This window comes from Dipteris shenzhenensis, chromosome 18 (genome assembly GCF_047967505.1).
Source record: "Dipteris shenzhenensis isolate YYH24624 ecotype China chromosome 18, Dip_SZ_1.0, whole genome shotgun sequence".
Lineage (NCBI taxonomy): Eukaryota > Viridiplantae > Streptophyta > Polypodiopsida > Gleicheniales > Dipteridaceae > Dipteris > Dipteris shenzhenensis.
Window position 1 is genome coordinate 18,454,634 of NC_141613.1, and position 139,410 is coordinate 18,594,043.

The 139,410-nt window shown below is 43.9% G+C and overlaps 3 protein-coding genes across 5 annotated transcripts; 1 reads left to right on the forward strand and 2 right to left on the reverse strand.

Moving 5' to 3' along the window:
• The first annotated feature begins 231 nt into the window (after nucleotides 1–231).
• LOC147890895 (receptor homology region, transmembrane domain- and RING domain-containing protein 1-like) lies at nucleotides 232–44,291 on the forward strand. 2 transcript variants are annotated; one of them, XM_087389943.1, is made up of 6 exons: nucleotides 232–934; nucleotides 32,134–32,361; nucleotides 34,244–34,639; nucleotides 43,425–43,511; nucleotides 43,605–43,649; nucleotides 43,857–44,291. In XM_087389943.1, the coding sequence occupies exons 1-6, from the start codon at nucleotides 745–747 to the stop codon at nucleotides 43,868–43,870; spliced, it is 960 nt and encodes a 319-aa protein (XP_087246069.1). In that variant the 5' UTR covers nucleotides 232–744; the 3' UTR covers nucleotides 43,871–44,291. The 2 variants fall into 2 exon arrangements, with proteins under 2 accessions (XP_087246069.1, XP_087246068.1); XM_087389942.1 differs by having other exon boundaries at nucleotides 236–934; nucleotides 43,425–43,649.
• A 4,925-nt stretch (nucleotides 44,292–49,216) lies between these two features.
• On the reverse strand, nucleotides 49,217–89,524 carry LOC147890896 (protein REVEILLE 8-like). Its single transcript, XM_087389838.1, has 6 exons — nucleotides 89,310–89,524; nucleotides 88,911–88,968; nucleotides 64,221–64,344; nucleotides 50,575–50,688; nucleotides 50,255–50,364; nucleotides 49,217–49,412 (listed from the first exon to the last, which is right to left on the reverse strand). The coding sequence occupies exons 1-6, from the start codon at nucleotides 89,459–89,461 to the stop codon at nucleotides 49,350–49,352; spliced, it is 621 nt and encodes a 206-aa protein (XP_087245964.1). The 5' UTR covers nucleotides 89,462–89,524; the 3' UTR covers nucleotides 49,217–49,349.
• A 21,708-nt stretch (nucleotides 89,525–111,232) lies between these two features.
• On the reverse strand, nucleotides 111,233–114,491 carry LOC147890897 (L-ascorbate oxidase homolog). Of its 2 annotated transcripts, XM_087389995.1 has the most exons (9): nucleotides 114,182–114,491; nucleotides 113,826–114,009; nucleotides 113,610–113,719; nucleotides 113,232–113,502; nucleotides 113,040–113,142; nucleotides 112,607–112,952; nucleotides 112,135–112,497; nucleotides 111,950–112,028; nucleotides 111,233–111,839 (listed from the first exon to the last, which is right to left on the reverse strand). In XM_087389995.1, exons 2-9 carry the CDS (start codon nucleotides 113,973–113,975, stop codon nucleotides 111,636–111,638), a joined length of 1,626 nt encoding a protein of 541 aa, XP_087246121.1. In that variant the 5' UTR covers nucleotides 113,976–114,009; nucleotides 114,182–114,491; the 3' UTR covers nucleotides 111,233–111,635. The 2 variants fall into 2 exon arrangements, with proteins under 2 accessions (XP_087246121.1, XP_087246122.1); XM_087389996.1 differs by lacking the exons at nucleotides 111,233–111,839; nucleotides 111,950–112,028 and having other exon boundaries at nucleotides 112,131–112,497.
• Nucleotides 114,492–139,410: the final 24,919 nt, after the last annotated feature.

Genomic DNA, 139,410 nt, shown 5'->3' on the forward strand with positions numbered 1-139,410 from the left:
AATCGTAACGAGGAATGTGCGAAGTATTCTTCTTCAAAGACTTGTGTCGCTCTCAAATGCTCTTTGCCTATGCTCTCACACTTGCCCGCTTGTGGGCATGTGCAAGGCTCATGGACAGGCAAGATTGTGTGTGCGCAGCCCACCCACGGTCCAAATGCATCATGTGTGTGGAAACACCCTAAGTGACATTTTCCAGAGTGGAGACCCTAGGGGATGGAGGTTGACTTGGGCGAGGGTGAGGAGCCGGAAGAAAAGGGCTGAGAAGGTAACGAGGAACTTGTGAGGCCAAAGGCTTGTCGCTTTCTCGTAATAATCATCATCATGTGTTCCCCTTCCCCTTCCCCTTCCCCTTCCATAACCTCTTCCTCTGGCCTCCAGCCAATCATCTCCACATAACCGCATCCAACTCCTTCAGGATTGCAAGCAACGCAGTCAATTCCTTACAGGTTTTCTTTCTCAGGACCGCCCACATCCAGGTTGCACCTTCTCCACTCTTGATTCTTCCAGCTACTACATCAGGATAGCACACAACGCAGTTCTCAGGAGCGCCCACATCCAGGATTCATCTCTCCACGCTTTATTCATCCAGCTACTGCATCAGGATTGCAAGTAACGCAGTTCTCAGGAGCGCCCACTTCCAGGATTCATCGGGATTGCAAGCAACGCAGTGAATTCCTTTCAGGTTTTCCTTCTCAGGAGCGCCCACTTCCAGGATGCACCTTCACCACGCTTGATTCATCCAGTATGCCGACCTCCGACAATGAGACGGGCGCTGGTGCGTCGAGGATCATAACTCGCCGGGAAATTATGGTCTCCCTGGCGGGGCTTACTCTTGTACTTTTAACTCTCATCCTCGGCAGGGTAAATGCCACCGTGGTTCTGATAACGTCTTCCAATGATTCCCTGCCCTTCCCGGACGTTGAAGCCAGCTTTGGTAAGTTTACTTTTCACTAGTAAAGGTTGATTTGCACTCGATCTTTGGGTACGTGCTATTGTGCGCTTGGGCGCTTGCTGACGGCCGTCCGCTCCGTGAATTTACAAATGCCGTGATGCGAGATGATGGTCGCTAAAGGAAACCGCTCAATTTACCATAATGGTGTCTTTGCTACGCTCAACATAAGGCAAACTGGGACCTCATGTCATGGTTTTCTTTAAGAATTTATCAGTGTGCTAAGGTCTTACAGTTCATTATTGGACGCGAGGTATAATGTGCATTCTTGGGGTGAATCTTCTGTTTCAGTTCTTGGGGATATCCTGTGTCAGGCTAGAGCCACCCATCTTATATAAGACCCCTGGGTCTCTCTTCTTACAGCGCAAGAATTTTACAAGATAAGATCTTGTCTTTTCAATAAGGCTGCTGGGAAATTCTATGCCAAGTTAATTGGAGCAATCTTGGAGACGGCGCTTTTCAGCGACCACTGTATGATGATATTAATGCTACTATATTCGAGGAAGAAGGTTTCTTGCCGTATCCTCCAGGATCCATTGATCTTTTCTTGATGAGCGTGTGGCTCCATGAGAATTCAGTATGAGCAGGGATTACTAGAAAAGAAGGTGCAAATTACAGCCTATGTATGTGCTCTAGTTAATGTGGCACCGTAGTGACGGAGGTGATGCCATAGAAATTCACAATGCTAATCCGAAGTTGTGTAGGGCATCTTTATCGCTCAATTAGAACAGGAAATTACAGTTGAAAATGAATGGAAATATAAATGAAAATACAAACGGGCTGTCATGGGCTCGACAACTGGGCTCGACAGCAGCAGAGCAATTGGACTGATAGTCCTGCTCACTTTGCAAGCCTTGGCTTGGAGGGAGTGCTGGAATTTTTTGGAGTTAGAGCCATATGGGTGAGTACTCCACCAGCACGTAGTATAGACTAGAAACGGATGTCCAAGGTTAAGGACCTCAGACCTGTAGCCTTTGAATAGTTCTGAAGACCCAAATGTACATTGCCACCTATGTATATGGGATTCTTAACCCAATAATGCAACGTGGCAACTATGCACTGCCCTACCTTGATTCCTTAATAACTCTCACGTCTAAACTTCAAATAACCAAGCCTGCACTACTCCCAAAGGACTCCCTACGGTGACGAGTGCTCAAGTAGGCCAAAATTTCTTGCCTTTGAAATTACCACTTCTAGTAAAGGCAGTCAACATTATACACTATTTGTTGCAGTGGAGAACAATCTTATTTAGTGTTGAATTGGAAATGGTTAGTGATTAGCCTTTTGTTTGAGCGAGGTCTTTTAAATTGGTTAGTTATTAGCCTTTTAATTGAGCTTAGTGCTTGAGGCATTTTTAAAAACTCAACCTATGGCTGTGTATCAATATCTTGAATCTGCTCTCGTGAACATGGTGCAAGTTTCAAAAGTACAGGGAGGTCTTTAAGCTAACCTATAGTAAGCACAACATTATCTTGCATCTCCTTTAGTGCATATGCAGTGCATCTTGTGAATAGTGGTGCAAGGTTTATAAATACAAGGGAAATTACTTTAAGGCTGATACTGGACTCATGGAGCTCAGCTAACTAACAAATGCCTTTACGCACTTACATAAGTGGTCCTGGAATCACAGGGTTCATATAGATTTTTACAGGGGTGAGTGCAAGGCATCTAGACCCAGTAAGCGGGCGCCTTATTCACCAGAGTGCAAGAGTCAAATTTCATAGTCCTGTAATTGAAAGCCTAGCTACCCTTTTATTGGATGCACAGTGCTGTTGTTGTTACAGCTCATTAGGCATCAATTAGAACCATCCATTGAAGACTTAACATCTAATCTGTCTCGGGCATTATTCTTATCCTGTGTTAGTCCATGAGTAACCTAAGCTACCATGTGGGCTCGATTGGCGTCCCATTGGGAGTCCTGGTGCTTCTGGAATATGACAGAAATCTGTTACTGTTGCCCTCGGCCTGGACTATTCTTGGTGGGTGCACCAGGGCCATCATGACGCAGCCTGGTAGGGGAGGAGGCTAAATGCAAGGGAACTCTAAGGCAGGGGCGGCCCAAGGAAAGCTTCAAAGTATGCGAGGGTCCTCCTCCTTTTCTAGCTCTAGCGGGTGACAGTGGAACAGGTTTTCCCTAAAAGGTATGTAGGGGCTCCACCATAGCTTTGGGAGAATTTCCCTTTCCCCTTTAGTGGGTTGTGGGAGATTCCCCTGATTTTTGGTGGGCTTGAAGAGGCTTGGTGACTGGCCCTAGCCATGACCAGTGGATGCCATGTCTGCCACTTGTCATTTGGAGGTTGGTGCCATGTTTTGGGTGGTGGGAATGCCAGGCGTTAGAATGTTAGAGAATCTTGTGTCACATACCATGTGTCAAGCCACATGGAAGTCATGCCCATGTGTCAAATGGGACATGTCATTTGCTGATTTCTAGGATTTTACAGCCTTGTTTGAGGTCTCATATCTTTGGAATTGTAAGTCAGAGTTCAATTCTGAATGGTCTTCAGTATTCATAGACTTCAGGTCCACAAGGTTTGGGTCTTTATTGCTTTATGTTATTTTTAGCAGGTCTTGTCTAAATTTTAGTGTGTATGTTTCTTTTCTATCTCTACAATCTGGGCACTGTTGAAAGAATGTATTTAGCAGTTTTTTCCACAATTGTAAGTTTTATTAAAAGTTTTTCTCGGTTTTTCTCTTAGTCAAAGTCCTTCACGTAGTTTCTAAAACATCAAGTTAGAAAGGTGACACCCCACTTGGCCACTGTTAGAGACTCACTGTGCCCACCTGTGAGCCCCCGTTTTGAGGGGACAAGGGGCAGTGAGAGGTAGGAGGGCTGGGAAAGAGAGACCCAGGCTGACATCATAGGCAACCAGCACACCGGCTGGTTGCTGCCTGCAACAGCAGAGAAATAGGGGGGCCCTGTGCCTCCCTGGAGGCGTCAACAGTCCCATGGACTGGCTGCACAGGGCACCCTTTTTTAGGGGCCTGTGGCAGGGCCAGTCGGCCCAACCAGGGCCACCAACCAGGGCCGACCCTGGTCGGATTTCCAGAACAGTCTGGTCGGCCACCAGTCAGGGGACTGACCCTGCTGGTCGGCCAATCCAGAGGGCCTGGGCAGTGCCTATAAAAGGTCCACTCCTTCCTTCATTCTAGCATCCAGTGCAGGACAGAAAGCCTCCTTCCTAGGCTGTGCTGTGCACTCAGAGCTGGTCCAGTCTGACAGAGAGAGTTACATCAGTTCTCCTCAGCACTTGGCTGAGTTTTGTATTGCTCCCCTGGAGCCAGTTTTCTGCCCACCATCCGGTGGATGAATATATTATCTCTCTCCGTTTAAGTTATCTCTGAGTGAGTGTTTATTGCATCTGTGATCAGTTATCTGAGTTGAGTGTCAAGAAGAGTGGGAAAGATCTTGGGTGGAGGTTTGAGTGATTCATTCCCTCCTATTTTTTCAACATGGTATCAGAGCCATAGGCTCTCAACTCTTCCTCATCAAAGCACTCTTTGAAGGAAGAAGTCCCTTGGCAGTAAGGCGACTCTGTTTTCAGCTCAGGCTAGCACAGAAGGTCAGTACATTTATTTCTGTTTGAGTTATTCAGTTTTGCTATTCACCGAGATGGATCAGCGTTCAGAAGCCTCTACATCCATTGCTCGTCCTTTCTCCTTCTCCAGTCATCTTCCTTCTTCATTTATCCCCAATTTCGGTGAAGCTAGAAAGCTCGATGGGATGAACTATCCAATCTGGAAAGTCAAGATCCGAAGCCATCTGTTGGCATGGAGGTTATGGAAGATTGTGAATGGGACCGAAGAGAAGCCGGAGGACCTTGTGGACAAAAGAGGTGAAGTTTTAGTTGAAGCAGATGTGGATGAACTCTGTGCATGGGAGGAGAGGGATGCACAAGCCTTAGCAATGCTTATAGGCACGACAGCAGATGCTGTGATTCCTCATATCCAGTTGGCAGAGACGTCTTCAGAGGCGTGGGCCATACTGAAGGAGCTGTATGAAACCGATAATACAGCTCGTATCATTACACTTCAGCATCAGCTTTATAATCTTGATATGAATGAGGGTGATAGTGTGCATGATCATCTGACAAAGGTGAAAGTTGTGCGGGACCAGCTCGTAGCGGTTGGTCAGAAGGTGGACACGAGTCAATGAGCTGGTCCAGTCTGACAGAGAGAGTTACATCAATTCTCCTCAGCACTTGGCTGAGTTTTGTATTGCTCCCCTGGAGCCAGTTTTATGCCCACCATCCGGTGGATGAATATATTCTCTCTCTCCGTTTAAGTTATCTCTGAGTGAGTGTTTATTGCATCTGTGATCAGTTATCTGAGTTGAGTGTCAAGAAGAGTGGGAGAGATCTTGGGTGGAGGTTTGAGTGATTCATTCCCTCCTATTTTTTCAACAGCCACATCATACAACCAGGGTGCCTTTGGATCCCACCTTGCATGCTTTATGTAGGGCCTTGGGCTATTGAAGGTATCTTTTTACAAATGTTGCATTGAGGCTGGGAGCTACGACATGGGGACCACTTAGGGAGTAGTTAATATGCCAGTTATGCCATTTGAATGAGGGCAAGTCAGAAATGTACTTCATATTTGGATGCGCACTGTACTACATGATGAACGGGCAGCACTATCTCTTTTTCAGAGAGGCCAAGGGTTCCTTGATGCGTTTATGCATCACTCAGTCTAATGAGGGCTGTGAGAGCAGACATAGCGCTTATTGTTTCTTTTTTTGGCCTTGACACCAGGGACTCTTTAGAGGTGTTCAAGTTTTTAGAGCTTGAAGTGCATAAATCTCAAGCATGCCAGTTGTGTTTGGCATGGGCTTGTGGAAGCCCTGTAAGCCATTGAAGCGGGGTCATGTCGATGAATCTGTGAGGCTTCGCATGCGTGCTGGGAGGCCGTTACCGCGAGAGTTCTGGCGGTTGGGACCTTGGAACTATTTGGAGATTACGGATTCTTACCCCATGCCCTTGGAGTTGACCTTTCCGGTCTTGCAGCCCCGTAAAGGGGGCATCAGTACGGTAGGATCGGGCACCCACCCGGTTCGGATCTTCCATTTTGTCTCCACAGGGGTGGAGAAGTGGACACCAGAGCTTGTCGACGCGATGATGGAGCACCATATTTACTAGATGATGGATGAGTGGATGGGACCTCAGGGCATGGACCTCTGGCTCGCTCACGGAGGTTCTGCATACTTCCAGCTTGGCTTCTCACTAGTGAAGCGAGGGTCACGCCTAGATGTAGCAATGATCCGCCTGCCAGCGGAGACGGTTCTCTCACAACCTCACTACTGGACCTTCCAGCAGTGCGCCGACCTCTTTGGCGTAGATGTCTCCTTCATGTAGTACTGGGCATGTAGGGTAGGGATTGAGCCAGTGGTGATTGGTTCGTCGGCGTACGGACACATATTACCCTCCCTCCAAACCTCCGGCGAAGTCGTTGAAGTCAGTTTTCTTAGAGCAAGCTCCCACGCACATGCGAGCCTTGTTCACTGCCGCCCCTTCCCCATGAGTTTGACCGTAGTGAGCTGGAATGTGCATGGCCTTCATGACCATGCACGCAGTCAGCTGCAATACCTGCTTCTCTGTCAGGAATTGCAGCGGGCTCTAGTAGGTGGACCAGTGGACTTTCTCTTGATTCAGGAGCACATGTTCTCCGCAGCAGACATCACACACTGTCACCGTCTTCTCCCTCAGAGGGGCCTAGAGGTTTGGTCCGGAGTAGTGGGCAGGAGCGGAGGGGTCTACATCTTTAGCATCCCAGGCTAGCCCCATACATTTTTGTGCAGGGTGAGTCCAAGCTGCGCAGTGTGGATGGGCCTTCAAGTAGGAGAGACGCAGATTGGTATCTTGAGCGTGTACGCACCTGCTTGCAGACTGCATCGCCTGGCTTTCTGGCGATAGCTCACGGATTGCCTCCCAGAGGTGGACTCATGGATTGTTGGAGGGGACTTCAATAATCTTGAGTTCTTGGAGGATAACCAAGGAGGAGCCTCTTTTGCAGAGATGCCAGCAGGGGAGAGTACTTGGGAGCACTTCATCTTTGCGATTCATGGTAGGGACCCCTAGCGAGAGCTTGAGTTTTCTAGGACCCCGGGCAGCCTGCGCTTCTCCTTCGGCTAGCGGAGGCAAGATGGACTACTGGGGCGTCTGGATAGATTCGACATCAGGGATTGGGCTTTACTACGCAGTGGCACCACTAGGTCCGACCATTCTCTAGCGGTTCTGCACTTAGAGCAGCCCCCTCATGGACTCTCCCAAAAAGGGGTTCGTATTTCAAATGTTCTTTTCTAGGAGGCAGTTTATAGCAAATCTCTAGAGACAGCCTGAGAGCTGACCCGAGGAGGGTTGGGCGGCTTGGGTGGCCGAGAGGATTCAGCGCAGCAGTCGGGAGCTCCAAAGTCAAGCCCTCACATGGAGAACGGCTTTTCAGGAGCATGTGAGAGCCATTCGTAGAGACCTTGCATCTATCGAGAGACTCAGGGAGCAGGATCCGAGATCCCAGTGGCTTAGGGATCGCTTGGAGTGTGCATGCTTGGAGCTACAAGATTTGGAGGTTCGCAAAGCAGAGTTCTCATACCATTCTCCTCAGCCCAAGTGGGTCCAACAGGGAGATAGGATGACCCGAGAGTTCTTTCAGGCCATCGGACCACGGTCCGCAGGAGCCTAGCTTCAGCGGATTCGAGACGCACAGGGACACATGCGCACGTACCCGCAAGAGATCCTTGAGCTGTACAGCCTTCTACAGCGAGCTTTTTCAATCAGAGGAGGTATCGCCCACCACCATTTTGGCTAGAGAGGCGGTTTGGGAGCAGGTCCCCTTAGTAGTTTCACCGGGCCTTACCAGATGGTTAGAGGCTCCTTTCACAGACGAGGAGTTGCGGGAGGTCCTTCAAGCCCTTCTAGCCCAGAAGTGCCCTTGTGAGGATGGCCTAGCCCTGACCTTTTTTTGATGCTTCTGGGAGCATATCTCCACCCCTTTCAGACTAGCCTGCCAGGAGATCTTCGACTCAGGATCACTCCCATACTCCTTGAGCAGAGGCTGGACATGCCTGCTTCCGAAGGGGGGTGACAGGTCAGACATTCAGCAGTGGAGACTGATTACCCTTCTGGACACCGCTTATAAGATCTTGGCTAAGGTCTTGAGTCTACATCTGAGACCCCACCTCCCAGATATCATTCATGAGACGTAGACCGGTTTTGTCCAGGAGTGTAGCATCCTTGATAACATCTTCCACATTCTGGAAGGTATAACCGACTCGCTCATAAAAGACAGCAATTACAGCTGATAAAAGACAGCAATTATACTTTCATAAGCTCTCCCTCACTCCCTCTCTCTGTAGATGCACTAGGGCCCAGGACAAAACGTCGGGCTGGACCCCCCCGAAGGTTTTTATTCATGAGAGAGAATTCGAGTACACAGTTCAGCGTAGAGCTGCCCATCCTAAAATCCAAAAACGTGAATCCTTACAAGAGCTTCAAGCTCATTTCAAATTGGCAACATGCCACTTGTCTAAAATCTCCTATTACATGCCACTAAGGGCCATTCTGGAGTCTTCAAAGCACTTGGTCACACGAACCGCCTCCCAGATGCTTGTCAGGCTCCCGTAGCGCTTAGGAAAAATAACTCTTCCTAGTACCTGCAACAATTAATTAAAGCGCACCACCATGGCACCCATTAATTGTTAGCGCTTTGCATGCAAATAACACACTGTGGGGACTAATTCTAGTGACGGTGGGCGTCCCCACTGAACACATGTGCACATCTAAACAAATATATAAAAAATATATATATATTTATTCTCTGGTTGATCGGAGTCAACGCTCTTGATTATAATTAAGGAGCTTTGACCAAGGGTCGAGGCGCCTTAACTATAGCCAAGTCTCTCCAACCGAAGTTGGCACATCTTGGTTAACCGGGGTTAACCCTCTTGGCGCATGCCAAGTCTTGTTGACCGAAGTCAACACTCTCTGACCGTAGTCGGCTCTGTAGTTCTCTGGTTAACCGCAGTTAACCCTCTTGGTAATAAACCAAGTCTCCTTGACCGAAGTCAGGTTTACTTGACTAGAGTCAAGTATCTTTGACCGTAGTCAATCCTTTGACCATTAAAATAACTCTTTGACCATAATTAACACATATAAAACTCTTTAATTATGATCAAATAAATGGTCAACTGTACTTTGACTTAGGATATTTACATTGTGGTGACATCCCCTTGGCTTCTATTCAGTTGACCTCAACTGAAAAGCTTCCTTGTAAACATCCAAAAGCTGTGGATGGTCGGATAACATGTCTTCGTTCATCCACTTGGCATCTAATGCCGTATAATTCTTGAATTTTACAAGATACTTGTAAAACTCCTTACCCTGAGGGCCTTTACGTATAGTATGGTACACAATTTCCTCTGGCTGAAGGACTTCCTCCAGCTCATCCACTTCTGGTGGATCCTCTGATACTGGTTCTGTAGGCTCTGGTCCGTGGAATTTCTTTAGAAGACTCACATGGAATGCATTGTGAATCCTCCAATGCTCTGGCAATGCTAATCTTTATGCAACCTCATTTATTCTTTCTGTAACCCTGAAAGGGCCATAGTATCTGGGAGATAACTTTGCATACACTTTCTGTTTGCCTTTCAACTTGCGGAGCCTAGCTTTTTCAAACCTCAAAAGTACCCAGTCCCCTTCCTTGAGATCTAACTGTCTCCTATGCTTATCTGCAGCTCTTTTATGTTTCTCTTGAGACCTTTCAATTGCTGTCCGGACTTGGCTGTAAGCTGTCTGGAGGTCTCTCACAAACTGATCAGCTGCAAATATTTCATCTTTGGTCCTCAATATAGGTGGCAAAATCACCTTCCCATATATGACCTCAAAAGGGGCTTTCCCTGTAGAGCTATGTACTGTATTATTGTAAGCAAACTCTACTAACTGTAGGTACTTTTCCCAGTCTGAACTTTGGTCACCTACGTAGCATTTCAGCATATCCAAAATTGTAGAATTTGCTACTTCACTTTGACCATCTGTCTGGGGATGGAAAGAAGAATAAAAATTCAGATTCGTCCCCATGTTATCAAATAAAGCTCTCCAGAATAGACTGGTCATTCTGGGATCTCGATCACTAAAAATGGACTTAGGCATACCATGATGTTTAAAAATTTGTGCCATGAAAAGCTTAGCCATATGATCTGCCTTTATGGTTTTGCGAACCGGAATGAAATGAGCTTGCTTAAATGCTTTCTTCTGTGATATTCCCCATGTGAAGGCTACATTTTTCTTAGTAAGGTCATGTAATGGAGCTGCGATATCAGCAAAATGTCTGATAAACCTTCTGTAGTAAGAACACAGGCCTAGGAAACTTCGAACTTCATGCACAGTTTTCAGCTCTGGCCATTCCTGAATGGCATGGATCTTTGTTGGATCCATTTGTATCCCATTCTTGGATATTATATGCCCCAGATAGTGGATTTCTTCCAAGAAGAATTCACTTTTCTTGCTGTTTGCGTAGAGCTGATGATTTCTCAGCTCTTGAAATACTATAGCAAGATGTTCTCTGTGCTCTTCTTCTGTTTTAGAAAAGACTAAGATATCATCAAAGAAAGTACCCGTAAAATGCCTGTACTTTCGGAAGATGCGATCCATCATTCTATTGAATGTGGCTGGAGCATTTGTCAATCCAAAAGGCATCACTAAGTATTCATACAACCCGAATGTAGTGCGGAATGCTGTCTTGTGCACATCCTGAGGCTCACTTGGTGATAGCCACTCTTTAAGTCTATCCTGCTGAAAACTGAAGCTCCATTTAACTGATCCAGCACATCATCAATGCGCGGAATAGGGAATCTATTCTTGATGGTCATTTTGTTCAGTGCGCGATAATCTACGCACATACGGAATGAACCATCTTTCTTCTGTACTAGCAGTACAGGGGAACAAAAAGGAGACGAGCTGGGCTGAATCAACCCTTTGGACAGCAAATCCTGTACCTGAGCCATAATCTCCTCTCTGTGAGTCGCACTGACTCTGTAAGGTGGTCTGTTTGGTGGCTCACTACCAGGCATTAACTCTATCTGATGATCTTCTGGTCTCTCTGGGGGTAACTCCCCTGGCAAAGTATCAGAAAAGCAATCTTTAAAGTTTATAAGAAACTGAAACTTATCTTTGTCTGCATCATTCATTTCAGCATGCATATCATTCTCTTTTTCTTTTACAAAAACCATGTACGCAGAAATTGCAGACTTTATTGCTTTACCACATGTAACATCAGATACAATGGGGATGGTCTCCCCTTTATTCCTGGCAATTAAACGCTGATTTTTCCCCCTATGCACAAACTCCAGTACTCTTTCAGGAAGAGTCAACTTCACTGCCTTGCGATGAAACCAAGGCATTCCCAAGACTACATCATGATGTTTTAGTGGAGAAATGAAGAAGTCTTCCTGATCCACATAACTCTATACATGAAGACGGAGCTTCCCTATCAAGGGAGTAACTAGCACATGATTCCCACAGAACATCTGATCGGCATCCAAAGCCCTGCCCAACTCCTCCGTCTTTATTCCCAGCCTCAGGGCTAGATCCTCTGATATGAAATTATTAGTAGCCTCTGGATCAAATAAAATTAGCGCTTGGTGGTCTCTAACTTTGCCCCATGATAGCTTCTCTGCCTCTTTTCCCTTCGAAGTTGAAGGCTTTTCTGGGCACTGGGCAGCCACATGCCCCTCTTTGCCGCACCTGAAGCATTTTCCATCTCTACGGAATTCCGCTATCTGTTCAGGGGTGAATAGAGATTTGCCCTTATAAGTCTTTGAAAACTGAGTACCCCTCGGCTTCTGAGGCTGAAACCCTTTCTTTTCAGCCTTGGGGTACTCTTTCTTTTCTGATTTTGAAAAATCAGTTTTCTTTTTATGAGCACGTCCTGCATGCAAGGACAACACTGTAGATGGATCTTGTAACGGCACAAGGCTAGCTACTGAAGCTGAATGCATAAGGTCTTGAATGTTCTTTGCCCCCAAAGCATTCACTACTGCCTGAATTCTTGGAGTGAGACCTGCTCTGTACTTTCTCATTTGGGTGCCTTTGGAGATCTTTTTGAAAGGTGCAACTTGCAAATAAGCATCCCAAAACTTTTGGTTGTACACATCCACTGTATCTCCTGCATCCATATGCAAGCTGTCCCAATCTTGAAGAACATGGTCTCTAAACTGTTTAGGCATAAACTGCTGGTAGAAGGCTTTCTTGAAGTCCTTCCACTTCCTTGGGGCTGACCCATCTGTGGTCTGTGCACTCCACCATGCACTAGCTGTTGCTGTCAAGTGCAAACTGACCATTCTTAACTTGGAGGATTCTGAAAACTTTTCTGTGCCGAATGCAGCATCAAACTACCTGATGAACTGCAATGCTTTGTCTGTATGACCATACTGTCCATTGTAGGTCATAAACTTGAGAGATTTTCCTCCCTCTTTAAATTCCTTGGTCTCTTTGGAAGACTTTCTCTTCTTAGACTTCTTGTGTTTCCTTCTTTTCCTGGATGGTTTATCTGATAAGGAAGAAGAAGACACAGAAGTCGAACTCGAAGTAGACGGTGATGGACTAGGAGATCGGTGATGATGCCTCGATCTCTTCCTGCTATGAGACCGTCCCCTATGAGATCTTTCTTTCTCAGGCTGTACACGAGAGTGTGCCTCTGGCATTGGCATAGCTTCTGCTTGAAACAAATGCTGAGCCCTTGGATCCTTTTTGAGATTTTCCATCTCTTGTATACGAGTGCGTACCATCTGTTCAAATTCTTGTTGAGTTTGCGGCACACTTCTCTGTCTTGGATGTACATCTCTATCTTGTGAATCCCACTGGATAGGTGATTGATCCATATTCTGAGATCTGCAAATTTCACACACACACACACCGTGTAGGTAACTGATGCACAACTACCTTTGCTTTTCCAACAGAAAAATACCTCAACAAGAGGTGTTTTACATTCACAACTTGTGCCAATAACTGGGCTATCAATTCAAAGCATAAAGCCACAAAATTGCTAGAGCATCAACAATTGTATTGCCCTTTTTCTGGCTACTGCAAAAAGCACTCAGAAGCATCTGATTCATCTTCCCAATGTACAAAGGCATGCATTTTCTTTTTCTGCAAATCTCTGCTTTCTCTGCTTTTCTGCTGCTTTTCTGACAGTAGAAATCTGCTTTCTCTGTTTTCTCTGCTTTTCTGCTGCTTTTCTGACAGTAAAAGTCTGACAGGCAGGTGAAATCTGTAGCAGAAACAGTCTCTGCAACTGTTCTTTTTTTTATAAAAAGAACAGTAACCAGATGGAGTAACTGGCTAGTTACTCTAACCAGACTGACTGGTTCTGGTCTGGTTAGTTTGCAACTAGACTAACTGGACTAGTCACAGTCTGGTTACAGTGACCAGACTAGACTGGTTGGGTCAACTAACTGGACCTCTAACCAGTCCACTACCAAGGTTGAGTTAGATTAACCCCTGGTCAGCCATGTCAGCATCCATGTCACCTGTTAGAATGCCAGGTCATCTCACACGTGCATGCCACATCATCCCTGCACGTGGGTCTGCCACATCAGCCGACACATGTCAGAATGACACGTCAGCATTGTTCTGTGCACTGCCACGTGTCATATGTGCCACGTCAGCTCTGGCTGCCTTGCCTGCCACATCAGCACCACGCGTTAGATCTGCCACGTCAGGTGGGCTGCCACATCAGCCTAAGGTCAGAGACGGGTGTGTAGGCGACGGAATTCTGTAGATCATCACGCATCGCGCGTTACGCCCCTTGTTCACCAAACATTTCGACGCATCTCCTTCCGTAAAGGGTCGCAAAAACAGCCATGGAAGAATTTTGCTCGCGTCTATTATCTCCGTCCGCATCTCTGTCAGATAACACGCCTGCGCCTTCGTGAAAAAGTCGCTATGCGTTAAGGCATCTCCCCACGCGTTAAAATCACTGACACCATCCTCCGTCAGACGCTCCCAATATCGTGCATAGCCTATTTCCACGTCAATTACTTGCTATCACACGAGAAACAAGCAGCGCTTCTTCTAGTGCACCGGCCCTCAGCATAGATCTTTACTCCTCCTATACTCACGCGTCATCTAAAAACCTCCATCCGAGGCATCGCGTAGGCATTTCCTTCGCCATTTGCAATCTTCATGCAAGCTTTTGGGACGGCCATTCATTACCATTGCTTCATCCTGTTCTCACGTTTTTCCTCAGACCGTCACTACCTTGAAAGGCAGCGAACCAAAGCTCTGATACCAATATAACCGACTCGCTCATAAAAGACAGCAATTACAGCTCATAAAAGACAGCAATTATACTTTCATAAGCTCCCTCACTCCCTCTCTTTGTAGATGCACTAGGGCATAGGACAAAACGTCAGGCTGGACCCCCCCCCAAGGTTTTTATTCATGAGAGAGAATTCGAGTACACAGTTCAGCGTAGAGCTGCCCATCCTAAAATCCAAAAACGTGAATCCTTACAAGAGCTTCAAGCTCATTTCAAATTGGCAACATGCCACTTGTCTAAAATCTCCTATTACATGCCACTAAGGGCCATTCTGGAGTCTTCAAAGCACTTGGTCACACGAACCGCCTCCTAGATGCTTGTCAGGCTCCCGTAGCGCTTAGGAAAAATAACTCTTCCTAGTACCTGCAACAATTAATTAAAGCGCACCACCATGGCACCCATTAATTGTTAGCGCTTTGCATGCAAATAACACACTGTGGACTAATTCTAGTCACGGTGGGCGTCCCCACTGAACACATGTGCACATCTAAACAAATATATAAAAAATATATATATATTTATTCTCTGGTTGATCGGAGTCAACGCTCTTGATTATAATTAAGGAGCTTTGACCAAGGGTCGAGGCGCCTTAACTATAGCCAAGTCTCTCCAACCGAAGTTGGCACATCTTGGTTAACCGGGGTTAACCCTCTTGGTGCATGCCAAGTCTTGTTGACCGAAGTCAACACTCTTTGACCGTAGTCGGCTCTGTAGTTCTCTGGTTAACCGCAGTTAACCCTCTTGGTAATAAACCAAGTCTCCTTGATCGAAGTCAGGTTTACTTGACTAGAGTCAAGTATCTTTGACCGTAGTCAATCCTTTGACCATTAAAATAACTCTTTGACCATAATTAACACATATAAAACTCTTTAATTATGATCAAATAAATGGTCAACTGTACTTTGACTTAGGATATTTACATTGTGGTGACAGAAGGTATGTGGACTGGGCCATGGAGGAGGCGTAGCCGCTCGGCATTCTTCGTGGAGAAGGCATATGAGTGGGTGGAGTGGTCTTTCTTGGAGGGGACCATGCAAAGGCTTGGTTTCTCTGAGAGATGGATCAGAGGGGTATCAGCTCTCTATGCGGGCAGTTCCTGCCAGATGATTTGCCATACATGTGAGGCCTTCCCTCTCTCCCGCTCAATGAGGCAGGGCTGCCTACTGGCCCCTTATCTTTTCCTTTTCGTGGCAGAGGCCTTAGGTTACTTTGTGTGCTCCCAGACTTTTGGTATTACAGGGATGTGGCTTTCGATCAGACGGGAGGAGGAGCTCCTTGACTCCGAGTTCGCAAATGACACAGTGCTATATGTGGATGGCTCTGCAGCCAGCTTGGAGAGGGTCAGGGGGGCCTTAGCCATTTATTGTGAGGCTTCCGCAGCTCGCATAAATTTGGCCAAATCCGTTGGTCTCTTGATAGGCTTGGAGGACACTTAGGAGGTTCGAGGTTGGGGAGCTGATTTTGGCTTTCTTTGGATCTCGAGAGGAGAGACAACGCGTTACTTGGGCTGCCAGGTAGGCATTGACATTTCGGCAGAGCAACAGTTCAGCCCGGTCCTAGAGAGTGTCAGGCGGAAGCTCTTATACTGGAGCTGTGCCAAACTCTTGCTTGCAAGACGTGCACCAGTGGTGAACCAGGTACTCTTAGCCACAGCCTGGTACATCACCTTGTGTTGGTGTTTTCATCGGGGCTGCATGGGGCAGCTACGGTGCCTGGTATGGAACTTCCTCTAGTCGGGATTAGATGGCGCACGCAACACTAGAGCCAGGGTGACTTGGTAGACAGTGATCTTGCCATAGACGCAGAGGACTTGGCATTATCAACCCAGAGATGTAGAGCAGAGCCCTCTTGGCAAGCTGGTTGTGAGAGGCTGCGGAACCCTGGAAGCTCCTACTCCAACAGGGGCTTCTTGGGAACACACCTCGCACATGGGGACAGTGGCAGCAATCCTATAGGTGGAGCTTCCTTGAGGCTCTGTTGACAGGGAGGGGCTCTCCGTTGATGTGGAGTCTCTACAGAGTGTGGCAGAGATTGGCAGGAGGACTCATACGGGCTAGGCGGTCTTGCAGAGAGGAGTTTGAGATGCAGTCTCTCATCTGGCACCCAGATCTCAGAGACTTGGAGGGGCGCATTGTTACGCTCTAGCCGAGGTAGCATGACCTTGGAAGAATCAGTCGACATTTCCCTTATAGGATCTATCTTTGTAATATATGTGTTTGCGCTTTATGTAAATGATCGTGAGGGATTAATGTCAAGGTCCTAGGTGAGGGCTGATAGCACCAGACTAGATAGATCTGAGACCAGGGGCCTAGTGCAAAGAATGTGCCTAGGGGCAAGGAATTAAATGCATCCCAAGAGAGGGGTGAAATGTTGCATTAGAAAGGCCCTATATGGATGACATGTGGCATCTAGATCTATCTAGGGAATTGGGGTCTGTCAAGGCTTGAGTGAGAATGAAGAATCGGGATTTTTACGTGATATTGATACAGCTCTCTCTCTCTCTCCCAAGCTGGGTAGCCTTGGTAGAATTGGCTGGGTGGATAGACATGGTGCTACTCCCGTGATCAGTAAGTAGAAGCGAGAATAGAGAAGTCAGTTTATAGTTTGGTATCAGAGCGTAAGGTATGGAGTGTAAGACCTGTGGGCAGCGCAACTTAACGGGCTGAAGCGTGGTGACGGAGCAGGGGCCGTAGGAAGGCCTGTCGACGATCGTTGGCGGTGAAAAAAGGCTATATGTGACGGGCTTCTTCGATGGACGTTCTGCTGCGACAGTTGGCGTAGGTGACGCACTGATCGCAAAGAGCCTCCGCAACGAAGGGTCGATGTGGTCCGTGTTGGATGGCGCTCCCGTAAGAGAGGGGTGTTGATTACTCGTGGTTGGAGTTGGAGGTACCGTAGGACAGCGACGACAGGCGTTGACGGACGATTGACCTACGCACCGTGGGCGCTGGATTAATTGAACGAAGGTTCCATACGTGCATACGATTGACGACGGACAGTGGGAAATCGCCAAGGTCCTCGAAGTGACGCAGTGATGCTGGCTAGCCGGGGTCTGCTTCGGTGGCACGCGTGGGTGCAGCAATCTGCGACACCAGCAATCTGCTCGTAGCTGTGACGATCCAGCAAACCTTGGGAACCCAGATTGAGTGTAAGGCTAGCCAAGGTAGATGGTAGGTTGATAGATAACCGATTAGTTTCGTCAAAGATCACGCAGGTTTCTCTCAGGCTGCGACACATTCCAAACAGAAAAAAAAAAAAAGAAGGTTATATCAGTGCAAGCAGATCATACGTGGAGGCTACAGTCTTTGGGGACTCGGATTGCGTGGAGCTTCCAGGGAGCATCGAATTTTCCTTCACTATAAAATTTCAGTTTGGTTATACAGTTTGTTGTTTTAGTATAGAGGAGTTTGCGGTTACTATACTTGTGTGTATGCATGTGTGCTCCGATCAGAGTCAGTTTGCAGAAAATTCCTTAGTATAGGGAAAAGCGCTATTTGGGTTATGCATGTATCAAATGCCTAGTCAGTGTGCATAAGGGATTGCAGGAATTCCCTAGTATAGGGAATTGTGTTCAGAGTGTCAGTACCCTGAATTGTGTCAGCTTGTGATTACAGTGTTCTAGGGGTCTTTTAAAAAAAAAAAAAAAAACCCCAAAACAAAACGCCTACTGAACTAAATGGAAGCAGAAGAAGGGGCTTCCAGGAGGGACCCTGGTGAATCAGGAGTCCGGCCGACCCAGCAGGGATCGCGCCCAGTAGCTCACACTTTATCTGGCAGAATTGCATTGCTGGAAGATGCCTTGCAACAGTTGTTAGCGCAGCAATTACAAGCCAATGCAGGGCAGTCCGAGCTTAGGAGAGCGATACATAGTATGTCTGCCAGACCTTCTCGAGAGGAGAAGGGAAAGGCTCTAATGGAACCGGAGTCTAGTGTCCATACGGTCGAGCCTAGGAAGGCTAAAGTGCCTATTATTGCCAATTACAGACCGGAAAAGTATTCTGGTCGGATGAACGACCGTAGCTCCGATGTCATTGAGACCTGGCTACACAAATGGGACGAGGCGTTCGCCATTTGTGAGATCAGAAATGACATCAAAAAGATCCGCGAGGCCACCCACATGTTTAGTGAGGCAGCGGATCGGTGGTGGATTAAACAACAAAAGGATGGCATAGCATCCACTACTTGGGAGGGGTTTAAAAGAGAGTTCAGGAAACACTTCTTACCTCCTGACGAGGCATCCCGAGCTTGGGATCAATATAGGAACCTGCGTCAGAGAAATTTATCTGTGGCAGAATACACTGATAAGTTTCGAGAGAGTGTAATGAAGGTTGACGAACCCCTGCCTCAATCAATCCAAGTGAAAGATTTCATATTTGGATTGAATGACCGAATAAAAATGGAAGTTCGGGCTAAGTACGCGAACACGCTAGATGATGCAATAGCTATAGCCTTGAACTACGAGGATGCCAAGGGCAGCAAGCCAAGTGGGTTTGCACAGGTCGGAACCCAGTATGGGTATCCGAAGAAATCTGGGTTTAAGAAGAAGTGGACTAGTAAAGGGAGTGGTTCGCAGCCGAGTGGTCAAGCCAAGCAGGCGAGACCGGCTGAAACTCCTAAACCAAGTACCACCATTGGAGTGAAGAGAAAAGTAACTCCAATGGCAGCCCGGGCTTGGTCTAAGTCTCCCTTGAACCCGGAACAAAGGGAAAAAGCGAGGAGGGAAGGCTTATGCTTTGGTTGCCTTCAACCTCATCAGTGGAGAGATTGTCCACGTAACAAAGATCGTCGGATGGCTGAGATGGTGATCTCAGAGTGCGACGTGGAGATGCAGGGAAGTCCCAGAGCGGAAGAGATGCAGATTCAGCTAGCGGGATCTTCTCAGAGGTTAGTACCTTGTTTGTTATGTGTGTCTGTTACTAAGTTAGTGACGAGTGCACCTGATAACATCCTATCTAAGCCCGCAGCAACGGGGTATACAGCCTTCAATGATACGGAGTTGATCAAGATGAAAGGGCAAGTGGCCAGTCATGATGTCATTGTGTTGTTTGACTCAGCGTCAACTCACAATGTGATTAACTCCAAGCTCGTGAAGAGGCTGAAACTAAAGACAAGTCCATCTGACTATGCGTATACAGTCAGGATGGCAGATGGAAGTCCAACTGAAGTATGGGACCAAAGGGTTACCCAGTTGGAGCTTCGGATTCAGGACTATACTGAGAAGCGTGATTTTGAAATGACCAAGCTTGCTCATGCGGATATAGCCCTGGGAATGGCGTGGCATTCTAGGAAGAATCCAGCCATTGATTGGAAAAAGCACGTATATCAATTCAAGATGAATGATGTGCTTTATGTCTTGCGAGGTGAAAAAGATATACCTCAGGGACCGTTGGTTTCCGTGATGGAAATCAAGAAGGCTCAAGTGGAGTTTTTGTACCTTTGCACCGCATCGGTAGAGTCGGTGAATGATTCTTCGACTAGCACTGATGTTACGCAAAGTGATGAGATGGCCAAGCTGGCTAATCTTATAACAGAGGAGTTCTCTGAATGCTTTAGGGATGAACTACCTTATGGGTTACCTCCAGAGCGGAAAGTTCAGCATAAGATTGAACTGATCCCGGGGGCAGAACCTGTAAATAGACCTCCCTATAGAATGAGTTTTACTGAAGAAGCGGAGGTGCGTAGGCAACTGGAAGAATACCTCAAGTTGGGGCAGATTCAACCAAGTTTCTCACCTTTTGCTTCACCAGTGATATTAAAGAGGAAAAAGGATGATACGTTTCGCCTCTGTATAGATTACAGAGCATTAAATAATATCACTGTTAAGCACAGGTATCCGATGGCTCGGATTGATGATTTGCTAGATGCATTACATGGAGCCGTGATTTTCAGCAAGATAGATCTTAAGTGCGGCTATCATCAGATCCGGATTAGAGCCGAGGATGTGCATAAAACCGCTTTTAGAAGCAGGTTTGGTCATTATGAGTTTTTGGTAATGCCCTTCGGACTTACCAATGCTCCAGCGACCTTCGTCATGCTTATGAATGATTTACTACGTCCGTATATCGGAAAGTTCGTAGTACATTTTATTGACGATATCTTGATATTCAGTAAAAGTGTTACTGAGCATTATGAACACTTAAGGATAGTGTTCAGTACTTTGAGGAAAGCCAGTCTTTACGTGAATAAAAAGAAAACTATACTGTGTATGGTTAGGCTTGAGTACTTAGGATTCATAATTACTCCACAGGGGGTAGAAATGGATCCGAAGAAAGTGGCTGCGATACTGACTTGGCCAATCCCTCAGAGTCTGACCGCGTTGCGATCATTCTTGGGATTTGTCCAGTTTTATAGAAGGCATATCAAAGGATATTCCGGAATAGTATCGCCATTGACTGATCTGACCTCAGATAAAGTACCTTTTATTTGGGGACAGAATCAACAAGAAAGTTTTAACACCATAAAACAAGCTGTGGTCTCAGGACCGGTGTTAAAAATAGTTGATCCCCAGAAACCGTTGTTCCTAGAAACCGATGCAAGTGGCATTGCGGTAGGAGCAGTCCTCCTTCAAGAGGGAAGGCCAGTAGCCTTTGAAAGCAAGAAGCTTTCTCCCTCTCAAAGGAATTGGCCAACTCATGAATTGGAGTTGTACGCTGTTATCCATGCTTTGAAAACATGGAGGCATTATCTGTATGGTTCAGAGTTTTATGTGGATGTGGATCATGATACTCTGAAACATTTCTGTAAACAGCCTGACTTGAGGGGCCGCCAAGCTAGGTGGGCAGAGCTCATGCAGGAGTTTAATCTAACGATTCGGTACCGAAGAGGAAAAGACAATAAGATAGCTGATGCGTTGTCTCGCATTATGCACAACCTGAGTTTCACGGTATTAGAGAGTGCTCTAATGACCGAGATCAGAGAAACTCAGAAGGTGGACGAGTTTGTCCAGAGCTTATGGCCTAAGGCTCATGTGTTAAAACCCGGGGAAAGTGAAAAGGATGACCTGGCATCCAGAAAAGGCCAAACTTATGCAAGATATACCATAAGGGATGGTATGCTAGTTAGAAATGGCAAGGTTGTAGTACCTGGTCAGAATGATCTCAGGCAGAGAGTCATTCGACAATGCCATGATAGCCCGTGTGCGGGACATCCAGGTGTCGAGAAGACATATGATCTCGTGAAGCGAGATTTCTTTTGGCCAAAGATGAAAAAGCATATTCATGAATATGTGACACGGTGTTTCTCGTGTCAAGTAAGTAAGGCCGAGCGGGTGAAGCCACCCGGACTTTTACAGCCCTTGGAAATACCACTAAGTAAGTGGGAGAGCATTTCCATGGACTTTATTGTAGGGTTACCTGCAACACAAGGAGGATATAATTCTATCCTTGTGGTGGTTGATCGTCTAACCAAGATGGCTCACTTCATTCCGACTAGAGAGTCTGTTAGTGCCCCGCAAGTAGCGGATTTGTTTATTAGACATATTTTTCGTCTGCATGGATTGCCTAGATCCATAGTGTCAGACAGAGATGTCAGGTTTACCGGTCACTTTTGGACTGCGGTATTTGAGACACTAAGGACTGAGTTGGGAATGAGTAGTGGGGATCATCCTGAGACGGATGGTCAGACGGAGAGAGTCAACCAGACTTTAGAGGATATGCTGAGAGCATATGTGTCATTGAGGCAACATACATGGGACAAGTGGTTGCCATTGTTGGAGTTTGCCTACAATGATAGGAAACATTCATCTACTGGGTTCAGTCCGTTTGAGCTGAACTATGGTTATAGACCAGCCAATCCAACTATAGTTGGAGTACCTCAGAAAGTGCCTAGTGCCGCGAACTTTGTAGTTCAGATGCGGGAGATGCTAGCACTTGCGAGAGCTAATATCCGCCAGGCTATGGATAGAGCCAAGGTGTATGCGGATGAAAATCGGTCTATAAGAGTATTTGAAGAAGGAGAAAAAGTTTTTCTCAGAATTCCTTCGCACTCGAAGTCGTTGACTTCAGGAGAGTGTGCTAAGTTATCACCTCGATACTGTGGGCCGTGGTTAATTCTAAAGAGAATAGGCAGTGTAGCCTATAAATTAGAATTGCCACAGGGGTGTAAGGTGCACCCGGTTTTTCATGTTTCACGTTTAAAGAAATTTTTACATACTGGTGACTCACTAATCGAAGGTGTGGTTTTGTTTCAGGAGATAGAGGATATTGCAAGGCGCAAACCAACAAGAATCCTGGACCGAGGAACAATGCAAATACGAAATCGGAAGATACCCACGGTGTTGGTTGCATGGCATGGTCAGCCTCTATCCGAAGCTACCTGGGAATCCGTATATCAGTTGCGGAGAGTGTTCCCAGACTTTATCATCGAGGACGCTGATGTCTGAAGAGGGAAGGAATGTTACGCTCTAGCCGAGGTAGCATGACCTTGGAAGAATCAGTCGACATTTCCCTTATAGGATCTATCTTTGTAATATATGTGTTTGCGCTTTATGTAAATGATCGTGAGGGATTAATGTCAAGGTCCTAGGTGAGGGCTGATAGCACCAGACTAGATAGATCTGAGACCAGGGGCCTAGTGCAAAGAATGTGCCTAGGGGCAAGGAATTAAATGCATCCCAAGAGAGGGGTGAAATGTTGCATTAGAAAGGCCCTATATGGATGACATGTGGCATCTAGATCTATCTAGGGAATTGGGGTCTGTCAAGGCTTGAGTGAGAATGAAGAATCGGGATTTTTACGTGATATTGATACAGCTCTCTCTCTCTCTCCCAAGCTGGGTAGCCTTGGTAGAATTGGCTGGGTGGATAGACATGGTGCTACTCCCGTGATCAGTAAGTAGAAGCGAGAATAGAGAAGTCAGTTTACACGCATGCTGGGGCAACGAACTCATATCGGATGGGCACAGTGGGACAGGGGACCGGCAAGATCCTTGGGACATGGAGACGACTTCCTAGAGAGACAGAGGCCTGTAGACATGCCCTCTCCTACCTCCGAGAGTAGGTATCAGGATGCAGGAGATCAAGGAGGCAATCCCAGACTCTTGGTGGGAGGGACTCCGGAGGCCCTAGACCCCTCATTGCTGGTCAGGATAGTTCTTGCGGAACAGGGGCACCGCTCTGGATCCGTTTTTTTTCGAGAGTCTCTTGGTTCCCCCCAATCTCGTTTCTATCGGGTGGGACCAGCAGGCTCATTGCAGGACGAGTCGGAGTTGGAGGAGACAGAGGTGGACCTACAGGACCTGGAGTGGCAGAGGGCCAGGATTGTGGGTCGCTTGGGCAGGACTTGGTACATCGATCCCTCCATCATCTTATCGACCCCAGAGGGAGTGGTTTGGCGCCTTTGGATTTGGGAGGGGGAGTGGGTTTGGCCCGCCCGCATAGGGCACTCGAACCGGATAGAGGAGGTCTCCTTCTCGTATACCACTCGCATCGGGCATCATCTACGGTTGGAGGCAGCAACATGGTCCCCTTAGAGGGAGCGCCACTGGCTTGAGCAGGATGTCCCGCGAGAGGTCATAGGCCAATTTCGGCCCCATCTCTGGACGAGTTTGCGCCTGTAAAAGATCTCTTGCTTCTTTTGGCTGTTGGCGCATGGGTCTCTGCCCATCGGCCCCTAGCTAGAGCAGATGCAGATTGATGGCAGATGCACTGGTTGTGGGGATGGAGTTTTGGAGACCATCCCGCACCGTCTTTGGGGCTCTGCCTCGCACAACGGATTTGGTCGGTGGCCCTCAGGATTGTTGCTAGCATGCAAAGGATGAGCAGGGGTTTCACGTGGGGGATGGTGGCTTGGCTCACGGAGGGAGGCCACGCCTTAGCGATCGACCCTGTCATGCCGGCTTACAGGATACATGGATAGTAGGTTTCCCGGATTGAGATCCATGATGCAGTTCAGCCCACCCGCTCATGCCCACCAGCTCTCCCGAAGGATGGTGTTTGGGAGACCGTCTCTAGCATCTTCGCCTGGAACGTATGGGTGGCCAGATGTAGCAGGGTGATGGGGGGCCAATCGATCCCTCTGACGGCTACTCTAGTAGCCATTTGGCAGGATTGCATCTTCACATTGTGCACCATGTGGGAGTTGTACGGGGGAGAGAAGTGGAAGAGAGTAAGAGAGTGAGAGTGAGAGAGAGTGACACTCTAGTGCGGGTGTGAAGAATGATGAGCCACACCACAAACTCACTTATGTTTTATTAGGATTAGGTTTACCCTATGACTATCTTAAGACAGTCATAGGTGTCCTATCTTTTAATGAAGGGTTGGCAATGTGCCTTTACCCCAACAACCTCCCACCTAAAGGCCAATGTGCCTAAAGGGGAGAAAAGAATAAAAATTACAGCAATATACAGTTACTGTATACAAGACCATAAAATAAGAATGGTCTCATCCTAATCCCATGATGTGGCGGCAATGTGCAAACCGCTCTGTAGGCAAGCTCTTAGTGAGCAAATCTGCAGGATTATCATCAGTATGTACTTTCACAAGCTCAAGTCGCTTGTCTTCCAGTACCTCCCTGATGAAATGATATTTCACTTCTATGTGCTTGGTCTTCTGATGAAAGACCGGATTCTTTGCCAACATGATAGCACTCTGACTATCACAATGCAAAACTGGCATATCTCCTGTAATGCCCAAATCTCCCACCAGCCGAGTAAGCCATATTGCTTCCTTGCAAGCCTCAGTGGCTGCAACATATTCAGCTTCTGTGGTTGACAGTGCAACGCATTTCTGCAACCGAGACACCCATGATATAGCACCTCCTGCAAATGTGAAAATATAACTGGTAGTAGACTTCCGGTTATCCGCATTCCCTGCATAGTCTGAATCTGTAAAACCATGCACCAATGCATCCTGCCTACCATAGCATATGCACAAGTCTTTGGTACCCTTGAGATACCTCAAGACACCTTTCACTGCTTCCCAATGCCGCTTGCCTGGATTTGCCATATACCTGCTGATGACTCCCACCGCAAAAGCAATATCCGAACGAGTGACAACCATGGCATACATCAAAGATCCAACTGCAGATGCATACGGAACCTTGGCCATTTCAGCCTTATCATCATCTGATCTGGGGCTGTCCTTACTGCTGAGTTTTAAATGTGGAGGCAACGGGGTACTAATGGACTTCCCTCCCTCCATTTTAAACCTCTGCAGTACTTTGTCAATGTACTCTTTCTGTGACAGAAACAAAAGTCCCTTGGACCTGTCACGAGTAATACGCATGCCAAGAATATGATTTGCATCACCCAAGTCTTTCATGTCAAAAGACTTATGCAGTTGTTTCTTCAAAGCACTAATCTCAAGCTGAGATTTACTGGCAAGCCCTTGTCATTTTGATCCACAATAGGCTGTCCTGGAGACTAGCAAGAAGGTCAACATCCATAGTCAGTGGTCCAAAGAATGCCCAGCAGTCTGGAGCAGCAAGGAATGCCACGCAACATTCAGTCCTGCCTGCAGATCATCTGAGGCGTGAAAAGCAGAACACTGCAGGCTAACAAGTTCAAACTGAAAGCAGCTGTTACCTCTTGGAGCAGTTCTTAGTGCATACCTACAGCCAATAGGAGAGCACGCATCTGCGGGATGGTACTGTCCAAGGAACATGCACTACAAAAGTCACTGAAGCTCACTGAGGAGCACACAACCAAAAGAGTGCGTCCATCAGGAAATACTATCTGTATACTGCCAATCCCTGCAATCTGACATGCATAGTTGTTCCCAAGATGAACAACTCCATGAGTACCTGTGTAGGAAGTAAACCACTCCCTATGAGGAGTAACATGAAAAGAACATCCACATATAGAATGAGTAGCATCAAACTGCCATCCTTTGCCCGTTTGGTGTACAAGCAATGATCGGTCTCACACCGATGATACCCTTGGGACTGCATGAAGGCATCAAACTTCTTGTACCATTCCCTTGGCGCCTGCTTGAGTCCATACAAGCTCCTCTTGAGCTTACACACAAGCTGTTCTTTCCCTTTAACAGCATATCCCTCTGGTTGACTCATATAGATCTCATCATGAAGATCTCCGTGAAGAAAAGCTGTCTTCACATCCATCTGACATAAATCCATGTCATCATGAGCAACAAGAGCTAACACTGCTCTCAAAGTAGTCATCTTGACTACAGGGGAAAAAATCTCATCAAAGTCAATGCCCTTTTCCTGCTTAAATCCCTTGGCAACCAATCTGGCCTTATACCGAGGTAAAGCATTTGAATCCACTTTGACTTTGTAAACCCACTTGCATGGCAAAACCTTTCTGCCTGCAGGTAACTGCACCAAGTCCCATGTATCATTCTGAAGTAGGGAGTCCATTTCTGACTGCATGGCTTTCTCCCACTTCTTTTTCTCTATTCTTCCCATAGCTTCCTTGAAGCTGGAAGGCTCACCACAATCTGTCAGCATGATAAAATCAGCCACATTATTGGCTCCTGGAACAAACCTGGCAGGAGGCCGTTGTGCACGGGTGCTCCTCCTAACAAAATGTTCCGGATTAGGCTGCTGTCCAGCCTGTTCTTCATGCATGACGGGTGGCTGTACCACCATATCTGGCTGTTCTACAGCCCCATCTGTTGGCACATACAGTGGTGCATCATTGGCAAAATTATCTGGCTGATTTTCAGCCTGTATACCCTCTTGAACAGGGTGATCTGCAGCAGCCTGCTGCTGCATATAAATGGGCATTCTTTGCTGTCCAACATCATCATAAATAACCCTCCTGTATTCCACAGGTTGCACGGGTTCCTTGTGTACACTATCTTCTTTAAAGATGACATCATTGCTGCGTATAATCTTCCGTTTAACGGGATCCTATAACCTATACCCCATTTCACCTTCGTCACCATAACCCATAAAGATGCATCTGATAGACTTTGGATCCAGTTTGGTGCGTAGATCTTTGCGTACATGAGCAAAGCACTCGCAGCCAAATACACGTAAGTGCTTATATGAGGGTGGCTTGCCAGACCACTCCTCCTCTGGCACTTTCAACTCCAAAGCCTTATTTGGTGACCTGTTAATAATGTGAACTGCTGTTTGCACAGCTTCTGCCCAAAAGCCATGGGGTAATGCAGCATAAGACAACATACATCGAACCTTCTCCTGAATAGTTCGATTCATCCGCTCACTTGCACCATTTTGAGATGCATTATGAGGGGCTGTGAGTTCCTGTTTGATGCCCTTAGCTTGGCAAAACTGCACAAAAGCATGTGACACATACTCACCCCCATTATCGGATCTGAGGCATTTCAGCCTACGACCTGTCCGATTCTCAACCTGAGCGACAAACTTCTTGAAAGCATCTAAGGCATCTCCCTTATGCTTCAAGAAATAGACCCACACCTTACGTGTGGCATCATCAATGAAAGTAATAAAATATTTTGCACCCCCTAGTGATAACTGTGGCATCTCACACAAATCAGTGTGCACTAGATCAAGTGGTGCTCTATTCTGGGGAGTTCTCCTCTTATGAGGAGTCACAGAATGCTTGCCAAAAATACAATGATCACAAGTAGGCAAATCTGAAAAAGAGAGAGGCGGCAGATAACCCAAACGTGACAGTTCTTGCATTCCTTTAATAGACATGTGTCCCAACCGGCTATGCCACAATGAAACCTTTGGCAGCTCGGTTATGGCAACAACATGATTACCCACACTGGAAACATAAAGAGGGTACAAGGTATCACTCTTAAAACCCTCAGCCACTACAGTCTGGCCATCAGTAATCACCCATTTGGAGTCCCCAAATGTGGTGTGGTAACCACTGTCATCTAATAAGCCAGTGCTAATCAGATTTTTCTTGATTTGCGGCACATGGCGAACACCATCAAGCATAAATGACTGCCCATCAGGAAATACTATCTGTATACTGCCAATCCCTGTAATCTGACATGCATAGTTGTTCCCAAGATGAACAACTCCATGAGTACCTGTGTAGGAAGTAAACCACTCCCTATGAGGAGTAACATGAAAAGAGGCACCTGAATCCAAGAGCCAGGTGTGCATGTCATGGCCATCAATAACCAAAGCATGTACTATTACAGCAGAAGAGCATAAAACATCATGTATGTCACTGTCACTGTCCTCTGCTGCAACATTCACTGCATCCAAGTCATCTGCCTTGGCCTTGCCTTTGCCTTTGTTTGCATTTCCTGCATCCTTTGTTTCAGCCTTCTTGGCTTTCTGATCCCGTATGAACTTGAAGCACTTCGACTTCACATGTCCCTTCTTGCCACAATAAAAGCATTCAATGTCCTTTTTGCCACGGGACTGACTGCGGGATTTGGACTTACTAGCAGATCTCCCCTTCTGCTGAGTCCTGCCTCTGTCCTGTACCTGCAAAGCATTTGAAGACTTGCTGCCCGCATTATTCTTCCTGCTCATCTCCTCCATAAGGAGAGAGCTCTCTACATCAGCATAAATAAGAGTGGCATTCGAGTTTGACAGGGTGGTCTTGAAAGTGTCCCAACTCTCAGGGAGGGTACACAGCAAGAAAGTAGCCTTGAACTCCTCATCAAGGTTCAACCCCTGTGCAATCAGCTGTGTAAAGATAGCATTGAACTCACTCAAGTGTGAGGTCATAGCTGTACCTTCCTTCATGCGAAGATCGACCAACTTCTTCAGCCAATAAACCTTACTGGCTGAGCTCTTTTGGGCATACAATTCTTCTAGTCTTTGCCATAGACCATAAGAGGTCTTTTCAGCCTGTACATTGAACACAAGAGTGTCTGAAATAGTGAGCATGATAGCTGCCCTCGCGGACAAATCAAGCTCTTCCCAGTCATCAGCTGCCATATCAGATGGCTTGACACCCTTCACTCTTATGGGCTTAGCAATCTTCTTTAACAGAAGTACATTCAAGCACTGTTCTGCCCATAATGCATAGTTGTGTGCTCCTTCCAGTTTCTTTATGTTCAGAATTGAAGAATCACCTCCTCCTGATGCCATATCAGATGAGGAAAGTACCTGACTCCCTGGAAGTAAAAAGACTGAATAAAAATTCTGATTTCTCAGAAAAAACCTGCTCTATTCAAGAGCCAGAAGCACTCTCAATGGTGCTGTTTTTACTGTCAGTAAAATCTGCAGCAAAACAGTAAATGTCCCTGCAAATACTGTACCTTCTGACAAACTGTTCTGAGCTCAGAGAGGCATAAAAACAGTAATTTCAGACTGCTGCTGCTGCTCAACAAGTGCTTAACAGTGCACAATCATCTGACAAAACCACTAACACTGCTGTAAACACTGCTGTACTGACTGTACTGATCACTTCTCCCACCTCAGATGAGGTATTGCACTGAGTTAAATTGCAGAAACCACTTGACAAACACCCCAAAAACAGTAAATGACCCTTCAGCCTGTCACAAAACCTGCAACAGTAAATGGGATAAATCCCAAGCAATCACCCTTATACCAAGGGGAGAAAATGCATCTGAAGATCTCTGTCGGTAACCGAAGTGCTATCAAACAAAGTCTGGGCAAAAGCCCCTTGATCTGACACCTGAATCAAGTGGAGAACACCTCAACACTGAGGTAGCATGCAATATGAAATCTCTCTGACACTTGTACCTGACAATGTGCAATGCATAGACTGCCCCTGTGTACTCAGTAACAACACAAATCACAAAGTACAATCACCAAGTAGAAAATCTTTTGAGCACTGTCAACGATGGGCAGTTAGGGACCGAGTAAACTCGATGCGCCCTGACCAAGCGTGGCTCAACTGAGATTTTCAAAGTGCGTACAAAGGAATGTGACCTGCAACAAATGTCACCAAATGCACTGCGGAAATAAAGCAAATGTGTGCTCCCTGGCTACACACTGCCTCAAGGCATATACTGCAAACACATCCAGGCAAAAGCCCTTTGAAATGGTCACCCAAAACTGAGAATTGCACTCAGTAAATGCATAGAAGCTTCTGCAAAACAAGCATCTGACCTTCCTGAAAGACAAGTAACTGCGCAAACACCACCACTGTGGCACAAGTCACCTCAAGCGTGAGTGACACGAGAGTACCTGCTGTACCTCAACAAATGCACAGTATACAGCTGAAATGCTTCAGGAATGTATCAGAAATGCTTCATGTACTGCGCGCACATGCACAAAACAGAGTGCTTCAGCACTATTCCTCTTCCAACAAAAAATGTTTGCTGTACTTTTCAGTACCTGCAAAGTACCTGCTGTACTTCTGTCCCTGCAGAGTACCTGTGTACTGTCGGTGCCTGTAGCAGGCACACTTCCCCCAAAAAAATTCGAATCTTGCAGCAAAAAAAAATTGAACCTGCAGGTGAAGAAGACGCCCGTACACAGTTGTACGGCAGTCCGTACGACTGTACGGACAGTCCGTACAACTGTCGTACAACTAGCTGCGCACAGCAGCTATGCAGCGTACAGCAGCTGCTGTACAGCTGCAGACTGACGACGCCCGCGCCCGCGATAAAAAAAAACCTGCAGCCCTACGAAATGCGCCGCCTTAGGAGCTGACCTGCGAAATGCGCCGCCCTAGGAGGCTGCGAAAGAACGCCGCGCAGGCCCCCTTCACTCCGCGCACGCCGCCTTCTCGTCGCGCACGCCGCGCAGCCCTGATTTGCTGCGCCCGTACCCGTACTGTGTGTAGTCCTGCGCCAGATCCGTCCGTACAACCGTACGGACGACGTACGTCCGTACGGCTCTGTCCGTACGTCCGTACGGTAGGCTAGGGAGAGGAGACTAGGGGGGCAAGGGAAGCTAAGGTAGGCTCTGATACCAGTTGTACGGGGGAGAGAAGTGGAAGAGAGTAAGAGAGTGAGAGTGAGAGAGAGTGACACTCTAGTGCGGGTGTGAAGAATGATGAGCCACACCACAAACTCACTTATGTTTTATTAGGATTAGGTTTACCCTATGACTATCTTAAGACAATCATAGGTGTCCTATCTTTTAATGAAGGGTTGGCAATGTGCCTTTACCCCAACAGGAGCATGGTACTCCAGGCTCGAGAGCAACTGTCGAGAGACGGGAGCGTTTCTGCTAGACAGGGCCGGCAGGAGTTTTCTACACCCTTTCTGCGAGGGGTATTCGTTGGGCATATAGACCACCAGCATGGCTGCTAGCTCCTGTTTCAGACTTTCTATAGGCGACGAGCCGTGAGATCTGGAAACGGATGGTTGTTATTGTAGCTGGCAACCAGCTCTTTTCTTTATTTTCATTGACGGTTCCTATTGGAAGCTGGTTGTATGGTTTGAATAGAATTTACTTCTTCTTGCAAAAAATAAAATAAAAAATCATGCTGTCGAACTCTTCTTGAAAATTTTAACTTTCTTAAATTTCTCCACTTGTTGTAGCTTCTATGTGTTTTATGAACATTTGTGGCTTTTTAGCATGTTGATCAGGACATGCATAGTCCCATTGTTTACTCATTGATCTGTTTCCTCCTTTATGCAACATCCCCCCATTCACAGACTTGACAGGAGTAGCTTAAAGAGTTTAAGAATGTAAAATGTTAATGTATCTTAGGGAAAAATAGTCATAGAATCCTACTCATGAGCATAAAGCTTCTAAGCTTGTTTATTCAGGAGTCTCAGGTCCATCACGATAAAGGCAAGTAGGTAATACACAAGCCCTAGATAGAATTCACAGGAGTATGTACCAGCCTCTTATGTTCTGAAAAAACCTGGCAGTACCAGCGTGCTCTTACAAGAGTAATAGTGGCCTGAAGATGTTTTGGAGAATGTCATGGTTTATGACATTATGTTTTCGCCCCCTCTTCTTTCTTTCAAGCAGTAAATGATTAGAATTATGTCAATAATTTCGTTTTATACCATTGGTGATTGTTGGATATGTATAGGGGCACTCATTATATTTATCTTTATCTGCATCTTGAGCAATGTATTTTCTGTTCTTTGGCAGCTCGCAGAGTCCCAGGGGCTGGTATTGTGGGATTTCTGTTTGCAGCAAATCCAGCAAATGCTTGTGAACCTCTACAAGTGGTTGATACCAAACAAACAGCTCTGCCTGCTTTTCTCCTTGTAGAGCGTGGAGATTGCAACTTTGTTACAAAGGTGCAATATGCCCAAGCTGCAGGTTATGAGGCTGTAATTGTTTACAATAATGAGGCTGGTCATGACTTGGTCACAAGTAAGCTCGGCATATCTCACCATGATATTGCACTCGTCTTGTTCATATTCTGTGTAATAGTGAAATATGTGGGGATTTTTTTTCATGTGTTCTGATAAATATCAATGTTTGTTTGATCTCAAAAGACTGGTTCTGTTTCTTCCTAGGGTTAAGGGTGTGCGGAAGTCCTCTTGAATCAGCTAAAAAGGCCTTTCTTTTTCTTTTATCGAATGGGCAAAGTCTTTCCTTTGACATTGAATATCTCTGAACATGGCTTGGTCTTCAAAGGCTTTTATGGAATGGGCAAAGTCTTTTCTTTAACATTTTATATCTCTGAACATGGCTTGGTCTTTCAAAAGTGGTCAATTTTAGCTGCTGTGGATGTATACATGAGGAGTTTATGTTTTTAAACCTTGTGGGTGACCATCAGCAGGTTAAACTGGACGTCTTGCCTGTCTAGTGTGCGTGCGTGCGCACGCGTGTATATAAATATGTGTCTGTGTGTGTACATATATATATATATATTTGTGTGTGTGTGTGCGTGTGCATAGAGAGATGATGATTTGGCCATGTCGAAGAGAAGAATTGATGTGTGATTGAGAGGAACTCAACAAATAGGTACTTTGTTCCATGAACAGCAGGGGTGAGTCAATTCTTGCAGATGTGCCTCAAAACACTCTATGAACCAGTCATTGGCTAAGCTGCTGGTAACGGAGTGGCATCTGCTTTTATGGAGTGTCGAAGTTAATTTAGTATCCATAGATTAACTCAGCAAATACCCATTTGAGGAACACAGTGAGGATATGAAGAGAGGGAGACTTCTGAGAGATGACAATGGAACTGTTATTTATGCAATATTACTGGAGTTTGCTGAGTCACACCATACTTTTTCGTACTTTTTTACTGTTATAATTGATGGAGGAATGGAGGAGCCTTAATCGTTTCAGTTTTTGGCATTTTGTCTGGTCAAGAACGCACAAAAATTGTACTTATTTGCAAAGTTGGGAACTCACCCATGGTTTGTATATATAATTGTCAAGCTCTTGTAGAGGTCTATCAATTTAACTATGATATCTCATCCGTTCACATTTGCAAGACTGACTGGATTGTTGAATTAGAAGAGTCTGTTTGGGGTCACCTATTTTGTGGAGGGGTGAAATCATATTTCTTATCAAGAGGGGGGAACGTATATTGTGGCTTCTTTATTGAGTAAATCAACTATGTGGGGAGCAATCGTTTTTACACTCTGGATGTTGAATGCATTCTGCCTGTAGGTCCTTACGCTTACTTGGGTGCATTGACTTCGCTCCGTTTACTGTCTTTGTGAACATTCCAAGATGAAGAAGAGAAAGCCGTAAGGTCTAGAGTCTCTTAGTATACTTGGCAAGACCAGTTACATCGTAAGCTCTCCATGAATACTCGTAGATTTGAGATTGTAATAAATTCTTGCTTTTGATATTGCATGGGCCTGCATCGTCCTTTATGGTAGATATATTTTCCTGTATGAGGCTGGCTTAACCCCTTTCTTGCAACCTCCACCAAAGATTGTGTTCCTTTGGTCTTTATCTGCTCTTGTATTTGTGCAACCATTTTCGACCTTGTTTGGAAAGGCACATGTTCTTGTTGTTTTTATTGATCCACCTTCATTGAGGTCAGATTACAAGTAGTTTTTCTTTCACAGAGAGAGAGAGAGAGAGAGAGAGAGAGAGAGAGAGAGAGAGATTTGGGCAATGCTCGTGGGTTCTTAAAAGAGAAGCTTCAATGCTGAGACATGACATTGATTTTTAAAGAATGTTGGTTTGGAAAGAGTGCTTTTCTTGCTTTGTTTAAGTGTAAGAAATGCACGAGTAACAACATAACATCAAGGAGGCTTCCTTTTTAATATGCTTTGTTGTGGTTTCAGTGTCTGGAACTGGATTCGGAATTGAGATACCTGCAGTCTTTGTTTCGAAGGAGGCTGGTGATATTTTATTACAGTATGTCGGAGACAAGAATGCCAGATTGTATCTGCTCCCTGCATTTGAGAATACTGCATGGTCAGTGATGGCAGTATCGTTCATCTCACTGCTTGCTGTTTCGGCTGTATTATCAACATTCTTCTTTGTTCGAAGGCAGCGTCTCCGACAGACTGGCTCACGGCGTCAGCCACGTGAAGCTCTGAGCCTGAGCATTGGCGAGGTTAAAGCTCTCCCAACCACCATCTTTACCATTAAGGACAATGCAAATCCGGAGAGCTGTGCTATTTGCCTTGAAGAATATGCTAATGGAGAGAAACTTCGAATATTGCCATGCAATCATGGTGAGTTGCAACTTGGTTTTAATTGTAAGCACCTGGTTGAGTTTTGGACACCCATTTTCGAAGAAAATGAGTTTCAATTTTGGTTTTGAGTTAACTAGCAAATCAGGATATGTTTTTTGTTGGCACTTGTTGATGAGCGCAAAATTCTTGCTACCATCACTATCTTTCGGAATGAAAGAAAAGTAAACCAGCATTAAGGGCAGGCAAGAAGGGAAATAGCACCCGCCCTTCCATTTCCCTTCATCTGTCTTCCACCCACTGTTGGGCGCTGATGAGTCAGTGGGGGTGTCATAGTAGCTAGTCCCTGCTATGCGTGATGGAGTTTATGGTTTTCAGCCTAATGAGAGACTATCATGAGATTGAAACTGCACTATGTGTTATGTTTTTAGAGGATGACTTTGGGCATGTTCCTGGTTTTTATCTAGATATATGCTTCAGCCGTACTAGTGGACATGCAAATGTCACCTTGTGAAAATTTTGCCCATGTTGCGGCTTGCTGATATTGCGATAAATTCTTTCTAGTGCAATAGTGGTGCAATGCCATATCAGCTAGATTGTCATGTGGGAGAGAATAAAATGAATTCGTATAGTCTTCACAAGCAGTTGTAGCTTGAATGAAGAGGACGTGGACTGCTTCTTGATTAGCCTTCTCCTTTTGTGCTAGCCTTTGCCATGGCTGAGTCTGCCCTTCACCTCCGGAGTGCCAACAGAAACTCAATACAAAGACCTTTGTCTAAATGGATGCTCAAGTATGTGTGGGTGTGTGGACTTGTATGTGATGCATGATGTAGTTTATGGTTTTCAATCTTATGGGTGACTATCATGAGATTGAAACTGCACTATTGAAGATGAGTTTGGGCATGTTCTTGGATTCATCTAGATATAGACATAACTACCCATTTGAGATTTTGGACTACTTTTTGATTAGCCTTCTCCTCTAGTGCTAGCCTTTGTCATGGCTGAGTCTTCCCTTCACCTCTGGAGTGCCGACAAAAACTTGTATAAATGGATGCTCAAGTATGTGGGTGTGGATTTGTATGTGTGAGAGCATATGTTTATACTATGGTCGACACCCACTGTTGGGCACTGATGACATTATTGGGGATGTCATAGTAGCTAATCCTTGCTATGCGTGATGGGGTTTATGGTTTTTAACCCTATGAGTGACTACCATGAGATTGAAACTACAATATATTGTGTTTTTAGAGGATGAATTTGGGCATGTTCCTGGATTCATCTAGATATATAACTACCCATTTGAGATTCTGATTTTTTGAGTGCATTATTAAAGGCAAGCATGGCATTTAGATGGTGCTGCTTCCAAATGAAGAAAAGACTAGAAGACCTTATAGGTAATATGTGGAAAAGAAACATTAAATTACCTGATCCATTACATTGAGTCACCTGCTTCCCTGCTATGACATCATGATAGGGTGTGCTAAAAGAACAGATCGTTTCTTTTACATGTAAGCGCATCCATAGTTTGCACATATGTCTTATGTATTGTGGTAGACAGAGATCAAACTGATACCCCCTATGTAGGAACTTATTTAATTCTACCCTTGGAAATGTATGTTTTTCCATTGGCTGTATTTCACTGTGCTGACCGTTGGGGTTGCTACTTAGGGTGATGGGGTTTGACTTGAGTATCGTGCTTGGCCTTAAAAGTTAATACCTATGTTTTTTCTTGAGCGTCTCAGAGGAAGGGTTCATCATCAGACCCCAGTATCTCAAGGACAGAGGAGTCTCACATGCACTGAGGATCGCTATTGGGCAGATGTGGGTTTCATCCCATCAGCCGAGGATTGAGACAGGGAGAGGAGCACGTTTACCCAGAGAGCAGCCGATCTGCATGTATGCACATTGGGAGTGATTGAGACAGAGGAGCAATTTCTCTGTGCGTGCCCCACCCACTGCGAGATCCGAGGGCGATACCATTGTCTCTACCAAAACGGGAGTGGCTTGGGCCCACTATCACGATTGATCCACTTCCATGATTAGGTATGCGTTGGGCTCTATTTGCTTGAGATGCGTCGACACAGGGAGACCCTGCTATGACAGATCTGAGAGTAGCAGGAGGTGACCAGACCACAGGGTACAAAGGTTGATCGGACACAGCGGCGGGTCACAAATTTCTATGTCTTTGAGTCAGCTCCAGGACACAATGGGATGGAGGAGGAGAGGCTAGCTGATATGCGGGCAATCTGGATTTCTGAGAGGGGTGTAGAGGCCACTCGCGACACGGAGAGGAGCCAGAGCACCCACCCTCTATTGAGGTGAGACCTATTATATCTTTCCTCAGACGAGACCGCCCGAGTCAAGAGGTCACTCTGAACATAGCTCAGCGAGTTTAGAGATCGAGGAGACCACGCCCCCCTCCACCACCACATCATGAGACTGTTTGACAGACGCAGATCCGAGACATTTGCACCGCCCATAGGTGTGCCACCACGGTACCCGTTCGGATTTTGAGTTCTAGTTCCAGTTTGAGCCTACCTCAGACAGCAAGTGATATTTCGTTTGAGCTATTGAGTTTCTTTATTTTTATTTATTTTCAGCATAGTACTCAGTAAGGGCCGTAGCGTGCTCTTTGCTCCAGCCCCTTGTGGCTTGTATGAGTTTCTTATCCCTTTCTGGCGTGCTTTGCACTTTGTCCCATAGGCCTGCGAGGCTTTCTGAGGACGTTAATCTCTCTCTCTCTCTCTCTCTCTCTCTCTCTCTGTCCTTCTGTGTCTCTCAATCGATCCCGCGAGATGAGATTAACCGTATCATACGGCTAGATCTTCTCCAGCTCCACACGTCCGGGGCTTGGGGGGGAGATTAGGAGCTCCCCACCAAGACACCGTAACAACTTCCTGAATGTCTCAGAGGAGGGACTCATTGTGAGACCCCTATATCTCGAGGACAAAAGAGTTTGACATGCACTGAGGAACGCCATTGGGCAGATGCGGGTTTCATCCCATCAGCTGAGGATTGAGACAGGGAGAGCAGCACATATACCTAGAGAGCAACGAACCTGCACGCTATGCACACTGGGGGTGGTTGATATAGAGGAACACTTTCTTTGCACCTGCCCAACCTATTACAAGATCCGGGGACGATACCACTACCTCTATCAAGATGGGAGTGGCTTCGGCCCACAATGTACGGAGGGGCTGATATACGGAATGGTGGTGACGCGGCTATACGAAAATGACCACGGGAGCTTGTTGTACGGTACAGATGACCGTACTATTGTATGGCAGTACGATAGATAGGCGGCGCTACAGGTGTACGGACCTGACAGCTGTGCGGACGGCAATGAACGGCCGGGACCCTGCAGTAGTACAATACGGGGAGCAGAGCTGTACGATGGTACGGCCTGTACGGACCCTGTACGGACGCTGAGCTCCGACGGGAGTTGTACGGACAGAATGCGTTGCACATGCGGGTACGACCTGTACTGGACGTTGAGCTCCAACGGGAGCTGTACGGATAGAATGCGTCGCACATGCGTGTACAGGATTCGTACTGTTGTACAGATGGCAGCAGATCTCGGGCTGGAAGCGGGCAAGGAGCTAACGGGCTGGGAGCAGGAGGTCGGGCAAGGTGAATCTGCTATGATACCAAATGTGAACAAAATGAGAGCAAGAGAGAGCAAGAGAGTGAGCTGAACGTAAGTCTGATGAATACTGGACTGAAATGAAGTGAGTACAAAAGAGAAGTGAGGGGTTTTGTCTATCCACTAACCGTAGTTAGGGATTAGACTGTGGTTAGGGGGAAAAACCTCAATGAGGGAAAAGTGCCCCTAACCCACTTATTACATTACATTGGCCAGTGCCCAAAATATGATAATAATTCTAACACATACTGCTCGCCACCTACTATCCTTTCATTGCGCCATTCAAGGCGATGGTGGAGATGGATGATGACTTTGTAAGAAATTGGATATCCCACCGGAGGGTATCCTGCAGCAAAAGACTAGTAGATCAGCCCAGGAATTACATGCGGAAGTGTTTCACTACGGAATCAAACTTCATTTAGTTTGTGCAAGCCATAGTAAACAGTGCATTCAAGACAAATCAGGAAGCAAGACTGATATATTTCTGTCCGTCCACAAATCTGGACACAATGCATTACCAAAATGTCCTCCTCCTATATGCGTGGCACCTCTAGATCTCTGAGTCCGCATGCTCCTATGAGCTTATGAGACTCTTTGTCCAAAGATCCCTTCCACCTTGTTGTCCGGAAAGCCAGCCTAGGTGGGCGGCAGCTCAAGCTTAGTATGCAGCTCCTCTAGGTCTCCTTCACCTTTTGGATATAGACCTTTGGCCGACCCAGGGGTCTGCCTACAGCAGGGCCATAAATGCCCTCCTTGGACCTTTCTTCCAGGCTTTTGATGTCCTGCCTGGCCACGTGGCTCCCAGGCAGTTCCAGCCTTATATACCTGTCCCAAAACTGCCCAGAGGCATTCCAAAACATCCACGAACTGCTGCGCTTCCCTTCCTGCAGATTCTGCTTCTGTTCCAACTTCCAGCTCCTACCAGTCCCGTACAGCCACGTGTCAGCTCTGTACTGGTCTGTACACAGGCTGACACCATCCGCTTGTCAACGCAGCCCTTGTTTGCTGTTTTCCCTGTGCATTTCTGTCCTCTCCATGTATGGATAGCATCTGAACCTTCTCTGCCAGATTTTCCCTCCATGGTGGATCTCCTCTGCCAGGTACTTGCATATTTCCGTCCTAAACCGGACACAATACTGCAGAGTCCCATCAAACTGTGGTCCTCTGATCTTACCAAAAGCTTTCCTACTATCTCCGCGGGCTCCTCTCTAGACTCTCCGTCCGTGATCCCCACACTTTACCACCCTGGTAGGCATCCTAAGGTCAGCTCCTTCCTGAGCTAAGTCTGCAGCTCCTCAGCCCCCAATTCTCCTCTTGCAGTCCTTCACAAAATGCCCTGGCATCACAAAAGAAGCATTTCTTCTCTTTCTTCCTCCTCCTCTTGTTTTCTTCATCTAAAGAGTCCGCTCCGTTGTCAGATTTGTCCTTCTTGGGCTTGCCTTTGCCAAGCTTACCCTTGTCCTTGCCTTCGCTCCTATCCTGAGCTACTATCATCCTTTCCATCATATTTCTTTTCTCGAGCTTCTTTCTGCAAAAGCAACGGTATCAGCTCCTCGAACGTCACTAGCGCCGTCCTCTGCCCTGCAATCATAGTAGAAACTATCACTGCCCTAACTATCTAGAGAGCAGCCCTTTCAGCCTCGAGCTCCCCTTAGCCTGAGCCTCCTCTTCTTGCCGACCTTGCTGTCTCAAGGGCCTATATAGGCAGCCCTTCGCCCTATTCTTCAGCACGCAGTCCCCTCAGCCCTTCACTTTTCATCTCCAGCCCTTGTGCAGCCTCTACCTGCTTTGGAGGTCAGTGGTCACCATACAGTTGCAGCCTGCAGCCTGCCTCTATGCTCTACCTGCTCCAAACGTCAAGGTAACGGCTATGGCTCCTCTCTTTTCCCATTTTGCAGCAGCTATTGCAATTTGCTGCTCAGTTCTCTCTCTTTAGTTGATGCCAGATAATAGGGCAGGGGCTTCAAGCCCTCTTTTGGAAATTGTTTCTTTGCCTTATTTGCCCTCTTTTGCAAATCTGCAGCTTGTAGATCTGCAAATGGGAAGACAAAAAGGACCAGAATGGGAATTTGTAGAGGCCTTGAAGCCTTTGGGGAAGGGCCAATACACTTGTAAATGTAAATACTACCCTCATTCATGGGATGGAAGACCAACCCGTATAAGGGCACATTTTCTTGGGCTTGGGGGCTTGGGGGTTGAGAAGTGTACTGTTCCTCTCGAAAATATGAAAGATACTTGTCGAAGATTGCAGGAAAAGGCAGCTCTAAAAATGGCTGCAAAACAGCTTGATGAAGATGTGGCTGATTTGGGGGATGCCTCAGTGAGTGGTACTGCAAGTGGAAATGCATTTGCCAGTGCATTTGAGCCAAAACAAAAGAAAGAGAAGATGTCAAAGGGAGGCTTGGCCAAGGCATGGGAGTCACAGGTATGGAAGGATGCATACATTGCTCTCCGTCGTTCTTTCTTTGTAGAGGATATTTCTCATTGGAAGGTGAGGAGCCCATATTTTTTGGAGATGGTTCATGCCATTGGCCAAGTTGGACCTACCTTCAAGCCTCCATCGTACAATGTTTTGCGCACAAAGGAGCTAACTAATGAAGCAGCATGCATAGATCAAGAGATGTTACAGTTCCGGGATAAGTGGACAAAATATGGCTGCAACATAGCTTGTGATGGCTGGTCTGACACTCGGCGCCGGCCTATAATCAATATCGTGGTCTCATGCTTATTGGCTCAGCCTTCTTGAAGTCCGTGGACACAAGTGGGCAGTATAAGTCAGGGGAGTACATCTTTGGGATACTGAAAGATGCCATTCTTGATGTTGGGGCTGAAAATGTGGTGCAGGTGTGTATGGACAATGTATCTAAACGTGTGCAGGCAGGAGAATTGGTGGAGGAAGAGTGGCCTCACAGTTTCTATACTAGATGCACATGCCATTGTCTTGACCTTTTGTTTGAGGACATTGGAAAGCTTGCATGGGTGAAGCCAGTGTTGGTACATGCTGACTTGATTGTGACATTTGTCACCCGGAAGCACACCGTGTTAGCAATGTAAAGAAAATTCTGCAAGAAGGAATTGGTGAAACCAGCAGAAACACAGTTTGCTTACATGTTTATCATGTTAGCAAACTCGTTGGATGAGAGGGTATACAATGGATTGCGCCGCATGGTTGTCAGTGATGAGTATTAGTATTGCAGGAAGAAGGTGGCACGCACTTCTATTATATTGGGTGCTTCATTTTGGTAGGATGCAAGACTCATTGTGAAGCTTTGTGCACCTATTTTAAAGATCCTTTCCCTGGCTGATAGGGAAGGGGCTACCATGGGACTTGTATATGAGCTCACTGATCAAATGGTCGAGAAGATAGCAACTATTGATGGGATTGACTCCTCAAAGCTGGCTGATGTTAGAGCCTTGTGTGTTGACTGGTGGGATATGATGCACTCTCCATTGCATGCGGCAGCGTATGTTCTCCATCCTATTTGGAGAGAGAAAAATCCAGACGGTGACAAGGAGGTGCATGATGGGTAAATGGATGTCATAGAGTGGTACACGAAGTATGATGTTGACAGCCAGGGCACCTTATGTGATGAGTTGGATATTTACAAGTCCATGTCAGGCACATTTACTCGTGCGATTGCAAAGGATGAAAAGAGAATGCACCAAGGGGTGAAATGGTGGGAGACATTTAGGGCTCACACACCAAATTTGCAGCGGTTAGCTCTTTGAGTGTTCTCGCAAGGCACGTGTGCTTCTCCTTGTGAGAGGAATTGGAGCACATTCTCTCTTATCCATACTAAAAGAAGGAATAGGCTGCTTCCAAAGAATACCGAGAAATTAGTATACATCCATACTATCAAGGAAAGGGGATTTGAGAAGATGAAGTCACCCTGGAAATGATCAACAAGGAGAAGGATGATGATAGGCTGCTCGCTTTGCAAGCGGAGAAGAGACTGCAGCCCCTATTGGTACACTTATAGGAAGGATGGATGCTGCAGCTTCAAGCAGCTCTAGTCTTTTGGATTCCCATGGCGAGGCAGATGAGGATGATAGTGATGAGGAGGATGAGGAGGAGGGTGCAAGCATTGATGCAGATGATGCTGAGGATGAGGATGAGGATGAAGATGCCGCTTGAGGCTTGAGCCTCATCGGTTGTGAATTGTCATGTATTTTAGGCTTTATTTCCGGGCTTTGGCAGCCTTTTCTTTATGATGTTTTGCCTTTCATGTTTTGGTGTAGTAACTAGTACCTACTTTCTTTGATCATGATGTTTTGGTGTAGTATTGATGATTGATCTATGATCTATATGATTCCATTATTTGACATTATGTATCAAAATCTAGAATCCAGATGACTATGGTCTTTGGAGGTTGGAGTCTTTCATGAATGATGAATCACGACTCACGAGTGATGACTTTAAAATTAATACGAGTTTCAAGTTTCAAGCTAAAAGTTTAATACCTCTGTGTCAATCTAATGTGTACAATGATCAATCTATATTTTTCTGATTTTTTGGGGGTAAAATTAGGGTCACGTATGTTTCAGCCCCAGGGGCTGAACCATACTCCAATCATACTTCCGTACTCGTATGACGTATGCGTATGGTAACGTATGGAAAAAACAACGATTGCCATCATACCTTAAGAAGTTGAACTTCCCGGGAATGAGATTTGGCGGACTGTTGAACTGTCTATAACAACGCTAATTCATAGGGAAATCAAGAGATGTTGATCCAGTTTGCCTTGTGAGCCTTACGTTTGCGGGTTTCTTTGGCTTTCTGAGCCACTTCCCTCATCTCTTGGAGCTGGAACATCCAGGTGAAGATGTTATTTGACTGTTGCGTTTGCATCTGCATCATGGCTTGCATCATGTGCTGTTGGTCTCTAAATGGCCTGATTCTGAGCGACTTTATGGTCAGAATGCAGTCAAATCTTGTGTGTGTGCACACGCGTGCGTGTGTGTGTTGGATCATATAATAGTTCCGCAGAAGTAGGATGTTACTTTCTGGTTCATGTCATATTAAGGCCAGAATGTCATGAAAGATGAGGTTCAGTATCAAAACAAGTTTTAAAAACAGCCCTTTTTAATCAATGTTGCTTTAAAAGCATTAGCTGCTGAGGTTGACTCCTCTGACAAATGAATGCAGCTAAATACATAGTTATTTTTTCTTCCTCTTATGTGCAGATTTTCATGTGGCATGTATTGATCAATGGCTCACTACTCGTAGGCCATTTTGTCCCATTTGTAAAAGGGATGCCCATTTTAAGGGTGGTAAGCCACCTCCTTCAGAGCATACTCCCCTTTTGAATTCGATATCCAGGTATATGGGATCTACCATGACATCTATGGTTTCATCTGTTCCAGTCGCCTCTGAAACATCTGCAGCTGGATCATCACATCATTCCCCAGGTACAAAATTGAACTCATCAAAGTGCCTTGCTAAGATGCTTCAAAGTCTTGTTTTTTTAAAAGATGCTTCAGAGTCTTGTTTACGGATTGTTATTGACAAAAAAAAAGTTCTTCAGCTTGTTGCCTTTTCGTTGCTAATCTCCTCTTGATGAAAGGCATTTCCCTCACAACTCCCGTGTTCAAAAATACTGCCACATGTCAATGCAGATGATAATTGCTGAACAACTGCATTATACTAGTCATTATATGGACGAGTAGCCCAGATTCTTCTGAGGAAGATGTTGCCATGACAACATTCAGGACCAAATAATCTTTGTGGGATATGATACCTGCTTGGATGACCATGGCTCAATGTGTGATCACATGCATACAGTCACATCGGCCATAGATTCAGTATTTGCCAGTGAACAGATCCTGTGACACTCTGTGTGAAAGTTTATTTTTTGTCGCTCAATATGGGCAAGGGAGCTCGCTATGTAGCTGCAAGTCCGAATGTATAAAATGTCATAATGGCAAGAACTTATTGAGGTTTGGGAGTGTGCTGTAGCCACGTTTTGTGAAGTTTGAACAAGCTGGCTTCAGATGAAGTTGGGCATGCTTTGGTTGGATAATGTTTTATTTGAATAAAATTTCATTCGATGATTTGTGTGGTGAAATTCCTCGTGCTTGTAATATGGTGTCTTTGACCATTACAATGGGTGGACAGGGAGAAGTGTGCTATCAGTGACCAGAAGAAATGCTTCCCTAAGCTAATGCAGGCATTGTAAAGGACCATGGCGTTAGTCAGCTGCCTTAAAACAAATTCTGGCAGCAGTAGAATACATTGCTCCTTGTTATTAACATTTTTTTGTTCCAAAAGTAAAACCCAATAAGCACCCAGACCCTTGGAATCCTTGCCATTTCTAGTTAATGAAGTGCTAGAGTTGTAAAAAGAAATGACATATTTTTAAGATAGCTGCTGAGGCTGAATTTTCCTACCATTTCTAGTTAACGAAGTGCTAGCGTTATAGTATAACGAAATCACACATTTTAAAGATAGCTGACACGGTTGTCTCTAGTGTTTGCCTTATGGACAACTAATGTTTGGATAATGAAATCTTGAATGTAAATTGTAGTGAAGGTTGTTTGAAGCAGTGTATGTAGAAATAAAGTGCTGCAGTTGATTGCAAGGGAGGATGAAATGTTGTTGAGTTTAAGTTTATAGAAATGAAGAATTGCTCTTGATTTCAAGAGAGATATGCTATCGTAGTAACAAGGTTCTGCTGATGAGCTCTGCAATCACCTGGACATTAGCCTGCAAAACAAAAGGGACTTCGTTAATTACAGTGTTCAGATTTTGCTGTACACATTATACAAAAAGGGGCCTATGTGGTTATCTCACTCCCTATTCTGCCCGGCTGTTTTGTCTTGAGATTCTTATGTATGATCAATCGTGAGAGGTGGTTTTTTACATACAGTGACCAATGCTTATTAGACATTGTAGCCCATGAATGACTAGAAGTTAAATCTTCTATTAGATCATGTAACATGTAAGTCTCCTAAGAAACTTTGTACTGACTGAGGCGGCATTTTTTTTGTATACCTTTTCTTACTGCTACTGTGTCATCAGTCTTGTAAACATATTCAGCATGAAATGTACCATTGGTTTATATCAGCTCAAAGGACATGTGATACGGGTATGGGTAGTGATGCTATGATTACATCAAACATAATTCCATTCCATTTTCTTGTTCATCAGTGACTGTGTATCAAGGGACATTTTCTAGTTGGGTGAACTGTAATTGGTCTTGGGTCAGCTTGTGATATTCAAAGCAGAAGTTCACACCAAATTTAAGTTTAAGAAGTAACGCTTTCAGAAGTGTTTCTACTGCTCCCACTCAATCTATGTGTGGCATCCCAGGGTTTGGAAGATATCTTTGGGAGAGAGAAGGGTCAGACTGCCTCAAAGGTTAGTTGTGTTTGTAGTTGTACCGTGTACAAGATATTAAATGGCACCATTCTAAGCTGCCTATAGTTAGCCTTGAGACGTGCATGATCTCTTGGAGCAAACAAACCTCCAATAAGATCAACAGGAATGTGTTTGGGGTTGCATGCCTAGACCACTTGACAGCTAGATTCTTGATCTTATTACATCTGAAGGTGCTCTTCACCCTCCAAAAAAAGTTTCCCTCAGTTTCCAATTTTGTCAATCTAGGCTTACCTTAGGTGCATATGGAGAACAGGGTCGCAACATTTAAGCCTAAAGTCATCAACAAAAACAACGAAGATCTGAATTTGTACGATTGGATTCTAGGCTTTCAAAGGTATATATATATATATAAGAAAAACAAGTCCTTCATTTCACCCTGATTTTCAGTCCAAAGCATAACAAAAACTTCTCAATGTGTGCTTCACCATCGGTTAGAAGTGTCAAACCTTGGAAAGAATGCTTTTGAACTTTTTTGATGTGAACATAATAAAAAATGTGCCAAAGTCCTACCATGTAAGCTTTTGGTATGAAGGTCGGAGGCATTATAAAATTCTTCAATAAGTTGTCCAACAAGACTACACCTTGAATTTTATTTACCCATATTGTCAAAGAAACAATAGTGTAGGCCTTCAAAGAGGAAAAATATTAATGAGCTCATGCCACATGTGCATCGGCTTGCAAAGACAGGTTGACTTGATGTTGCCACCTAGTAGTATCTAAATGATGTTTGTGTTGTCTAGATGGTGATGTGCTTTCTAAGTTAGGAATGTGGTTCCTTTAGTTTTATTATGTCTTAAATAATTCATTCATTCATTCATACGAGAGAGAGAGAGAGAGAGAGAGAGAGAGAGAGAGAGTTTTGCTTAGTCACCTTCTTCCTTTCTTGTTTATTTTCTCTATTGTTTAATTGATCTATTTTAGTAAGAATTGGAGAGACTCCTCGAGTCTTTAGAAACGCAATATAGCTGCTTATGCTTGGGCACTGATGACGACATAAGCATTGCTTTGCATGCTTAGTATGTCTACCTTTTGGGTTTTTTTAAAAAATTGATTACCTCATTTTTTTCCTTTTTGGTTCTCTTTTATTGTCTTTGTAGAAATTTAGACTTTAGAACAACAAAAACCTGAATTTGTATGATTGGATATGTTCTAGTCTTACAATGGTATATTATATATATGTCGTGTAGATGGTGATGTGGCTACATACTACCCCCCTTCTTGACATTCATTATTGCCTAGGTTCTAATTGTTGATTATTTAGCAAATCATGCTGCCCTCTAATTTTGGTATTGGGGATTCAACTCCACCCATGGCTAAATAAGTTGTCTTCTGTTGCCCATCTTATCTAGGAAGCGGGTTGGTGTAGCTTGTTCTTTAGGAGCATGCATAGATAACTTGTTGGCCACTAATAGGAGATGAACATTCATTATTTCTTTTTTCATCCCCTTGAGTTCGACATATGTGGATTTTTTTCTTCAACCCTTAGTCTTGGGTTGTGGTAAATGAGTTTAGACAAATATTATGTGCATTTCCTTTGATCAGAACTATTTTCAATTTAGCTTTGGTCTATGATGTAAAAGAAAATGTTTTTTTTTTTTTAATGAAAGGAAATTGAGTATAGTGTCATTAGGTTCTTGACCAAGCAAGGAATAAAGCACATTGCAAAGGACTTAAACCGTCTTGACAAACATTATCAGACACCCTAACTGTACTATGAGAATGCCAAAGGGCAAGCACTAAAAATCATTGAAAATTGCATAAATTTTCATTACGAGATCAAAGTTCGGCAAAGAGGGAGTAGGCCACACACAAGATGAGTTAATCCCCTTGGAATGGATAATGAAAATTTAAAGGTAAGAGCAATCACCATATCCAAGTACAATTTAGAAAAGTGACAATTTGATGAGTTCATTCAATCCTTACAAAAGTGGGCCTTTGAAATTTTAAGATTCATAGCTTCAAAAAGGCTCAAGGTTGCATGATGGCTACATAATCAACACTCTCATGATAGCCAATTTCTTGTAAATAGCACAAATGTCAACAACAAAAGATTTGCTCTCACTTCCAAAGATAGGGTAGTGAAATGATACACCCTTTAAGCAATCACCGGCTCAAATTCAAAGTACAAAGCTTTGAGAGTATATGAAAAACACAAAAGATCCAATTTCAATATATGAGAAAACCAAAAGAAGACATTGATTTCAATGGTTATGGTAGGAGACCAATGACCACACTCATACCACATGGTGCAATGAAGGATGAAATTGCCTAGAGTAATAAAACAATCCGTGCTTGTCTTTCATACATTCTTAGGAAGGAAAAAAACTTAGCAACAGGGACCATATCAAATGGAAACTCAAGCAACTATCCCAAATAACCATCACCATCAAAATATCCTCAAAGTTAATTTAGTGGCTCTTTTATCTTACATTTATGCATTGGCTTAGGGGGCATGAAAAAGTGTGTATCATGTGCTTTGATTTGTTTGTTGAGTGAGACTTTGATTGTTGCAAGCTATGTCATAGATGCAAGTGCAAGTATAGGTGGAAGGCGAGGTAGGTTAGGCCATGCATGTTCAATAAAATGAAGCTTAACTTGTGTGACAAATGAGAATGTTGAGTCTCTTTAGTTTGAGTAGGTGTCAAATGCGATGAAGGTCTTGCGTTTTGCAAGCTTTTCTAGCATGTACAAGTAGTAACTTGCGGCTAGCAAAATTCCTCCGAAAATCACGCAAGAGGTCACCAACCTAGCCAACATTGTTGTTTCTTCTCAAGGGTAGAATTTCATCTTATGATGAACTTAGATAGCGGTTTATATGATATTTCACATGCTTTCTCAACGTAGTACATAAGTAAAGGCCTTTTTCTATGGGGTTGTGATTTTGGTGCTATGCAAGATTTGATCATAAGGATTTCTCTTTTTTATGGTAGTGATGTGGTCTAGGTGTTTTAGTGGAGGCCTTTGACATTGCCGAGCATTGTCATGGTGGTTTTCCCTAGTTGCCTTTGTAATTGGATGGATTGTTGGAATACAAACATGCTTACTAAGCAACTTATTGCTTACCACTTATTTTGCTCGACCTCCCCACGGTGTCAATTGGGATTGGACCTCATAGAATCGCTCTACGGAGAAGTTTGGCTAGTTTGTTATAATGTTTCAAACAGGATTTTACATACCCAGGCTATTAGCTTTGGTCCTTTTTCTAAATACTCATTTGGGTGTTTTGCTTGCAAGGAGGAGCTTATCAAAGCATGGAAACAATTTGGAGGCTCCATCTAAAGACCATTGGTGAGGTACAAAGAAATCTAGTGACAGGCACGCGATGTCAAATCATGAGTGGTACATTGTGAAGGATGGTGGTGAGAAGGTGTCCCAGAAGCATAGTGGAAGTAATGTTAATAAAAAGGGTGGGAAAAAATCCATTGATCCTCAAAGCATGTAAGCAAGCAACCTCACTGCCTAATGATGACAAGAAGGTGAAGCTGTTCAACAAGTGTTTGGTGATCAAGCTAAGAATGGTTCTGTTAATCGTAAAGAAGATACACCCTCTTTGACAAAGTAGGTAGGCAGGACTTCTATACCTACTTATGCAACCAGATGACCAAATCAACAACACCAAAAAATATATATAGATCAATATTGACTATAATACACAGGACTTCTGAAAATGTAATGCAACCTTCTACTTTAAATAGCTTACATTCTCAAATGTCTCACGGTGATATTAAACATTAAAAGCTTTTCAAGTCGAGGCCCGACAAGTTGACTGAGAGGTTGCTCATCAGCAGCAAAATCTGTGGAGCCAACATAGGATAATCTTCAGTATCGTAGCCAACCACATTATTTGAGCTTTGTAAAACCACTTAAAAACAAGAATAAAGAAACCCTAAGTTAGGGAAACAAGTCCCATCCTTTATCTGCCACAGCCGCATTATCATGTTCCAATTTTTCCAATTTTGGTAAACCACCACTAGACTCGACATAGATTTTAAAAACTCAAAAGTAAACGAAATCAAGAACAAATTCAGATATGCACACGTACCCATGGAGCTTTTGAGCTTTGTAAAACCACCCAAAAACAAAAACAAATAATCCTAAGTTGGGAAAAAAAGTCCCATCCTTTTATCTGCCATGGTTCCAATTTTTCCAATTTTGGTACACAAGCATGAGACTCACCATAGATTTAAAAAACTCAAAAGTACATGAAATCAAGAACAAATTCAGATATTCCAAAGGGTACGTGTGCATTTCCAATCCAACCCTGCAGAACTTTCACCCTGGTTTAAAGACAACCCTCTAGTAAATAAAAGCAGCAGCACAAGGACAAATAAAGCTTTGGAAAAACTTGGTTTAATCATGCAGCAGCATGGAAAGAAAAAATTCTAGCTTTTGTTTGGAATGCCACGCATACCAAAAGAAGATTAGACCCCATGTTATGGTTTTTAGAGAAGTAAAGCTAGAGAGAATTCTTCAAATTTGAGGGCAAAACGACAGCGACAACCATCGTGTTTATGTGGCCACTTAGGTAACCCATGCCTTTCCTAGCACTTTTCAAAAACTGCTTGTCAAAATAAAAGCTAACTGAAATTAACCACGTCATACACATTCTGTAATGACTCCATAAATAGTTGCATACCGTTTCATAATTGATTGGAGCCATCTCCTTCAACTCTTCAAGATGGCCAGCAGTATTTGGATCAAATATACCTCCAAGATAGTTGTATACCTTTGCAAAGTCAGGGGCAACTGGGAAATATGATAGAACAAATCCAAGTTTAGAGGCGTATCCAACATGAATATCAAACATACATGATCCAACACAATGTCATCTTGGCAGACGTTGGTGATTGCAATGTAATCTGCTGTGTGTCTAAAAAGAAACATGTCTCTTTTTCTGTCAATGGGAATTGCAAAGGAACAATCATTGCAAGCAAGGGAAATAGCTTCAAGACAAACCTTTATTCTCCACAAGGTCAGGATTTGCCTCAGTTTGACCCAACCTTTGTAGAGAAGAGTCAACTAGAAAATTTCCATCACCAATGCTACAGTAGCTTCCACTGTCCCTGCTCACTGAAAAGAAAATTATAAACTGATTTAATTGCACTCCAATACTGATATCGGCAGGAAATGAGAAGCTTACATGTCTCTTTGGCATAACATGGAACAAAATAAGGAAAAGGATGAGCATCACTAACTGTTGCTCACATTTACAAAGAAATAAGTGTCAAAACAGGGATGCTCATATTCATCCTTGTGGTTGAGAGATGCTTTCGTAAGTTAGCCAGTGTTTTTTTTTTTTCCAAAGAAAGGAACCTTCTATTAATGCTTGAAAGATTTTCATACAAGACAGCAGCCTCAAAGGTGCTGAGTATGGAACAAAAACCGGGAAAAGGCTTAAAGAAAAACCGGCCTGTTCCAGAGAAACCCAGCTCACTGCCTAGGGGATCTCTGGAACTGGGGCTAACAGCCAAGTGGGGGGACTATACAGCCAGCGAATCCCTCGCGGAGTCAAGATGTAGAAAACACCTGCAGGCCAAGCCTTGCAGAAACGAGCGCGCCTCTCGATAGTCGCCTTGGAGCCTGGAGTCCCATGCTCCCAGGTGACCATAGAGTGTAAATGATATCCTACCATATGGCAACTAGGATAGCCGCAGGTGGAACCGGGTGCTCACCCATCACAAGACTGCAGCGAGCCACCCAAATGTTCCAAGCCGTGATGCTGGCTACCACCTCCTAGACACTGTCCTCCTTAGGAGGAGGAGAAGCTAGACTGTCAGGGGGGACTGCCTCGTGGAGTGCGATCCTCTGGATGCTCTAACCCTATATGCTGGGGAGATCTCATCAATCTGAAACGCGTGTCCTCCCTCTGTCAACCAAGCCACCATCCCCCAGGTGTAGTCTCTATGAAGACTTTGCATACGTGGCATGATCTTGAGGGCTCCCATCCAGATCCTCGCTGCGCTACGATAGCTCCACGCGCAATGCGGGATAGTCTCCAGGGCACCATTGGAGCAACAATGGCACTACCCATCCACTTGCATCTGCTCCAACCACGGTCCGATGGGCAAGCCTCCGTGGGCGGCCAACTAGAAGAAGTAAGAGATCTTCCTCGGCCGCAAGCTGGACCACAACCGTGTCCAGAACCTGGATCGCACATCTCGGGGCACTCTCTAGGTCACCCAATGTCTCTCCCTCGAAGGGGTCCACCTCAACGAGTCCATCTGAAGCCTCTTGCCAATCCGTGTGGTGTAGAAAAAGAAGGGCACCTCATCCACCTACTCAGCTAGGCCGCCCTTGGAGGGCCAGAACCACTCTCCCGGATCCCACTGGACCTCCCTCAGGGGTCTACCCTCCCACAGCCAAAGGCACCATCTAGAGGCATCCTGCTCTGAAATACTGGGAGGGTCAATGTGCCACTCCTTTCCCAAACAGCCCACCACTCTGATCATCTGCCAGTGTATCCCATCAAGACTCCCATCCATCTCGTATCAGTGAGTGCCTGAAGTAGGCCTCCAGGTCCTACACGGAAGAAGCCGGGGTGCGTGCTGCCACGCTGCATCAACATCCTCAAGGGAACACCAGTACGGGAAAACTGCCCCAACCATCTGATGTCTCTCCAAACGTGAAGTCCTTCCCACCAGGACTCCGGAATGGCTAAGTCAATCTCGCCCATCCACTGCCCTGCCCCTCGCAGATGCGCTAGGGCATCAAGCCTCGCCTCTGTCTCCATAGGTAGTCTGCTCCAATGGCCAAAGGACCCTGCTGGACCACTGTCCCACTGTGCCCAACCAATGTGAGTCCGTTGTCTGAGCATACGGCCCTCTTGATCTCTGATCTCTGGGTCCCACATAAGGAGCTGGCGCTCAAACCCCTCTCTGCATCTGGGCGAAGCACGGATGAGACCCCCTGCCAGTCTCTGCCATATCTTGTGAAGACTCCTCATCAGGGGGGAGCCCTTTCCCGTAAGGGGGGCCTCTGAGAAGATCCATCGATGTGAAGGTTGCCAATGTTCCCTAGTGCGTGGGGTGTTTCTTAGAAGCCCTCGCTGTAAGACAGCTTCCAAGGCTCTGCCCCTGGGGTGAGGCCACAAACCACCAACTTCCCCAAAAGGACCCTGCTCTTCATCTCCGGATCAATGACACCCAAGCCTCCCAGTGCCTGCGGCATGATCACTGTCTACCAAGCTACTCGGGCCCTAGTGTTCCTCGTGCCATCTGAACCTGCCCAAAGGAAGTTCCGTACCAACCGTCAGAGCTGCCTAATGCATCTCTGTGAAAGCACCAACAGGAGGCGATATACCAGGCCGTGGCAAGAAGGAACTGGTTTGCCACTAACGCGCAACCTGCTAAGGAGAGTTTGGCCGAGCTGTAATAGAGAAGCTTGCGCCGAACACTCTCAAGGATAGAGGCAATCTCCTACTCTGCTGTAATGTCAATACCCACCTGGCATCCGAGGTATCTCGCTGTCCGGCCCCGCGGTATCCATTTGAAGCCAAAGTCATTTCCCCACTCCCGAATCTCTTATGTCTCCTCAAAGCCTGTGAAGAAACCTATGGATTTCATCCAGTTGATCCGTGCCCCCGAGGCCTCACAATAAATAGCTAGGGCGCCCTTGACTCTCTCCAGACTTGTGGTGCCCTCACCATACAAGGTCGTGTCATCTGCAAACTCTGAGTCAAGTAGCTCCTCCTCCTGTCTGATTGGGAGCTTCAGCCCTGTGAGACCCGCCACCTGTGATCTCAAATAGTAGCCCAAAGCCTCCGCCACAAACAAGAAGAGGAAGGGAGCAAGTGGGCAGCCCTGGCGGACTGAGCGAGAGAGGAAAGGCCTCGCCTGTGTGTCCTCCGATAAGCATCTGGCTAGAGCTCCCTGTATATAGCGCTGAAACTCCTCTGACCCATCTTTCTGAGAAACCCAATCTCCTCATAGTGCCCTCCAAGAAAGACCACTCCACCCTGTCGTAGGCCTTCTCAAAGTCCAAGAGAAGCACGGCCAACGGCTGTGACTCCTAGACCAATCCACTGCCTCCCAGAACGTGAAGATGTTGTCCAGGATGCTACGCTCCTGGACAAACCCAGTCTGTGTGTCATGGATGATGTCGGTAAGGTGGGGCCATAACCGCAAACTCAAGACCTTGGCGAGGATCTTGTATGTAGTATCAAGCACAGTGATTGGCCTCCACTGTCGGATGTTTGACCTATCTCCCCCTTTCGGGATCAAACAAATCCACCCCCTGCTTAAAGATTGAGGGAGAAGGCCTGTGTCAAAAATCTCCTGGCAAGCTAGACAGAAAGGGGTGGAGATAATCTCCCAAAAGTTCCGGAAGAAGGTCGGAGTCAAGCCATCCTCACCCGGGCACTTTTGGGTCGGGAGAGCCTTGAGGGCTTCCTAGAGCTCCTCATCTGTGAAAGGCTCCTTAAGTCTGTTGCATAAGTCCTGCGAGACTACTAGCAGAACGTGATCCCAAACTAGCTCTCGGGCCACAAGACCAGCTGGGGTCATCCTCTCCGTCTGAAAGAGCTGGATGTAGAAACCCATGGTCATGTCCAGAATCTTCTGCAAGTCAGTGTGCACGATGTCCTGCGAGTCTCGGAGACACTGTAACTGTGTGCTTGCCCCGATCGGGGCCCAGTGGTCTGAAAGAACTGCTTTGTCATCTTGTCCCCTACTACTGCACCCATCGGGCCTGGAAGGAATGATAGGAAAACTCAGCCCGCCGCACCTCTGTGTCCTAGAGCTCCACACAAGCGCTCTCGAATCTGCCACTAAGCCACTGAGACGTTGGGCCCTGCTCCCTGAGCCTCTCGATGGATGCGAGGTTTCTCCTCAAAGCCCGCTCTCGCTCCTAAAGGGTGCTCCTCCACCGAAGGGCGTGAGCCTGCAGCTCCTCACTGCTCCTCTGAATCGCATCGGACACCCACGTAGCCCAGCCCTCACAGGGTGCCATCTCTAACTGTTCCCAAATCCCTGCCATGACCTGCTGAATCTCCTTGTCCTGCAGGAGGTCCTCTGGAATGCGGACCCCCTTCTGGGAGAGACCTCAGCGGGACTAATCCAAGTGAAGTACCACTAAAGAGTGGTCTGACATCGTGGTACCTACCAGAATCCCGATAGATCCGTCTCTGTGTAGTGCCCAGTCCCAACATAGAAACAGTCTAGTCTCTCTAGTAATCCATCATGTCTCCTCTGTCAGAAGGAGAAGAGAAGGCTGCTAGGTGTCCTGCTGAAATCTGGCTCTCTCCACCAGTCTCTGCCACTGACTATGAAAATGAACTGCTCCCAGGTGCTATGCTCTGCTGCTGGCATCTCAAAAAAAGAGGCTCCGCCCTGCTTGTCTTCCCCAAACTCCAGGTTGTTGAAGTCACCTCCAACACTCTAGGAGTCTACATCCAGAAGACACTCTGACAGCCTCCTCCAAAAGGTCGGGCAATGATGTCTGCACGCTTGGGCCTACACATTCAGGATCCCGATCCTGGACTCTCCCGTCCGAACTCCCATCCAAACTGCCCGTCTCGAGCTCGCCTTGGACGTAGACCTCTGGGGCCAAAGTCTATGAGACTGAGATGTAGACCCCTCCACTCTGTCCTACCGTAGGGGACCACTCCTCTTGACCTCTCCTTGGGAGAAGGTGATGGCATCGTCTGATGTTTGAAGCTAAAAACATGTGTTCCTGAATCATAAGGATGTCCACTGCCCATCCTACCACTGTCCTCTACAACTCCTGCCGGAGTATCAGGTACTGCGGCTGGCTACGAACATGGTTGTGGAGCCCGTGTATGTTCCAACTCACTATGGTCCAGCTCATGAGGATGGGAGAGTCGGGAACAAGGCTCTCCTGTGAGTGGGTGCCCGTCCCAGAAAGATTGCTTTGTGTGATTTTGCCGGGGGTTTAGAGGGCGAGTAGTCATTATCTATGCATTGCCGTACTAGTGTGGATACCGGCCTCAATACCGATCTTCCGTGCCCACCTTCCGTGCCCACTTCATCATGAAGGAGGCTTCCACCCCGAACAGCTCCGCACACTTCTAGAGGGACCAAAGGTGTGCCTACTCCACCTTTGCCTCCAGCAGCAATTTGATAACTCTTGTCGCCAAACCACACACCGGCTCCTCATGCGTGAAGCTCAACTGAAAGTTCACCTCCGCACCATGGGCGTACCAAAGGTCTAGTCCATGTGACCCCATCCACTCATCCATCATGAGTGTAATCTGATTCCCCAAAATAGCATCGAACAACTCCGGGGACCATTTCTCCACCCCTATGGAGGCAAACGAAAATCTCCAAACGGGGTGTGTCGGAGATCCCACTGCACTGATCAAACCCCCCTTTCGGGGCTGAAGGACCATGAGCGTTACCTCCAAAGGTAGAGGATAAGAGTCCGGAACCTCCAAGTAGTTCCAGGGTCCTAACTTCTAGAAGTACTGCGGTAAGGGATGCCCAGGCTGGTTAAGGGCCGCTAATTGGGAAGATGAGCCTTGTCCCTCAGGATCCCTCCCTGAACAGACCTGCTGTTGTGATGAGGAGGCAGAAGGGGGCGTCATCGTTCTCTTGCCAGCTGGTAGGGATGTCGAAGCGGAAGGAAGAACCTGCTGCTGAAATGGAGAGGGGGACAACAGGAGAGGGAGCAGTGGGGACGCGGGGGATAGAGGGAGGGGGGCGGGTGGTGAGGGTGACTATAGGAGGAGGGACTGAGGCGGGGGGAACCTTGGAGGGGGAGGGGGAAGTGAAGAAGAAGAGGGGAAAGGGTTTGGGGGGGGAGGGCGAGGAGGGGGAGGAGGAGGCACAAGGACCACAAGGCCCCCTTGTTGGTTAGGCTCATCGGGGCTCTGGATCGGCTCCTCCGCGGCCCCATTGGGCTAGCGTCTGCAGCTTCCGCCATCACCACATCTGGAGTTCTTGGGGCTCGCTGTTGCTGCAAGGGTGGAATTGGAGGTTGAACCTCCGAAGCTGGAGGACCGTCTGGATGGGTGGTGGCCCCTGCCACTGGAGGAGGTGGCTCCTGTTGTTCCTCCTTCGGGACCTCTCGGTCAATCCTGTCCCTCACTCTGCGATTGGCCCTCTGCCTGCGGCACTTGTGGACCTGCTTGCTTGGGTTCTTTTTCTTTTTAAATTGGGTCCAGTCCCCTTCTGAGGGGGTAACCCAAGGGGTTTGAGACTCCTGCTGCTCCTACCTGAGAGGACGTTGTGCCCGAGCCTGCTGACTCTTGTGTACTTTGCGGAGGGAGGGAGGGGGCGCACGAGGGAGGCCACGAGGGCAATCTCTGGCGAGGCGACCCATCGGTCTGCACCAAAGACACTGGTCAAAAACCCAGAAATCTTCACCCTCTAGCGAAGTGTGCCCCCTTCAAAGGTCTCGAGAAGGATCAACTCTGGGAGGGACTCTATGCTCTCAACCACCAGTCTGATCCTGGGGACTACATCATCTGCTAAAACTGAGGCGGCCGACTCTGGTGGGGACTCGAACACTATGCCAAATGCCCAACCAATGGAAGGGAGGATGGCTCGATACTCCTTGGGGAGCCCTGGAAAGCGAAGTGTAACAAGGAAACGTGGAACATGGTGTGTCTTATCCATGTCCTCCACTGTAAACCCATGATACCAAGGAAAGAGGTAAACAAGATGTGGGCTGAGGAGGATGGGGCTCTGCTCCACAAGTGTCGAGGCAGTGTCGGGGGAGCTCAGTTGGATGAGGAAAACGCCTCGTCCATAGATGGTGACCTCCCAGATGTGGTCTCCTTTTAATGCCAAGCTCGCCTGGATCCACTCTCGCACCCGTCTCCGTGTAGGTGTGAGGCCCACAATTATGCCTACAAGCACCTTGTCCTGGAGAGATTGAACTGCCTGTTGTACCTGTTGCTTGTTAGCTAGGGAAAGAAGAACCTTAACGGCCATGGGATTCGAGGGTGCTGCCATAGAGCCCCTCTGGCCAGACCACCACCAAGGTTTTCTTTCGCCTTAACAAGCGCAAATGCTCCCGCTGCAAGGAGGAAGAAGGAAAGGGAGAAAAACGTCAGAGGGGGAGGCGGAGACGAGGCGGCGTGAGGGGGGGTTAAGGACGGAAGAGGAAGGAGGGAGGCAAGGAGGGCGGAAGGCAAAGAAGGAGGGGGGGGGCGAGAGGTGAGGAGGGAGAGAAGGCGAAGGCAAGAGACGAAGAGGAGGCGGAGAAGGCGGAGGGGGGAGGAGGTAGGGGCGGCAAGAGGCACAGGAGGCGACGAGGGGAGGTGGTAGAGGCGGGGGGAGGCGGAGAAGGCGGCGGGGGGAGGAGGTAGAGGCAGTGGAAGGAGGCGGGGAGGCACAGCGGGGGAGGCCGAAGAAGCAGCGGGGAGGGGGAGGAGGAGGGGGAGCGGGGAAGCAGAGAGGGGAGGCGGGAGGGGGCAGCGTGGGGAGACGAGGCGGGGGGAGGCGGGGAAGGTCGGCGAGGGGAGACGGGGAGGGGGGAGCGGAGAGGTAGCGGAGGAGGTAGAGGGAAGAGGCGGAGAGGGGGAGCGGGAAGGAGTCGTTGTCGGGAGGGGGGCAGCAGGAGCAGCCTGGTTCAGCTCGACCGACAGCTTCGTTAGCCAGTGTTTTAAAATCCCTTGTAGGACAATGTTCTAAGAGAGTTAATGGCTTGCATGTATGTACCAAAAAGGGAATAGACAATCATCTTGCAGCTAATGAATCACGCGAATGAATCACGCGCTGTACTATTGGGAATTACATTATCACAATTGTCTATTTGCTTCACAGGTCCAACCTATTATACTAGGTACAGAACTTATGGCCAGATACCTTTCTCTTCCCAAACAGAAGAACCTTCTATTGGAAAACTTCATGAAATAATACAGATCAGCAATCCATAAGATGCTTGACCAATCACAAAGGGGGGAGATGGCTGCTATGCAACCTGCTTCTCAGTAGAGAGTTCCCGAAACTGGTGCCAATAGTCTTGTAACGACTTCATGCTGCACTTGCTACTCAAGCCAGTACTGCTCCTAGGGAATTCATGCTGACGTATCCAGCTGAAGTCATCTACCAATGCGTGCAGTGTAAGAAGAAGAGCGCCTCTGCACCTACTATGAATTTCCTAACCTAGATGATGAGAACCACTCACCTAGATCCCATAGCACCTTATGCAAGGGTCTACCCTCCCATAATCAGAGATGCATAGTAGTCACCATTCAGAACATAGGTTTCATGACTGATGTGTATCTCATTCCTTCTTGGTTCCTCTAATTAGAAACAAGCCACACATTTTATGTACGTCTTATTCGCATCAATCCCCTTACCGCTTTCTTTTATTTTAACAAACACACCAAGCATAAATGAACCCATTAAAACATATTTTTCCACAATTTGTTCTTATCCCCCTAGCATGCCATTTTCACCACTAGGATCCAAAGCCCCATCCTAGGACTCTTCTAGACTCATAGTTCTATAGGCCTTCCAACTAGCCTATAGACCATCTAGGTCACCCGTTTTGCTAGTTGTATCAAGTTTCAACTCGTCTCCCTCAGCCCACACCCTATCCATTCTACGCTCTGTCCCAATAACAACTAGGCTGTATGCATAGTGTGCATAGTTTTGTCCCTTACAAGTACTCAAATGAGGTATGTTTGGTTTCCCCTATTTCAAGGTGTATTCTTGTGGGACTCTAAAGCCCCTTGACCCCCAAGGGTTCCACACTTATGAATGTGTAGATTGTTAATACCCAGCTAGAATCTTGCAAGGAAAAATAATAATGACATTTAGTAATGATAGTCTATTGTATGTATGTATGTGTAAGGTGAAACTGCTTTGAGGTTATTTTAAGGTCTTCACAATTTTATAGAGCATATTTCAGATGGTTTTCTGAATAGCAGTAACAATAATTGAGCTAACCAGAAAAAACAGTTACCTTTGTTTGGGGGGAAAATGAATAAGAAAGCTTAGACACTCTCAAGAAGATGTCGGTGCAAATATAGCTAATCTGCGAAAGCCGTTCTTCCTAGAGACAATGTAGGTGTGCACAAAGGGAGCACCATTGGCCTTAAAACCCAAAAGCTTTCTCCCTCTCAGTTGCCAATGGACCTGATTCCTTAGACAGTATACAAAGGCCACCACACATTGCATATCTATCTTTTTTTCCATGGGTTCAGATATAGTATTTGTATTTGTCTTGGGTGTGGATGCCCACATAGAGGCTCCACCCATTTAGAAATTTCCTCATTGTATCTGGTTTTTTTAGTCTCATAGATCCTTCGGTCTTTCAAAGACTTAAATAAACTTTCTTTCTGTTCTCCCTCACAAAGTTTAACCTACTCATGAACAAGAATTGTATACTATAATCCATGCTTGGAATACATTTACACATTATCTTTATGGTTCATAATTTTATGTGGATGTTGATCATGATACTTTAAAATATTTCTGTAAGTGAACACAGTTGCAAGGTTGCCAAGCTAGATGTCATGGTATTTGAGAGTGCCTTAATGACACATGTAACAAGAAATCAAGTAGACTGGTATGTGTAGAGCCTTTGTCCTAAACCTATTATGATTGGATAGGGATACCATGGATGGTAGTTTGCTTTTACAAATGGTAAGGTCATAGAGCTTTTAAAAAATGGCAAGGTCTTGGCTGTAGTTCGAATGAGCTTCGAGATATGATCATTTGAATGCTGATAGCCAACGTGTCGGACACCTAGCTAAGAAGACATGTGTGTCCATAAACATGTTTCTTCAGGTTAAAGATGAGAAATTATATTGATGAATATGTGAAACATCATTTTTCGTATCTCATAAAGCATAGTGGGTGTAGCCACCTAGCCTTTGACACATTGCTACCAAGGAACCCCATTCCCTTCAAATGGAACTTGAGAATGCATTCCGCTCGTGAAGACCACAAGAAAGGAACAACTAGTGAATAACTAGACAACCTGTAGTTTCCCTATATACAGTCTTTGGAGTCCTTTACCCTATCTTTGGAGCATTTGCCAGCATTTGCAATGTTGTCTTTAGCATTTTAAATCTTGATAATTTATCTATGAATTCCTAACGTGCCATGTGGATTATAAAGTGTCATAATTTGTAAAACAAAGGTGACTCTTAGGTTGTCATTATTCTAAAAAGTAGCACTATGTAATTGTATGTGTTTCTTTCAATTGATATATATGTATTAGATTAAGATGATGATGTGGCAATTTGCTCTTGTTCTCAATTTCTTTGTGTTCCTCTTCCAATTCTAAGAGGGCCTAACTTTTGCTCTGCAGTTTCCATTGGCGTTCTTGTTTTAAGTAACTATTCTTCTATAGCCTTTGAAAAAACCATCAAGTAGATGGGAGAGCAGGTCTAATAGGTTTTTTATTGTAAAGAGAGCTTGATTGAGTATGCTTGTACTTTCTAAGTTAGGAATGTAATTTTGCCCCTTTGTAGGAAGCGATACATAAGTGTAATGGGTCCTTTTAGCTTTTTATGTTTTAAATGAGAGAGAGAGAGAGAGAGAGAATTCCAGTTTTTTGGAAGATTTTGTTTCTTGAGGTTAAACCTTCTCTTTTTCCTTCTCTGATTTTTTTCCTTGCCCAAGAGACTCCGCGGGTCTTTAGAAATCTAGTATATCTACTTATACTTGGGCACTGATGACAACATAAGTGTTGCTTTGCTTGCTAAGTATGTCTTCCGTGCTCCTCTTTAACCGCTCCATGTACCCTTCTGCATTGCTCGTTGGTCGCAATCTAGCTCCTCTAAGCAACACAACAGTCTCCTGTAACATATCTTATCTCATCTCTTTACATCTAACAAAGTCTGTTTTTGTCGGAGACAGTCTAGATTGGCTGTCCGTTTCTTCAGAGATTACGAAAATGATTGTGCACCCCGCTGCTACTACTACAACAAAACTCTCCCCTTTGGGGTTGCAATTTAGTGACAGTATCGAACTCGTTGCATCGACGAAACCTGTTAGCCAAAGGAAGCTGGCCTTCAATTCTACCGGAGTATGTTCAATTCAAAGATGTAAACATCAAATACTCAATCCAAATTGTAAGACAAGTGCGATCGCAACAAGTCAAACGGACAATTATAGTGGTTGTGGCTTCAGACCTTTCACTATAGTTGTGGCTTCGGACCTTTCTGTGCTTTTGGGTAGGGGTGATTAAGAGGAATTAGCGTTCACTGATCCATAGCAATAGCCATGCACCCTTTGATTAGGGGGAGATCGACAAGAAGTCACAAGGAGGTGTTGTGTGGTAGGGAGTGCTTTTTAATTCCTCCCTACCACACAACACCTCCTTGTGACTTCTTGTCGATCTCCCCCTAATCAAAGGGTGCATGGCTATTGCTATGGATCAGTGAACGCTAATTCCTCTTAGTCACCCCTACCCAAAAGCATATGCCTATCGTCCCACTTTGATCGCCAAATGTTAAGTGTCAAATATTGCTAACAAGTTCATGGACAAACATTGCAAAGGTACAAAAAGAGACAATAAATTGAAGCCTAGAAAAGGCTAAACCACAAACGAGACGTCTTCTTCCATGACTAGATCCTTATATTATTTCCCCTCCAAAACAATGTAGAGGGTCCTGCCCTTTATGCATTTCCATTCTACCATTCACGCCTTGAATCAGTCCATCAACTCTCGTCTACATGTGCGTAGATCTAAGCACTGTAAGAGGTTCTAATATCTGTAAAAGGTATCAAAATGGATTTGAATAATCTAAAGAGCCAAACATTAGCCTGTTTCTGTGATCAATTGGATCTAAAAGATAGATTGTAGGATATTCAAGGCCTCCGACAGGCTCCTAAATTAGATTGGCATGACATTTATTCAGACAAATTTGTAAACAGAAACTAATTCAGAAACTGAAGAGTCATATCTGTTTGGCCCTTCATTTTGGTTACTCTCATGACCCTTGACCTTGGGAACTCTAAGGCAGTCATGCCTCATCAAGACCCCAAGCCAGCCCTACATAAGACTCTAAGAGCAGCAAGCCCTTCTGTGTTCCCCTGGTTTCCTCTACTTCTGCACTTCCACCATCATCACATATTCCTACAGATCTTTAAGCCTTTGCTAATATCTGCACATCAATTCCAGCTTTCACCTTTATGCTATCCTCACAATAGTCCATGGATGCAGATTTTTTCTCTGTACAAACTGAAGCTTTCTCTCTCTTTGATACTTTCTCTCTCTCTTTAATACTGCAACTTCCTTGCACTTTCTATCATTTCTCTGCATAAATCAGGTCTCGTACCTCAAGAAAGCTGTGTACATCGTGGTACGGCAATGGGTACTTATCAGGGTAAAATCATCTTCCATTGCTGACTTCGAGACGACTTTGCTATAGCACACAGCATACAGCAAGCCGAAGCAATTCTCCAACTTTATCACAGCAAGCTGAAGTGATCTTGCAAATTCATCAGTTGAAGCAATTCATCACAGCAAGCTGAAGCATTTTTGGATTATTACCGCAGAGAGTCAAAGGAGCATAATGTTTAATTCACACTATTTTCCACTAAGCTGATAAAGAGCTAAGCACCATCATATTTTGTATCCCAATAAAGCACCTTTGGATGGAAGGCTGTCTGTCGGAGACCCTTATTGTTATGTCAGCTCCACTCCTTGTTTCCCCTTATTGTTCCTCTCAAAAGCCTAATGTTTACTTGGGTTGTCTTAGATACACTCACTGGAAACTCCCTTACACTCAAACTTCATTGATATTCCCCAATGCACTTATCCTCGCTGCAGCATACTTGTCTCAGTGTTTGTTTACAGAATATCACATTATGCTCTGCCTATAATTTATGCAGGCCCTTCATGCTTAGGGGCACCAAACAATCTGCTTATCTTGGAATTTATAGGCATGATGAGAAGAATAGTTATAGCCTTTTCTTTGAAAGACTTTGCAGGAATCTCAAATTAAGCCACACTAATAGTATATATACAGATGAATCTAGCTGATAGGGCAACACAGCACTTAAGGTAGAAAGATTTTATTGCAATATCAGCAAGCCGCGACATGGACAAAAACTTCACAAGGTGAAATTTACATGTTCCGCTAATATGGCAGAAGCATACATCTTAATGAATCCCGGAACATGCCCAAACTCATCCTTTAAAAACACAACACATAGTGCAGTTTCAATCTCATGATAGTCATAAGGTTGAAAACCATAATCTCCATCAGGTATAGCAGGGACTAGCTACTAAGACATCCCCACTGACGTCATCAGTACCCAACAGTATAGCATGATAAGACCTGGAGAACTGATACCAATTGGACATATTCTCCTGAGAAATCAAGCAATTTTGATCAAGTAAGACATTGGCCTTATCAGAGACTTTTAGTTGATAGCCTACATTATGGAAATCTCAAGATAAATCAACTAATAATTTAACAATTATGAGCACATTGCACTAATACGTGCTACATTCCCTGAGTTTTATCTAATATTCTCATGTAAAAAATAGCAGATTCATGTAGCTGTATGATAAATAGCACAAGACATGTGAATGCCCGTTTCCAGCCTTGACAAAAGTACTCCAGTCTTATCATGGTTTGAAGGTTTTAAAACACAAGAGGACAAAGTAATACCAAAAGTGGAGCTCATGATGAGCTATACAGTAAAATAAAAACTAATGTTCATTAGACTCACCACTTTTTGCTGCTTTCTGAGGATATGGCATGGCTGACTTCCGCTTCGGCCGTGGAGGAGGGACATGCTCTCCAGTGCCATTTTTTTGAACTTTCAAAAAATATTTTTGTGCGTGACTACGGATCTGTGGCATTCAAATCTTTCCATTAGCTATGTCTGTATGCTATGCAAAATCTGAGGCTTTGAAGTTGAACATATGACATGCACACACAGAAAGGCTGAAAATATGCAGGCATGCTCTATTTTTGCAATAATGTTTGTAGTCCTTTTCCATGGCCATGCACATGTTTGAACAAGGCATATAAATGTCCTGAACAAGATGATTGTCTATGGTAAGGCTATGTTTATCCTGCTGTTACAGACTATATTGCACATAAAGCAGTTTACTGCAGGTCACTCCTCCATTAACCCCAGAGAAATCAAAAGCACTTGCTAAAAGAAAAATTATGAAGTTCAATGCACCTCACAGCATAGAATTGATGTGCAGTCACCAGGTTCTATGAGTGACTAACATCACACTGGTTTTTAACAAGGCCACTGATATCTATCAACTTATTAATGAGAAAACATCCTCCCATGCAGCAGGTTTTGAACCAAAAAGACCACCAAATGCATAACATCCAGTTACATTTCCATATTATTTTTCCAATATTTTCAACATTTGGCATATTCAAGATGCTTTTTTGCAGGTGTTATTACGTACCAAGCAAAACTTTTCCATAACTTATGGTGACAGTCACCAGTTTCTTCAGAGAATCCTCGGTATTTAGTGTCCACATCAAATGACATTGATGTTCATTGTGAGTTAGACTAGAGCATTTTTTCCCTCCCCTCCCTTCCCCTCCCCTCCCCTCCCTCCGTTGCCAAAACTCCTCCCTCCCTCGACCCCCCGCCCTCCCCTCCTCCCCTCCCCAAAGGACTAGAGCACGGGCTTGGGAGTTGTATAGAGACTCAAATCATTGGTCCTACAAAGACCATGCCAGATCAACCTCCACAAAGACCAAATCACCAGTTATATAGAGACTCAAATCATTGGTCCTACAAAGACCATGCCAGATCACCCTCCACATATTAATTACTATATCAACTTGAATATGAGGTAGATAGGGTTTGGCGGTTCCTATGCCCTCATTCTTCAATAACATAAGGGCTGAGCCTTGTCAATGTTGGGGAGATGCAAAGTGAAAGATCATAGTGGTGGGGAGAGAAGCAAGCTAACACTAGGAATGGGAAGGAATGATAACAAGCATAATGGAAATGAAATGGAAAGAAAGTGAAAGCAATAGACAAGTACTCACATGATACCAAAGAGCTTGATGTTGACTGATGTGATAGACAATAGACAAGTACAACACTATATAGTGTGCCACTACACTCTAGAAAGTCACAATGTCTATGGGATATCTCCCAATATGACACGTGGCATGTCTAGGACTCACTAGACTATAAAACCACACCTAGAACACTCATTTTAGACTCACTTTGGCTTCATATTCCAACACAAAGTCTACGAGGCAAACGTAATTCCATAAATACATCATGAGTTTTAGTGAACATGGTCTGCGAGACATTTGACTGGATGCAATCTGTATCATAATTACACTCTAGGCAGCGGTCCAAAGCATGAGCACATAGTAGAACTCATTTAGGCAAGTTTTGAGTCGATTCTAAGTTCTTTAGCTCAAGTTGGACCCTTTTTTACTCCCTGAATGAAATTGATTAGATGATAGAGGGGTCATGGGCTAAAATTTTAATAGGCCTAGTTAGTTTAAGATTAGTTGGTCTCATTTAATCTGCTTCAATCACATGCTTTACCAAGCACAGTATGGCTTAGATTAGCTAGTTTTTCTGCTCTTCTACATTTTTGCTTTAAGTTAATCCTGCACGTCACCCTACACATACCTGACTCTCTACAGGGTCACCCTACAAATCCTTGACTATCTACTTTTTTGCTTTAAGTTAACCCTGCAGGTCAGCCTACAAATACTTGACTCTCCACTCTTTTTCTTTAAGTTAATCCTGCAGGTCAACCTACAAATATTTGACTCTCTCCTCTAACCCATCACCTCCCAACTTCTGGGATATTCTCCACTAACTCGCTTCCTCTCCTCGATGCACATGACTCAAGCCACATCTTCTGGCTGAATCTTGCTTTTTGCCATATCTACTTGTTCAGAGCTCCATTTTCAGTACTGTCTGACTTTGCCTCAAGCTCACTGCCCACTGGCATCTTGCACTTGATTGTTTACTCCCCTTGTAACAAAACTCTAGCATTCCCAGCTAACCGCGGTCACCCTACAAATACTTGACTCTCTCCTCTAACCCATCACCTTCTAGGTTCTCGGATCTTCTCTATTAGATGACTTTCTCTTCTTGGTGCACGCGACTCGACCCACATCTTCTGGCTGAATCTTGTCTTTTGCCATACTACTTGTTTAGAGGTCCATTTTTCTGTACTATCTGACTTTGCCTCAACCTCTCATAGCCCACTGGCATTCTGCACTAAAATTGCTGATTGTTTACACTCGTTGGAACGAAACTCACAGCCTTCCCAGCTAACTGCAATCACCAAATATGCACCTCATTTTTTAATCTCTCTCCCTCTCTCTTCAAGAGACAAAGGCAAAACAAGTGGAGTACTATTACCATTCCTCGCAAGGGGACAAGATGACGAGGAGGTCTTTATGCTCAGCCGGATCACAGCTTCAGAGGTTAAAAGATGAGAGGGGACAACTCCACTTTGATCCCCAAGCGATCCTAGAGATGTCCACCACCCTCTACTGCTAGCTCTTCTAGGCAGAGGAGAAGACTCCACATGTGAGCGGCAGCTAGAAAGGAGGTCTGGCCCTACATCTCCTCAATGGTTTCCCCATGCATGATGCCTTTTATGGGTGGAGAGCTTGTTGAGGCCCTCAAGGCCCTTCGGGTGTAGAAATGCCTATGGAGGGTCTCTCCCCGCTGTTCTACCGTAGCTTTTGGAGCATCTTGGCACCGCATTGCACCTGGGCTTTCAAGAGTTTTTTATCAGGACAGCTACCTTACTATCTTGCCCTCTGATGGACTTGCTAGATGGATTTGCCCGATCCCGAAGGGAAGTTATCGGACCAACTTTCGTTGGTGGTGCCCGATCGCTCTATTAGACACCACATACAAAGTCTTGGCAAAGGGCTCGAGCTTGCAATTGCACTATAATATAATTATCAATAGAGTGCAAATCATACATAATACAATTATCTATACTTGAAGCATCATGCATGCTTCTATGATTCTAAATTTCTATGATGATTGATCTATCTCGTATCATCTATTATCCATGGATGATGCTTCAACAATCAACATGTGTCATGAACTAAGTTCTAAGTTCCAAGTTCTAACAAGTTCGAAGTTATCACAATCCGAAGTTTGAGAGGGAGGATGGAGAGGTGAGAAAGGATGGAGATGTAGAAGGAGGATGGGGAGGTAAAAGAGGATGGAGAGGTAGAAGGAGTCTGAGGAGGAGGATGAGAGAATCAAAGATGGAGAGGCTCGAGAGCATCAGGATGAAGAGCAGCAGCACAGGAGGCGGCGGAAACGATGACAACAGGCGACGAATCGGCGAAAAACGTTTTAATCAAAAGAGGGCAAAAAACAATTTAATCAAAAGAGAGCCAACCATCCCTAACAAAACAGCAGCAACAACAAAACAACCACCCCCCCCCCCCCCCCCAATGCAAAACCACCCAACCCACCAAAAAAAAAAACAGGTATTACGAAACAGTGTTTCTTCAAGAAACGCCGTTTCTTCTTTCTTCAAGAAACGCTGTTTCTGTTTCTTGGCAAGAAACGGCCGTTGTTTCTTGCAACTATGGGCAATGGCCTCTTGGATGGTGCATCAACAACATTTTTATTGCCAGGCACATGCACAATCTCAAAATGAAACATAGATAGAAAATTGGTGCTTCTCAAATAATTTTTGCTTTGTGAGAAAATACCACAACGAAGAATAATTTGTCTGAACATAAAAATCAGCGCGCAACAAATAGTGCTTCCACTGTGACAAGGCATGAATTATAGCAAGCATCTCTTTTTCATAAATCTGAAAATTCATTTCAGCGGCCTACAACACCCTCCTCTCATATGCAGCTACCCTTCCGTTCTGCAATGCTATTCCCACAGGCATCACACTGGATAGCAAAGGGTTTTCACAAATTTGGCAAGGTTAACACAGGATCGAAGCATAGCTTTTCTTTCAGCTCCTCAAAAGCTGCAATTTCCAAGATACCCCTTTCTTCTGAAAAGCATGCAGAGGTGAAGCAATCTCAGGAAAGTAACGGACAAACCCCCTGTAGTACAAGCAGGCTTCGTACTTCATGAATATTTTTGAGTGGTGGCCAATTTCTAATTGCTTCAACCTTAGCCAGATCCATCTGGACTCCATCTTTTTTTATTTTTTTTTGCAAAAAGAGACTTCTATTAAGTATAAAAGAAAACCGTTAGAGCAAGCTCCATACGGGATACACCATGCAATGCATGAAAAGCTCAAGAGCCGAAAAGAAAGGATTGTGGCTGATAGTGCCATCTCAGTCTAGTAGAACCCTCCAAGAAAAAGAGAGAACCCCTCCAAACTCGAAGAAAAACAGTCCTCCTAGAAGAGGCTGCCCGTGAGGGGCCCTGCATGCTAGCCCAAGTGGCTATCAACATGTGAACCGTATCAGTCCAACTACCCGTGAACACCTGTGATGGGTGTATCTGCGTGCCATCCAATTCCTCTCTACATTTGGCTCTCCAAATGTGCCAAGAGGAAATGCTAGCCAAAATCTCCCAAGAGGTGTCCACTGAAGCATGGGAATCTCTGAAAGGAGTAAGTGGTACATCGTGGAGAGAGCAGGGCTCTATCACCTGTCGGCGGACCGAGAGTGCCCAAGAAGAAGGCTTACCCTCATAAAACACCTGGGGCCCAGTAAGGGATAACCATGCGACCGAGTCCGAAGTCATGAAGAAAGGGGAAGTATGAAAAAACGCTGAGTATCCAAGCAACCCCTTTCCAAACAATCCTCGCCTGACTGTAGTCCCAAAAGACAATGTCGCACTGACTCCTCTGCAGAATGACAGTGAGGGCAAGTGGGATCAGCCCCAAATCGGAGGGGCTCTGGAAAGAATCCAACCCCTAATGCTTAGCTGCAATCTCCTGGCATTACCAACCGTGAAACGAAAGAAGGGAATCCCCCTCTCTCGGTGCCCATGATCTATCCACTCCCACTCTCCTGGGTCCCACTACAAGCACCTGATAGGTGCACCTTCATATAACCACAACCTCCACGATCCCAAGGCCAAGAGCAGAGGGTCAAGGTCTAAGTAACACTGCAAGCCCGCTCCATGGTCCACAAAACCAACAATCCTGACAGGCTGAAAGACAACCTCTAGAAGGATATCATCCGTGGATCTAGAGAGTATACCTCCATCCCCAACATCAAAGACCAGCGCATCTTCCTTGAGACCTCGAAGAGCAATCACCTGTAGAGGAACTGCTATCCTCGAAAAAGCTCCCATCCAAGTGGTGGAAGTAATAGGCATCTCAATTGTCCATTCCACTGGGATGGCTGCACCTATCTGCTGAATCCTGCGTGCTACTCCTCTGAGGTGACTCACTGACTATAGTCTCTGATCCTCAGGTAGCCTGATAAAAGCCTTCCAAGTGCCTACTGTGTAGGCGGGGCCTCTCTCCCATCTAGACCACTGCATGTAATGGGAGGTGCCCAGTGGTCTGTCATGCTCATCAAGTATACTATCGTTCCAAATGATCGCCTGCCTATCAATCTCTACGAGGGTAGAGGGCGGCACCCTCCTACGAGTGTTCCTGAAGCTCCCCCAAGCTTTCAGGATGGCAATCAAGAGAGGAGAGGCAGGAGATCTGAGCGGGGCTGAAGTAAAAATCCAGCGAGGGCTGTCCACCCAATCATCTCCCAAGGTAGGTATGCAAATCTGAATGCGTCCAAAAAAGAAATCCTTCCAAGGTTCCTGCCCAGGCATGAGTCCCCTCACCACCACCTTACAAAGCAAGGGCCTGCACTACAAGTCCGGGTCAATGATATTAAAGCCCCCTTCACATGTAGGGAGAATAATGGTCTCCCAGGCCACCCTCGCTGCAACATCTGCCATGCCATCAAGTCCACTCCATAAAAAAATCCTGACTGGTCTAACGAGCTGAGTGATGTAATCCCTAGACCGGCACCAGCAAGAACACACAAACCAGGCAGTGGCCAAAAGAACCTGGTTCACTACCACAACTCTAGATGCAAGGTTGAGTTTGGCTAAGCTCCAAAAAACGAGCTTTTTCCTTATACTCTCCAGTACTGGGGCAAACTACTATGTTGAAGAGACGCCCAATCCTACCTGGCATCCCAAATTCCTGACAGGAACACCCCTCCGAATCCAGGAAAAGCTGATGTCAACTCCCCAGCCTGGAGTGTCCTCATCGCTGATCCAAAAGCCAAAGGATTTATGCCAATTAATGTGTGCCCCTGTAGTTGAGCAAAAGATATCCAAGGCTGTCCGGAAAGAATCAAGTGACTACGAAGAGGCCTCAATAAAAATAGCAGTGCATCAGCCAACTCAAAGTCAAGAAGCTCCTGCTCCTGTCTCAGCGGCAATCTCAGCCCATAAAGATTAGCCTGAGATCTAAGGAAGATACTCATAGCTTCTGCCACAAATAGAAAGAGGAAGGGGGCTAAAGGGCACCCCTGACGAACTGACCTCGAAATCTGAAATCTGTCACCCCTTACTCCTCCGATCAAAAACTGGCTGTGGGCTGATCTGTAAAGGGAGGCCACCCCTCTAATCCATGCATCTGAAAAACCAAATCGTAGGAGAGTGCCCTCAAGAAAACCCCAATCTACTCTGTCATAGGCTTTTTCAAAGTCTGAGAGTAGAACTGCCAGCCTCTGCCTGCTCCTGCATAGCCCACTCTGTGGCTTCCCAAAAAGAAAAGATATATAAAAAATGCTCTTGCCATGCACAAAGCCTGTCTGAGTATCATGGATGAGGTCTGGGCTGCAATCAAATGCTGATTGCCTTGGCAAGGATTTTCTATAGGGTGCCCAAAAGAGTCATGGGTCTCCAATGGGATACAAAATTCCTGTTGCCACCTTTCCGAATAAGGTATATGAGTCCCTTGATCAGTGACTCACGCATCTCACCTGAGTCCCAAACGCCCTACAAGGCTGAAGTAATATGATCACCTATCGTATCCCAAAAGGTTGTAAAAAAAGATGGAGTAAGACCATCGGAACCAGGGCACTTGCCCTTACGAAGGGCAGAGAGAGCATTCCTGAACTCTGTGTTCGTGAAGCGTGCATCAAGTGAGCATATCATCTCTGGTGTGACCAACACAAGTAAACTCTGCCAAACTACATCTCTGGCCTCATCTCTGGCCTGTGTGTCAGGATCTGCAGAAAGAAGGGATGCATAAAAATCTGTCGCTAAGTGCATGACAGTATCCGGATGAGACTACAAATCGCCGTCAGAGTCAACAAGCTGCCTGACACTCTCTCTACTAAGTCTAGGTCCAAGTGCGGAGAAAAACTGTTTATTGACTCTCCCTCCCATCTGTATCTTAAAGGACTCCCATGCATGAAAGGCATACTCTGCTCTCTGATCAATCAATGTCTGCAAGTGAGCCCTTGCTGTAGTAAGGCTCTCATGTATCCAAGCATCTGAAGGTCGTCTCTGCTCCTCCCTCTGCAAGGCTGCCAACTACCGGCAGATACCAATCTCCCGCCTGAGTATCTCACCTCGCCGAGCACTAGTGACAGAGTGATAAAAGTCGCTAATACTGGCAAGTGCTGTGGCCACATGTGAGGGACCAGCCACCCCCCCTGCAAGTGAGAAACCCAAATCTCCAAGACTGCCTCTGTGAGAGTCTCATCTGTGTATAAGGCATCGGGGATCCTGATGCTATGAGACCGTCCTCTCAGATGGGGCTCTGAGATAGACAAAACTATCGGAAAATGGTCGGAGGTGGAGACACCAGGTGCAATGCAAACTGTCCCCCCTCTATCAAGAGCCCAGTCATCTACATAGAATATGTCAATCCGAGCATAGATAGGCATCTGCACCCTACGGTTCGACCGCAAAACAAAAGTGACTGAGACGGAATATGAAATGCATCATCTGACCAAACATCTCTGCCACTGAATCTGAACAAGAAGGCATCCCAAGCTGCTCTCTCGAGGGAATGAATACCACCTTCTCTGTCCCCTTGCTTAACACCCCCCTGCAGTGCCAATGTCGTATACAAGGATGATTAATCACCAAATGGATATAAGTTCAGGGCACTGCGAAATGCCTCAAACTTTTCACGTGGAAGTGCTTTGGTAAAAATATCTGCAACATTGTCATGTGTGGACACAAAGATCATACTGATCTCTCCTGCATGCAACTTCTCTCTGACGTAGTGATAGTGAACCTCAATGTGCTTCATGCGAGCATGAAACACTGGATTCTTTGCCACTGCAATGGCACTCTGACTATCAGTGAGAATTGGAGAAGGACCCTCCAATGACAGATGAAGATCAGCAAATAGACGACGCAGCCAGACACATTCAACTGTTGCTATGAAAGCTGCCCTGTACTCAGCTTCACATGATGAGGTAGCCACTATAGATTGTTTCTTGCTCAGCCAGGAAATGCAAGCTTTACCCAAAAAGAAACAATTGCCACTAGTGGACTGCCTAGTGTCATAATCACCAGCCCAATCTAAATCACTGTAGGCATGCATCTGCAAGTCATCCCCCCTGGGAAATAACAAGCCAAAAGACTTCGTGCCCTACAAATAACGGAAGATGCGCTTAACTGCCTGCCAATGCATAGTTTTTGGGATGTGCATATACCTGCTCACCTGAGATACTGCAAACTGAATATCAAGTCTAGTGTTGCAGAGATAAATGAGGCATAGGTCCTAGCATAGCTAGAATGTAGCAGTGGCAGTATTAGTAACCCCTCAAAAACATCCTCTGAAGAAGAAGGCATATGAAATTCAGCCTGAATGTCAGCTGAATTTTCTGCAAATATCACATCTACTGACAATGATCTTACGTGTAGCAAGATTGTAGAGACGGTACCCCTTGCTTTCTGCACTGTACCCAACAAATATGCACTTAATTGCCTTATCTGACAACTTATGCCGAAATTCAACTGGCACATGAGCATATGCAAGGCATCCAAAGACACGAAAATGATCCACTCAAGGCTTTCTCCCATTCCAGACTTCATATGAAAAAGCCCACGCAACAGAGTACCAGATAATCTCAAGGCATAATCATTTTCTCTGTCTCGGACAGCACATTTGTCATCCTCAAAGATGACCTGAAATCCAGCCCTGTTAAGAGTGGACACTGAAAGGAGATTCTTGGTGATACCAGGCGCATACAAGACATCTGAAAGTCTGAAAACTGAGCCATCAATGGCAGTAAGCTCAACTTCTCCTGTACCACGAACTGAATATGACGAGTTGTTGGCACAAGTGACTTTCTTACCAACCGGAGGTGGATGCAAGGAAGTGAAGACACTTCCTAGAAGTGATATGCTTGGAGGCACCGCTGTCAAAATACCATGTATTCAGTGTTTCATTGACACTGAAAGCTGATGCATCCATGGAAGGATCATAACTGCAAGTCAAAAAGGCATATGCATCATCATTACAAGTGGCTGTACTATCCCGAGCATCTGGAGCAGCCAGCCTAGAATCTGAAATACAAGATAAAAAGGGCATAATCCTGTCCAACAAAGTTGGCTGCAGCATCCCCACGGTCAGATGCATGAGGAGCTGAATCTGAAACAGCCATACCGGAGCTGTCTTTCTTCTCTTTTGCAAGCCTTTTCCTGCATTCTGCAATGTGATGACCTGGCTTTTTGTAGTAATGACAAAAACCCTTCTTCTTGGGCTTACTTGCATCATTCTTAGCCTTTTGTGAGGCTGATTTACTGATGTCTTTGCCTGTCCCTTTTCTTTTGACTTTAACTTTGAGAGCATAGCTTGTTCACCTGCACATGAAGCCAAGTTTTTCCTGGTCTTCTCTTCCTGAAGCAGAAGTCCTATCAACTCATGAAAAGTGAGAGGATTTGCACCCTCCCTCAATGATAAGTTCAGCGAGGTATGAAACCTGAGATAAGTCTCAGGAAGAGAATTCAGAGTGGTGGTAATCATATCTATAATTCTAACATTCCTATCGAAGCAGGGAGAGAATGTAAGACCCCTTCCCTCTATCCACGAAGGGAGGCACCTGTACTGGGTCCTGATCAAGAAATGGTGCGGACAGAGTGCCAACAACCTGGGCTGCTGAGGGAGGTACAGCCTGATCCTAGGGTGGAGTGGAAGAAGCTCCTGGACACTAGGCTCCAAGGCGATAGCCTCCTGGACACTAGGCTCCTGGACACTCATACACTAGGTTTTGTGTATGAGTGTGATCATCTATCTAGTTTACTGAGTGTTGTATGAGCTACGATCGGAGTGAAAGGTGTCTCGCGACATGCGGGAGGACGTGGTCTCCTCAATCTTTGGATCCGGTGGGCTATGTCAAGGGTGATGCCTCGTCTTTGGTGATCGCCTCTAAGAAGGGATGAGATAGACCGGACCTCAATCGTGTGTACTCTGGGCTCTCTCCGTGTCGCACGTGGAGTGTGTGTCCCTCGTCTGGCCACATCGTGGTAGACACTCCTACCGCTCATCTATGATGCTCTCATCTCATCAAGCTCCTCTCCCTCGGCTACACTGGCAGCTGACTCAGATGCACAAAAGTCTATAACAAAAGTCTGTGGTCTGTCGATGGTGACCTGTGGCATCAATCCATGCTGCTCTCTAGCCTATCGCATCAGTGTGTCTCTGTCGGCGCATCTCAAGCAGGTAGAGCCCAACATAGACCTGATCGTGAAAACGTATCAGCCATGTGAGTGGGCCAAAGCCATGTCCCTCCTGAAAGAGCCAATGATATCATCCTCGGATCTCATAGTAGACTGGACAGACACATAGAAAATGCTCCTTCGTCTCGATCTCCCCCATCTGGAATAGTGTGCAAGTCCTCTGCTCTCTGGGTATGCCTGCAGCTCTCCCTGCCTCAATCCGCACCTGATGTGATGAGACTCGTAACTGACTAGTGGCGATCCTCAGTGCATGTGAAACTCTCCTGTCCTCAAGATACTGAGGTCATATGACAAGACAGTGCTCTGAGATCCACAGGAATTGATCATGGTAGACCTGGATCTTCGTGGAGAGCTCCTCTCCCCTCCCAAGCCCTAGATATATGGAGTTGGAGGAGGTCCAACCGTATGATACGGTTGATCTCATCTCGTGGGATCATCTCGGGTGGTGCGTCCACCAGACTGTACTAAAAGGGGGAAAGTCTGTCCATCTGAATGCCATGACTACCGAACCATGTGGATATCTGTGTTCACCATGTTGTATCAACACCACTCTCTACTAGTCACCTGGAGGACTCTAATGCTAACCTCGATAGTCTCCACTGGGGTAAGGACCAAACTCTATGGAGGAACGTCACCATATGAAAGATGGCATCAACTTGGAGGAGGGTCATGGCGAACTCTGCCTATATAATCTGATGAGTGACTGAGGGTTTACTCTGAATCATCCTGGATCCCATGGTCACTTGTGTTGGGGATAAAGGCACAATGTGCTATTCCTTGTATAAGTGGTAATTATGCTGCCACGTCATCACCTTATCTATTCTTTGTATAAAAGGCAATAAGGGAAGTCACACAATAGACTTTTTTGCTTCCCACAAAACTTGTGCTCTCTCCTTCCACTCTCTCTCTCCCTCTTGCTTCCGCTCTTTGTTCCCATCAACTGGTATCAGAGCCATCAGACGAGTCGCTCTCCCCCTATCGCTGCGTGATTTGCTAGCATGACTTTTAGCTGGGTTAGCCCTTGAACGTGATGCCCAAACGCCCTCTTGGACAGACGTGGGTTTCTTCCAAAAATACGTCGACGATCAACATGTAGACCGATTGGTGAAGAGTGGTTCCCATCGCTCGTCAAGACTCAGATCTGTGGGGAAAATCTAAGAAGTACTCCAGCTTTCCAGGTAGCTTGAGAAACTTGTGGCCTTCGACTCGGCGAAACTCAAAATACATTTGTCACCTGGGCAATCGAAGGCGTAGAACCAAGGCTACGATCCTGATGATGCTGAAGGAGAGGAGCTCCAACGAACCTGCATAGACTTTATCTGGCGAGGCGTTAATCCTTCGCTCGCTTTTGAGAGGCCTTCTTCGCCGAGAGGGAAGCAGTCAATTAATACGAAGGAGAAAGCAGGCTCACTGCGGCTCCTGCTAGACCTTCAGTACCACTGATGCTTGGAAGTAGCTCATGCGCAAATTACAGGAGAAATGGTGCATTTTTTTTTCGACCCACAGCTTATACATTGCGCTAGAGATTGTAAGAACTTTGGATGACAGCCTAGGCGGAGCATTGGCGCATATGGATTTGATCAAATTCGTGCTCGTTCAACCTTGGGAGCTGCTCTTTTTTTGCATGCACAGCTAAGCTTCCCTCATGAAATCAGAGAGTGGCATGGATTTAAGCCAATTGGAGGCCGAAATCTTGATCATGGGCGGTGGACTTGCAGGCTTGGCACCGGTGGTAGACCTCCAAGAACGAGAAGTACGCCTTGTGAACATTAGCTGTGGATAGGCTGATTTGAGGCTATTGCTTGGGCACTTTGCGGGACTGGTCATATGCCATTTTGCAGTCTTGCACAAGGAGCTTTCGATCTGTACATCACGTGGCAGTGGATAAGGCAGAGAAATTTGGGGCTTTTGCAATTTTATGCATTGGAAGGCTTGCTCTTGCACATTGAAGCAAGAAATTTTCTGTTTGGGACACATTGGAAGGGGGAATCTCAAAGAGTTTAAAATATTCCAAGAATATTCCTCGAGCTCGATGCCAGAGGTTATGCCTTTGTGAAACAGTGCTTGGAGCACTTGGATGCATTGACATTGTTGCAAAAGTGGTGCTGATTTGCTTTATGCTTGGATTGTGCACATTTGTGGTGGTCAAAGTTTGACTTTTGACCTCAAAAATTGGGGCTTTTGGTGCACAAGTGCTTAGCAACTCTTTGTGACACTGGAATAGTATCTTGGATGTCAATTTGGATGCTTTTATGTTGAGAAAAACAAGAATACTGTTTGCTGCAGTTTTATGACTGTTTTGATTGTCATTTTGGGACAGTTTCTCTAAGTTTTGGATGCCTCTATCTCTGTCACAAGTTGGGACAGATTTTTGAGTGAGTTGCACTCAGTCTTGCAGGCATATTTGACTCAGTTTTGGAGTCATAGTGGTGCAGGAAATTTATTACAGTTTTGGGACTATTTATGCATTCAAAGGTGGAAGGTATATTGGCTGCAAGTTCTCTCCTGTAAAGAACAAATTTTGGTTGCTATTTTATTTGGCTTTTGCTGTTTTTATTTGCTCAGACATGGCTTCAAGTGGGAGTGAAGGTGGTTCACTCCTTAACATCAAGAAGTTAGAAGGAGCACACAACTTTGCCATTTGGCAAAAGCAGTGCTACAATGTGCTTCTTCAAAAGCACCAAGCCCGTCCTATCAAGGAAAAGGGGGTGAAGCCAAATAATATGTCTGATGATGAATGGGAAAGTGTTGATGAATTGGCACGTTCCACAATTATGCTTTCTATTTCAGATGTGCTCTTGTTCAATGTTGAGAATGAGGACACTGCATGGGATATGTGGAGAAGATTGGAAGATTTGTATGCTCAACAAAGTGCAGCAAGCAAGGTTTATTGGCTTAAGAAGCTCATGGATCTCAGGATGAAGGAGGGCATGACTATGAGTGTGCACCTAAATGAGTTTAACTCCATCATCAAGCAGTTAGCAAATCAGAAATTCAACATTGATGATGAATTTAAAGCAACTTTCTTGCTTTGCACTCTTCCTGAGAGTTGGGATATTTTCAGGACAGCTTTGAGCAATTCAAATCCTATTCTTGTGTATGCAGATGTTGAGAGCCAGCTCCTCATGGAGGAGATGAATAGGAAGAATAATGCTTCAAGTAAGTCTTCCACTGCCCTTAACACAAGGGGAAGACCTCAGCATAGAGGTAATGACAGCCAAAGGAACAAATCCCGCAGTAAGTCACGTCCTAAGAAGGACATTGAGTGCTTTCATTGTGGAAAGAAGGGGCACATGAAGAAAGATTGCTTTAAGTGGAAAAAGGAGCAAAAGAAGGGCAGCAACAACAATCAGGATGCCAAAAAAGATAAAGGCAAGCAACATGCAGAGAGCAGTAACAGTGGTGTGAAGTTTGAAGAGATAAATGCAGTCACTCATGAGAGTGAGGATGACATTCTTTTTGTTTCATCACTTGATGCACATGCTTTGATCACTGATGATGATAGTGATATGACCACTTGGATCATTGATTCGGGTGCTTCTTTCCATGTGACACCACATAGGGAGTGGTTTTGCTCATATAATGGTGGTTCACAGGGTGTTGTGCATCTTGGAAACAATTATGCATGCTCTATTGAAAGGATTGGAGATGTAAAACTTGTATTTGCTGATGGCACACAGTTTATGCTACATGATGTTAGGCATGTGCCAAAGCTTAAAAAGAACTTGGTTAGTACTGGTCAATTGGATGATCAAGGCTACTACACTGTGTTTGGTGATAGTAGGTGGAAGATAACCAAGGGAGCCAGAGTCATTGCAAAGGGGTATAAGTGTGATACTTTGTATGCTTTGCATGTTTTTGATGTAAAGAATCATGTGGTTGCCGTAACTGAGGTGCCAAAGGTTTCACTGTGGCATGGCCGGTTAGGACACATGAGTGTTAAAGGAATGCAAGCACTGTCTCAATTGGGTTATTTACCGTCTCTGAAATTTTCAGAATTTAAGCATTGTGAGCATTGCATTTTTGGTAAGCATTCACAGTCACCACATAAAGTGACATTGCAACGAAGATTGACACCCTTAGATTTGGTACATAGTGATGTATGTCAAATGCCTCAGTTGTCTATGGGTGGTCATGAATACTTTGTTACATTTATAGATGATGCCACAAGGAAAGTGTGGGTCTATTTCATCAAGAGGAAGGATGAAGTTTTTAATACATTTCAAAAGTTTGTTGCCTTGGTTGAAAATCAGACAGGCAAGAAGTTGAAATGCTTACGCTCTGATAATGGAGGAGAATATGTCTCCAAAATATTTCAGGAATTTTGTGACAAAAAGGGGATAAAGAGGGAATTCACAAGCCCTCATAATCCTCAACAGAATGGAGTTGCAGAGCGAACAAATCGGACTATTCAAGATAGAGTCCGTAGTATGCTGTCTCATGCTGCCTTACCCTATGGTTTTTGGGCAGAGGCTGTTCAAACAGCCATTCATGTCATCAATAGGTCACCAAATAAGCGGTTGGATGGTAAAGTACCTGAGGAACAGTGGTATGGCAAGCCACCCTCATATAAACACTTGAGAGTGTTTGGCTGTGATGCGTATGTGCACGTACGAAAAGATCAGCGCAACAAACTCCAACCAATGTCAAATAGATGCATCTTTATTGGATATGGTGATAGTGGTGAAATGGGGTATAGATTGTGGGATCCTGTTGGAAGGAAGATTATACGCAGCAATGACGTGATTTTTCATGAGAAAAGCATGCACAGGCAGCCCTCACAAAAATCAGAAAATAAGAAGGTTGTCTTTGAAGAAATCATTGTGAATAGACAGCAAAATATGCCCAATAATATGCAGCAAGGTGCTGCTGCAAATGTCCCTAATGCACAGGGAATAGAGGCTGAGAATCAGCCTAATCAAATTGCCTTTGATATGCCACAGATAGAGCCACACCTTGGTGATGTAGCACAGCCAGAAGAGGTGGTACAACCACATAATATGGCTGGTATGCAGGCTGAACAGCCAGCCAATCAAGATGTTTGGGTAAGGAGATCCACCAGAGTATCCAAACCTCCTAATAGGTTTGTTCCAGGACAGAACTATGTGGCTGATTTTGTCATGTTGACAGATTGTGGTGAGCCTTCATGCTATCAGAAAGCAATGAGAAGGCATGATAAGAGAAAGTGGGAGAAGGCCATGCATTCAGAAATGGATTCTCTTATCAAAAATAAGACATGGGATTTGGTGAAACTACCAACTGGAAAGAATGCCTTACCATGCAAATGGGTCTATAAGATCAAGGTCACTCCTAATGCTAAGAACAAATACAAGGCAAGATTGGTTGCCAAGGGGTTCAAGCAACAGAAGGGCATTGACTTTGAAGAAATCTTTTCCCCTGTGGTGAAAATGACAACATTGAGGGCTGTTTTGGCATTGGTTGCACATGAGGACATGGACTTGTGTCAGATGGATGTCAAAACTGTGTTTCTTCATGGTGATCTTCATGAGGAAATTTTTATGGTACAGCCAGAAGGGTTTGTCAGTGAAGGCAAAGAAAAGTTGGTATGCAAGCTGAAAAAGAGCTTATATGGGTTGAAGCAGGCTCCAAGGGAGTGGTACTTCAAATTCCATACTTTCATGCAATCTCAGGGGTTTAGGAGAAGTGATGTTGATCACTGTCTCTATACCAAGAAAGCAAAGGATGGTAGCCTTATTTTGCTCATCATTTATGTTGATGACATGCTTATTGCAGGCAAATCTCGGTATGAGATTGATGCACTGAAAATGGGATTGCATAAGACCTTTGATATGAAGGATCTTGGTGATGCAAATCACATCTTAGGGATGCGTATCATACGGGACAGAAATCAGAAATTGCTCTATTTGTCTCAGAAGGAATACATTGGCAAGGTTTTGCAGCGTTTCAATATGGAGGGAGGAAAGATGCTTAATACTCCATTACCTCCATATGTGAAACTCAGTCAAAAAGACAGCCCACAGTCAGATGATGAGAGGGCTGAAATGGCCAAGACTCCTTATGCATCCGCGGTTGGTAGTCTCATGTATGCAATGGTGGCTACACGTCCAGATATTGCCTTTGCACTGGGAGTTGTCAGTAGATACATGGCAACACCTGGCAAGAAGCATTGGGAAGCCGTGAAAGGTATCATGAGATATCTTAAGGGCACAATGCATGTGTGCATTTGCTTTGGGAAGAAAGACTTGGTTCTTCATGGGTTCACAGACTCAAATTTTGCAGGATTTGTAGACCAAAGAAAGTCTACTACAGGATATGTTTTCACCTTAGGTGGTGGTGCTATTTCATGGATCTCTCGGCTGCAAAAATGCATTGCTTTATCTACCACAGAGGCAGAATATGTTGCAGCCACAGAGGCGTGCAAAGAATCCATATGGTTATCTCGTCTAGTGGGAGATATTGGTTTATCAGGAGAGGTTCCTATTTTGCATTGTGATAGTCAGAGTGCCATTCAGCTAGCACAGAATCCTGTGTTTCATGCCAAAACGAAACACATTGAGGTGAAATATCATTTTATCAGACAGATACTTGAGGATAAGCGCATTCGGCTTGTCAAAGTGCACACTCATGACAATCCTGCAGATCTTTTGACCAAGAGTCTTAACCCGCAACGCTTTGCACATTGCAGAGTACAGATGGGTGTTGGCTGAGTTTCTCATGTTGAGATTCTCTTGTATTTTGTGTATATGTTTTTATGTACACTTCTTCCTCTTTTTTGGGCACATTGCCTTTAAGTGGGAGATTGTTGGGGATAAAGGCACAATGTGCTATTCCTTGTATAAGTGGTACTTATACTGCCACGTCATCACCTTATCTATTCTTTGTATAAAAGGCAATAAGGGAAGTCACACAATAGACTTTTTTGCTTCCCACAAAACTTGTGCTCTCTCCTTCCACTCTCTCTCTCCCTCTTGCTTCCGCTCTTTGTTCCCATCAACTTGTAGTCTCCCAAATCTCTTCCACTCCGTTGCTGAAATCTCACTCCCCCAAAAAGGTGCTACATACATGGCAGTCGGTCTCACCAGCGTGTCAAAGAGCCAGCCCTTCATCAAGGGGGTCCTGGAAGTGTGCCTGGAAGCATCGCCTCTCTAGTCGGGCCAGAGCACCCCGTCCTCATGTGAGTCGTGCCATACCCGCATGGATCATCGTGAAACCTCGTCTAGTGAACACTATCCCCAAATATGTGTAGGATTGCACTATCTCCACAGGCTCGCCCCAGTATGTGAAACTATGGTGACGGGACACTGCTGCTCGCGAGGTGTTGAAGATCATAACCTTAGTCTTCCCAAGGTTAACTGTCAAGTCTCTCTCCCTGCAGAACATCTCCAGAGCCTCTAGATGTTTCTACAACCCCTCTGTTGAGGATGATATGAGGACTATGTCATCGGCATACAACAATATCTGCACCATCAAGTCAGCTAGAAGCGAACCCTCTCCACCTAGTCGATCAACAAAAGAAGTGATCTCGTCGATATAGAGAGAGAGCTTCATAATTTTCAAGTTTCAACTTCAAACTTCAAACTTTTATTCATGGAAGAGTCCAGGGAATGGATTCAGATCCAAAAGATCAAGCTGAAAAAGCCCACGCAGCAGAGTACCAGATAATCTCAAGGCATAATCATTTTCTCTGTCTCGGACAGCACATTTGTCATCCTCAAAGATGACCTGAAATCCAGCCCTGTTGAGAGTGGACACTGAAAGGAGATTCTTGGTGATACCAGGCACATACAAGACATCTGAAAGTCTGAAAACTGAGCCATCAATGGCAATAAGCTCAACTTCTCCTGTACCACGAACTGAATATGACGAGTTGTTGGCACAAGTGACTTTCTTACCAACCGGAGGTGGATGCAAGGAAGTGAAGAGACACTTCCTAGAAGTGATATGCTTGGAGGCACCGCTGTCAAAATACCATGTATTCAGTGTTTCATTGACACTGAAAGCTGATGCATCCATGGAAGGATCATAACTGCAAGTCAAAAAGGCATATGCATCATCATTACAAGTGGCTGTACTATCCCGAGCATCTGGAGCAGCCAGCCTAGAATCTGAAATGCAAGATAAAAAGGCATAATCCTGTCCAACAAAGTTGGCTGCAGCATCCCCACTGTCAGATGCATGAGGAGCTGAATCTGAAACAGCCATACCGGAGCTGTTTTTCTTCTCTTTTGCAAGCCTTTTCCTGCATTCTGCAATGTGATGACCTGGCTTTTTGTAGTAATGACAAAAACCCTTCTTCTTGGGCTTACTTGCATCATTCTTAGCCTTTTGTGAAGGCTGTCCTGACCCACTGGAAGGCTGATTTACTGATGTCTTTGCCTGTCCCTTTTCTTTTGACTTTAACTTTGAGAGCATAGCTTGTTCACCTGCACATGAAGCCAAGTTTTTCCTGGTCTTCTCTTCCTGAAGCAGAAGTCCTATCAACTCATGAAAAGTGAGAGGATTTGCACCCTCCCTCAATGATAAGTTCAGCGAGGTATGAAAGCTGAGATAAGTCTCAGGAAGAGAATTCAGAGTGGTGGTAATCATATCTATAATTCTAACATTCCTATCGAAGCAAGGAGAGAATGTAAGACCCCTTCCCTCTATCCACGGAAGGAGGCACCTGTACTGGGTCCTGATCAAGAAATGGTGCGGACAGAGTGCCAACAACCTGGGCTGCTGAGGGAGGTACAGCCTGATCCTAGGGTGGAGTGGAAGAAGCTACTGGACACTAGGCTCCAAGGCGATAGCCTCCTGGACACTAGGCTCCTGGACACTCATACACTAGGTTTTGTGTATGAGTGTGATCATCTATCTAGTTTACTGAGTGTTGTATGAGCTACGATCGGAGTGAAAGGTGTCTCGCGACATGCGGGAGGACGTGGTCTCCTCGATCTTTGGATCCGGTGGGCTATGTCAAGGGTGATGCCTCGTCTTTGGTGATCGCCTCTAAGAAGGAATGAGATAGACCGGACCTCAATCGTGTGTACTCTGGGCTCTCTCCGTGTCGCACGTGGAGTGTGTGTCCCTCGTCTGGCCACATCGTGGTAGACACTCCTACCGCTCATCTATGATGCTCTCATCTCATCAAGCTCCTCTCCCTCGGCTACACTGGCAGCTGACTCAGATGCACAAAAGTCTATAACAAAAGTCTGTGGTCTGTCGATGGTGACCTGTGGCATCAATCCATGCTGCTCTCTGGCCTATCGCATCAGTGTGTCTCTGTCGGCGCATCTCAAGCAGGTAGAGCCCAACATAGACCTGATCGTGAAAACGTATCAGCCATGTGAGTGGGCCAAAGCCATGTCCCTCCTGAAAGAGCCAATGATATCATCCTCGGATCTCATAGTAGACTGGACAGACACATAGAAAATGCTCCTTCGTCTCGATCTCCCCCATCTGGAATAGTGTGCAAGTCCTCTGCTCTCTGGGTATGCCTGCAGCTCTCCCTGCCTCAATCCGCACCTGATGTGATGAGACTCGTAACTGACTAGTGGCGATCCTCAGTGCATGTGAAACTCTCCTGTCCTCAAGATACTGAGGTCATATGACAAGACAGTGCTCTGAGATCCACAGGAAGTGATCATGGTAGAACTGGATCTTCGTGGAGAGCTCCTCTCCCCTCCCAAGCCCTAGATGTATGGAGTTGGAGGAGGTCCAACCGTATGATACGGTTGATCTCATCTTGTGGGATCATCTCGGGTGGTGCGTCCAGACTGTACTAAAAGGGGGAAAGTCTGTCCATCTGAATGCCATGACTACCGAACCATGTGGATATCTGTGTTCACCATGCTGTATCAACACCACTCTCTACTAGTCACCTGGAGGACTCTAATGCTAACCTCGGTAGTCTCCACTGGGGTAAGGACCAAACTCTATGGAGGAACGTCACCATATGAAAGATGGCATCAACTTGGAGGAGGGTCATGGCGAACTCTGCCTATATAATCTGATGAGTGACTGAGGGTTTACTCTGAATCATCCTAGATCCCATGGTAACTTGTAGTCTCCCAAATCTCTTCCACTCCGTCGCTGAAATCTCACTCCCCCAAAAAGGTGCTGCGTACATGGCAGTCGGTCTCACCAGCGTGTCAAAGAGCCAGCCCTTCATCAAGGGGGTCCTGGAAGTGTGCCTGGAAGCATCGCCTCTCTAGTCGGGCCAGAGCACCCCGTCCTCATGTGAGTCGTGCCGTACCCGCATGGATCATCGTGAAACCTCGTCTAGTGAACACTATCCCCAAATATGTGTAGGATTGCACTATCTCCACAGGCTCGCCCCAGTATGTGAAACTATGGTGACGGGACACTGCTGCTCGCGAGGTGTTGAAGATCATAACCTTAGTCTTCCCAAGGTTAATTGTCAAGTCTCTCTCCCTGCAGAACATCTCCAGAGCCTCTAGATGTTTCTACAACCCCTCTGTTGAGGATGATATGAGGACTATGTCATCGGCATACAACAATATCTGCACCATCAGGTCAGCTAGAAGCGAACCCTCTCCACCTAGTCGATCAACAAAAGAAGTGATCTTGTCGATATAGAGAGAGAGCTTCATAATTTTCAAGTTTCAACTTCAAACTTCAAACTTCAAACTTTTATTCATGGAAGAGTCCAGGGAATGGATTCATCATTCTGATACATAGTGATAGACACCAAAACATCATGATCAAAGGTAGCTACTAGCAAGTAGTAGATTATAGAAAATTGAAAGTAGCCTGTAGGTACTACACCAAAACATCAAAGGCAAGCTGCAAAACACCATATAACAAACTGAAAAGGCTGCCGCAGCCAGGAAACAAAGCTGAAATGCATCACAACTGATGAGACTCAAGCCTCAAGCCTCAAGCTGCATCCTCATCTTGTGCCTCATCCTCATCATCATCAACATCAGTGCCATACTCCCCCTCCTCATCATCCTCATCCTCATATACCTAGATGAATCCACAAACATTCCTCTTAAAACACAACATATTACAGTTTCAATCTCACGATAGTCACTCACAAGATTGAAAACCATAAACTCCATCACGCATAGCAGGGACTAGCTACTATGACATCCCCACTGACGTCATCAGCGCCCAACAATGGGTGTAGGCCATAGTATAAAAATATGCTCTCACACATACAAATCCACACCCCCACACATACTTGAGCATCCATTTATACAAAGTCTTCGTACTGAGTATCTATCAGCACTCCGGAGGTGAAGGGTAGAGTCAGCCATGACGAAGGCTAGCACTAATGGAGGGGCTAATAAAAAAGTAGTCCAAAATCTCTTCATTCAAGCTACAACTGCTTCTGAAAACAATTTCATTTTAGTCTCTCCCAAACAAGTATCTAAATCTAGCTGATAGGGCAACACACCATTTAAGATAGAAAGAATTATCGCAATACCAGCAGGCCGCAACTTGGAGGAAAACTTCACAAGGTGAAATTTGCATGTCCACAACATAGTCTTTTATACAGAGACACGTCAAAGTCCAAAGCGCCCTCTTCCCCGATAGTCAGCGGATATACATGGAAGTCTGCCTATAGAGATGAGACGAGGGGTACAGGAGGAGTTTGAGGTTCAGGTGGAGTTGCAGTCCTTTTCAGATCCACACTTCGGGGGACCATTTCAGTAGAGTAGAGAGATACACGTTCCAGATTTCTTTGGATCCGGATTCAACACATGGACAGCCGGGATCTGTTTGTCGTAGTTTGGTACTTCCCCCTTGAGACCTCCCACTTTGCCAGAGATATCCGAGGTGATGATGAGACATCCCCATTTGCTGCCCTTTATCAGTCCATCGTTGACTTCTCTAGCCGCGGAGAAGTCCTCCTAGGCCCGCCATCAGGTACCACTTCTTGACTTCAAAGACGATTCCACTCTACTGCCAGATATTGACCTTGAGGAGGCGGGTATGCTACAGGTTTTGGCTGACAGACAAGGTCCATTCTCATCTTATGGGCAGGCCCTATTAGACCTCGATAGGATACATGATGTTGTTTTCTAAGAGCACTCCTCGCACCAAGGGATAGTAGCAGCAATCTCACCGGTGGATCTTCACAAAGGCCCCTCTTACGAGAAAGAGGTCATTGTTGATGCAGAGCTTAATGAGGGTGTGCCAAACACCTCTCCACTCACCTCATTCAGACCACCCCACAGTGCAAGGAGGAGTTTGAGCGCCAACCCTTGATCTAGCATCCTGAGGTCTGTCATTAGGAGGGACACATGTTGGGCCATCACATGTATATCAGTTCACAAAGTAGAATAGCAGACAACTAGACTTACCTCTCTCTAGGAGCATGGTGCTACCTCCTTGAGCATACGAAGAAGCAGCTTCAGGCTTGGGCACATCTAAGTTGTGCTTGAGGCAAGATTGATGAGATTGATGCAGCCATCCCGGGTCCATGGTTTGAGGGACTCAAGGAAGCCTTGGACATAAAGCATCCCCTCAATGGTTCAGCCAATTCTCTGGGACAAGGGTGCCAGTTCCCTTCAGGCTGAGCACATTGATCCTTACCCAGTTTTCTATAGCATAGCCCAAGGAGATTTATTGTTTCTAGAGTGCCTTGGTCTCTATCAAGTGGCAAAAGAATCAGAGTCGTTGAGAGAGGGGAAACAGCTGGGCCAGTGACCCCGGACACCACAGAGATGAGTTCTCTGAGTGCAGTTGTGGCTCTAGGAAGGCCGTCGCTTCAAGAGGTTCCGTGGAACCCTAGGGAGTGGTTTTGGCATCCAAAGTGGGGGAGCTCAAATAGATATCAGAATTAGAGTTCTTTTCATACTTCACTCAGATTGGCAGACGATTACAGTAGGAGGCCTCAACCTAGCCCATCCAGAGAGCATCATTGAATGGAGTAAGAGATCCTGATGGAGGTCATTACCAAATTCAAGTCCTAGCTTTACCTAAAGAAGAGTTCCTGTTTTTCTTGGCTGGTTGCTTATGGGGCCTACTCATTGGCCCATGGCTGGCAAAGATGTGGACAGATGGGACCTATCATTGTTGTTTGGCAGGCACTGTGGAAATGAGAGCATAATGCTGTGGAGCTGTCCCTTCTACCCGAATAATCTGGTTTAGATCTCTAAAGATCCTGGCCAAGGTACAGAGGATCCATCGGGTTTTTATTGGGGATGGTGGCTTGGCTGACACAGGGGAGACACTTTTTCCATCGAGATGAGTTAGGTGGCCAATCTCATTGGGGATCAGGTCATCAGTCAAGACATCCTTGAGGCCTCCCCTCCGAGTCATTGGATCCCAGAGTTCTCACCAGAGGACGCCATTCGGGGGATTTGATTTGAGCCTGATGCAGCCTTGTCATGGGAGAAAGACCCAACCTGTGGTCAATATTTGGCACAATATCATCTATACTATGTGGGAATTTACACAGGCTGCAGCTGGTTAACTCAATGCGTGTGTTGCTCTCTTCAAGCGTATTATCTTACGCTTCACAACTTCGTGCATTTTGTCTAGGCGTGCCAATAAGTCGAACCACTATAGAATCTTCAAATGTTTGCATTGTATAATCCAGGTAAAACTTCAGTGCGCACATGTCAAACACTGTCATGAGAGGTATAGCTTTATCTTGAAAGAACTGCAGTGGCAGCAGTGAACGACCTTTTAAACAAAAGGAACACTGGGAAAAGAAGATAAAGCAGCAGAAACAAATACAAGAACCGATTGAAAGCAAGCCTTTTGAGATGCTCCGGTGCAAACCAAGGAAATCTGGCTGGGGGAGCATACCAAGGAATGGAAAAAATCAGCAAGCGAAAATTATTAATTCAAACCAACCTGTATTACGGTCTTGGAGCCAATGAACGCTTCAATGTTTTTCCAGTTTCGATCAAATCTGCGACATCAGTACACGAAGCATTACAAATTCCGCCTCGGCTATATGGAGTCAAGCCGACGCTCAAACTCAAGGAAAATTTTCTGGACTGCGTTGAGATATTTCATATGAAGAATACTGCAGATCCAGTATTAAATCCTTCCGATACTAGATTGGCTTCTCTGCCATGATGATGATGTATGGCTAAAGCAAGCGGGGGGGGGGGGGGGGGGTAGGGGCGATGGAAGCGGCGAATGATGACCAAAAAAAACCTGCTAGGATGTTGTCAAGGCGTGACAGGAGCGATGGATTGATTGATGGGCGATCCTTCCGGGGGGCAGAGGCAGGGATGGTGCACTCACAATTGAAGAGCTTCGATGAATTTGTCATGTTCGTGATCGGTCCAATTCTCGCGAGATTTGGTGATGGTGTAGGGCTTGCGGATCTTCCTGAGCGAGCTGTGCGAGTGAGGAAGGGACGTCTCCAATCCATAGTAAGGCGCAGAAACCATCATGGCACATCATCTGCTACACACACACACTCCCCACGAATTCAACAGGGCTCCTCTCCATTTCCTTTCAACTCTCTCTCTCTCTCTTTTCAAATTCGTGGCCTCCAATCGCCCAATTGGCACTCCCCAAACTTGAAGCCCACATTGCACCACGTGTCTCCAGCTCCCTCCCTCCCTCCACGTGTCACACTATTAATTGCACATGCTTTAAAAGCTGGGACACTCGGAAAAGGGTTTTTATCGGAACAACGTTTAAATAAATAATCATATCTTTTTTATATATAGTCATTGGGTCAACCTGTCCACTCGGAATGAAGATTATTCCTTACTAGTGTGTTTGATCCCACAAATTCGCATCGGACTCCAACCCGGGACATCCGCCACGGGGTAAGCTATACCAACTCTTTGAAAACTAGAATTTCGGAAAAACTTCGAGGGGTGAAGGCGGATGGGCGCCTTGAGTAGGTACCGGCAACCTACGGTTCCCAGAGATTTTGGCAAATATCTCATGTATGGGGTGAAGGCGTGGGCGCCTTGAGTAGGTACCGGCAACCTACGGGCCTCATTGTCATTATCTGAAAATGTGGATTTTATGTCTGTTGAATGTTCAATGAGGTGGCGAGACCTCGAAACTGTAGGAAGGCGCAAAAACCATGGCACATCTACTACACACACACACCCCAATACAACAGGGCTGCTCTTTATTTACTGTCAAAGTTCTCTTTCTTGGCCTGCAACGCCCAATTGGCTTGAAGCCCACATTAAGACACGTGTGTGTCTGCCTCCCATGTGTCACACTATTTTTAGATATGTTAATTCCCCATGTCAAACCCCCCACTCACACACGCGTGCACATGGCCATCTAGTGGCACACTACCTATGGCCTATGCTGGACAGGCAACATTAAATATCATATTTTTGGTGGACATGAATTTTATGTCATTTTCAAACCCTAAATGCTTCACAATCCCACAAAACCACCCACTCTAGCTCCTCTGTGTCATACTGTTAATTGCCCATATGTTAAGCTAGTGGGAAAAGGGTTTCGTGGGAAAAACTAATTTCCCACGGGACCATCTACAAGTGGCTACCACCTCCCTCCCCAATGCAAGAATGTTGGTAGGCTAGATGAAGATAACAATGAGATGGGTGGCATCCAAGGCTACACGGGGCACAAGGAACAATATGCGGGATCATGCAGCCAAGGTATATCAAAGCACAAACCAAGTTATTTAGCGTAAACTTGTGGGCCCTTACTAAGTCATCATGAGAAGTTCTATAAATGAGTATGTGGGTGGTGGTAAGCAAAGGCATTTCCTTTCATAGCTATTGTCACATGTTAGATACATATGACATAATATACTCCACTTGACAAAAGGTTTTTTGGCCATTGGAAGTTGCTAGCTAAGTAGGACCTCAATATCTAATTTCATGGGGCCATACAAGATTATGACATCTCATTGAAGTCACTCAATCCACACTACCGTGTCTATGCTAAAGTCCCACCTACCATTTTATTGTAAAAAGTCACGTCCCTTTCATGTATTGTCGCTTTCTCCATATAATATCTTATCCTTTATTTTGTCATTATGTTAGACCTTGGATGAGGATAGACTCATAAATGTACATATTATAGGGAACGCTTCATAGTATGTCCCCCTAGTAAATATACGAATGGGGGGGGGGGGAGCCTCTATTTCCAACCCCCCTTCCCAATCAGCCTCCCTTTTCCTCACAGTGTCACCCTCTCTCATTCACCTTCCCCTTCCTTCTCATAGCCTTGCCTTGTCTTTGCTTATGACCCTCAGCGTCCTCCTTAACCACTCGGCCCCCTACCCTTCCTCTTGGGCCACCCAACCTCCTCCTTAGCCTCTCCTTAGCCCGCTCAGCCTTCGCCCTCCCCCCCACTTCCCCCTTCATCCCAATCAACTGCCCCCCCCCCTCCCCCCCCCCCCCCCCCGCGTCCTCCTTAACCTCCTCAGCCTCTCTCAACCATCCTACTTCCTTAGCCTCTCTCAACCATCCTATTTCCTTCCCCTTTGTCCCTACGACCTTTCCCTTTGTCCCTATGGCCTTTCCCTTTGACCCTATAGCCTTTCCCTCTACCCCTACTTTGGTAGCCTCTTGTTTCATTGTGAGTACATGTGCATATGCCTCTACATGTGCACGCATGTGCACACATATGATGTGTGTTTGCACACATGCATGCATGTGTGCATCTTGTGTGTGCATGTGCGTGCATGCGTGAATTTGTGTGTGCCTCTGTGTGTGTGTGTATGTGCATGTGCATATATGTATGTGTGTGGGCACATGCACGTGCTCATTTGTGCATGTGTGTATGTGCATGTGCATGTGCATGTGTGTGTGTGTGTGTGTTTGTGTATGTGTGTGCGTGCGCATCTGTATGCACATGCATGCAAGTGCACGTAGATGCGTGTGTATGTGTATACCCGTGTGTGTTCATGTGCATGTGTGTCTGTGTGTCTATGTGCGCACGCGCATGCATCCATATGAGAGAGAGAGAGAGAGAGAGACTTTGTTTTTTTCTTGGGGTCTCTTGTCAGGTTAGCGTTTCTTGTGTAGCGTAAGGTGTGGGTGTGTGGCTACTATTTTTTTTCACACAATTAGTAGTGCACCCCACTTTATTGCACTCTTTTTCAAAATAAGGATCGAAAGCAACGAATTTTTGAAAAAGGTAGATCCATAAGAGTCAAAGAGTTATACATAACGTGAGTATGTCCCCTTCAAGGAGTCATGCACACAATGAGGTTGTATTTGTAAACAATGACGTCACAACTTGATCTATTTGTTTCCTTGCATGTGGCAAGTGCTACTTTCTAGGTTATCTATTAGGCACCCTTTATAATAATTTGGAGGCATCCCTTTGACTCATATACCCCTATGACTAATCAGTGTTTTTGAAATCATAATAAAGTTATTCTCTTCTCACATATACACATGTTTCCTATGCTTGTCTTTTGTATATTGTTGTACCTAATCTATTAGTGACCATTTGAGTGTAACTCCAAGTATAAATTTGAATTCTATATGCTAGTCACAAGAGACTGAAGCAATTGAGCAAAGCATTAGGCGTGCACCTGAAAATTTATTAACCGTATGGATTAGATTAACCCACCCATCATGACACAAATCAACTAGGACAATTCGCAAGTCATGATAAATAAGCATTCATAGACAAGTAAGCAAAAGAGAGGTAGTCTACATGATGGAAGAGGTCATAGAAGTAATTAAACTAAGTGCTAAAAAAGTTCATGTACTTATTTATATGATGAATTACTAACTCAACAGTGTATATCTTAGTATGTGTAACTCACTCTATACATAGCAATACTCAGCTTTATCCAGGGACAAACATATCAATATGTATTTTCACCATTGGATTAGGTCACAAATAGAGCTCATGCATCAAGCTTACATCATCTTGTCCATAAAAGCTAAGGAGTAGCATGACTCGTCTACGACGGGTTAGAGACCCGCTCCACTGGGTCTCAGGATGACTTTAATTTCAAGGAATAAAAGCTTTGCTTTTATTTACAAATCTCAATATAGAATGCTTTTTAATGAAATTTCAAGTATCTTTAGCGATGCTCACTTCCATCAAATTGTTCTATCGTATAGGTGGGTGAAGCATGAAAGATGTTAAACGGTAGCATTGTTCTCTAAGCTAGAAAAACTTAACACTCATGGTTTATTGATACATGCATTAGGGACGACCAGACTAAGTAGTATCCAAGCACATTAAGTTCATCCACTTAGGTGTCATGCCAAGAATCACCAAATCTGAGCCCTATCTGAGCTTCTTTGTGAAAAACGAAACGAGTGCTCTACATAGTGGAGGTGGGGGGGGAGCGTCATGACATACACAGAGATGTTTGAGGATAACAACAATTTAAGCATAGTGTGAGAGGGCATAGAGACGATTGAGAATGTGTATGAGTCACTCACGTGTGGTGGTGCTGATGATCTCAGGAAGGCCAGTGGTGATGGAGCATTACATGCCTATGATGAATGCCTTGGTGACTGCATGGCTGCCTGGAACAGAAGGCCAAGGGGTGGCAGATGTGCTATTTGGAGACTATGATTTTCAAGGGAAGCTATCGAGGACATGATTCAAGACAATAAATCGAGTTTCAACTCCCCCTAAACATAGGGGATTAGAACTACAACTCTTTCTTCCCATATGGGTTTGGATTAAGCATACGCGTTGGAAGTAGAGGATGATTTGAAGCCTCTTCTCTAATTCCTTTGCCACTTATTTTTTGCTCCCTATCCTTTCATTCAATCGTCAGCTCCACCATGACGCAAGAATATCTACATTGTTTATGTTGTGGACAAAAGCGATGAAGTGCTTCTTATGAGATTTGAGCCACGGACTACCATGTTGCACCCTTGATCCCACAACTCCTCTCTTTTGTCAATTGTTTCTAGCTCCTCTTCACTTTTTGTTGCAAGTCATCCTTCCTAGGGAAGCTGAATTTTCAAAGGTGTGATGCAATTGAAGCCCTCGGATCAGGCATGCAAGATCATCATTTTGCAATAAGGGAGACATCCCTTTACTTATAAACGGAATTACTAAAGGACAGGATTCCTACCACCACAATGCATGGAGACAAATTCGAGACAAAGGGCCCAAATCAGTCAACCATTATGGTTCACATAGTTAAGAAAGAAGCCACGGACAATGGTAAAGTTCCTTCATGGGCTATGGATAAACACAAATGGGATTTCCATTCCCAAAGGCTTCTTAGCAAAGCACTGCTCTCAACATCATCTCAACTCATACCTTCACACTTTGGCTATTTGAACCCCATTTTCTTCTGTTAACCTCTCTGTCCTTGGACTGGGTTTTAGCCTTCCTCCCCTCCACCCTATGCATCCTTGCACCCGTCCATGCCCAAGGGAGCTGGGAATTTCTTGAATAGAATGTCGGGATTGCCTCCATGCATACCATTGTCACTCAATTCAACAACATAGTCATGCCCTGTATAATAACCTCACCAATGGAGTTTGCTGAGATTATCCCAATGATCAAACACTCACACATTATTGTTCCACACGCTCGATTATGCACAGTATGTCTACTCTGTCCTAATACCATCTGCCCTCTCTTAATCGCAACCAATACCTGCCCTCCCTCCATCACCATCGAAACATGTAAGTCCTTTAATTCAAACAGATCAAAAAACAATATTCACAATTGGTAGTTCCAAATGGGATAGCACATCGGGAATTCTTTGAGAAAGTATATGAAGTTATGACGCCAAAATTATTGGCTCTATGTAGCAAATTTTGCACTCTTGCAAAGGTGGACTCTTCAACAACCCCATTGCAATGTCCTTTTATCCTATATCCTCCTCAAATGAATAGGAGAGTCATGGAAAGGTTTAGGAGATTCATTGCAAGCTTATTTTTTTGTAAGATTTGCTTGCAAATGTAGTGACAAAGCGAGCATGAAGTTTTTGTGACATTTCTTATGCTTTTGTAAGCACAATGCATAGATAGAATTTTGTATTTTCTGCACGTCAACGAAAGTTCTTTCAACCTTACATAGGCAGTCTACCATGATCTAAGCAAGAGACAACTAAAGGCAAATGGGAGCAAAGATGAATCTTGACTCTGATCTGCATCCTCCTAGTCAAAAGGGTACCCGGTGAACTGGGCAGCAAAATTGATTGAGGGAGCTACTGTGTAGACATTGAGGACCACACAACTGACCTTATGGATCTCTCGAGGACACATGCAAGGGCTATTGGGGGATTGTTTCTCTTCTCTGAATTGTTTTGCCTCAAGCAATTAAGAAGGAACCCTAGCCTGACAAGGCTTAGAGAACATGATGATAATGCAAGAGCCACCAACTCTTCTTCCGTTCCAAACTCCTCAAACTTAGTCTTCATAGAAATCATCTAATTGGGTCCATCCCCCTGCGGATCGGCCTCTTCTCTCACCTTCGGGAGTTGTCGATCAAACATGGGCACAGTGTGGCTCGCTCCCAGCTATAGTGGTTGATGCTAGCACATTGGAGATCGGTAAAATGCTTTGAAGGCAATGACGCCCACCTGCTCTGTGCAAGACACAGTGTTGCTCCCTCCTGTTCAACTGCAGTGATTGATGCTAGTATATCAACGGATCGGCAAGGAGTATGCCGAGCTACTAAGCATAGGGAGATGAAATCAATGCATGAAATCATGCATTCAAAAGAGAAGTTGTTTGGAGTCAATTCAAAATTGGCATCCATATTGCTTTCTCTAATGGCTTCTTGCATCTAAACATCTTGCAGCGTAACAGGCAAGGGAGGTTGTCAGCAAGCTAAGTGGGAATTGGCGTGCTAGACTTTACAAGACTTCCCCTGCAACCTTCCTACCACAAGTTTAGACTCCATTGCAAGCTTCTCTCCAAACTCTCCTCCCCTCCACGTGGCACGCTTTATCTCTCCTCGATCCTTAGCCACTCCGGCTCTCGCCACGTGGTCACGCGAGGTCTTGACGCGTGGAAACCTCTCCTTAAAGAGTAGAAGAGTAGACATCTCCTCCTAGCTATTATGGTCCCAAGCATAAGCTAGCACAAAATAAAACGCTGTCCCTTTAATACATACAACTTAGGTGCCTTGGCTTAAACCTAAGAACAACCAATTGAAAAGAAAAGAAGATTATTATATGGCTAGAGCTAGCTTTTGTTGTCACTAGGTACACTTGAATTTACATCATGTGGACTACTATATAAATGAAAAATGGGTGGGATCATCTACATTTAACTAAATGTATAAATAGATTATGCTTACATGTTTTATTTTGTGCATGCTTGGGACCATAATAGCTAGCTAATGATGATGCTTACATTCATTACTAGCTTTTGCACTTGCCAAATAGCACTTATAATCATAGTATCTACAATAATTATCACTTCTGTATATTTTTTTTCATTTGTGTTATTAGTCACTATACATGTAGCTACTTTAGTTTCATATATAGCAACGTTTTTACAAAGAGGTTTTTTTTTTTTATAGGCCTTAAAAATTAGGGTATTGTATGATGGATAGGTCAAGGGAGATGAGGAAGAATTCAAGAGCATTGCAGAGAGAGGTGGAGCTCTACAAGCAAAAGTGGAAAAGGTAATTCGATAAACCTATGTATTAAATTGCAAATCACACTTCAACCCCAAGCGTTCCTCTTATAGCAATATGGGAAAAGGAATCTTACATGTGGCACATGAGGCCAATTCTCTCTAAAGAATGTGACCTCCTCTTAGTTGTCCCTTCCACAAGAAAATTAAAAACCTCATTTGCTCTTTGTGGGTAGGGAGATTTATGTGCTTATTCCTTTTCCTATTTGTATAATTTATCATGATTCCAGTTAGGTTCCTTACATCCTACTCACCTAATTCTTTGGTATTATTAACTTGGACTATATAAATGGTCGAATTTTGTCAAAAATGGAAATTGAAGGATCGCTTGGCTGGCTTTGCCCCCTACACTTGCCTTAGATTGCATAGTTTCAAATAAATTAGAAAATAGGAACTGGTTGTTGTCCTACAATAAGGAGTCAATGGTGCACCACTCCACGTACTCCTTTGTGAAAGCATTGGGAACCCCTTGCTTAGCATTGATTGTATGGGTAGTCTGCTCTAAAATTTTTTTATAAAAGGAGGCAATGTCGAACGAAATTGTGATGGTCTCTGAATGGTGCAACTCCTTCACCATTGCTTGTGCCTTGCCTTCATAAGATTTTGTTACAAGCAATGAAAATTTTCATGATGTTAAACCACTATGCATAGACATCACCATCTTAGGAAAAAATAGGAGGGTCATCATCAAGCCACTAATATTCCAAAATTCAAATATGTACATAATCTTTTGTAATATAAAAAATTAGGCATAAGTCTTATTCATCCCCACATCACTAGAGTTGGCCTACGCGTCCAAAATATGGCAAATCATGCTTGCCAGATGCCATCACCCGATCAATTACTCTTCCCTAGATTCACAAAATCAATAGTAATGAAATATTTCAACCATAAGGTCATCAAGTGGGCATCATTTATACAAAGCTTTCAGCCCATGATTCAGTATCAACCTGGAAAGGAAAATGTAGTTGCTGATGCTCTTAGCAGAAAGCCAAGTATTAATCACATCAGTACTGTAGAGACCCAACCTTTCGAAGGTATGAAGGGTTGTCAACAGTGCGGAAAAAGGTGTACGTATAGTTCCCATTTTGCCCTTGATAGAAAATTCGTGTCCGCACACATTCATAGTATCCCAACCAGCGGACAATGATGGTCTGTGGTCCATCATCCCTATGAAGCCGGCAAGCCAGGACAGCGTAATATCCCATATTCCAAAAGTTGTAATTTAGTTGTTAGCTCTTTGGAGTTTTGTGCTACTACTTTAGAGATTGGGTTTACATTTTGGATTTGTATGTTTACATTATTGCTGCTTCTTTTTTGTTAATGTTCTACAATGTTTATATGTGATGAATGTACATAGTATGGTCATCAGAGTAAATCCTACAGGACATAAGTTTCCTAATTGACATGCACTCTATCAATTTTCACTAGTTAATCTCCAATTTAGACAAGTTTTGGACAAAAAATTCTTTGCATCTAGCATTTTGCAACCTACATCTCAACCAATGTTTTTTGTAACCATTTGCCAATGGGATTTAAATCCTCTATAAATGCTCTGTAATCACATTTTTGAAAAAAAACCTACAATTAAATACCATATTTACCCTTCTTTCTTTTATCTAATAAGGGTGCACATGTACAACCCCTGCTTAGTCAGACGAATAATAAAAGAAACAATAAACTGTCAAGTCTCCAATAAGAATATTAAAAGCATCAAAGGGGATGATGTCGCCCTAAAAACTGCAAAGGCAAGCAAGAATCAAGGATAGATTCCACCCCATCTAGAGATTCATAATGATACTTATGGGCACTATGACCAATTGGCTAGTGAAAATAGAAAAAGACATAGCCAGCCACATCCAAGTGCCGCGGCATATAAATGAGTGATTGTTCATCGGATTTAGCCATGTAGACATATTTTCAACAAATTGCTATCACCCTTAAGGAAAATTCCATCCGGAACAGGAACTCAATCCGACTTGAGCTACGGGACACTAATACCTGGCACAATTTCCTTGACCGCGAAAGTCATGTTCTTGAATTGTATGATAGCAAACCTGTATTTGGCTCCCACTCAAGCACAATTGCATTCCATTCATTGCACTCCATAATTAATGCCATATTTACTACTTGTTGCTAAGGTCCACCTTGGGTCTTTGCCAATCACTAGTTCCATTTCTTTGCCTTGGGGCAATGGGGTTAGCTCCTCAGGTTACTAGAACTAAACATGGTAGCACCACCAGTAAAGTCCAAATCTAGATCCTTGGGACTTGCCCCTATTAAATTACACGGTGCAGCGGAAGAGAAACTGAACAAAGAATAGAGAGTATACAGCAAACTGGATAGGAACAAACTTTTCCTTCAATATTGATGTAGTACAGATGATGGCTCCATCCACCCGTGCGCTCCCATAGTGGAGCTTAGATGGCGATCTAGACAGATACTTGGTGAAGAGCTACTAGTTGGAAGATCTAATCTGATCTGAACTGATCCGATACAATGGATTGGGGAGGTCGCCTCTTTATAGCTATGAGGGCGGTAGTTGGATCAACGTAGTCGGTGGAGTCGACTAGTCGACCTAGTCAGTGGAGCCGACCAGTCAACCTAGTCGATGGAACCGACTAGTCGTCCATGGAATATTCAAGGAATATTTCCTATACCATCGCCTCGGGGCCTCTCGGCCCCAAACCTCGACCAGGGGGCCGCTGGCTGCCCTGGGACCCCCTAGCTGGGGCTCCCACACAATCACCTTTCTACCATCAACGGTCTCATTGATAGACCTCATCTAACATGCAAGTCAGGATCCATCTAGTGTCTCGAGCTCACACATGGCTTCTCCTCATATGGGGACCTTACAACTTGAGCACCTTGGACCACTGATGGTTACCAAGAGGGTGGGGCATTGAGCATATCTAACAGCCCCTGTTTGAGTTATAGGGCTCCATCACCAGTAGTTGATCTTCACCACCTCCAAGCCCTAGGTCACCTCCTGTTGGAAGCGTTGCATGCAAGAAATTTCAAAATTGTCCACCTCAGTGATGGACATTTGGTACATCTTAGCATCCTCGTACTCAGTAGGAAAGGTTCCAATTAGTCTTGAGTAATCATCCTTCAGGTGCACAAGTGCTAAGGGAATCCATCAACTTTTAGAACTCTTCAAGGTCATTTAGGCTACACTATCAGCCTGCTATGCTATAAGGTCAAGTTCACCATTGTTGGGAGAGGTTTGCCATGTATTTTAGGCAAGCCTTTGACAAGTGGCTACAACTTATGTTGATTCTTGGTGTAGCATGATAGAAAACACGGATTGAAATGCTCAAAGAGAGAAAACACATGAAGGAGACCGCCAGCTTCTTCTATGAATTTATGGTCTCTCTTCACTTAAATATATGCATAGCATTTTTGTTTGCGAGACCCAATCTACGTTGAACTCTGAGCTGCAACATAGAAGTGTGAGGTTCAAAATTTTGTAGTTGCTTTTGCTCATGTCATTGCACTTATGCGTTGCCTACTTAGTGCATTTGTCCAGTCCACTCGCTCCAGAGATTCTCTCCTTCCAACACTTTCTTCCAACTTTTCTCTCCTCATTGCGCTAGAGAGATGACATTTTGGCATGAAACTACGAGAGTTTCTCCAAATAGAAAGGACATATGTAAAAAGTGAACGGGATGCAAGGTGTTTGACGAGCACATCATATACATGCTTGATACAATGTAGATCAGTGGTGCCTAAACCAGCCTGATGGTTGTTTATGATTGAGCCGATATTGTTCGAATCCTATGTTTAGATTTCACTTCCACACCACACTCTTCCAATGTGTGTGTCCTTCTACTAAAATTAGGATTAGGGTCCTTAACCCTATGTCCTCAAACTTGCATCTCATTGGCTTCTCACATGCTAAGCCAAAACCCACTCACCCATGTGCTCTTCTTGCTTACAATTGAAGGAGATTTCTAGCATCCTCTTTCAATGCTAACATGTAGCACCCACATGTTGAGTATTGCATACAAGATTACATAGCATGTGGCAAATACATGCGTTCAAAATGCAAATGTACAAGAATCTGATGCATGTTCCTCTTACACTTAGAGGATTTCATCAGAGTTGTCATTTGACGAGCTTAGAAAGTTGCCCACCTCACTTGGTTTCTTGCAATCTCTTGCAAGATGACTTGTTTCACCACAATGATGACATTGTTTTCATGAAGGATTTTTTACTAAACATTGGGCCTCATCATGACCCTTGTTTTTGCAAAAATTACATTTGAATCCATTGAAAAACTTTTTCTCCTTACCATGATCCATCGATAGGGCCTGGCCTTGAGTGGATGGAGATGTGCCCTCTCCTTTCTTTGCCTTTATGTTTTACTCCTCATCGAGCAAAGCACTAATAATGCTCTCTAAATTGGGGTTCAGAGATGCTTTAAGGTTGTGATGAGGTTCACTTCGGCCATGCTCTTCAAGAGCACTGCAGTTATGTGTCCTCCTCTTCCGCCTTTGCATCCATAGTGGCCAATTTGGTTGTGATACTATGAAGGTCACTAATAAAGTTAACTTTCAAAATTTCTTTAAATGTAGACCAAATAGTTGGACCTTGAGCACAATATGAGAGTGCTTGCACTTTCTCCATAGAGTCAATCCAACTCATTCCAAACTCTTTCTAACAATATAGCTCTCAACATCAAATGAATAAGCTTGGGATGAAGATTAAGAGCAATAATGAACAATGCTTTCTCTTCAATGTCCTCTCTGCCAATTGTGATGTTGATTTATTGAGTGCCCTTAACATAGGCCACAAACTTTTATACATCAAGAGGTACTTGGACTTGGGTTTGCCAAGTACGAGACCCTTCCCCATCAAATGGCTGGATGGTCTCAAACAAAATTTCTTTTGTCGCCATTTTTAAAAAAGAAAGCATGTCTTACAATTGCTTTGGTGGCAAATATGCAGGAAATAAATGGCTCAAAAAACAACTCTACAAATGCAATTTCTAAGTGTGAGAAAAGGTCTATCAAATTTATAGTTGACTAAATACTACAACATTAGAAAAATGATGAGAGAGCCCAAAATGAACTATGCCACGTGTTACAATAATGCAAGATAAAAGAAACCTTCGTTTTATGGAAAAAGAACACTTTGCAAAGAAACAAAGTCATGGAATATCATTGACGGCATCAATGAAGAAGTTTTTTTGCAAACGAATGATGGGAAAAGACTTTGCAGCAAATATCTTCTCAGAATTGAGAGTCATTCCAGATTTTCATTATAGTAAAAAGACACAAGGACAAGGATATTGACAATGAGTAGCAATACAAACTATAACTCCAAAACCATAGACTAAAGTGAGAAAACAAACACACTGACAACTTCTGAAGCCAGTCATGCCTCTTGATAATAGGAGCATAAACAACTATCTACCAACAATAGTTAAAAAAAGAACCTCCTAGAAACAAGATGAATATCATTCAATTAGCTTGCCCTTCTTTCTTCCTTTGGTGATGAATTAGATGTGGGATTGTATAATATGTTGTGTATAATAGGGAATGATCTATCCAGTAAATGTAGTCTGTACCACTACCCTCCTTTCTTCCTTTGGTGATGAATTAGATGTTGTATTGTATTGTTGTGTATAGCAAGGGGTGATCCGTCGAGTAAATGTAGTTTGTACCACTGTCGGTAATGGTGTAGTGGTTGTTTGTCCAAATATGATCAATGTAGGTGCCATGGATTGTAGTTGGAGTCCTAATTAGTTGTTTCATTCGATAGGCGTGCATGAAGTTTGTAGTGTTAATTTGTTGTTTGTTGTTTTATTGTAGTCTATGTTAAAGTTACCAATAATGTAAGTAATTGTGTTTGTGTTTGGTTGCTTGTAGGCATTTAGTAATGCAATTGTTTTCCATTTGTACTTCCTAAACTAGTTACCAAGCATTCTATGCCTTCATCGAAGTGATATTGTTCTTAATAAATGTATACAAGGCTTTTATAATATGTGGCAGTGCAATAGCTATGGTCATGGTGAGTGTATTAAATGTTGGAATTTTGATGGAGTGGGCTATTTTTCACGTGTTCCTTGGAAGCAAATTATTATTGTTGCCAATAGGCTCGTTCTTGACAAAACGTCATCTCTATGTGCGTGTAGTGATCTTGTGTTCAGAGTTTGTATTTTGATAGTTTTTTGGTTGCATCTTGAGAATTCTAATTGGTCTAATGGCCAATTTGTGGCAAGCTTAAGTCCAGCTATCTCTTCCAATATGGTGCGGTCCACCTTTATATGTTTGTTTTCCAAATTATTGAGGATGTATAAGTTTGCAGGGTCCCGTATTCTTGATAGGATGGTGTATCCAAGGCCATCTATTGCAATGTTTGAAGGGTTGAATATGAGCGTGTCCATTAATAGGCCTTTCGAGCGATGGATGCATCGTTTTGGCTAATGCTGGCTAAATTGGGAATTGTGTGTGGCATATCATGTTGAGACTGTTCTTCCCCACTATGTTTATTTGTAGCAACGATGTCTAATCTTTTGGTGTATGATCATTATATAGTATGCTATATCTCCACCTTGCATTTTCCTTTGTTTTTAAGTTTTGAATTGTGTCCATACAATGTGTGTTTGACTTTGCTGCTCTACATTCATGAAAGTACACTATGCCCCATTTACCAAGCCATTTGAAATGTCTAGGTTTCCTGAGCATATCTCAACTATAATTCTTGGCTTTAGTTTGAGTTGATAGTGTAATCCCCCCATTAATTTAGTGTTTTGATTGCTTTGCTGCATGTTTTATGCCTCCTGTCTGTTGCTATGATGATATGTGGTGTTCTTTTAAGTAGATGAAAAACTTCACTAGTGTGCAAGTTCTTTGCAATGTTAGTGTAGAAGACATGAGCAAGCACTTATTTGTGTTGTGGTGTCCTAAGGAATTGATTGTTGATGTATTGGATGTCTTGTTCTATGTGCACACTAACTCGAATTCTATTTAGAATTTATAGATATGCGTTTTTGTTCTGTCATATTGGTTATTGTAGCTCATATTATCGAGCATGTTATTTCTATACACATGGTAGGAAGGTTGATGGCTTATTGGAGAATATCCAATTGTCCTTTGTGGGCCTGGCTTAGCATACGTCTGCACATAAAATGACATCAATTCCTCCAAAGGGCTCATTGTGGTTGTGTTTTATCTAACATAATCTCATGTCTTCCACTATGAAAGTGTTATGCCCAATCAAGGACACCTCCTCTAGCACCAACTCGAGGTTTTTATATAATGTGCATAATTGTTGAAGTTTCTTTGCAGCAAGACTAGTGTAATTTGTTGTCATTAATGGAAAGTGTAGTGTGGAGTGTATTCTTGTCCCCCCAATGTTGTATGCCACTTTCACTAGGTATGAAAGCATTAGTGCTTTGGGCAACTTCACATCCATTGTTTTTTCATGTGAGAAGTAACGATGTAAAGCTTGTACTGCCAGTTCCCTATCCTTGCATTGCCTAAGAGGAACAACATAAATTTTTGCTCTAGTTGCAATCGTTTCTTTAACATTATATCTTCTATTATGCATGCCCATATTTTTGAGAGAATACTCTCAAGGGAAATTCTTACAGGGCCCAAAATTTCTCTAATTAGTATTGCTATAATGCATATGTCTTCAGCTCCAGTATCAAAATATGTTGTTACAGCCTCAAATCTGATTTTGTAGAAGTCATGTTGATAATGATATCCTCCTAATATCCTCAACGAGGACTTTTGTGAAACAAAATGTAAACATCTTTTTTTCAATATAATACAAAGTACTTTTTCTACCCAAAAAAAAAGAGGGGGAAGGGATGGTTAAGTTTCCCTCCTTTATGAAGTTACTTCTTCTCTAGATGCTCATAATAGTTTGACTTTCTCCTTTATCATCTTTGTTGTCATAATGTAACTCCTTATTTACTTTTATAAATTACCCTCTACTTGATTCATTGTGATTTAGAAGGGAATATTGAAAGATTTGGCTCTTTATGCAAATGTTGTAGTCCCAAGAGGCATATTTCGATGAATCAGTTGATTAAGATTCTACACTGGCTTAGTTAGAATAATTATTATAGGGAGTATTTCTCTGGCCATAGCCTCCAACAAGCCACACCGATAGGAATCATCAAGGAGGCCTTGAGTTCTATGGTGAAGAATGCAAGGAGACCTAAGACTCTTGCGATCCTAGCTCTAATTCCTTATGGGATCCATAGAGAGTTTACAGACTTGCTTTATTGGATCATCTATATTGTGCTAGTGAAAAGGGGAGCTAGAGTAGAATGGGGTGCTACCAGAGGTTGCAACCATCATTCTCCCATCATTCTTCCTTCAAGTTAGTTGCTTGGCACCCTAGCCCATTTATTATGAATTTGTAAAAGAGGAGAGCATAACAGCTGAATCCTATGGGGGCAGGTGTTGCTTTTGGTCCAAAAATAGGGAAACTACAAAGGTTGAAAACAAAGTCACGGATAGCTATCAAGCACCATCTATATACCTTGCAAGCAAGCTCTTAGTCCGAGTCTCAAGAGCACATACCTCAAAGGTCTTACTCTATCACCCTCCCTCATTCCTTGTAGTCTTTTTCTAGTTAATGTCAATGAGCAGACTTCTCTCTCACTTTCGAGTTTGAAGTAATGATTCCAAGTAATGTCAATGAGCAGGCTGCTCTCTCACTTTTGAGTTTGAAGTAATGAAATTAAAGTCCATGTCAATGAGCAAGCTGCTCTCTTAGTTCATGTTACATTCTTTAGAATGAGTCAATGTAATGTGCCTCTAAGTTATTCAAGTTCATCGTTCGAGTTTGAGCTAAGTGAGTAGCCTTTCATTATAATAAGATGATTTCAATTAAAGATTACAGTTAATGCCAATGAATTGATATAATGTGCTTTTGAGAACATAGAATGCATACAAAACTCAGAATAACAATGCAAGCAAAGCATATTAGATTGCATACAAAGCTGAGGGCATACAATGCATAAAAATTTGAGACTGTAGAATGCATGCAAAGCATATTGGAATGCATACAAAAGTGGGAGCATAGAATGCTTGGAGTTCATACAATTCATAGAATGCATTCAAAGCTAAGAACATAGAATGCATTCAAAGCATACAATGCATCCAAAGCTGAAAATATATGAAGCTGAGATGATAGAATGCATGCAAGGCATACGATACATAGATTATATAGAATGCATGCAAGGCATACAATATATAGATTATATAGAATGCATTCAAAGCTGACAACATACGAAGCTAAGAACATAGAATGCATTCAAGGCTGAGAACATACAATGCATACAATAGTGAGAATATAGAATGCATTCAAAGCATAGAATGTATTCAAAACATACAATGCATTCAAAGTTGATAACATACAAAGCATTGCAATGCATAAAGCATAGAATGCATTCAAAAGATGCAACAAATTCAAAGCTAAAAACATACAAATCTGAGAACATAGAATGCATAGAAAGCATAAATAACATAGAGTACATAGAATGCATTCATACTGAAACATGTGAAACTCGAAAATTGAATGCATAGAGAGTTGAAAACATACAATGCACACAAAGCTTAGAACATAGATTCCAATTAATGTCAATGAGCAGGCTGCTCTCTCACTTTTGAGTTTAAAATAATGAAGCCAATTAATGTCAATGAGCACGTTGCTCTCTCACTTTCGAGTTTTAAGTAATGAAATTAAAGTTCGTGTCAATGAGCAAGCTGCTCTCTCAGTTCATGTTACATTCTTTAGAATGAGTCAATGTAATGTGCCTCTAAATTATTCACATTCATCCTTAGAGTTTGAACTAATTGAGTAGGAACTCGCTTCATTATAGTTAATCATTTCAGTTACCTGCCAATAGTGTGCTTTTGAATGCTTCAAGTTTACAACATAGAGAATGCATGGAACATGGAACATATAGTTGAGAGCATAGAATGCATACAAAACTCAGAATATAGAGTGCATACAAAGCATATTATATTGCATACAAAGCTAAGAGCATACAATGCATAAAAAGATGAGAGTATAGAATGCATATAAAGCATATTGGAATGCATACAAAGGCAAGAGCACAAATTGCAAACAACACATAGAATGCTTGGAGTTCATAGAATTCATAGCATGCATTCAAAGCTGAGAACATAGAATGCACTCAAAGCATACAATGCAATTCAAGCTGAAAACATATGAAGCTAAGATCATAGAATGCATACAAAGCATACCATACATATAGTACATAGAATGCATTCAAAGTTGCATAGAGGACTAAAAGCATACAATGCACACAAAGTTGAGAACATAGAATGCATACAGGGCTCAGAACATACAATGCACACAAAGTTGAGAACATAGAATGCATTCAAAGCATAGAATGTATTCAAAACATACAATGCATGCAAAGTTAAACATACAAAGCATGTGATGCATACAAAGCATAGAATGCATTCAAAATATGCAACGAATTCAAAGCTGAGAGCATACAATGCATAAAAAACATAAATTACATAGAGTACATAGAATGCATTCATAGGTGAAAACATATGAAGCTGAGAAAATAGAATGTATATGGAGCTGGAAACATACAATGCACACAAAGCTGAGAACATAGAATGCATTCAACAAAACTTACACAAGGAGATGGCACAATGAGAAAATGCAACAAAAGAAAAGTGCTTCTTTTGGGAAGGGTAGTGGATAGATGAAGATTGGCCTCCTAACATTAAAACCCACATAGAAAGGCTTGGCTATCCACATTTGCTTCATCACAATGTAGATCGATAGAAGGGTTGCAAGGGACCTCTCCCTCGCATTGGCTTCCCAAACAATTTTGAGAGCGACAAAGATGGTTTGGAAAATAAAGAAACATCTTAGAGAGCTTAACTTTAGATGAGGTTACCTCACCTATAGGTACTACCATTTTTGGCATACAAGCTTAGAGAAAGCATGATTTCGAGTAGCATTGAGGGATGTTGTTCGGGTTGTTGGCAAGTGTCTTTCAAGGATGTAGGGTTGCAATCTTTTTGTGGCTTTAGGATATTTCTACAAGCAACACTAATGGACAGGCAAATGAAGACATGATCGCCCAGAACCTACAGCAGACAATTGCGTCTCGATTTCATTTGTGAAACCGACCTTAGTATTGGTGTGAGTCCTTTGAAAGAGAAAAATAAATTTTCGCTCTTGTAAATTTATTTGTGGCTTAAAGGCATCGACTTGAGCAAAAAAAAGTAGTTTTTTATATTATGTCTCAAAAGACTTATACTCACATAAAGTTCTAATTACAACTGGTTCCGTTAGTACATCTGAGAAACCAAAATAGAAAAAGGGAGAGCAAATGAAGATCATACATCAGTTATAGACTGAGGGTCTATTGGTTTTGCTTTGAAGTCTTTGATCAATGCCTTGCCATCTCAGTAGACAGCCCATTTGCCTTCCTTTCTAGCCACCTTCACCTTTGCAAGCTCTGAGATTTTGCTCTTCAGCTGAGTTTTTGTAAGTTCCTCTACAATCCACACTGGAAGTCCTTTCAACTTGTTAGATTGTCTAAGATTCTGTATTCTTTCCTCTCTTGTTCCAAAAGTGAGAATTGTGTGAGCTCCTTCCTATCCAATGTCAAATTCTACATCTCCCCAGTCAATTCCTAGTAGAGATTTGCTGAGTTTTTCAAAGGTCTCACTCCCACTATCTTTTGCTACATTCTAGTTGTCTAGTAGTCCTCCAATCCTTATTTTCCTTGAGATGCAGCTTGCTCCTTTACTTCCTTCTGGACCTGTGTAGCTAAAGAGATCTTTATCTCTCCTTTAAAACTCTCTTGAATCTCTCGCGTAAGCTTCTTGTGCAACTCTTCCATCTGAGTAGAGACTATCTCCTCATCTAAAACTACATTAGGGGTAGGATTGTTGAGTTTGAGCTCAGCAGTTTTCACTCTCTCTTCTAGCTTTTGAAACCTGTCTTTTAGCTCAGGAGGATAAGATGTTGAAGAAGTAGGATGACTTCATTCTTCCTAGTATTGGGTAAAGATGATGCTACTATTGCACCGTAGGAAGGCTGCTTTTCTACTTTTCTATCACTCATTGAAAAAATGACAGACTACCAAGACCCCCCTCTTGCAATGCTAATATTGTGCAAACAAAATAGAAGCTGACTTTAACCCAGAAGGGAAAAATGTAGCTTAGCTTCTAAGGAGCAAAATTGCTTTTTACTTCAAAGTAATCCAAGCAAATCTCAAAAAGTTATGCTTGATTCTTTGTCTATGAAAAACCGAGTCTGGAGCAACAGCCTAGTAGAACTTCACCTGAAGGTGAGAAACGACTAAGGAGGAGCTCCTAAAGTTCTTCCTGAGTAAGATCAGCTTGATATTGACTCCAAACTAGAATCTAACTCCGAACTTCAGCTCTCTTATCCCTTCTTCGTCCGTGCTCCCACTCCTAGCTGGGCTGAACTCCATGGCCCTTAACTTTCAATTTTGGGTAGTGTCCGCTGATAGCTTTTGCAGATTCGAGTGACTATGCCACCCACTCCTACCTCCGTCACTAAGAAAACCCTTAGCTCCAATGCCCTCAATCTCTCTCTCTCTCTCTCTCTCTCTCTCTCTCTCACACACACACACACACACACACATATTGCCTTCCTTTTGCCTTTTGCCTCTCCATTGCTCTCCCACCATAGGTTCTCCCTTTCACTCCTTTCGTCTCCCATGCTTACTTCCCCTAAGAACCCATGCTTTTCCCATGGTAGCTCTCCCTTTGCCCCCCCCCCCCTTGGGCGAACTTCTCTTCCTTTCCTCTCTCACTAGTTTTTGTCCCTTAAACATCTTTTGTAGGTACCATTGGCATCATTGGCAACCTGTCGAATGTTGTTTCACTTCAATGGCAATCTTTGACTCACTACCAAGCAAATTGACGAGCTTTTAGGGGTGTTTGACTAGAATTTTTTACATCTTCATTATAGGGTAATGTGTAGTGCAGATTCTTTGGATAGTCAATATATGGAGGGCATGTTTTTGCTTTTAGAAGGCTTACATTTGATATTTAAAAAAGACATTATAACAATTCTAGACACCTAGGGGAAGATTTTGTTTGAGCACTAGCAATTTTTTTTAATATCTTCAAGGGTAGACGCATGTGGTACTCCCTCATTGCAACCTTGGAGGGGTGCCTTGCATAATACATATTGTGGTACTTCTCCTTAAAATGGAACATAAATGATTGGATGACTTGAATTTGAACAAAAGAGACAATGGTTGTGTTTGAATAGTATTCACACTTTTCTTGGAATTGTAATTGGTAGCTTCTACTCACCTACATGGGGACTTCTTTGCAAAACAAGTCTTCGTTAACACAAAACTACTTGAACCCATTTTCCCCTCCCAACCTTATCTATTTATATTTGTATGTTGTAAGTGCATTTGCTTTGGCATCTTCTCTTCCTTCTATCCCTTCCTCTCTTTTGATTTCCTGGCATGATTGCTAGGAAGCACCATTGTGCCTAGCAACTCTACGATTGTTCCTTCGTGGGTGTGTGTCTACATACACATAGAGCACACCTCTTTTGACAAGAACACACAATGTGTAGATCCTCTAGGAAGGAGGTGGTACCATGTAATCGCATACTCATATTTTCTAGGGTCCTCATACTTTCTGAAATTAAAGAAAATCTAAGATCCCACCTTGAAACCAAAAGGTGCACACTTCCAACCAGTTATTAACAAATCAAGCAATCATTTATAACTAACCAATATTGACATTTTAATCTTCTCTATTGCACTTTAATGAATTATGTTATCAAGGGTGAATCAAAGAATTTACCCAATGGATACACCTACATCTTGGCTACACATCAACCATTCATAACCCTATTTTACAAATCGTACACTTCTTGGGAAATAAGATTATGCATTTCCATATAGATTTGCAAATTGTAAAAGGTTACAAATTGTAAAAGGTTATAATCTCGTGATTTCATTATTACCAAGTAAACGAAATGCTAGCTTCAATTCTTACAAAAAAGCATGATGCTCACAAACATTTCCTCAAAACATGGGTTTCTGTACTCAATCGTATTATTTCAACTTTGCGACAATGAAACCAGCATATGAAGAGCATCATCACACGCAGAAGATGTTTCTAAAGAGGAAGAGCTTAGTCACAAGCAGCTTCATATCCCTCTAAACATTCTAAGGAAGCCCAATGAAAATTCATGTCTCAAATGAAGGCCAACAATTGAACAAGATTTCAAATTTTTGCATATAAATACATGAATTACCCCTCCTTCAAATTTTTACCTTCCTTCAAATTTTATCCTTCAATATGAAAGCTAGGGCAGACCTTTAAATTCAGGGCTGGTCGCGGGGTTTTCAGAAGTATATAAAACTGTGGCGACAAAGATTCGTTGGTGAGTGTGATTCACTTTGACGTTGTGATCTTTAAGGATACAATATTGGCGATACATTTTTGTCTGTGCAAGATTACATTATCAACTTCTGTCAAGAGGCGGGATATACGATATTAGTAACTATTTTGATGTGCAGGATTACTATCGCTTCATCTTATATTAATAGGCATAATAAACCTCATTATTACTTTAACGAGTGCTTTACCTTGTCTTAAATACGCAGTACAATCTCACTTTCATCTCCATTCCACGATCGTCGTTCCACTACAATGAGTTTTGGCTTTCACGTGCCAATACCATCTTTGAAACATCAGCTGACAGTTTCACATAAATTTGAGAATTGCAGTATTTGTTTGACTCCAACTTCAACACAGGTTACAATGTCACGACCAAAACTGCGTGAATGTGGTTGCACCATTGTCACTCACTATCTCCTGTACACTCTTGCAACAAGAGACGGACCACACATCTAGCCTAGCCCCTGCTTGGTAGTGACACTGTTGCCCAATGAATTACGCTAACCAAATTTGCAAACATGTTGCAACAATAATCTCATTCAAATTAGATGCGAATCGCAATCTGCGACTGCATTGAATGGTTATTACAGGAGGAGCCAGAAGCCCCATCTGGCTTATATTTGATGCCCGATAGCTTTCCCGCACAAGAGCTCGTTTGTGGGAATTGCCGCTTCATTTCTGAACGACGTCTCAGGGTCAAAGACGCGGAAGTAAAGCTGCTGACCAAGGTATTGATGCTCCCATAGCTGCGACCGTATGTTCCACATGCCGACATTGTCCAGCTCTAGCATCACAGCAGCCCAGGATTGAGGATACACCTGCATTACAGTTAATAGGATCAGCTCTCAAGTGAGGGCGAGGGGCGAGGGTAATAAGTGTGCACGACTAAACTACTTAATGCTATTCCTTTGAAGAAACTCAGCTTCACCTGTACTGTTGAGCGAGCGACTGCATCGAACAGGTTGTACTCGCCCCTGTTAGACGGAGTCCATCGGCCTCCATCCATACTGAAACAAATCATACACACATCTTTACTTACAGAGAAAGCCGAGCATCGAAACGTAATATGGCGGCAACAGAGACTTGCACAACGGACACTTCGTTCTTACTTACCCGACCACAAACGCTGAATACCCATCAATATGCCAGCTCTGTACGATGCTTTCATCGTTCTGGAAAACTATCTCCAGGAAGTCTCTAACCGAAGTAGAGAGAACTGTTGTTCCAAGGAAGAGAGAACCGCCTCCAGGAGAGCTTGGAAAACCGAAAGAAAATACATCGCCAATGTTAAAGTAATCCGCAAGCTTCAACGGGGTGTCGGGATTAACGTACGAAATGCTGTTGACCCCATAGCGTTGTTTGCCGTTGATTGCACCGGAGGTTCCATCAAGGACTACAGTTCGGGTGACATTGATCATGCCGTAGTGAAAAGAACCTTGCGGATTAGGGCGGGCAGCGTTGGCTGTCAAATTCCAACTGCAGAACAGAGATTGACAACCCATGAGAATAATTCGAGCGGCTTAAGCCAAAGGAAGAGCTCGTTTTTTCTTCTAGGAAGAGAAGTTGCACAATGCGAGATACTCACGTGATTGTTCGCGCCTGGTTGAGAGAATAATCGATCTGTATAGTTGGCCCGGGAGGAAGGGGGCCAGATACCTTAGAGCCGGAGTTAGAGTAGTGAATGATCCCGATGCCATTGAGGACAGGATTTGTGAATCGAGAGCTAGCTACCATGTAGTAATCAGCGGGTGCTTGGTTAAGGGTGACGAGGACAGAATAGCTCTGCCCAACGTGAATATCAAGGTTATCATACGAATTTTGATTTGTATGGGATCCTTCAGTTTCAACAACAGTCAGGTTGTGACCAGCGATCCTGAAATTTAGAGATGTCGCGATCCCAACATTGCAGATTCGAAGTCTATAAGTTTTGCCTGAAGGATCCAGGAACACAAAGATCAATGAGGGGTGCAGTAGGTTGAGCTACAGAGGCATAGAAATGACCCCGTTGTTTAACTTACCCGGGTCGAGAGTGATAAAAGCTCCAAATGGACCCCTGCCATTGATGAGGATACCGTCTGGGGGCCCGAGAGTCCCTCCTTGATCAAGGTGGGCTTGCAAATCCTACAATCAGAAGGAGAAATGTCAATCACGGGTTACTATCCTTTGCAGACTAGACAAACACATTTCAGCTCAAGGAGCATCAGACTTACGGTGTGATTCGTGTTGTACCAATCCCCAATTAGAACGAACGCCTCGCCATCAGGCGCTGGATAGGGGAGAGGGATGATTATCCGATTGTCTATCTTAAGACCACCGTAACCACCTGCAGCCTTCAGAAACCCAGTCGAGGGGAAGTAAAAGTAGCTCCCGATCTGATCTTTTACTTGGAAAAAGTAAGTGAAGTTGCCACCGGGGGGGATGGGGCAGTTGGTCCCCAGCACACCATCCTGCCAAGACGTCCGCCGCTGCCAAATGCCGTTCCTGTGACGCATACCAGACAAGCAGAATAGTCATTGAAAGCCCTCAACGTCATCTATATGTAGCCTTAGAACGAAGACACAAAAGAAACCGCAGATGTATCCACATACCAAGTGAACAGAAGAGGTTCATCGAGGCTGTTGAACACATTAATTTCTAGATTCACATTGGTGACGGTATCTATTTCAGGTCCGGGAAATTGTCCATTGATAAGCAAAACCTGTAGAGACGCAAGTGCAAGTGAAGTGTGAGGATGGAGGAATCCTTAATCTATAGGCGAATGTGCGCAGTATGCTACCAGTTGCTGAAGAATAAGCAGCACCAACCTGCTTCGAAACACCTAGAGGAGCAGCAGTCCCATATGTGACATTCCAGTTCAAAGGCTGGACCGCATCTTCGGCAACGGCGCTTCGTGACGAGAGGGAGACGATTAACAATACAGCAAAGCAAAGCAACAGGCGACGAGGTGTCGCCATAGCTTTGGATGAGCTACACCAGCACCGACAGGACCTGCCAAAGCTTACGGTACTATTAGCTACGAAGAATCAAAGTCGCCAACATGAAAAACAGTAAAGCAAGAGAAGTGAAACCAATGCCAAAAGACTAGAAACACCCGACTACTGCAAAAACTCAAGCAAGGGGTTGTGGTAGGTGCAAAGCAAGGATCCGTGAGAGTCTTTACTTGAGCAAGGAAACCAGGCGAAAGGCACGGGGAGCTATTACAGGGCCGCAAGTGCACCTGAGAGGAAGAGAAAAGCAAGGAGGAGCTATGGAGACATGGTAATGAGGAGGAAGGGGAGGATACGGGAGGAAAGGAAGGTGGAGGGGAGGGGGGCCTCTATTTGGCCATAGAATGGAGAGGGAGAGTACTTGATATCGAAGACGAAGGAAGGAGCTAAGAGGCGAGTGAGAAAGAGTGAAGGAGAACCGAGTGAGGTGATGGTTTTGAGAAACGAGAGCGAAACAGTTGTTGCAATAGTCCCTTCGGTCGTGAGCTTCGTATGTACTACTAGGGACACGGTCCAAGTGTATAAATACTGCCCTTCGCACGCAAAACCAGTTTCTCTTCGATGACGTGGCTCGCCCTCGACTTGTTCGATGACGTGGCATGTGGTTTATCTGCTGCCGTGGCAGGCTGGGGACTCTTGCTGACGTGGCATGGGTACCGCCTCCCCTCCGACCCTTGGTGACGTGGCTCGCTGAGAGCAGACGTGGCAGGTGGCCGACTCTTGCTTTGACGTGGTCTCCTTGCTCACGCGGCAGGGGACGCTTGCTGACGTGGCAGGGGCGAACCGACGGCGTGGTGGCGTGGCTCGTCGAGGGAGGGAGCCGGGGTGACGTGGCGGGAGGCCTGGGGGTCTGCAGACGTGGCAGCGCGGCACGGATGATGTGGCATCCGGACGGATGATGAGGTGTTGGTAGGGGCGAAGATGCGGCTCACCGACGAGGGGAAGGGCGCGGTTTTTTTTTCAAAAGGCAGTAAAAATGCGAAGACGGGGACATTTAAACAACGCGCTTTCTAGTGGAGTCATTCAATATTCGTCACACAGCAAGCTCTCTCTGCACAAAAGTAACTGCTTGCCAGCCCAACCCCCTTCTTCTCTCTCTCTCTCTCTCTCTCTCCACATATATATTTATTATATTTTTACTCTTGCTATCAGCGAAAGCTTCGGGAACCCCTGTCGCCTGTCGCCCATCTGACCACTCAGAAGTACTTCACTCCTCTGCCAAACGGACCATCCAGCCAGCCAGCCATTCCGGATCCAAGGTCCCCATCATCTTCCCCAGTCCCTCCCTTCTTTTCATGTAGTTCAAGTTGTTACATGAAAAACGTTCACGCTCTTTATTATATCTGCAGAGGCTTCCGCTGAACTTCTGAAGCACGGCAAGCTTTCGTCCTCCTCAGCTCCCCCCCCCCCCTCCTTGCTTCTTTCTCATCAGACTTGCCTTCCCTCCCTTCGAGCCTTTTTTGCAGGTTGTAACCCACCACCATCCCATGTGCCACCACCCTCAGGCCCTTCTTCCTGGATGCCGCCCGCATGAAATTTCTCGCGCCGCTCCGATTTCTCTTTTAATGCGCACCTCCTGGCCCTCGTCGTTCGTTGCTTGCTTGGGCCCCGCCCGCAGCGGAATGTCACGCAGCATTATGATATCTCGTTCAAGCCTCCCCCGAGCCGCGGCCTCCCTGATCTTCCATTAACTCGTATCCAATCTCGTCCCAAAGTGCGTCTCTCCGATTGCCGTATTAATCGCGATTCGCCTGCCAGCGGACGAAGCAAGCTGTTACGCACAAGGAACGCACACCTATGGACTGTAAATCTTTTCTCCTAATGTGATAATTTGACAAAAGCTTACCGTGCTTCAGCCTCCCTACTACCTAGGGCTTAAAGTACTAGAATTTTGCAACAACCAAGGCGTGCAATGAAACTTGAGATGTACTTCGGGACCCGGGTGGTTTTCATGTTCAGTCATTTGGGTTCCCATAAAGCCACGTGGCTCTTTTGAGCTCGTTGATCCTCACAAGTAACTTGACCCATCTACGACGAGCTAGAGACCCGCCCTGCCAGGTCTCAAGATGCTAAAATGTCATTAATTTCAATAGATAGAATATCCAGTAAAGGCACCTCATGGGTTGGTTGCATAAGAGTAAAGGTCAAGCATAGATGGCAAACCTCAAAATTAAAAAAATGTGTTTTTCACATATGCATGTAATTTGGATTCTGATGAAATTTTTTAGACATCGAGAAGAAGGTGAAGACATACACAACTAATTGTCATGCCGAATGCAAATCGAATAGGAAATTGCCATCTCCTCATGTCGAATTGAAGTTTAAGGTTGGTCGAAATGAACGTTATCCTTGGAATGAATGTTCTATTACCCACATTGGTATCGGTAATGATTTCAGCTTCTAACACTTTCGTGTGAAACTCTTTGCAAATCAACTATGTCACATTGCACAAATTGCACAACAAAATTATAGAAACATTCCTTTGCAAAACCAATCAATGCAAGGGGTATCCACCACCAAGATTCAGGCTATCCACATACTCGATTGCAAACAAAAAACAATCTCCCCATGAGTTGTCCACTGAGTCTACGCTTAGGTACTTCCTTTCCTCACTGAGCATTACCTTCAATGCTGTAGCATTAATTGCATCAACCTCAAGGTTTCAAGATGCAAGAATAACATGCTCTCAAAAGTATGGTGCATAATCCAAAATATTTGCAAGCCCTCTATACACCCATCCAATAAGGCCTTCCATGGACTTTGTCTCTAAAAACATCTATGATGGAATCACAACAATATCTTCTTTTGTACATCTGTTTATCCCATTGCCAATGTCCAAAACCCATTGTGTGAACTCTTGCTCGGTAGAGTTATCACCATTACGAAGGACCCGCATATTCTGCGACAGCTTCAATACTGTAGTGCGACCCCAAATCCTTGAGTGGCATAAGGTAGCATTGACAATGTCCTCTCGTCCTATGTTTGGAAGCATTGGCAAGACTTGTCTAAAATCCCCCCCCCCCAACAACACCACCTTCCCACCAAAAAGTTGCTCATTCGACATAATATCTTGCAATGTTCTGTCTAGTGCCTTAATAGCAAACCAATGAGTCATGGGTGCCTCATCCCATACTATCAACCTAGTCATAAGTAAGGTGACTATTAACCTTAATATTGCAGCTGCTAGTACCATCCAGCTCCAACGGTAGCTTGAATCGTGAGTGTGCCGTGCATCTATTAGCTAGTAGCAAAGTTGCAATCCCAAAAGATGCACATGCCAAAGCGATATGCCTCTCCCCATGCAACCGAGAGAGCAGGCAGTTGTAGAGAAAGGTCTTCTAGTTCACTGCTTACCAGTTTTGTTTCAGACCAACTTGTCTGGCAAGTCACCATATAGTAAGTTGCTTGCATCATGTTGCAACTGATTGTAAGTGAACCATTCTATGAGGGTGGTCTTCTGATTTTGTTCCTTGCGCATAACATTCTGCAAATCATCATCATCTCGAAATATGACCTTATTGCACATCGGAAGATAAACTTGCAGCCTTTGCACATCTAGTTTTTCATTGTGCATGACATACTCACAAATCCGCCAACATGCTTCTAATGCTGACACATAACGTGCATCCAAGTAACTACTAATCTCATTAATGCCACCGACGACTATGTTGTGCAAATGCCCTTGCTCTCCTGCATGATTTTGTTGCATCTTGATGATGGCTCTGTCATGACCTTTGTACACGCATTTGTGCAAATACTTAACTGCAGTAATTGTGGAGCATATTTTGACATTGATGTGTGCCTTGTACTTCACGGAGAGAAAAGGATTAAAGGGCACAATCCAATGGTTATCAATCATGCCCCCTTTCACTTGTATCTTTCTACCATCATCACAGCGCATGTAAACATGATAACCATCATTGCCAACAACAGTAGCCTGCGAGAATGCACATGGATAACGACGAATGCATTTCCCATCAACCATGCAAGCTGCAGATGCATTCAGTGCACCACACGGACCATGGAAATTACATTGCCCAATAATCTCATGCAACTCCGGGAACAATGTTTTACAGGTGAATGTGATGAATAAATCTAGTTTGCCCCTTTTCTTGACAATTGCCATTGGATCTTGGTATAGCTGGTACATATACCGAGGCCCTCCCGTAAAAGAAGGCAACACAACCCTATGCCCTACAGCATTGCCTAGCACAGTACGTGTCCCATCGATTGTATCTACCATGTCCATCAACCCTTGATAGACTTCGGCACGTAGGGAAGCTTGGTTGTTTCGTATCCACATCAATCTAAACTCTTCCATGCTACTATAGGCATCAACCATGTATTGCTACAACAATCTACCCCCACCCAAAAGACATGCATTTGTATCACATCTCACTTGCAAATGGTATGCGTAGTACTATCTTTGGGTGCCGCAACTTTGTTCCCGTATCTCGTGCAATGGTGTGTGATTAGGAACATCACTGTATGGGATATATAGATGCCAACCATCTTTCCCTCGAACATACATGAGTGGCATGTATGATCAGTTGCAAATTAGATATTCTACTCACAACCCCATTGCGGCTAAAAATCTGAATGTCCCAATTTTCAATATCAAAGTCATCCCCTTGTCCTAGCATGATTGCAGCAACGTCGCTAGCCATAGGAGCCAAGTACTGCCTTGAGGTAGAGCAACTCTCACAAATAATCATCCACAAGTTTGTATGTGGATTTGTTCTCAGCACTTTCCCAATAGCCACCAATGCACTGGCATATGGATTGCACTCATGCATCATCCTTTGCAACAACTCCAAAATTCTTGGATCCAAACCAAGCATCCCATGAAAACGGTGTTCTAGTTCATGATCAGAGTAATATACATACAACTATGCAAAATGTGGCATCTCTTACCTAGCCTCATCGGGCAACATATTTCCAACCCGATGATACATACTAACATGGACCCAAAAGTTTTGTATACCCCCATTCCCAAGGAACATTTGATCAACATGGGCTCCTGATGAAACAAATGTCATGACACTATCATAAGCCCTAATGCTTTTCTTAAACAGTTTGCTTCTAGCATCCTGTCCGTGTAGCAGAACTTTCAAAATCTCTGGCAGTTCTTCTAAGAGCAACAATGACACACGACTAACTTTGCAACAATGCTTTCCCACAACCTGATGCATATGCATTCACGTCCCTTGTTCCACAGTTGAGCCTGGCAAAATTCGCATGTATGATCCATGGATCCGAGTGCATGAAGAGAAGGAGCATTGAAGACCAGTGGATATAAAGATGGGTGCTCTACATTATCCGTTAACCGAAATGTATGCAAGATAGAGAGGCTCCCCCCCACAACCAAAACCACACCCTTCTTGTGAACAATGTGACTTCATGCTCTTAAATGAGTAGCCCTAGTTGCATCTATTTGAGTAGTTGTACCTATTACTAGAGCATGTTGATGCTCATTACCTACTATTGTTGTTGCTGAAGTATTGAGGTCCATTGTATTTGTGCCCATGCATTTGATTCTGTTGTTCTATAAAGACCGACTTCTACATCCATTGATTCCACAGCCACCCTCGTGCTTCTAGCACCTTGTGTTTTCAACCTTGTTCTTTGTATAGCATAAACCTGATGGGCCACCTACATTGAATCCATTTGAGTAGTTGTACCTATTACTGAAGCATGTTGATGCTCACTACCTATTGTTACTGAAGTATTGAGGTCCGTTGTATTTTCAGCAATGCTCGCTACATTACTGCATCCATGCATGTAATTCTGTTGTCTGCAAAGGTCAACTTCTACACCCATAGATTCCACAGCCACCCTCATGCTTCTAGCACCTTGTGTTTTTGACCTTGTTCTTTGTATAGCATAAACGCGATGGGCCGCCCGCATTGAATCCAACAATCTTCTCCTATAAGATCGTACTGAATGTAACCTCTCTTCTATTCATCTCGCCATCTTCTGTATCCACTCAACCAAGTATATAAGGATCTATTCCTCAACAAAGGAAAAATAGCTTAATCAAATAACCCATGCATCATCCCAGACCATGACACAATTGATGGATCTCAACCAATGTGCCCCAAGGAAGAAAGTAATTTAGAAAGCATGGAACTGGGGTAAATTAGCAAAGCCAACCTTTTCCCATCTATCCAAAATTGAGAGCTGACCACATCTATGCATCACTCATAGTGTCCCATAACCAAGATTGAGTGTTATCACCATTTTTTGGTAGGTGTAATGCTCCTATTTTGTCAACATATGAGCAAAATACAATACCATATATATACATACATATATATATATATATATATATATATGTATGTATGTATGTATGTATGTATGTATGTATGTATGTATGTATGTATGTACACACACATATACATATATATATGTGTGTGTGTGTGTGTGTGTATACACACACATACATACATACATACATAAAGACAATATTAGATAAAATGGAAAAATCCCAATTCCCATCAGAAACAATCTTTGGGCCAAATCGTCGTTACATAAGAAAGGATTACAAATACTGTTTTGCAAATTAATCCTTCACAAAAAGTTGAAGTCCCACCTCATGGCTTAGATATTTTATTAATATTTTCCAATATTATGAAGTATTGGAGCATTAACAAACATAGCTTTAGAATCTACTATTCCTACTTGCAAGAAGACTTGGAGACCTCTCGCAAGAGTCTCGTAAGTGAAGCCCCAAGATATAACTTCACATTGTCCCAAGATAAATAAGCTAGTGCTAGTCCAACAACAAAATCGAGCACCTGCAAGAAAAACAACCCAAAAAAAAAGTAAAGCTAAGTGAACCATACATGGCTCTCTCTCTCTCTCTCTCTCTCTCTCTCTCTCTCTCTCTCTCTCTATCTATCTATCTATCTATCTACGTTGCAAATAATTCTACACTAAATTCTTGCTCCAGGGGAAAAAGCTCCGTCAGGTCAACTCAATTGGGCTACACAATGCCAATTCATAATTTGAGGCTCACAATTGAGGCAACTAATTTTGCATGTCTTGATTAAGTCTGTTGGAATGGAAGTCTACATAAATGGTTTCAAAATAATTATTTTACAATATAAAAACATATGTGGGAACCTAAACACAGAGCCACCCTTATCTGTCAGTAAATGTATAATCTAAACACAGAGCTACCCTTCTATGTAAGTAAATGTGAAAACATCTAATCTAAACTCCTTAGAACCATTTAAATCTTCTCTAACTAATAGACTAACTTATTTCACTTCTGGCCACCAATTTTATTTATTTTTGGAGGAAAAAAAGGACTATATTATAAGCAGTTCAGAGATATCTAATCATGATAAAAAAAGAACAGCTATAGCATAAGTTATGCACAACCTGATATGGCCAGCTGATTATCAATCACAAGATTAGTCTGAGTCAACCATAGTAGATGGATCCCTTGAAATGGCATTCTTGGTTAAAGGAATTGAGGTGCTCTTGTTCATGGTCCTTGATCTCCGCAAATAAATGTTCGAGGTCACTGTCATAAATCTGGGATGCCTGTTAACCATTCAAAAATTAGATATTCTGTGTTAGTAATATTCAAGTTGAACTGAAAATCATTTTTGGAGACCCAAACAAACCACAAGGCATGTGCATGCTCTAGTGCCCAGTGTGTGTGCTTGACTTTTCATGCACCCCCAAGAAGTACTGCTTTCTAGTTGACTGGCTCTCCTAGTTGTAACTGCACTCTTTTCTAGACTTTCCTAGCTGAAGGACATGCCACAAATAAGTGAAAAACATCCTCTTGAGATCTTGGGCAGCGTCGACACTTGCCATCACCTTTTCTAATCCTCAGCCCCCTTAGACTTGTCCGAACCGCCTTAAGTATGACAAGCCAGAGCAGGGTTGACATATTCTCCACGATGGCTTTCATCCAAATATACTAGAATCTTTGCTTCCAACAATGAGCGGAGTTGGAGGGGTTCCAACAGGAATTTAGAATGGGGATCATGTCTTCAATATCATTGTAGGAGGTAGGCACAAGAAGTAGGTGGGGGAAGAGGATCCAACTAAACTCTAAGACATAATTAAGCACCGAGCCCCCCTTCCACTGAATGTTTCCTCCCCACAATGCTAATCTAGTGGTGACGAAGAGCGCATGGTGAGTCTAAATTCCCTCCTGATTTCAAGCATACTTTGCCATATGATTTGGTCCCTATGCCACAATTGACCCCAAGATTGGAGGCCCTTTTTGAAAAGGAAGCAAGTTAAGAAAGTCACTGTTGCTGACTAAAGCATTTCTATGTATTGCAGAAGCCCATATGGAGTCTAGCCACATAAAGGAGCCTTTCCCAAAGAACTGCAGTTGGATTTTGATTGAATTCAAGTGCCTTCCAAATAGATTTCCATAAGTCACTTCCCTTTTTTGAGTAGGGTTCGGGGCCAAAAATAGGAGACAAGACCGGGAATTTGTTCCACCCCTTGGCTCTGATAGGTCAAATATGCTTGAAATTTCATGCAAGAAGCATGGCCCAATCAAGCTCGGGACTTAGGAGGACTTTGAGAATCCACATAGCAGCCAATTTCGTCGCTGCCTGCTTGATGTCCACTACCCCAAGTCCTCCTTCACTCTTGGGTCTAGTGAAAAACTCCATCTAACTTTGGCAATCCTACTTGTTCCTCCCCAAAGGAAAGATCTGCATTTGGAGATAAGCTTATCCAAACCTACCTGACTTGGGTGCCAATAAGACAAGTAGAAAATGGTAATAGGGTACAGGCAATGGTTGAGAACCATTCATCTTCCTGCCAGATTGGCTTGAAACCATCTCCACTTTTCCAGCTTAGCACAGAATCTATTTAGCACCCAGTCCCACCGATACTTCATGGACACTTCGAAGCCCATGGGTATGCCGAGAAATCTGAAAACAATACCTTTCAATATCAATTGATACCCCAGGCCATCTAGTTCAACTTGAGGGTTTCCACTGAGGGCGCAATGTCCTGTTTTGCTGTAATTGATGAGTGAGCCTGAAGCTAAACAATAGGTTTCCAGGCATTCCATTACCTCACTCACATCACGAGTGGTGTTTCTAAGCGTGAGATTAGTGTCATCCACGAATTTTTGAATTGCCAGCTGCTTTCCAGAAGGAAGTTTAATTCCTTTGACTATTCCCTTAAATTTTTTGTCGATGAGCAACCAGCCCAAAGCATCAACTGCTATGACATAGAGGAGAGGGGTAATGGGGCAATCTCGTGTAATGGATCTTCTCAATGAGAAAGGTGAGGACATCTCACCATTAATGCACACCTTGGCTGAGGCATTTGAGAGCAAAATTTTGACCGCGGAGATGAAATTCGGACCAAGAACCATGTCTTTCATGGATTGCATTAGGAATTCCCAGTCAGCCTATCATAAGCTTTATCAAAATCTACTTTGATGAAGCAGATATCTTAACTCAACTCCCTAGCATGTTCACAGCCTTCCCAGATATTTACAATAGCCTCGAGGAGGTGCCTCCCTTTTATAAATCCCTTATGTTCCTGCAAGATCCATTCGTCCATCTTGTGTTGAATTCTTAGGCTAAAGCTTTAGCAAAGATTTTGCAGCTACAGTTAAGCATAGTTAGCAGTCTCTAGTTTTTAATCAAATCCGTTCTTCCTTATTTTGGAATCATCTTGATTATACCACTGTTCAAGTGTTCAAGAAGACAAGAAGTAGAAACACTTTCTTGCCACACCTCCAGGAGTCTGGGGCCTACCCAATCTGAAAAGACCTTGTAAAACTCAACCGGTAGATTGTCCTCTCTCGAGGTTTTGCGGTCCTTCATGACTAGCACAACTTCCTTGAGTTCTCTTAGCATAAGAGGGGCCTCCAAACTATGATGATCCAGACCTATGACTACTCCTTGTCTTGTAGACTGGCATTTGTCTCTTGCTCGAACCACTCCTTCATTCGATTGCATAGTATTTGATAGCAGGCTCTTAAAATGTTCACATATGAAGTCTCTATTTTCAATGTCAGATTGTGCCCACCTGTTTGCACTGTTTTCAAGGAGAGGAATTTCCTCAGCAGCTCTTTTCCTACGAATGTTTCCTTGGTGGGTCTATTAAGTTTGCCTGCTGCCCATCTTCTGGTGTATAGTCTAGCTGAAGAATATCTTATGAATTCAAGTTTGGCAAGTTCACTCAAGCAAAGGTCAATCTGAGCTTGAGTGTCCCTGCTATGCGCTTGAGCTTCAAGAGCATCGAGACTCTTTTGGACAGCATCTAGTCTCTTATGGCAAACTTTATCCCACAGCTTTCTAGCCTATTTAGTATTCCTGTGTTTTAAGGACATTTCGAAGCCAAAAGTTAGCAACAACTGATTCGTCATTGTGTTTGGGGGTAGCCCACAGCTCCTTCACTTTGAATTGTATAGTACCTAGCTAGAAAAGATTGGGGTCATTCTTAAACTAGGATGAGGCTCTAGTTCCTAAACGAAAGTCGCATTGAATCAAAAGTGGTTTGTGATCAAAGATTAAAAAGGTGGAATAGATAGTACTTTTGTAGCTAGAGGTGGTTTGGAGGAGATTTTGAGAGAGATAGGCTCTATCAAGCCTTGCTTCTCTCCTGAACTCCCCTATCTGCTTGTTGGACCATGTTAAGTCCCCTGCATAATTCATGTCAACCAAATGAAGAGAATCTTTAAGGTCGCTCCATGAATGGAGCTCAAAACCTCTTAATGTGGTGCCTTTACCCAGCCATCTGTCTTTCCACCATGTTAAAGTCTCCTATCAAAACAACCTCGTCATCTCGACTTGATAAGGACTGCCAAGTAGTGCATCTCTCACGATAGCTTGTGGGGACATACATTGACACTAGTGAGAACTTGATTCCTTTGAGAAGGCATTTCAACAAGATCCATTTGTTGTCTATGTCAAGAACCTTGTCAATACATTTGAGTCGTGCGTGGAGAGCTTCTCCTATAGTTTTAAACTTTTGTAGAGCCAAAAAGGTTAAAGAAATAGAATTATCTCTCAGCCAAGTGGCCAAGATACCTACCTTGTTGGGGTCAATGAGACCAAGAATGTTCAAGGAAAGGAAAGAAATGGGTTTACTTAACATGCTTTTTCTACCCCTTTTGGGCCTTGGGGTTTGGGCTACTTGCATGCGCAGTAGGACCTTTGGTTGTCGACAATCTCCTCTTGCTATGAGCCGTGACCGCCGTAGGTTTTCTTTTGACCACGCGTGGGGAGGAAGAGGAAGATCTTTCTGTGATTCATCAAGATCCTCTGTCAACATATCATCGCTCTTATTCACTTCATCGTCAAAATCATTGGTCCGTTCTTCTCCCGGTTCAAGCTTGGGAAAGAGCTAGAGGACCATTCTCTCTCTCTCTCTCTCTCTCTCTCTCTCTCTCTCTCTCTCTCTCTCTCTCTCTCTCTCACCTCCATTATCTTTTGAAAAAAAATTGGTTCTTAGTTCAGTTTTCCCCTCCCAATACTCTAAGCGTCCATGAATTACAAGATAAGAATGGTTTCAATGATTTCAAAAATGTAGCTTGTCTTAAACAATGCAAATGTAGCTTCAACATATAGATAGATAAATCCATCGCTACTCTCTCTCTCTCTCTCTTTGAGGGTATTAATGGAAGAAAGCAGGCTAAGAGGACAGCCCCTTTTTTGCTGCTTTATTGATTTTACAAAAGCATTTGACACTGTCCCTAGGAACCATTTGTGGGAAAGATTGGTGCATTTAGAAGTGCCTGATCATCTGAGAATGGCAATCTTCAGAATGTATGAGAAAGTAGCATGCCAACTAAAAGGGAATAATGGGATGTCAACCACATTTTATAGTAAGATGGGAGTCAAACAAGGCTGCCCATTATCCCCAACATTGTTTGGTCTATGCATAGACAAGCTGGAAGAGTTAATTCATATGATGCTATAGGGAGAGTAGCCAACGAGTCCCCAAAATGTGGATATACCATTCTACTATTACTTTATGCAGATGACGTGGTCTTCTTCTCTTACACAGCAGAGAATATGCAGCGGATGATGCACACCCTCCATAAATTTTGCATGGAGAGTGGTCTAACAGTTAATGTCAATAAGACCAAAATGATGGTAATAAAGACAATACAGCCAGCCAACATCCCAAGCATTATGTAGGATAAGAAGGAAATCGAGAGGGTGCAAACTTTCAAATACTTGGGGATAGATGTACCATCTAACCATAGATGGGGAGATTGTGTTCAAAGGAGGATTGATGCAGGATGGGGTAAGTACTACCGCTTTGAAAATGACTGCAAAAACAATGACACCACGAGATGGGATATTAGGCGTGTGCTATTTGATGTGTATGTCATTCAAACAGTGCTTTACAGTGTGGAGATATGGGGAGGCAGCATTTCAGCATCAAAATGGAATGACATTGAGAAATTGTAGAAGTCATTTCTCAAAAGGCATTTAGGAATTAAGTCCACCACACCATACTCAATCATGCTTCTTGAAACTGGTTGCAGACCCATTGAGCTGAGAGCACTGGAAAGAGTCTTCAAATATATAAAGAGGATTCAAGATATGCAAGCACATAGGCTACCAAAGAGAGCATGGGAGTCAAGCAAGAGACCTCAAAAAACAAACAAGAGCAAGATGCTATCATCTGGCTGGTTCCAAAGATGGGAAGTTGCTTCTTACCTAGATGCAATGCCAAGGGAAGAGGAGAAAAGGACATTTTCTACAACCCTTTTAGAAGTACTACACAGTAAATGGCAATCAGCAAAGAAAAGGACCAAATATGAATATTATTATGAGAATATCAACCCCAACTATTGGACCACATACTCTCAGAAAGAGAACAAAGCACACAAATATATATGCACACTTATCTCTCTTACGGCAAGAAGAAGCATCGCAATCATCCGAACTCGATCACACTCCCTAGAAGTGGAGAAAAAAGCATGGGAAGGAGTATCAAGGGAACAAAGACTCTGCTAGCTATGCAACTTAGATGAAGTGGAAAATGAGGCACATGTTCTTTTGACATGTCCGTGATATGAGCATCTAAGAGAAGATTTTAGCAATGTCACGCAGCATCACAACAGTTTGGAGAGCTTGCTTTCCCATCCTCACCTCGCAGCCTTGGGCAATTACATTACCAAGGTCCTTGCATACTGTGACCGATGTATTACACAGGTAGCAACATGCTAACTGCCCACTCCACCCTTCTTCAAAGAAGGAGACTTTTTGTAACATTCCATTGGGTCCCCTGGGTCAATTTCAGGCCCCTGGAGGACGATAATAATAGTTTCTTTCTTTCTCTCTCTCTCTCTCTCTCTCTCTCTCTTTCTCTCTCTCTCGCTCCCCCCCCTCCATTATCTTTTTTTAAAAATGGTTCGTAGTTCAGTTTTCCCCTCCCAAGAATCTGTGTCCATGAATTATAACATCAGAATGGTTTCGATGATTTTAAAAATGTAGTTGTCTCTAACTAATAGACTAACTTATTTCATTTCGGCCACCGGTATATTTTTCCATCTCTCTCTCTCTCTCTCTCTCTCCTCCATTATCTTTTTTTTTAAATGGTTCTTAGTTCAATTTTCCCCCCCCTCCCAATAATCTAAGCGTCCACGAATGATAAGATCAAAATGGTTTCGATAATTTCAAAAAATGTAGCTTGTTCTAAACAATCCATTATCTTCTTTAAAAAATGGTTCTTTTTAGGTTCCCACATAAAAATATGGTCATGTCGATAATGCACATATGTCGATAGTAAAGAATAATATATATGGGAACCTAAACATAGAGCCACCCTTCTATGTAAGTAACTGCTAAAACATCTACTCTAAACTCCTTAGAATCATTTAAATCTAACTTATTTGACTTCCGGCCATGAGTATATGTTTCTCTCTCTCTCTCTCTCTCTCTCTCTCTCTCTCTCTTCCTCCATTATATATATTTTAAAATGGTTCTTAGTTTAGTTTTCCCCTCTCAAGAATCTAAACGTAAGAAAACAATATTCAAAATTAAAAAACCTCTACTGCGTGAGCATTGAGAATTCGAAAGTTGGCACCGTGAGGAAATTAAAGCTACATGCACAAATATAATGGTAGCCAGAAGTCAAAGTATTTTATATGAGATGTTTTAGCATTTACTTACATACAAGGGTGGGTCTGTGTTTAGATTATATATTTACTTATGTAGAAGGGTGGCTTAGAAAATTACCAAAATTCATGGGAGGGGAAAAATAAAGGTTAGAGAGAGAGGTGAGAATTCAGAAGTTGGCACCATGAGGAAATTAAAGCCGCATGGACAAATATACTGGGAGTATACTGATAGCCGAAAGTCAAAGGAGTTTAGATTAGATGTTTTAGTATTTACTTACATAGAAGGGTGTGTGTGTGTGTGTGTTTAGATTATATATTTACTTATGTACAAGGGTGGCTTAGAAAGTTAGCAAAATTCATGGGAGGGGAAAAATCAAGGTGAGAGAGAGAGAGAGAGAGAGAGAGAGAGAGAGAGAGAGAGAGATTGTGTGTGTGTGTCTTCTCTCTCTCTCTCTCTCTCTCTCCATTATCTTTTTCAATAATATGGTTCTTAGTTCAGTTTTTCCCTCTCAAGAATCTAAGCAACGTAAGAAAACAATATTTAAAATTAAAAAACCTCTACTATGTGAGTAGTGAGAATTCAAAAGTTGGCACCGTGAGGAAATATAGCCACATGGGCAAGGTAGAGAGAACTAGAAGGCGTGATTGAGAGATTTTAGGAGAAGATAAGGCTGATGCAGGGAGATGCATCCACAAAAAGCACATACTATTTCTAATTTTTTCCCATGCACCATTCTATGCATGACATTAACATTTTTTGCTCTTTCTTCATCGCCATTAAGCCTCCCTAGCTCCCTCCTTTCTTGCATTCCATATCCAATTTGTCTCTTAGCTCCCATCCTCACCCTTTCGTAGCATAGGTCTCCCATACTCACCCTCTCATTACATACTATATGATATTTTGGCTTGCCATGATTAAGCTATTAGAATAAGAGTTTTCTACGCTGCCATGCAGAACTCTCTCCTCGATTAATTGCGAAGAAGGCACGAAAAAGAGAATGGAGGCCTGAGAAAACCTAGAATCTGGACGGAATGCCTCGAGTTGATGAAGTTGGCTTTACATGTGCACTGTTGGAGGTCGATATATGGAGCGCAGGTAGGAGCTACTCGTCATACACATGATGGAGCAGGACATGGGGACGGAGATGGAGCCGACTCGAATGTTGGTGGTGAAGGTACACTGCTGTCAAGATATGGAGCATAGGTAGGAGCTGTTGGTCGTACATGCGATAGAGTAGGACATGGGGATGAAGATGGAGCAACAGAGATGGAGCTGACTCGAACGCTAGTGGCACGGGTGACTCGAGTACTAGAGGCAACAGAACGTGCAGACGATGGCTAGAGACAACTGAGGCTACGCAATGGCTGGAGATGATGGAGACAGCGCAACAGAGGTCAGCTGGAGGCAATGGGGGAGGAGGTTCGATAGGTACGTAATGGTTGATGGAGGAGGCTGCTCAGCATCTCAGAGCTTGACCATAAGCTAGAGAAACTAAGTAGTCCCCATACCCTCTTGACTAATTCGTGGGTTGTACATGTGATAATCCACATCTATTCATGGAAGATGATTGTATCCAACATTTTCCCACATTCTTATTTAGCTTGTGGAAGCACCCATTGCATGACGATCATTTGTAACACTATGCTTTGCTAGTAGAAATTAGCTTGCATGTATTCTCATGTAATGTGTAGGTATAATTGCGCAACATAACACTCAAACACATTTTGTTGGCATTTATCATAGTAGTCTAGATGAGTGCAAACAAAAAACCATAGTAAATTATCACCAACTCAACTTGATGATACATGAGAAAAACATTCAACTTGTTTGGACTACAAAAGGTTTTGGGAACATCTCATGCAATGAAATCAACCAATCATTTAGTCCTCTCCCATCTTAATTAATGGGTTATAAACGTGGTAATCTACCTTTATTCAAGATAGAGGATGGTCCTATAAGCATTCTTCTTCAACCTATAAGCATCAATTACACAATAATTGTTTGTGGTATTTTACTTTTCCAACAAGCATTAGCTTATGTGTGGTCTTATGTAATGGCTAGGTATAGTCACACTTACTAATGATTTTTGTAACTTGCTATAAAGGATTTTACAATCCTAAATTTGCAAAGTTCCTAGTACATAAACCCCTTCTCAATGAGCTAAAACTTGGATGGGAATACATTCTACATGATATAGTTACATGTATATGACAAAGTTTAAACATGTTTTGAGAAAAAAGAGAATGAAAAATTGTAAACAACCCAAAACTTGTGGAGTAGCAATGTTACACACACACCAAAACAATGTGATCTATACTTTTGCTACACGTAAAGACATGGGCGCACATACATTTTCACACATTGAACGAGGTACAAAACACATACTTTTTTGCACTAGACAAGAGATATGAGGATGCTTATTTTCACACGTTCCACAAGGGACACGAACATGCACATCAACTCACATACAATGCACATAGAACTCATCCATTTTGATGTCCTCCAATACCAAGTGCCTCCATGGTCTCATTATGGTCATCCCTCCCCTTTGTCACACTACTTGTTGTCATGTATGATCAACTTTAGCCTCACCTGCTCTATCAATGCCACCTTCCATGCTACTTGAAGACACCATCCTCTAGTACATGAATTGACTATTATACAAACCAAAAAGCATCCTATCATAAATTATTCACCTAGACTTGGTGAAGGAAATTCTCCATGATTGAGCTTCCTCTTGTGCCACTCTCGAGATGGTAAGACAATCCTTGGAGCTATATAGAGAACATAGTTCTACCAAGAAGGCTAATAAGGAGCCTAGAACACTCCAAGATGACATGTTCTTTTTCTTTTGAACTGGTTTAATCCAACGAGTAAGGCAAGCTCACACTCTCTAATGCTTCTTCATCATATTTTTGGCCTTAAAATGTTGATTCCAAATTCAAGACAAATTTTGCATCATACCTTTGAGCGTAATATTAATAGGGCATATATATATATCCATATGTACATAATTATAGAAGTGTTAACAAGCATGTTTCTATTCCTTTGAGTACATGAAGATTAGAAATGTAATATGACGTTGTTGTATAAAAAGTACATAGCACTTCCAAACTTGTTCTTCAATCCATAGATAGAAAAAGTTGTAGTCTTGTGTTGAAAAAGGAAAGAACTTGTATTTAATGTACATCAAGTATCTTAACTATGCAATGGACTAGATTCCATGATTGCACCATCCTGTGAGACACATGATCTCATTGTTCCCTGTTTTCAAAATTTGTAAGAAAGAGCATACCTTGTCCCATAGATCCATATCTAATAGAGTGATAGTTTATAACTTATCCCTTTGGCCCTTTGTAAGGCAAAATTTTGGCACCCTTGTAGTAACCACATAAGTAACAGTAATGTTGCATATTGAGCACTCCTTTTTTTGAATTAATTGACTATAATCCCATATCAACCACACCTCCATAGCTTTTACTCTTGGCTAGTGTAAAGACTCAACAACAACTCATCAATAAAAGCCTTCAGTATGTGATTTTCATATGTCTAGCTAACAAAGCGTCACCCCATTCTACGAACTCTTTGAATTTTTAGTAGCCTTCTCTATGTCAATGGGTGTTAGAAACAATGTGATGTGAAAGGAAGTGCACATTTAAAATAGCACTATATTTAAAATGTTACTTTTCTATATAAATGTTTTTCCCCATATTCTGTACATGTATATGTTATGATTTTTGTTCTAAAGTCCCCTCCATATATTTACATACCATACTAATACTGGATAAGCATTTTTTTAAACCCCTCTTATTTATAAATGGGTCATTAAGTCTCCTAAATTAAGAAATCCCCTTCCATTAACGACCCTACCCCAAACCTACTATGTTACATATTATACAAATTGACTGCCTTAGAATTTTTGTACTCTTTAAGTGGAAAGTGGTTGGTCTATAAACATTTTTCATAGGTTTACTCTACATCATTGTATGAACTACCTAGTATCATGAGTAGACAAGGGAGATAGAAAGGTATTCCTAGTTGCACCATTATCAAAAGATAGGATTGAAAAGATTGATACAATTGCATGTTCTTCACTAGTGCATGCACATTTAGTGGACCACCACAACCACATGCCACCAAAATGGTGTTTTCCATATAAAGCATTTCCTTCACCTATCCAAGCATGATCTTATTCAAACATTTCCTTCAGCTATCCAAGAATCTGGTCTGATTTAAGTTTTGGCAATCATATGGATCCATCCTTAGATATGGTACAGATAGCAATGGGCTAGCTTTGGATATTATCTCATCAATTTTAGGTAGACAAGTGATGAGATTGAGGCCATTATAAGTTGAAAAGATTGAGACAAGTGATGAGATTGTGTTCATCATAGGTTGTAAAGATTTAAGATATGTGCACTCAGTGCTTTGTAGCACGTGAACATCCAAGATCATGTGCTCCTAAGATAACCTACTATGAGAACTATAGTCAATATCATTATTTGTTTGTGTAATCAAAGGGGACACAATTCATGGCTCTCCACCCATTTTTCTAATATAATTCTCTACAATCAAGTTGAATTTTGCCTCCCCAAATTATGTATATAATGAGCGGTGAAGCACTTGGTTGGGTTTTGGATCAATTCTTAGGTTTTGCTTTGATTCTTGAGATGTAATGTATTTCATTATATTGCAAAAGAGCTTGCAAAGATGATATGGCACTAAAACTTGGTAAGGACCTCATCTAGCACTTATTGCCCAAGCCAATTCTACTCCTCTAAGGGGGTCCAAGCAAATGCCTTTAACTACAGTCATCTCCCAATAAGCATGATATAGGAGAAGAAAGGCACCGAGAGGGCACCTCTCCTATTTGTTTTGATTGCATAACTAGATTTACCACTTGCCTTCATACCACCCTACATCCCATAGGATTTGCCTTTCCACAACGACAAGTGGCACTAAGAGTGATTATGTCTGTACTCAAAAGAGTTTGACCAATATTCTAGCACTACCTTACTTGGTCAACCACTCTAAACTGAGTCCAACTATTACCCTACGTGGTCAACCACTCTAATCCTTTCCTACTCAATTGTGTCTGCACTACCCTACATGGTCAACCACTTTGATCCTTTCCTACTCAACTGAGTCCAAGTACCCACATCCCTCTGGTTTATTAAGACTTTGTGGAGTGACTACCCAAGACAATGCTACATAAGACCATGTATGGCTTGCCATGGTCATATTGTAACAAGAAGGCCTTGAGAGGGAGTCCGGCTTGGACAACCAACAAAACCAACATGGGGGTTAGTGGCATCTAGAATCCCCTCCCACCATGCCTCCTAGATGACCTCATCCATCTGCTAGTTTCTGCTACTAGGTCCACTTAGGTAAGAAAGTAACTTGTAGCTTCTCAGGGGAGCTACCTCTAAGCCCTATGGATCTCACAGGGCTATTGTCCGACTATAACCCATGTCCGTGTGTTTCCCTCACATACAACCTTCTTGGTCATGGATATCTCTTTGCTATTGAAGAACATCTCTACCCTAGGGCTTAGATGAGGCTACCTAAGAGACCACACTCTCATTTGGCTTGTCATCTGTGACAACCCTTCCTTGTGGGAATGATCTCTACGAAGGTTGTTGCCCTTGGACCCTTGAGTGTGGCATGTTTTGTAGAACCTCTTGCCATAGGAAGAGCTTCCAAGGCTTGAAACCTCATGCCAAGGCCCTCACTACCCTATCCTTTATCTCTCGATCAATGATACCCATTCCCCCCACTACCTAGGGTTAAATCATTGTCTTTTAGGTGACCCTAGTTCGAGTGTTCCATGTGCGAGATAAGCTTACCCGTATGAAGTTTTGCACCAAGAACTTGAGTTGCACCATGCATCCCCTATTAAAACATTAGTAAGAGACAATATACCACGTCATCACCAAAATGAACTACTTTGCCACCAATGCTCTCCTTGCTACAAAGATTTTGAGCTCTAGTAGAAAGAGATGGGGATGATCCTCATCCTCCTTTTTCTTCAACTCTTCATCCTAGAGCTTTTAGTAGATCCTGAGTAGACATAGGTGGTTGGCTTTGGGGGACTACCCCTCCCCTTTTTTCTTCCATGTAGTCAAAAGCAAGTATTTTATACATTCAATTAATAGAGTGAAGGGTTTTGGGAAATTATTGGCACGTTCCATATGTTTTCTTGAAAGGACTTAGCAGTATCACAAGCATTGAATCAATGATCAATGCCCATGGGATCAAGTTATGTGCTAACGTACCTACAACTCTTGAGAAAAACCCTTGAGAACTCAATAATTGTTAGCCAGAGATGTACGCTGGCTAGACCATGTATAAAGGAGGAACTATGGAAAACGGTTCATTACATAAACAAGGAAAGTCTTCATGGCCTAATGAATTACCTTTGAATTCTAAGTAGGGCTATGGAATTCTAAATAGGATTATGGGAGAGTCCTTGCATCCTAGCACATTTATTGGTGAATTATCAGAGGATGTCAATGTGGATCTCGCTAAACTCCTCCTAAAGAAGCCTAATAGAGTTTGATTGGGGGATTAGAGGCTCATAATCATGCTAAATCCATCTTTCAAGGTTTTTTACAAGGCCATGGCCTTAAGGATGAGGGAGAATCTATCAAAGCATTATGGGATCATAAGAAAAATGGATTTATAAAAGGTTAAGATATTTACAAACACATTCCTTATGAAAAATTATCCATGAAGTATGCCATAACAAGTAAGGCACACCATATTCTATTTGATCTTGATTTATATAAAGCATATGATCACCTCAGGTAGGATTATTTGGAAGGATACAAAAATTTAATCTAGATTATTGATAATACACCAAAACTTATTCAAGGAACAATTCTACAAGGGTGACTTCATGTTTGATTCCAATGCCTAATGAGGAGGTTTGGCCTAAAGATGTTAGGAGGCGAGGTTGCCAATTAGCCACCATCTTTTGCATTAACAATTGTTTAGTTGATTAGATTCATCCAAAAAATATATAAGGGCATTAATATTGAGGGCATGCAAAAGATGTTAGGAGGCGAGGTTGCCAATTAGCCACCATCTTTTGCATTAACAATTGTTTAGTTGATTAGATTCATCCAAAAAATATATAAGGGCATTAATATTGAGGGCATGCAATGGTTTTTCCTGTAAATGTTTATGGATGACACGTATACTATCTCATGCTCTTTTGTGTTAAACGTGGATGCATTCTTAGGATGTATTCAAACGTTTTGTGATTCTTATGAGTCACTTTGCAGCATGCAAAAAAACATTACAAGTTGGATCTTGAATTATTTGATAAAGGACCGTTAGATCATGGGACTACAAGTAATTGGGGACCCCCATGGGACTTGATGTTATAGTGAAGCAAACATTTCTCTAGCCTTTTTCCAAGATTATAGATAAACTTAGGCCTTAGCAAGGGGAAACCCTTCATTGGAATTCCAAACTTTTGGTGATACAATATATCCTTGTAGCATCTACAATTATGTACATGGCTAGTATTTTAGAACTTTTGGATGTCCAATTAGGCTTTGGCAAAGATGGAATTTTGGAAGTTTTTATGGGTTAAAGAGACAAGTTGTTGAAAGTTTCACTCAATTCCTTGGGAGAATCATTTTGTACAAAAACTAAAGGTGGGTTGGGCTTGCATGAATTCAATTTTGAGTAAATGGTTCCCTAGGTTATACAAGGCTCCATGGGCTTCCTTGATATAGTTGTTCATTAATGAGGCACCTAGTAATTTTGTGTCTTATTACGACAAACTAATTTATTTTTTTACCAATCACAAAGGCTTAGATCTATTGAAGGTTCTATTAGGATCCGAAAAGGAGGTTAGGTATCACTTGACATGGAAGAGTTTGAGGGGAGACAAGACTATTAGTGGAAACATATGGAATAGTAGGACTGTGAACAAGAGTGGACTTTTTTTAGCCTCCTTTGATTTATGGAGGGATTACAAGTGATAGGAGAATTGCTCCATTGGGGTCTCTCTTGGATGGAAACAGGGCTGATTAGTTAAGGAGACTTCAACTCAATTCAAGCTTCAAGGTCAATCATGAGAATATTGCTTTGATCAAGTTGGACATTGATGTGGTTGGGGAGGACTAACCAATAAGCTATATTTGCTCACTTTAAGGGAGGAGAAATCAAGGGATAGTGAGCATAGTGTGAGAGCCTCTCCTCCCCTGATCTTGAAATTGTGACATCTTGGAGCTCCTCACTCGCTCTTAAAAAGCCCAATTTGGATGCTCTCAGCAACTTCACCAGGTTTGTACAGTTCTCCCCACAGAAGCAACTGACAAACATATCATATTGGGGAAAGACCTAGTGCTATGCCATGAATTGTCAAGCAGTGGAAGAGACATGATATTTTAGATGTATATCCCAACATTTAGATTAGTAAAGACAAGATACTCTAGATGTATACCCCAATTGCATGGATGGCAAATCCAAATTTTCATCTCAATCTGCTAGAGTTGTAATGCACCTGATGACATCTCAGTCCACTGGAGTTGCAATGCACCTAATGACATCTACCCTCAAAGGTATTTTTGAGCAATACAATAAGAAGATGTATCAGAAGGTGACTTTTCTACAAGAGAAAGCCACTGATGCTGCAAAGGCAATGCAACTTGAGAAAATTCTCGGGGAGGGTGCAGAAGCCAAGGTAGAGGAGGCAGATACGAGAGCCTTGCAAGCACAAGAGCAAGCTAAGGCCATTGAAAAAATGGTTGACATGAAAAGGCATGGAAGAGAAGCAATGAAGCGCATTAAGGAGCTCTGAGATAGGCTTGAAGAAGTTAGAGTTGATGAGAACATCATGGACAAGGGGTATAGATGCCTAGTTAAGAGTAAATCAAGTGCAATTGTAGGGTATAGGTGCCTAGTTAAGAGTAAAACAATGTTATTGAGATTTGATAGTAATTATTTTTTGATAAAGATGTGTCTTGTCATACTCTACCTTGGATAGTTGTTGCTCTGTGCAAAAGCAGCTTGAGCAATGCTTCATCCCAAGTAGAAATGGGTGGTACATTTTAAGGAAGTATATATGTTTGACTCGTTTGATGTTTCAGAGGATGTCATTGTCTACTAGCCTTACATTTGTAGGGTAAAACTTAGGCATTATGCTCACTTTTTTGTAGGCTATCTTTTTATATTTTGTTTTGTTCCTAGGATGAAGCCCTTTATAGTTAAAAGGTAGAGATCTACATCTATATATAGGTCGTGAGCAATGAGCACTCTGTTTTGTAGGTGGCCTTTTTGTATTTTGTTCATTCCAAGGTTAACCACACTCTAAAATTAAAGCATAGAGAGCTCCATATCTCTTTCTTTATAAAAAGCTAAAACTAAAATAGAAACTATAACTAGCACATCTAGAAACTTCTCTCAATTTTCTCAAATCAAAGTCTTGAAGGTTTTGTTTATAGTTGTGTATGCTCACCTTTCTATTTTTTGTTTATAGCTAGTTATAATTGTGTATAGTAGTTTATAGTTGTGTATCCTGACGTTTGCACCTACAACATCACATATATCATGAATAGAATCCCTCGTGTATCCAAATATGGTAGTGAGAGTTGCATTGGGAGTTTATGATTGTAGCAATCATAGCCAATAAAGGTCACAAGTGATGTACGAAGGACCCAAAGAGGGTGATCATAGGCATTGGTTGGATAAGAGAAAATGAGATAGGCATGGTAGGGCCAGGCAAAAAATAACAAGTTGGAAAATGGGAGTTGGTGGAAGCAATTCTTTCTTGTGGGGATCCTTTTTCTATACTAGGAGTTGGTTGATGACCCATGGCAGAAGGCATTCTACCCGATAAAGCAGAGGTGCCAGAATACCTCAACTAAATATATCGAATTACCATTCCTTATCCCCAGACAGAGACCCACCACTCATACTGGTAGGCTTCCACTAGTGGTATGGTTCCTGACACAGCAAAGGCCGAGTTTCAAGGAGCCCCCTTTCAACATTAATGGTTCCTATTAGTCGGATGGTTCACCATCTCCTAGCAGAGTTGCTACAACACGATGGCTAAGACCCCTTAACTCCGCTACTTGTAGTCGGCGGCGGATGCTAACTATCAATGATTATTGCAGTCATCGACAAAAGCAAGGAAGGCAGAAATCCTATCGCAAGGGATTCTACCACTCGCCTAGAAAAAGAGGATCCCTTTGCTCCTCGGTTGATCAACCCATTGTGTGGCACTCCTGTTATTTTGCTTGTCCATCATTTTATGTGCTCCACGTTGCCATCTTGATGAATCAATGGATCGTCTCACCACTAGAAACTCTAAAAAAGGGTTTCAGATTGAGGTGTAGAAGAATATGACATATGGATAAACAACGACATAACTACTTCAAAGGAAACTCGTGATAATTATCAACAACTTGCTTCTACAAACCATTAGATAACCACTAAGAGAATGATTGCAGGAGTAGGTTATATAAAGAGAAGGATCTTTTCATAAATCGATAACAAAATGGCTGCAATGGAAGGAATTTGCGATGACATAGTGGCAAGGAACAAACTTTTGCAAATAGCCTTGAGCAGGAATACTTCATACAACCATTGAAAATCGTAGGAATATTACTTCATATAAATTAAGCCTTCAACTTTAACCACTTTAAATGTGATGGAGCTCTCCTGCAAACCAAAGAAGTGGACACCTTCGTTTTCATTTTGGTTTCGTTTATATCTATGCCTCCATTTACCGAAGAGATCTCTAACACAAAACCAATATCTGAATGATCGAACATAGTGTAGATAGCCGCCCATGTGCGAGGTCAAGAAGCAAATGTAAGGTCCACACTTGAAACTTGAATGCACTAAGAAAAGGTTCCAACACTATGATGAATGGCTCAAAGCAACCAATGTTTCTCTTAGAGTTTTGGGTGTGATCTTGAGGTAAATAATTGATTATGAGATGCACCCTTGCTTATTGTTTCCTTGAATCGCCCAATCGATTAGCTCTAGCTACACTGCAAGTGACATAGATCATAGATGATAGAGGCTGGCAAGTTGAGAATACATGAGGCACCCATCTAAAATTCTTAAAATCATCATTGTAGCTGGAATCTAGATGTATATGTGAGTCTCCCGAGTCATGATAATGAATGTTTCTTGAGGATCCCTTTTTATTGGTGATTACTCGATTTGTGGGCAGTGCCTATGCCCCTAATTACTGTCGATGGATTCTTTAGTTGATCATGTAGACAAGAAGACCTTATGGCTTATGTAAAAAGGCAACGTCTTATCTTATCACATGATGCAACATGCTTCTTGATTGCTGG

Bases quoted from the DNA above. Each gene is read 5' to 3' on its own strand.
- LOC147890895 (XM_087389942.1), top strand. From the start codon at position 745: ATGCCGACCTCCGACAATGAGACGGGCGCTGGTGCGTCGAGGATCATA. The intron at 32,362-34,243 runs GTAAGCTCGGCA...TTGTGGTTTCAG, and splicing joins TGGTCATGACTTGGTCACAA to TGTCTGGAACTGGATTCGGA. The intron at 34,640-43,424 runs GTGAGTTGCAAC...TCTTATGTGCAG, and splicing joins AATATTGCCATGCAATCATG to ATTTTCATGTGGCATGTATT.
- LOC147890896 (XM_087389838.1), bottom strand. From the start codon at position 89,461: ATGATGGTTTCTGCGCCTTACTATGGATTGGAGACGTCCCTTCCTCAC. The intron at 88,969-89,309 runs GTGAGTGCACCA...CTGATGTCGCAG, and splicing joins TTCATCGAAGCTCTTCAATT to ATTTGATCGAAACTGGAAAA. The intron at 64,345-88,910 runs GTTGGTTTGAAT...TGAATGCCACAG, and splicing joins GCTCCAAGACCGTAATACAG to ATCCGTAGTCACGCACAAAA.
- LOC147890897 (XM_087389995.1), bottom strand. From the start codon at position 113,975: ATGGCGACACCTCGTCGCCTGTTGCTTTGCTTTGCTGTATTGTTAATC. The intron at 113,720-113,825 runs GTTGGTGCTGCT...GCGTCTCTACAG, and splicing joins CTCTAGGTGTTTCGAAGCAG to GTTTTGCTTATCAATGGACA. The intron at 113,503-113,609 runs GTATGTGGATAC...TATGCGTCACAG, and splicing joins GAACCTCTTCTGTTCACTTG to GAACGGCATTTGGCAGCGGC.